Source organism: Lytechinus pictus, chromosome 5, assembly GCF_037042905.1.
Source record: "Lytechinus pictus isolate F3 Inbred chromosome 5, Lp3.0, whole genome shotgun sequence".
NCBI classification, from domain to species: domain Eukaryota; kingdom Metazoa; phylum Echinodermata; class Echinoidea; order Temnopleuroida; family Toxopneustidae; genus Lytechinus; species Lytechinus pictus.
Window position 1 is genome coordinate 5,131,594 of NC_087249.1, and position 144,179 is coordinate 5,275,772.

The window sequence follows — 144,179 nt, forward strand, 5'->3', positions numbered from 1 at the left end:
CCGAACTTTACGTTTGATTAGGTTTGGACCAATATTAGCTTATTTACCATGGTTTAATATGTCTAGTCCGTATACAGAACCAGTCCTAGATCTAAAATAAATATCTTAGTTCTAGTCTAGTCTCTAGATCTAGACTCTGATCTACGCGCTATCAGCATGGAACCATGCACTAGTGTACCAAAGGGGGGGGGGCAGACTGCCCCCTGACGAGTCACAACTGATCCAGGGGACGTGCCCCCCCCTTGAGAAGCCTAATTTGTAATGTCAAAATGCAACGAAAAAAGACGTATGTCCCCTCTTTTGAACGTGAAGATCTTTTTTTTTTTCTTGTCAAATTTTTTTTCAGCTACGAAATCCTTAATTTTGGGTGAAGACGGGGATCAAGATCACTGACGTTAATTTGTGCGTTAGAATACGTTCCATGCACGCACTGGTGTACCTAGGATTTTCCAAAAGGAGGGCAATTTTTTTAGAGGATATTTCGTCCGCGAAAAAATGTGACAAGCCCCCCCCCCCCAAAAAAAAAAGGGTCTTCACCCCAAATTATGGATTTCTTAGCTAAAAAAAAAATTGACAAGCAAAAAAAAAAAAAAAAAGATCTTCACGTTCAAAAAAGGGGACATACGTCTTTTTCATTGCATTTTTACATTACAAATTATTAATTTGGCTTCTCATAGGGGGCACGTCCCCTGAATCAGTTGTGACTCGTCAGGGGGACAGTCTCCCCCCCTTGGTACACTAGTGGTTCCATGCTGATACAGCGTAGATCAGAGTCTAGATATATAGAGACTAGACTAGAACTAAGATATTTTTTTTTTAGATCTAGGACTGGTTTTGTATACTAGACATATTAAACCATGGCAAATAAGCTAATATTCGTCTAAACCTAATTAAACGTGAAGTTCGGAATTAACCAGTTCGAAGTTAACCATGGCATTAGTCGGCTATTCAGTGTTGTAGTCAAGGCTCAAACCTCCAAGGCCAAGGCCAAGGCTTTAATACCCAAGGCCAAGGCTTCAATACCAAAGGCAAAGGCCAAGGCATGGAAACCCAAGGCCAAGGCCTGAAAACCTCAAGGCCAAGGCATTTCAAACTTACGATATACAGAACAATGAACTAACAATACTTAGGCGGCAGACATCACACATGGTAAAATGTATGTGAGCGAGGGGACTTGAGCGAGAAAAAAAATTAACCTTTGTACATTTAAAACAAAAATAATTTCATGATAGAGACATATTAAAATAATGATATAGTTATATATACCTGTGTACACATAATCCATAATTTTTCTATAGGCGATTTACATTGCAATAATTATTATTACCACGGTCATCTGATCCTGGCATTCTCAACGTATGTTTTTCTCCACTCCCTGGGACAGGGGCAGCAGAAAATTATTATGGGGGGGGGGAGGGTCAACGCCAAAAAGGCACCCATTTATCAAAATGAGTTTTTTGTGCAAACAGATACATGTATTTTCAAAATGAGATTATGAACTGCGTGAAGTAATTGTGTGTTTTATAGAAATTAAGTTGAGCAAAGGCTTTCTAATATGATTTTTAATTATAAGATAGATATTTTGCTTTAGGTTTTACTTCTCAGCGAGAAAGCATAGCGAGCAAGCGGTTTTGAAAAAAAAAATCAATTCTGATGTTGTAAAACTTGATTTATGGTCAATTATGGGGCTAATCATTGTTGAAATTTCCTTGCGCGATGTTGCCAGCGCGAATCACCAGCTCAAACTTCTTGACATGTCGTGTAATAAGACATGGAAATTATTTTATTCTGAGCTGGTTTTGTAATCATGAAAAAGATGTGTATCTAACTAAAAAATAACTTTGCCCTCGCTAATTCTTTTTATATACTGACCAGTAAAGGAAGCAGTTAATTAAGCAGTTAATTACTGCATTTTAAATAAGATACATAACTCACCAATAAAAAATAATGCGAGCGCAAAGCGCGAGCTCAAAAATTTGTAATATTCCAACCTGAAAACTGGACATTCTAAGCATTTTTTGTGAACGGGAAGAGAACGAGTACAATAATTGATGCGAGTGCAGGAAGCGAGCCAAATATTTGTGATATTTCAACCATAAAGCAATATTCTATACATTTTTGTAACCATTAGCAGTACTGTACTAAACAATAATTGATGCAAGCGCGATTCAAAATCTGTGATTTTCGAACCTAAAATGTATTATGTTTTATTATTAAAGAAGGTATTTCTTTTTTAAAAAGGGCATATAATCATTTGGAAAAAAAATCCTACAGGGATTTTTTTTTTTTGGGGGGGGGGGGGCAAGAGAGCACAAAGCGCAAGCTAAAATTTTCAAATACTTAAACTGAAAATGAGTCATTTTTAGGACTCTTGTCAGTTTTCATATTTTTTTCTGCTTACAACCACTTTTATTAAACAGTTAATTAATCATTAATTATTAATACTTATTGATAATTTTAATGATTATTAATTATTGAATTATTTTTTGTTAATTATTATTTCTTGAAACTATATTGACACAAAAACAAATACGTTGTTTATTTCCTTGAAACTGTAGAGAAATGAGATTCAATGTTGAACGATATATGATTAAAAAGAAGTAAACATTTTTTCCCCTTTGTTTTGTCAATCTGACCCAAAACAAATATAAAATTTAGAAGAGAGATAGAGAGAAGAAGTCCCACCACCAAGAATAAACTTAGACAAGGGGGGAAAGGGAAAGGAAAAGATGGAGTAAATGTGATATTATTTTTTAAACAATCTATTGCAAAGTTAGCTTTTCTTATAGAAAGAGGGGGACAAATTTTGTTCACTCGCTCGCTTCAATCGCTTTCTTATTTTTTTTGACAGAAATTTTGCTCTATATATGCCATGCTTGGCCCCTCAAAGTTTCTGGCTCATCATGCCATTGACATAACCCATTTGGATATGACAAAATTGGAGACTGTGTTCAAGTTTACCAAATCTTTTCAGAATATCATTAAGACTTAAAACATTCTTGTTGGCCAAAGAAAATAATACAAGGAAAATCCTAATGGAATATAAATCAACCTTGTTATCGTTCTTTAGAGTTAGCTATGTTTAAAGTATGAAATTGTTGTCAAAATTGCATTCAGATGTAAAAATTATTCTTGTCATCAAAGCACTATTATCTTGATCATGACCATTATTATTTACTGTCATTATCATCATATGATTACAACACATTACCAATACATAATGCTATTTTTCAAAACTGATGTATTCTTTGTTTGAATTTCTTGATAATGGTGACAATTACAATTGATGACACTGCTAGTACACTTACTACTGCTGCTGCTACTGTTACTGGTGATTGGTAGTATTGACCATTAGTGTTATTAAATATATATAAAAAAAAAAACAATTGAAACATTTATAATTACTTATTTAAAACAAATGAAAGTACAAATTACAAAATGCCTTGAAAAAGCCTTGAAAAAGCCTTGAAAATGCCTTGAAAATGCCTTAAAATTTCAAGGCTCAAAATCCTCAAGGCCAAGGCTTTGAAAAAGTAGCTAGGCATCAAGGCGCCTTAAGGCCAAGGCCGAGCATCAAGGCACTACAACACTGATTAGTACTAGGCATTAATTAGACAGGTCCAGATTTGAGGTAAAGTTAATGCGCTAGCCTAAGCTAGCCCTACCCTAGCACATGTCTTGCCATTAATGGCAGCTAGTTTATTAAGTGTTTAAGGATTGGATATATATATATATATAGATCTAAGCCTATAGGATCTATGTAACTACTAGGGTACCGGTAATTTGACGATGCTAATTCATTCTGAGCAACGTGAATGCTTACGATCGGCACTGGTCGAGGCCAAGTCCACGCGCATGCGTACTCTCAATCCGAAGACGCAATCATGAATATTCATATGTTGGTCCAGAACTCGGTGGGAAAAATAATTTCGCGACCGGGACATCACATAGTCTTAACAATCGGACCGGACAATAAAAAATTGCAAATAGGGTACCCGTCATAAGTGATCAGTGACTGAGATGCCACATGGTTAACGTTAGATGGCGCTCTACTAGCAGAATGAAATCATCCTGAGATATCCTCGACACACAATTAATATACTGTAAGTACAATCTTTTGTCAATTTTTTTGAGAAAATGAATTTTCTTTGATATTTTTTTAACTACACGATATGGGTAAGCTGGAGATGGGGGCACTCGACTTATTTTGATGGGGGTTTGCCTCACGAGACCTCAAAATGGGGTCAGGAACTGACTTCAAGGTGTAAGGTTTAACATAATGGTATCTTAGCCCGGACTTGGGGTAGGCGCAGATCCATGCCGGAGACCATTTCATAAACAAAACAATTTTCGTATCATGATTTATATTGTTCTCAACTTTTAGAAAGCCACATTATTTATTTGCACTTTCTTCTATCATGACTAACGGATAAGAAAACAGCTTAATATTGTTCACAAGGTTGAATTTTATGTGACTTATATCAAGTTCAAGTTCGTCTTTATTTATCCATATTGTAAATTTGTTTTGTTCACAACTTCAAGTCATTAAACATAAAAAATGCCACATTAAACATATAAAACCATTAATACATATAGAATTATATACAGTGAAAGTGAATACCCGTTTACATAAAGACTTAAGCCATAAAGCCAGAATTCCAAAAGAAAAAGAAGGCCCTTAGAATAATTTTTCAAACTCATTTCAGATCACACACAAATGTCCTTTTTTCCAAAATAATATTCTTAAAGTGAATGAGTAATATCTTTTCCAACTCGCCAAATTTATGTATTAACTAAGTAAAGATGATCTCCCCACAATTTTTTTTCAAATATGTTCTGTAAAAACTCCTCCATACATGATTACCCAACGAAACAACGTTATTGTTATCACCTACCCCCATCCCGTACTCTATTAACATAAAAACTCTTTCGTCTTTTTTGGACCGGTGTATTGGAATTCACTGCCCAATGACTTTAAAGAATCACCAAGCTTTAATATTGTCAAGCACAAACTTAAAAAGATGCTAATTTGTCAATACTCCACACCAATAAGCTGCTAATGTAACCAAAACAGCTCATTTTCAATTTTAAGTGTCTCTGATTATGGTCTGTTTCATTCCACCCTTGTTCGGAATGGATGGTGAGTTAGATCACTTATCCACTCTTATACTCTTGACATTTTGAATTATATATTTTACAACAATCTAAACACAGACTAAATAATAACACAAAAAACAAGAGCTAGAATGCAGGTGGAGTGACACAGAATTCATTAGATGAGCTTTTGTTGTATATGTGGTGCTTTGTTCAGCAGATCTGCTTTACAGCGCACAACACCAACTAACACCAGCCATGTCCCAGTTTGTAAACAAGATGAGGTGTGTCTACATTTCAATTTCATTTTATGTTCAGATTATGAACCGTTTTGTTCCACTTTTAACCTTGATCTGGTGAGTTAGATCACCCACCCATTCCTATACTCTTGATGCTTTGAATTATATATCTTACCACAAATTAAACACTGATTGAATAAAAATAATACAAAACTTCAAGAGCTGCAACGGAGGTTGAATTACAAAGAATTTATAAGATAAACTTCTGCTTTTGGCGTGGTGGCTTGTTCAGAAAATGTGCTTGAACAAGGTACCACACCAATTAACACCACATACATGTATGTCCCAGTTTGTACACAAGACGAGGTGTGTCTGATTTGAACTATATTACGTTCTGATTATGATCTGTTTCATTCCACTCTTGCCCTGAATAGATGGTGAGTTGGATGACCAATCCATTCTTATACTCTTGACATTTTGAATTATATACTTTACAACAAACTAAACACAGACTAAAAAATAACAAAAAACTTCTAGAGTTGGAGTGGTGGTGGAATGACACAGAATTTTATGAGATTAACTTTTTTGCTGGTGTGGTGTTTTGATCAACTTATCTGTTAACGAGGCACCACACCAATTAACACCAGATTTGTCTCAGTATGTAAACAAGATGAGGTGTGTCTAGAATTGCATTTCATTTATACTCTGATTATGATCTGTTTCCACACCTATAGTCGATTTGACAGTCCCATAGGCTCAATGCACCAACATAGAAATGTTCTTTCCGATGAAGTTTTTTTCTTGATTCGTGTTCCTATGGGGTCCTAGAACAAATTCAGCTTGGTTGCCCAAAGTTGCCGTTTGGGCAATTTAGCTAATTTGCATAAATCCAAAATGGCCGCCAGATGCCATCTTGAAAACCTAACTTTTGAACCCCTTTCCACAAAATGATGAGTAATGACTCGTTTTAGGGGTTTAGATGTGTGTAGAACCGATTTCTGGAATCATTTTTGCAATATAAGGTCATCTTCAGGTCAAATCCAAGATGGCGCCAGATGCCATCTTGAAAAATGGACTTTTGATCCCCTTGCCCCAGAATGACGAGTAATACCTCTGTTTAGGGGTTTGGGGGTGTGTAGAATTCATTTCTGCTTTCTATTTTGCAATATAATGTTATCTTCGGGTCAAATCCAAGATGGCCGCCATATGACGCCACCTCGAAATATCAACTTTTGAACCCTTTGCCCCAGAATCATGAATAATAACTCTATTCGTGAGACATTTGGTATGTAGATTCAATTTATGCTGTAATTTTGCATAAAGGATAATCTTCAGATCAAATCCAATATGGCCGCCAACCGCCATCTTGAAAAATTACTTTCCGTGGCTTATACCTGTCAGAGCTAATGTAAAGGGATTTCAGTATAAGAATACTCATTTCTTTTATTAATTCTCACGTTTTTGTCCCAGAATCATGAATAATCCCTCTTTTCGTGAGTTATTTGGTATGTTGATTCCATTTCTGTAAATAATTTTACAATATATGATCATCTCCAAGTCAAAATAATCGAACATGGCCGCTAAACGCCATATTAAGAAAAAATATATATTTCCCGAGACTATCGAACCTTGAAGAAGTACTCTCCCTAATAAGGTTACTATTATGTACGGGAGCTCATGTAAGGGGATTTCAGTGAGAATGATTCATTTCTTTTAATCACTCCCATTTTTAGTTCGAGGTCAAGTCACGTCTAAGATGGTCAGATGGTTGATAGATTTCGTCATTAACCGCTTACTTTAGAATTAAACCATTCAAGGTTTTGGCTATGATTTCGGGAGTTAATTCTAATCCTTTTTTTTTTCTGTCCAACCATACTTTTCCAGTGAAAGGACTTTAAAGTATTATTCAAATTAAAAAGTGATTTCTCCGTATTTTTTCAAAAAATTAGTTAACTTATTAACTTTTTTTTATAATTATCATTTGGACTTTTCCTCCTGACAAGAGCCATTGACTTGGTCAGCAGGAGTGCACTATTTAGCCTCCTGCAGAAGATAGGCTCCCTCAAGACTGTTCAGTGGTCAGGATGGATCTCATTCGTGAAATGTTGTACGGAAACGATGTCGACCCTGCCTTTCAAGAGGTGAGAGTACAAGACCTAGTCATACATAACAGCTGACTGTCCTGTGCATGTAAGGAGTTTGGATCACCCATCAGCCTGTGAGACAGAAATCCTGATCGACTCAAGACACTGACTGTCCTCCAGATATCTCTATCAACAGCACGCACTCGTCTGTTTGTGGTGGACTCCTCACCTACCTTGGATCGACTACATACATGTAGCTCCCTTTCACTGGACAAGTAAAGCACCGGGATAGTAAAATCTGTCAGTCATGGCGAAGCTCCTGTACGGAAGTAAGTCCTTGAAAACGTACGCCGACCAAGAAAAGCGGCTAAACACCTTCCATGTCAGCTGCCTCGGACGTATCATGCACATTAAATGGCAGGACAAAGTGAAAAATACAGACGCCCTTCAGCGTAAGTGCTGGCATCCCCAGCTTATTCTCGCTCCTTAGTCAAAGGCACCTCAAGTGGTTGGGGCATGTTCGCCGCATGAAACTTTGGCGAATCCCTTCTTGGATTCGCCAAGGTAAGGTCGCCAAGGTAAGGTGAGCTGTGTGATTGGTCTCACCCCCATCGGTAGATCACACCTCCGTTATAGAGACACCTGCAAATGTGACATAAAACTTGCCGGCATAGACAAGAACACTTGTGAAGATGTAGATGATAGTCGCCATTCTATGGAGAGCTTCTAAGTACAGGGGTCAAGACGTCAGAAAATAATCGGAATGCTAAATTGTCAGACCAAAGACCTAGGAGAAAGGCTAGGGCAGCATCTCTATCTAAAGCGCCATCCTCCTTCATCTGTACAAATTTGCTATAGATACTGCCACTCTAGAGTGGAGCTCTACAGTCACTCTCGAAATTGTAAGACCTAGCGCTACACCATCGTATTTTAAGGGGAACTGATGCCTACCAATCATTGGACACATTGATTTAGAAAAAAATATTGAGAAAACACTTTCAAATTCAAATAAGACTCTAAAGCCTCTTCAGTATAAAAGTATGGACGGACATTAAAAAAAAAAATATGCACGCGAAATGGATCATAGCCCAAACCTAAAGAGGATTCATTCTAAGGTGAGCAGTTAATGTCGAAAACTGACATCTCAGATGTGACTTTCCCTTATATTAAAAATTGAGAATTAATACAAGAAATGGGTATTCTTACTGAAATCCCTTTACATTAGCTCTTACACGCATAAGCATAAGATCGCGGTTGGCGGCCATCTTGGATTTGATCTAAAGATTATCCTTTTATAGGCAAAATTACAGCATAAATATTATTGAATCAACATACCAAATGACTCATGAATAGAGTTATTATTCAGGAGTCTGGGGCAAAGGGTTAAAAACTTGATTTTTCAAAATGGCGTCATATGGCGGCCATCTTGGATTTGACCTGAAGTTGACATTATATAGCAAAATAGACAGCATAAATGGATTCTACACACCCCAAAACCCCTAAACAAAGGTATTACTCATCATTCTGGGGCAAGGGGTTCAACTTTAATTTTTCAAGATGGCATCTAGCGGCCATCTTGGATTTGACCTGAAGATTACCTTATATTGCAAAAATGATTCCAGAAATCGGTTCTACACATCTCTAAACCCCCAAAACGAGTCATTACTCATCATTTTGTGGAAAGGGGTTCAAAAGTTAGGTTTTCAAGATGGCATCTGGCGGCCATTTTGGATTTATGCAAATTAGCTAAATTGCCCAAACGGCAACTTTGGGCAACCAAGCTGAATTTGTACTAGGACCCCATAGGAACACGAATCAAGAAAAAAACTTCATCGGAAAGAACATTTCTAGGGTCGGAAAATGTCAAATCGACTACTATGTCCCAGTTTGTAAACATGATGAGGTGTGTCTAGATTTGAACTCCATTTATGTTCTGACTATGATCTGTTTCACTCCACTATTGCCCTGAATGGATGGGTTAGATTACCCATCCATTCTTATCCTCTTGACATTTTGAATTATATATTCTATAGCAAACTATACTCAGATAAAGAAAAACTACACAAAACTTCAAGAGCTGGAAGGGAGGTGGAATGACACAGAATTTTAAAGAACTTTTCTTGCTTGTGTGGTGTTTTGTTCAACTAAGATAGCTCATTTTCAATTTTAAGTGTTTCTGATTATGATCTTTTTCGTTCCACCCTTGTCCGGAATGGATGGTGAGTTAGATCATTACCCATTCTTATACTCTTGACATTTTGAATTATATATTTTACAACAATATAAACACAGACTAAATAATAACATAAAAACAAGAGTTAGAATGCAGGTGGAGTGACAAGGAATTCATAAGATGAGCTTTCGTTGTACGTGTGGTGCTTTGTTCAACTAATCTGCTTGACAAGGCACCACACAAATTAACACCAGACATGTCTAGTTTGTAAACCGAATGAGAAGTGTCTAGAATTGCATTTCATTTATACTCTGATGTGCGATGTGTTTGTTCAACTTTTACTTGATCTGGCGAGTTAGATCACCCATCCATTCTTATACTCTTGACACTTTTGAATTATGTATTCTACAACAAACTAAACAATATTAAAAATAACACACAAAAAACTTCAAGAGATAGAATGGGCTGGATATCCATCCATTCTTATTCCCTCTACATTTTTTAAATTATATATTTTGCAACAACTAAACACAGATTAAAAAAAATAAATTAAAAAAAATTCAAGAGCTGGAATGGAGGTGGAATGACACAGAAGATAAAATTTTCTTGCTTGTGTGGTGCTTTGTTCATGACAACTAATTTGCAGAACAGGGCACCACACCAATTAACATAAGATATATCCCAGTCTTTAAACAAGATGAGGTGTGCCTAGATTTGAACTTCATTTATGTTCTGATTATGATCTGTTTCATTCCACTCGTGCCATGAACGGATGGTGAGTTGAATTACCAATCCATTCTTACACTCTTGACACTTTGAATTATATATTTTACAACAAACTAAACACAAAATAAAAATAACACAAAAGCTTCAAGAGCTGGAATGGAAGTGGAATGACACAGAATTTATAAGATAAATTTTGGTTTTGGCGTGGTGCTTTGTTTAAACAATCAGATTAACAGGGTACCACGCCAATTAACACCAGATATGTCCCAGTTTGTAAACAGAATGAGTTTAGAATTGCATTTCATTTATTCTCTGATTATGATCTGTTTCATTCCACTTTTACTTTTATCTGGTGAGTTAGATCACCCATCCATTCTTTTACTCTTGACATTTTGAATTGTACATTCTACAACAAACTAAACAAATATAAAAATAACACAAGAAACTTCAAGAGATTGAATGGGTTGGATATCCATCCATTCATTCTTATTCCTTTGACACTCTTTTTTTTTTTCTAATTATATATTTTGCAACAACTAAACACAGATAAAAAAAAAATTCAAGAGCTAGAATGGAGGTGGAATGACATGGTATTCATGAGATAAGCTTTTGTTTTGGTGTGGTGCTTTGTTCAACTAATTTGCAGAACAGGGCACCACACCAATTAACATCAGATATATACCAGTCTTTAAACAAGATGAGGTGTGCCTAGATTTGAACTTCATTTATGTTTTAATGTGTGATGTGTTTCATTCCACTCTTGCCCTGAATGGATGGTGAGTTGGATTACCCATCCATTCTTATACTCTTGACATGTTGAATCATATATTTTACATCAAACTAAACACAGATTAAATGATAACACAAAAAAACTTTAAGAGATAGAATGGGTTGGATCACCCATCCATTCTTATACTCTTGACATTTTCAATCATATTTTTTACAACAAACTAAACACAGAATAAATAATAACACTATAACTTCAAGAGATAGAATGGCTGGATCGACTATCCATGGAGCTATTAATAGCTCTATGGTCTATCCATTCTTATACTCTTGACACTTTGAATTATATATTTTACATCACTGAGTTTAAAATAAACAAAAACTTCAAGAGATATAATGGAGTTGGAACGACACAGAATCCATGAGTTGAACTTTTCTTGCTTGTGTGGTGTTTTGTTCAACTAATCTGCTCAACAAAACACCACACCATGAGGATTTGCATTTCACTTATGCACTGTGTTTTGTTCCACGCTTACCTTGATCTGGTGAGTTAAATCCACTGTTATATTCACATGCAAGAATCTGTCTCGCAGAAACATGACTGTTACCTCTTCTGTATGTTTTACACCTGTCGATCCGATGACAGTTCATGTGATGCATTCATGTATAAATGTAAATGTAACAATGATTGGTGTATTGATCGAGGAGCTCTATGTTGTTAGTAACGTTCAGGGAATACGCACTTACTCGTTAGTAACAGCATTATTAATAGCTGTATTTATTTATCAATGCAGTTACGGCTTGCTCAGTGTGTCGACCTCAACCAAATACCAGACGTTTTGGTTTTGTTTTGTATTGTTCATGATTATTCATGATATTCTCGGGCGCATACCTTATTCATTATTTATTCATTTTATCCTTAGGCGTGTACTCTCTTGTAATTTTCTTTATGTCCCCTTTCTGGAAAAAAATTATAGACAATTGCCTTTTTGAGTGATCCAGACTGTCGCCAAGTAGGCAACATTCCTAACAATATCTCCATTAGCCAGCCACCCCCCCCCCCCCTTTATGTGTGTGTTATCATTCAAAAATATGCACCAGATTTTGTCTTTAACCTTAAGAACTATTTTTGCTTTTGTTACTTTGATATATTGTCCTTATCTTGTCTTTATGTGTCCATCCCATATTTTCCTTCTCTCTCTGTCAACGGGAGTCTTGTATCATGTTTTCTCCACTTTCACACCTAAGGAGCAACTCGATTCTCAACCTACACCATGGCTAGGATGAACACATTCCAATTCCAGTCTTTAGAGCATGGTGAAGCTATTATAACCATTCCTTTTTGTTACAGCGCAGGTTTGACGACCGCCCTCCTGCGAATGATGACTTACCTGATACACATACAACTGATCGATTAAATCAACAAACACCTGAATATCATTATCATATTGACCCTAACGACACTCTTAAAATACCACCAACATCCAAATATTTCACATTAAATCAATTTCTTCAAAGCTGCTCACATAACAATGAAACATTTTCCATTATTCACATCAATATCAGAAGCATCAACAAACATTTTGACCAACTCCAAAACATGTTCGAAAACACTCAACTAAACTTATCTGTGATAAGATTGAGCGAAACTTGGTTGCGGAATGAACCCCATCCAATTCATAACCTGGGGGGCTTTCAACTCTTAAATAACAATAGAAAAGATAAAACTGGTGGAGGCGTAGCTATGTATATTAAAAGAAACTTAAATGCCACGATATTATATGACCTGAATATAATGCATCCATTTTATTTTTATTTATTTATTTATTGGTATATATGCACATAAAAATTGACCAGCAGCACAAGCTGAAAGGGTCAATTTACAAAATTTCATGAAGTAGAATATACAAATATAACAAAGCAAATGAATAAAAACATAATTACAGTATTCTACGTCAAAACTTATCTCCAGTTAAAAGATGTATCTCATAAATAAAAGTTTGAGAAAGAGAGAAATAAGCAAAGGGGAGGAGGGAGAGAGAAGAAGAAGAGAGAGAGAGAAATGAGAGTAATGGAAAGAAAGAGAGGGAGTATGTCCTCCAAATAGAAAGAGAACATTGAGTGAGGTAGAGAGAAAAACAGAAAGTGGTGAAGAAGTGGAGAGTGACATGGAGAACATAGAAGCCAAAGTACTGTCAATTATGATTGACACTACATAAAGATATGAATATCCTTTATGAGATACAAAATGATTTATATATATAAATAGATTCAACATAAGAACAAGTAGTATAATACATTTTAGCAAGACAATAACTGTAATCATTTCAAATTTTCCATGTACGTAGGCCTAACCTACAAAAAACCGATAGAAAGCTAAAGAAAGGATGTAAAGAAAGAAAGAGGGACAGACAAGAAAATAAAAAGAGAAAAGTATAAGGGATAGGACTCAAATAGGTAAGGAAAATAGTACTATAGGAAGAGGAAAGAAAGAGGAAAGAGGGAGAAAAAATAAGGTAAGAGAGTAAGTTTACATTGTAACAACACTAACAACAACAAAAAAAAAGGAGACAGAAGGATTGTGGGCTGAAATGGTGACAAGAAATGGCTATATAATCAAAATACAGGAATTGCGGAAAACTACTTCAAAATCTTTGCAAGGTGAGGAATGGTGGATTTACGGGATCTTTCAGTATTGCATTTGATTGTGGGGAAACCAGTCATGTTGCGTAATTGTCTAGTACAAGAAATGGACCTTGGTGTTGGAAGTAGGTGTTTATGATGATCAGAGCTCATTAATTTCTGTCCAAAGTTTAATAAAAGTGAATCCCTTCTGGAAGATAGTGAAGTGAGTTTGCTAATTACCAGAGCATCAGAGTAATGAATGTCATATCCTACAATTATTTTGAGTGCCCGCTTTTGAACAAAATCAGATTCTTTGATTGTGATAGAAGTGTGCCAGACAGGGGAAGCATATTCGAGAATTTGCCTAATATATGTAGTGTATACAGTCACCATATCAGCCAAACTTGCCTTCGATCTCCTTAGAATACAGAGGGTGTACAACCTACGTGATGCTTTGGAAACGATTTCTTCAATGTGTAGGTTCCATTTGAGATCGTTTTGAAGTGTAACTCCTAGAAGTTTGATACTTTCGACAACATTGAGTGGGGTTAAGTTAAGGTGGAAATCAATACGGGGTACAAAGTTTCTGAGGAAGGATATTGGCATAAGGTTACATTTAGATGGTTTGGGGAGAACATCATTATCAGTACACCATTTTGAGAGACAATCAAGTGACGATTGTAAAGAGGGATTTCCGTTACGTTTAACTATTTCTCCCAATGTTAAATCGTCAACGTACTTCCATCTGGAATCCCACTCGCATACAGCATCATTTACAAGTATAAGAAATAAAACGGGACCTAACTTGGTACCCTGCGGTACCCCACAGGATACTTCTACCAGAGGGGAGTAACACTTATTAACCTTGGTACACTGGGTTCGATTAGTCAGAAAACTGCAAATAATTGGAATGATCGACCTACGAACATTTAGAAGAATAAGCTTTCGTATTACAATGGAATGATTTACTCTGTCGAAGGCCTTGGTAAAATCAATAGTAGTTAAATAGGCGTAATGGCCAGATTTGTCAAGGCCTTCAAGGACAAATTTTAGTAAGTGAACAAGATAGTGTGCAGTAGAGCAGCCCTTCACATTTCCAAATTGTCTCTTATCAATATGGGTTGATATATCTTCTACTACCCACTTTGCCACAAATGACCCAAGTGTTCTCGAAAATAACGGGGTAAGGGATATCGGTCTCAGCTGATCATAGGAACTTATCACTTTCTCTTTCGGTATGGGGGTTATACATGACGTTTTCCAGTCATTCGGGAAGGTGCCTTCCTGCAGGCACTGATTGAATATATATGTTAGCGGTTCAGCAAGTTCCACTGCAAACTCTTTGACTAGACGAATTGGTAAGTCATTGAAATGGGATGCTTTGTTTGCCTTTAGTTTCCTCAGAGCAGATAGAACCTGTCCCTGGTAAATAATTGGTGGAGGGGAATCTGCAGGTAAATAAGCTGGAAGAAGGTTTAAGTCAAGGGGAGGTAATTGGTTACAAATTGCAGTAAAGTGGGTATTAATGGAGACTGCCGTATCAACAGGGTCATCGTCAGAACCAGGGATGTCAACTTTTTTAGTACTTAGCTTACACAATTTCTTTATGTGTTTGTGCCATTTTCCGGGCTGTGAATTCTTAAGATCATGTACGGTTTGCGCATAATACTTTACTTTTGACTTTCTTATTTCCCATTGTACTTGGTCACGCAAAGAAACCCAATTATCATGATCCTGTTTTCTATAGGCCTTATTCCTATCCTTCAAGAGTTGTTTAATTCTACACGTCATCCAAGGTTTATCATTCTTCTTTAACAAAGATCTAGTCAAGGGAAAGAACTTAATGTAAGCATCATGTAAGGAACTATTGAATACACTGGTAGCCTTGTTACCTGATGATTCATTATAAACATTATTCCAGCTATGATTAACAATCCATTGGCCAAATTCTCTAATTGATGAATCTTTCAGTGGACGGGTAAGTATAGTTCTTTTGTCTTTATTAGATAGTTCATGAACTGGCCTGAGCAAGATGGAACAGTGATCACTGAGTCCTAGAGGAGCCAGTCTCAGTGGTGAGTTGTAATGGTAGGGAAAGTTCGTAAATACTTTATCTAGGATCGCGTTACCTCGAGTTGGAAATTCTATAAGTTGGGTAAGATCCAAATCGCATGATAAGGATCCAGTCTGTAAATCATTAAAATCACCAAGGAGAATGATAGATGCAGAGATATCAACAGTCCTAATATGATCAATAACGTGTTGGATATGTTCCAGGAGTTGTACGCTGTAAGGTGCAGCAGGAGGGTAATATACAACTCCAACATAGAGACTTCTAATACTGCTTCTGGTTTTCCCTATCATTTGAAAGTCTTTTTGTAGAAATAACCACATCTGAAAATAAAAATATTATTATCGGTACTGTTTATCGCCCTCCGGGATGTCCTCATTTTGACTTTATTACATCTTTACAAACCATATTGTCCTCTAACATTCTAAGAAATAAACACTGTCTTATTATGGGGGATTTTAACATAAACCTGCTCAATGCAGAAGAAAGCTCGCTCTGCCAGGATTTTTTAGACTGCATGTACTCACACTCCTACATCCCACTAATCAATAAACCAACCAGAATAACCAACACATCTGCAACACTCATAGATAATATTTTTAGTAATCTAGATGGACAATGTACGTCAGGAATATTATTGTCAGACATAAGCGATCACTTCCCGGTTTTCTCACATATCTCTTTTCACAAAAATGGTACCTCACAATACACAGCAGGATCTCGCAAAGTAACCCAAGAAAATATGAATAAATTAAAAAATAGCTTACGACTTTTGGACTGGTCTAATGTCTTGGAATGTCTAGATCCTCAAGAAGCTTTTGAGTTGTTCATGGATTCTTTTATGGCCTTGTATAACAGAGATATACCTATCACACGCACTACTCACACTAAACAATATAAAAAGGCACCTCGTCAGCCTTGGATAACTAAATCTCTATTACTCTGTATTAACAAGAAAAACATACTTTTTTATAAATACAAAGCAAATCCATCTATACACAATGAACACAAATACAAACGGTATAAAAACAGTCTTACATGTACTCTACGATATGCTAAGAAAACATATTTCTCTAACCAATTTGAAAAAAAAAAAATTTGATATCAAAAGTACATGGAAAATAATCAATCGTGTGCTCAACAAAAACACTGATAAAACACACATTCATAAAATCAATACACATGACACTATTATAACAGACGTAAATGAGATTGCTCAAAGCTTGAATGATTACTTTGTAAATATTGGTCCCAATCTTGCCAAAGATATCGAACCCTCAGGAAAAGTATTTTCCAGTTTTCTGGAAGATCCCAACCCCAAAACAATATTTTTTGCCCCAATACTAGAATTCGAGATCATAGACATTGTAAATAACTTAAACTCTCAAAAAAGCCCAGGTTTTGATGGAATCACGAATAAAATTCTAAAACACGTCATCTCAGAAATTGTGACACCAATAACACACATATTCAATCTATCAATAAAATGTGGTATCGTCCCCTCACAAATGAAAAAATCCAAGGTCATACCTATATTTAAAAAAGGAGACACCCGAGATATGGGCAACTATAGACCCATATCATTATTGACTTCATTTTCAAAAATATTAGAAAGAACTGTATATACTCGAACGATTGTACAAGAAAAGTGAAATAGGATTGTTAAAGCGCCTGGCAGGCAGCTGATTATTGCTCCAAATATTTGTGATTTTTTATTTCAAATACTACACATCCTCTGGAATGACTCAATCTATTGGATACTTAGAGGAATATAGCTTCTTTTTGAGCCATTTGTGGATTTAAACAACGTTTTACTTGCTGTACAAAGGATAATTTATTATTGCACTCTACATTGGTTTGGTAAGACAGCCATCTTCATACACTCATTGCACAGTCTTACCCAGCATAGCACCTTACAGCATATCCACTCAGCCATGAACTGCATAGGCTGGTTCAATATGAATAGACCAGTGCTATTGTGTTTTATGCAGCATGAAGCCGGTGGTGAGCATTTCATTTGTTTGTATGTTACTATGTGTGTGCAGAAATCAACACTGTTACCAACCTGTCTGCTTTCTACAAAGTTGCAAACCCAATTGGGTTCCAACGTCTAAACTGTTTCACCATAAATACTTATCTACACGTATTCCGTACTACAGTAACAGCAACTCATCATTTCAAATTGAACTCTTAATATGCGGTGATATAAAGCCTAACCCCGGTCCAGCTAACGTTACTAGGAACAATCATCATTATCATCATTATTCTTCATCTGAATTATATGGCTTACAGAACACAAATAAACAATCACTACATCTACCACATACAACATGGAAAATCATCAAAAATATTGGTATTCAACGGGAACCTCTTCATCACCGTGGCAAACGAGCAGGAAAGAGAAAAACCCCGATCGCAATAGGGCGGGAACCGGTTCATCTTTCCATGACAACACCTAAAATTGCTTGTAATGATGATCAATGCACAATACCAGTTATCATTCGTTCGAGAATTGAATATCGGCCCCAAAAAAGAGTTCATTCATCTAATCTTCGTCTAATTAAATTGCATAGAAGTGAAACCAGTGGATATTTTTTACCTAAATTTTTCTTGACTAATCCAAGATCGATCAACAACAAATTGGATGAGCTTGAAATCATCGTAAAAGAAAATTTTGTTGATATAGTAGCATTGACAGAAACCTGGGAAAATGAAGTGTCACCTCTAGAGTTGTTACATTTAGATGGTTTCGCAACTTTTTCTAGGCCACGTAAAAATCGACAAGGAGGTGGGGTAGCTCTGCTTGCCAAGCACGAATTTCATCCTCGTCTTTTAACTGACATTAAAGTACCAGAGAATATTGAAGCAATATGGGTCATGTTAAGACCCCCTCATTTACCCAGGAAAATTTCAAGTATCATTTTATGTGTACTCTATTTTCCTCCAAGAAGCCCTAATGAGGCTGATTATGCAGATCATGTTATCTCAACAATTGATTCTTTACTTGTGAAATACCCTGACGCAGGGATAACTGTACTTGGTGATTTTAATGATCTGAATGTACAAGAAATACTAAATGACGACATGTTTAAACAAGTTGTAAATAAACCAACAAGAGGGCACAATATACTTGATAAGATTTTTACAAACTTCTCTGAATTTTATGAAAATGTTTTTATTCTCCCACCAGTCAGCAGAAGCGACCATAACTGTGTTATTTGGTATCCTTCTAATATTTCTAAAAGAATTATTGATAAGAAAATTAGAATTGTACGTCCTTTAACGGACAGTGGTTTGAGGTTGTTTGGACAATGGTTGACATCACAAACATGGGAAGAAGTCTTTTTAAATACATCTGATTTATCAATAATGTATACCAGGTTGATCGATAGCATAAAAAATAAACTTGATTTATACTTACCTTCGCAAGAAGTAAAAATTAGTCAGACTGATAAACCTTGGATAACACCTTTCATCAAATCACTTATACGTGACCGACAAAAGGCTTTTAAAAAACAAAATGACACTCTTTGGAGACATTTAAGAAATAAAATTGCTCAAGCTATCTCTGTTGCAAAAACTAATTATTACAACACTCGTATAAAAAAAGAAAAATTAAATAATCCTTCAGCCTGGTATAGACATATTAAAATACTTACAAATGGTAATCAAGACAATATTCCAATCACGATTCCTGGTATTGAAATTGAAGATGATCAATATTGTAAACAAGCAGCTAATGCAATCAACGATTTTTTTGTGTCAATTGCTTCTGATCTTTCTCCTCTAAATAGAGAATCATTACCAGCTTTTTTACCTTCTCAGTTTGAAAGTCCTGAGATCAGTTGTTGGCAAGTCTATTCTAAATTGCGTAAATTACAATTACACAAAGCATCTGTCAGAGACGATCTCCCCATTCGTATTATTAGAGAATTTGCATGTGAATTGAGTGTACCGGTTTCTAGGATACTCAATATATCTTTTAGACAAGGAATAGTACCTTCACAGTGGAAATTCGGTCAAGTAACTCCCATTCCAAAATCTCACCCACCTTGCATCAATAATTTACGTCCTATAGCTTTAACTTCACATTTTGCTAAGCTCGCCGAATCTTTTATGGCTCAATGGTTATTGAAAGACATTGAGAAACAAATTGATGTGTATCAGTTCGGTAACAGACCAGGATTGTCTACATCACATTATCTTGTTGGTCTATTACATCATCTCTATGACAATGCAGAAAACAAAAAATCTGTGTCCACTGTTGTATGTACAGATTTTAGAAAGGCGTTTGATCGCCTGGATCACAATATTCTAATTAAAAAAATGATTGATATGCACATAAAACCATGGATCATAAATTGGATTGTAAGTTTTTTGGAATATCGCAAGCAATGTACATTATATCATGGAATCTTTTCTGATATCAAAGTTAATCATGCCGGTGTGCCCCAAGGGACACGACTTGGCCCAATACTTTTTTTAATTATGGTAAATGATTTATGTGAAAATATTCCTATACACTATTTTAAATATGTTGATGATTTGTCTTTAGTACAATGTCGTAAATCAACTGACACTTCGCAATTACAATCAGTACTTAATTCAGTGCAATACTGGTCGCAATCAAATAATATGTCACTCAATCCCTCAAAGTGCTTTACCTTACATATTACTTTCATGAAAAACCCGATCACTCCTGAGGTTCTTGCCATTAATAACTCTGCCTTATGTAATGTAGAAAGTATCAAAATTCTTGGAGTTATTATACAATCTGATTTGAAATGGAATTTACATGTCAATGACTTGGTTAAAAGGTGCAATAGAAAATTATATATGTTAAGGAAACTGAAAAAGTTCAATTTACCTTTGAAGGATTTGGTGACAATATATATGGGTTATATACGACCAATTTTAGAATATTGTGCTCCAGTTTTCCATAGCAGTCTTACAGTAAAACAAAATAATACTATTGAACGAATACAACGGAGAGTATGTAAAATTATCTTAGGACATAATTACATCACATACACAAATGCATGTCAGGTATGTAATTTACCAACACTTGATGAGAGAAGACTGACACTGTGTAAAAAGTTTGCAAAATCACTTTCAACTCATCCTTTGTGTAAGACATGGCTACCTCGGAAAAAACATACAAACATATCTCTTCGTCGTACAAACAACTATCAACAATTTCCAATAAGAACAACAAGATTTAAAAACAGTCCATTTCCTTTTTTGGTTGACATACTCAACAAAAGATGAGTGTGTCGACTAGGAAAGGCAATGCAAAATGGTCATCCCCACCCCACCATACAATTATTTTTGTCATTTAAATAAGTGTCAGTCTCCTCTCCTTCAAGTCTGCCATTATCATATTGTATTCATTCATTCATTCATTCATTGCCTTTTATGCTTTATTTAAATTGTATTAACTTTTGAATGTATAGCCTTTTTAATGTATTTTACTGTGGTTTTTACTATGTATTTAATAATGTGCCAACACCAACTTGTAAACATGATATTTCCAGCTTTTGCTGTTTTTTCATGTATGATTATTAACATGTTTGATTATCAATAAAGACCATTTTTGAATTGAATTGAAATTAAATTCATTCATGAATGCAATATTCTCAACGAATTCCAATATGGCTTCCGTGAAAAACACGCAACAACTCACGCTATGATTACACTCGTCGATAAAGTCATCAAAGCTATTGATAAATCCCTTCACACTGTTGGAATATTCCTGGACTTCCCCAAGGCCTTTGACACTATAGATCATGATATTTTTTTATATAAACTTGCTTATTACGGTATTAGAGGAAAGGCCTTGGAGTGGTACAGGAATTACTTAACTAACAGAACTCAATACGTTTTTGTTAATGGGTGCGAATCACACCTGGAAAACATAAATTGTGGTGTACCACAAGGATCACTCCTCGGCCCCCTATTATTTATATTATTTATAAACGACTCCCATAAATCTTCTAAACTATTATCCTTCATTCTGTTCGCTGACGACTCCAACATATTTTTCTCCCATCGTGACCCAACAACTTTGATTAATGTTATGAATACCGAATTGAAATCGGTCCATGCTTGGATACGGGCGAACAAACTATCATTAAACATAAAAAAGACAAATTACATATTATTTAGTAACACAATACAAACGCTCCATGGTAACATTAACATTAATGGCATTAATATTGACTCTACCCAATCAACAAAATTTCTTGGCATATTCATCGACAATAAATTATCATGGAAAACACACATTGATATTCTTTGTAGAGTGATCGCAAGAAACATTGGTGTCATCAACAAACTTAAAACATTTTTACCTCACAAAATACTTTTGACCCTCTACTCAACCCTCATCCTCCCTTATCTAAACTACGGAATTTTATCCTGGGGTAATTCACAAATAACACAAACTAATAGAATATTTTTGCTCCAAAAACGAATTGTTAGAATAATTGAAAATGCCCATTACCGTGCTCATACAAGCCCGTTATTTAAAAAAAAATAGAACACTAAAAATCCACGATCTCTATCGCCTGAACCTTGGAACTTTTATGTTCCAGCTATCAAAAAACGAATTACCCACCGCAATTACTTCACTCTTTACCAAAAACACTGACATCCATACATACCCCACAAGACAAGCTATACAACATCAATATCACCCCCCTCTGACTAGAACCACACTCGCACAAAAAACCATCATTTACACAGGTCCCAAATACTGGAATGGTATTCACCAAAGCCTTAAACAATATAGAAATATAAACACCTTCAAAAAACACCTAAAACTCTCATTCCTTAATGAGTACAATGTATGAAACACATGAACTGCTTTATCTTTTCCACGATACTTGCCTCTCGACCCTATTTCTCTTTCTCATCCCCTTTCCTTTTCTGCTGGGCACATAATCGTTTCTTTTTGTTTTATTTTTTTCCCCCAGTTATTTAATATTCCCTTATCCCTCTAACCTATGTAGTTACTGCCCCCCTTTCTTTCCTTGTTATTCAAACCTATTTTGCCGTTCTTCATATATGGTCTAGATTGTCTTACTTTACTTTTAATTACATACGATAAAGATTACTACAAATTTATCCTAAGGGGCTTACAATTACAAGCTTCGCTTTTTAATAAGTCCCTCATTTTCATTTTCACATGCTAACTGTAATCTATAATTTGTCTAATCATCAAAATGTATCTTGAAAAAAAAAATTGTATACATTTCATCTATTTCCTACGAATTTGTTAATTGATTATTGAAGTATTCTTATGACACTTATTCTGTTTTGTACATTCATACATATGTGTATATATGTTTGTTATGTTTATTATCAGAAAATGGAAGTGAAATAAACTAAACTGAAACTGAAACAAGTCAACATATAAGTGTAACTAAAAGTATCTAAATCTAATCTTTAACACTCTATAAATTTGTCTAACATTATATATTCTAAATAATGTCACTATACAGTACCTAATGACCTGTGTACCTGCCATGTTCCTCTTTTCATTTTCAGTTTTATTTGCACCACCCTTTTTCCCCTCCCTCTTTCCTTTGCCTCCCTTTTCTACTTATATAATTTCTACTTAAAATTTTATCATTATCGTTTTCATTACAATTATTATCTAAATCACTTTCCATTTTTTGTTGTCGCTTATTCGCTCTATTTTGGTAGTTTGTAGATTACGTATTCTAAGTTCGTTTTCCGTCCGTCTCTTGTATATAGATTATGTTAATTAGTATTGGAACTAAGTTTAGGGACTTGCCTTTTGTACAAGCTTTGCTTTTCTTGGCAAGTCAGTTAATTTATCTTCAATATTTGTTATCAAATGTCATTGAACTGTATGTATTATTTTGAGTATGTATTATTTTAAACATGTATTTACACTGTTACTTCGATTATATCATTTTTGAACGGAAATAAATCAATCTAAATCTAAATCTAAAAAGTTACTGTCCTGCCTCCAAAGAGGTTTAAAATTCATGTGTTTTATCAGCATTTCATTACAGTTAAAAAATGTCCTTCCAATAATAAGAGCATTTCATTTCATTTCGTTTATTTCCATTTTCAACAATTACAGTTTGTTTTGTACATTTTGACATACAAATAACAAAACATATTTCAAGTATCCCTGTACAAAAAATATATTCAAGATTATTACATATCAGGTTGGAAATGGAGGAGGCTGCTAAAAAGCGGAGCTTGTAGAGTGCAGCCTCCTAATAAATATTCTTGTAGTTACATAGCATATACAAATCAAAATAACAACTTGAGCATTAACCAGTTAAATTAAAAAGAAATAGGGAGAAATTAAAGTAGAAAAGGAAATAAGAAAAAGAGAGATTAAAGGTCTCCAGAATCCAGCCCTATAGTACTCACAAACGGACCTGGCTGATCAACAGGAAAACGAAAGAGATGGAAAAGAGCATGAAGGATTAGCATATTAAATCCTAAAAGCTTTACTGTTTTGCTGTCAAAAACAATTTAATTAGATGTGTGTAATCAATATTTCTTCAGTTCCCCCCCTTCTCTCTCCCCCTCTCTCCCTCTCCCCCCCCCCCTCTCCCCCTCTCTCCCTCCCTCTCTCTCTATCTCTCTCTCTACCCCCTCTCGCCCCTCCCTCTCTTTTAATGATAAACAGGTCAATTAATGTATTAATACATGTCCCTATCATACTGTTAAAGACAACAAAAATTACAGACTTGACAACCGGAATAGCAAAATTGAGGTATAGGATTCTAAGTATCGTTGTTTATTTACACAGGTTAAAGAAACAATAGTCTATATCATTTCGTAACTATACTCCCTGTAAAGAATAATTGGATCACCTTTTTAAAGGAGAATGAAACCCTTGAAACCAGCTGAATCCATATCAAAGAGAAAAATCAAAGAAACATATTGTTGAAAGTTTGAGGAAGATTGAATGAATAATAAGAAAGTTATGAGTTATGCCATGTAGATCCTCCCATTGGCAATGCGACCAAGATCTGTGATGTCACACACGTACAACTCCCTCATTACTTTAGTACTTATTTCACTTATATTCTCACTTTTATAGAGTCTATCACAAGGTGAGGTGTTCTCTTTATGAGAGGACAAGTACAGAGGTTTCACAACATTGTATCATTGATAAATCGTTTGTCATATGATTAGAATGAGCAAAAAGAGATGTCTTGGGGTATATTTTCAGTGTCCAAAAGGGGAGAGTTGTTCATCTGTAACATCATAGATCTTGGTCGCATTGCCAATGGGAGGATCTCCATAGCATTAGTGATCTCGACATTCGAATGCTCATAACTCTTCTATTGCTAGTCCTGTTTTACTCAAACTTTTGTTGATCTTATTCTTTGATTTTTCTGCTTTCACAAAAGCTAACTTGTTCCAAGAGTTTCATTCTCCTTTAAGCAATGGATGTTATCTTGGGATAGACCAATAACCATAATGATATTATGACTTGTATCTATACAATGTTAATATAAACTAAAACAATAATAGCAAGAAAGGCTGCTTGAGTTGGTTTTGGAGTAATACTATTGTTCAACGTGGTAATGTTCAAACGTATGCTTTCAAAAATTATGCAACATGTATACGATATTTCAAACATTATTTTGTGATCATCTCTTCTTTGGAAAGTACAATGAATCGAAATACATGTCCTTAATAAATTTCATTTGAGATCCTCCGGATATACCCTGGCTAAATGTTCATAATTCAAAAATACATATTTTTGTTGAAAGGGGTAAACTTGTTCATCAGCCATGCAGTGAACAATTGAAAACTATGGCAATTATTGTGCTGAAAAACTAACACCTTTTAGTGTTAGTGTTTTTACATTAGCCCCTTGTCTAACATACAAATTGTATACAATGTAATGGGGTCGGTGTGAATTAGCTGGGATGATGTTCAGCATGCGCTAAGATATCCTGTCGAGGTGGGAGGGGGAGCTGCAGCTGTCAGTACAGCGTGAGCACGAAGCCCGTCCATGGACTTCCAAAACGGACCCCAATCAAATATCGTTTTTCCGAGAATCTTTGACAAACCGAAACAAATTTTTATTTCCCCACCCTCAATAATGTCTCAAATATTCAATTTTCATGCTAGGCATGATAGGGTAAAATAATACCCTTTCCACTCACCATACGCACTGTTTAGCTGATAAAAGATTTTGACAATTTTGACACCCTTTTGATGTACGCGAGTGCATAGCCTGATTGTGAAGTAAAACCAACCCATTATTGCGTGATTTTGGACGTAAAGACAGTGACCCCCGGGTTATACATCTGTGATAAGATTTGAATCTTATATGAAACTGATATTAGGTGTTTGAGCACGATCGGACCCGACAAGAACCATTAAAATCATGACAAACTGTTTCATGCTGTTGTCAATACTTAAACATTTTGCGTAATGAGGTTGAGGTATATCGTCAAATTTCAGTTCCATAATAAACAGCAGGTTCCAATGGAATACATGAATAAAAACAAGCCCAAATTCCATCACAAAACATTTCAAGTAAACCAGCAAGAAAACAAATGATTTTGTGAATGTTCCATGGAAGCTCGTTCAGTCTTTCATTCATTATTCAAAAGCGAGATATCAGTGACACTCAACAATTAACCATTATTTTAACTCCATATAAGTAAGAGATAAACTTGCTTCGTTCTCATACTTAATTGCGTAGAAGCTTTTATTGTAGTTATAAAATTAAACCATGTAGTATGAAATTAAGTAGTTACCTTGGATATTTTGATATGGTAAATTGCCAATTCGTCTACTTACAACTCGTCCACTCACCACACATGGTCTACATTCATTTAGTCTAATGTCATTCCGTCGAATCCGTCCGCCTCATGAACGGTATGTCGTAAGTTCGATCCTGGGCCGAGTCATACCAAAGACTTATACAAATGGGACCTTCTGCCTTCTTGCTTGGCGCTCAGCATTTAGATTGGAGAAGGGTAATGATAATATATTAAGTTATGCAGGGCCCGCTGGTAGAGCAGTTTATCATTTGGTCCAATAAGGGGTCCAATCATCACTTCGTCTAATCTGAGTTTCGTCTCATAACCAGATGATCTAATATCAATTTCATTTTCATTCATTTTTACAATTAACACTTAGTCCAATCAGACAAATTGGTATATGGACTAAACTTTGATTGAACCAACCATTAGACAAAATGGTGAGTGGACGAATTTGCAATTAGAAAATGGGGATAGTGGACGAACTGACGGTAGACAAAATATGATAGTAGACGAGTTGGCAATTGGACGAATTGGAAATAAACCTTTGATATTACTGCTTTACCGTTGAGCGAGGCTTCCATCGTAGTATACCGATGCAATATTTGATATAAGCAAATTTTCTCACTTTTCATCATTAATTATTTGGATTTAATGAAACATGCTACTTATGACAAAAATTCTTGACTCGTGATCGTGACCTTACGGAAGTGTTTGGAATCATAGAGTATTTTTTAATCATTTTATAGAAGAGTAATGGCCACGTGATTTAAGTGCCATTTCGAAAACACTTCTTCAACCCTCAATAGAGACCTATAGCTACATTATTTTCTTGTCCGGGAAAAATATCAGACATCGATGCTGATGATCTATTATAAAGAGATACTAGTTTATAGTCATAGAAGACCATGGGAAGAGCGCCCTCTCCGTCGAAGTCCAAAATAACGTTTACATCAGAGAAGAATGTTCCCATGTTGGGGTGAATGGGTGAAAGGGGCGTGCAATCCGTCAGGGCATCGCGATGTTTGGTGTATATCAGGTGGTGAGCCCATGGCAAAAGGAGAAGGAGGTGGTGTCCACTGACCGTGGAAGTTGGTGCGAAGAGAAGCCAGTTGGTGAAGGTCTTGGGTTGGTTCTGTAAGAATGAAAATTATGATTACGTTTGTTATCAAAGAAGATGTTACCTATAATAGGAAAGTCATGATATTGTCGTTTTAAAACCACTGGTGGTGTATAACGTTCTACTTTGTAGTAGAAAGACACCACAGAAGGGCCATTGTCTGTATATATATAAGAATAGCATGGGTTTTTTTTTTCAACTACGTATACGCCAGGTATTTCCTCTTTGATAATCTAAACTCCACCACGTTAATAATTCTTCTTAAACATTGATCTGACTTTATAAAAATCAGAATGATGGAAGATTTAAAGGCAGTTTATAGGATCGTGAAAATAAACGAGAATGGAGTATGGAAAAGAGAGAAAGAATAGAAGACAAGAAATAATAAAATAAGACAGAGCAAAATTAGGATTAGTAGAAAGAGAATATACGAGAAGCAGAAGTGTGAACAAGAAGAGGAAAAGGTGGATGGATGGATAGGTGGGTGGGTGGGTGGATGGATGTATGGATGGATACATGGGTGGATGAGTGGGTGGATGGATGGATGGGTGGGTGGGTGGGTGGATGGATGACAAGATGGAAAGGATAGTAAACTATTACAGATGAAGGGAGTGAGAGGAAAGGTAAGATGTAGAAGAAGAAAGTCGACGGGTGTAAAGTGGCAGATGAACCAAAAGCATTACAGGAATAAGAGGGAGACTTTGAAAGGAGGGGGGGGGGAATAACGGATGAAGAAAGACACACAAGGTGGACAGGAATGGGAAAGACGGAAAAGGCCAGTTGAAGATTTGAATAAATGTATGTAAAGGCATATAGGGGAGACCGGGGCTTTCAAGAGGAGGAAAAAATACGAGAGAAAGGTAAAGAGCTGAGGTGGTGATGAGAGGCGATGGTATAGACCGCGAGGAGGATCGGATAGGAGGAGGAGAAGAGAAACAAAGAATCACTTACGTCGGTCATCTTTAGATCGATGGATGAATTCCTGTCCATGAATCACCGTGAACTCAGTCAACTTAGAAGTTCTTCCATCATCCCTGATCTGATCGCCATCACTGACCACATCCCCAGATGGATAGCGGAAGACATTTCCTGATCTGTCGTCACCATAGCAATAAGAATCTTTAAGTTGTCGACTGCACTGAGCAGAGGGGTAACCTTGTTCGTGGAAGGTGCGCTTCCCATTTGAGTGAACTGAAGATGCGGCGGTGAAGGCAAGATTGGGATGATATGCATGGTATCTTGGGTTGTTTGGTTTGCTTTGTGGGTGGGTGTGGCCGTTGGAACCAAGAGATCCCTGGAAGGTGAGAAAGAAAGATTACAAAATGGGAATATTATTACAATCCAGCAGGTGTTGTTAAGTAACTTACTTGTGCGAGAAAAGGATCATTGTCACTCTTTGACGGGACTGTCACATCATTCTTCTTCATAAAAATTAATGGTAAAATAATGAGGGAATGTTATGTTCCGTTGTTCTGTAGCTAATATTTCTTAAAGGTAGGGTTTCACACTACTGTACTTGTTTAAGGGGTGCGTATTAAGATCATTGAAAATACTTAAGGATGCTTTTTGAAACCCCATGGACAGGCAGAATATCCATTCGTCAATGTACAAGGTCAATGGAAGCGTTGTGATGCTATGCTACATCACAACAACGAAACCCACTCCAAACCCGCCGACGAAACGCTTGCATAGCAATGTAATGTGGTGAGTGAGACCCCTCCCCCTCCCCCTTCGTATTTCATTATCAAAACGTAAAAATATGGAAATCAAAATTACATATCAGTTACCTGGCAAGATAAATCCAACGGGTACTGCACTGGCGATGTTGGACATGACGACGGCGTCAATGGCGGCATGGTTGACGGCGACAACGTTGTATGGATGGATGTTGGTCGACAGTGCTGGGGAACCGTCATTTGACCTTCGACGTCGTAGGCGGACGCGTCAAAGTTGTCATCGGTGGGAAGTAGGTCGCGTCTATCGACGAAGTCGTCTAGCACTGTGCATAAAATTAACGATACATAATTTGCATAAATTTTACCAAAATTAACACCAATGTAGCAGGTACGGTTGTATGGGGAACCCCCGGAACTTTTGGTATCATGTGCATTTCAAATTTGTATAATGCTATGCAGACCCAATATAGCTTTATAAAAATATAAGTCTCTCCCATGATCCCATCCATGGAGGAAGGGTGGGCAATAAAGGGCTGAAAGTATGGGAGACGTGTTCCCAAATAACATCATGACCCCCACCCCCTTCCAGAATTACGGCATATAAGGAACATATGTGAACTTAGCGTTACAAGGAACGTATGTCCAATTCAAAATCAATCGTAAGTTCTCAAACAAAACGTTATGTAAATTTGTAGTCGATTTGTGTTCAATTGCAACTCCCCGTTATATACGCTTACGCTTGATTCTGAAAATTACGCTTGTTTCGCAATTGAACGTTAATACCTTGTAATGTTTTGCATTTTATTAATAAAGCATACCTGATCCATCTTTGAGGTCCCATTCATTTGGCTCTCCCTTTACGGAGAGTCGGAAGAGTCTGGACTGCGGTCGCGCCTGTGACGTCATCTCCTCACTCACATTCCTTTTCGAAAGGCAGTCTGCTGAAGACGACGGCGACGACGAACAGCGCATCGGAGTTGGCTCATCCTCCTCATCGACTTCGAGTAGCACACAGTATTCGCAATCACCGGTCGTTTCGTCACCGCACTTGAGACAAGAAGGTTGGGCGGGGTTGAGGTAGGTGATTGGGTATCCGGGATATTCCCAGCCAGACTCGTAATGTAATGGTACTTGATGAGGACTAAGGCATGACTGGCCTGTAGAGTCAATCTCTATAGGGTGCACAGGGGGAGTTGTCGATGGGAAAGGTTGATAGGGGAGCCGGGCGTTATCCTAATTTTTAGAAACATAAAATTACATGATTAAAAACGGATTGCTATCTGCACGACTTGAGATATCGATTAAAAGGGTACTAAAGTGATTGTTGCGACGATATTGTCAAGAACGTAGAACATTGGGATGGTTCCAAACAAGACCTCCTTATGCAAGGCATAAATAAATGAAGCCCTTCGGCATTATTTTATGATAAACCTATAACGCGAAAAGCTCACGACTTTTTAAGATCCGTTTTAAATTTTCGCGCAACCTCCGAGATTCACAACGCCTTAAAAATAGTGATTAATGAGGTTACTACATAAATGAGCGTTATCACTCCAAATCCACTACAAATTCATCCTTAAAGTGTGAACAAATGAAAATTAATGCATTTCTAATTAACATAAAAGATTGAAAATGATGATCTAAGACTTTTGGCTGTGACTTCATTAATCATGATTCCTTTAGCGATTGTTATGCTATGACTTAATCGTGGATGCTAGATGAGTCCATCAAATTTCACTCTGAAGTCACCTCACGGCAGGTGAATAGATAAAAGTGTCACTTCTGTGAAATTTGAATAAAGGGATATCATATTTCAGCTCCTTCGACATGTTCAAATGAATTTGAAAACTGTGAATTTGTCATGGACCTGGCCACGGAGGATTATATTGTTACTGGGGGGGTGCTGTGACAATACTCAGCACCCCCAGTAACAATAGAATAATCCTCCGTGGACAGGGCCCTGAAATTTGTAGCTATATTCGATGGATAAGGTTTATCTAAACAAAAATCAAGCAATTTGTGAAGAGTGTAACTGTGGTCACTCCATAAATAGGTTAAAAATTCACTTTTTCACTTAAAATACACCCAAACATTTACTCATTAAACAGTGATGATTGTGATTTTTTTTTTGCTGAGGCAACACAAATTTATAACAATGGGAAGTCAATGAAGAGTGGCTTTCTCTATCTGAGCTACACCAATAGAATGTCATGATATCAACTCAACTTCAACTGGCATGAACCCTCGGCAGAACAGTTGTGTTGTAATAGCTCAGCTGAGCATGCTAATCTTTCCAATGTCATTTTAACATGTATCATAATATCTCGTAACTACGTGTGTTCTTTTTACATTGGAAAATCAAATCAAACTCACGTTCTTTACGTCTATCATCGAGTTCAATCCGTCAGCATTCCTGGTGGTCGACGTCCCGTTCTTCTTTGATCCGCGTCGTTGTTTCCTGGTCGTCTGCTTGGCCATCATCCTCCTGTTCCTCCACTGGCGTGCCTCTTCCAGAAGACCGTTGCCATCGCGACAGTGGGAGCAGTTAGGATTCAGCATCCAGAAATGAACGCGACATTTCTGACTCTTGTCTACGATGGGTACCTGAAATGGAAGGATAAGGATAGATAAATTGATTGATTCATTCATTGGCTGGTTGATTGATTGGGTTGGTTGGTTGATTGATTGATTGGGTTGGTTGGTTGGTTGGTTGGTTGGTTGGTTGGTTGGTTGGTTGGTTGGTTGGTTGGTTGGTTGGTTGGTTGGTTGGTTGGTTGGTTGGTTGGTTGGTTGGTTGGTTGGTTGGTTGGTTGGTTGGTTGGTTGGTTGGTTGGTTGGTTGGTTGGTTGGTTGGTTGGTTGGTTGGTTGGTTGGTTGGTTGGTTGGTTGGTTGGTTGGTTGGTTGGTTGGTTGGTTGGTTGGTTGGTTGGTTGGTTGGATGGTTGGTTGGTTGGTTGGTTGGTTGGTTGGTTGGTTGGTTGGTTGGTTGGTTGGTTGGTTGGTTGGTTGGTTGGTTGGTTGGTTGGTTGGTTGGTTGGTTGGTTGGTTGGTCTAAAATATTGCAATTCGCAGCCAGCATGCTGAATTGCATCCAGTTTGCAATCGGAAACATTTTAAAATGCAATATACAATAACATACAAATCATGACAATTATTGCATTAGACATTTTGCACATACATGTACTTGTTTAAAGGGATGGTCCGGGCTGAAAATATGTATAGCTTAATCAATAGCGTAGAATTCACTGAGCAAAATGCCGAAAATTTCATCAAAATCGGATAACAAATAACAAAGTTATTGAATTTTAAAGTTTAGCAATATTTTGTGAGAACAGTCGTCATGAATATTCATTAGGTGGGCTGATGATGTCACATCTCCACTTGTTCTTTTGTATTTTATTATATAAAATTAGGTTTATTCAAATTTTTTCCTCCAAGACCTAGAAAAATTGGATTGGCAACTGATTTAGTGCATTAGATATTTATTGCTGCAACTTATTTCATTTAGGGAGACATATTATTCACACAAGTATGAAATAATGAAAAAATTATGATTTTATGTAATAACATAAGAAAACGGAAAGTGGAGATGTGACATCATCAGCCCACCTAATGAATATTCACGACGACTGTTTTCACAAAATATTGCTAAACTTTAAACTTCAATAACTTTATTATTTGTTATATGATATTGATGAAATTTTCGGCATATTGCTCAGTGAATTCTACTCTATGTATTAAGATATAAATATTTTCAGCCCGGACCATCCCTTTAAGATGAATTTCATACTGGGTAGGTCGTGCAAAGTAATCACAATCATGATCAACAAACGGTAAGAGAAGAGATCAAGAAGCAGAGAGACACAGAAAATAGAGAGAAGGCGAAAGGAAGGGAAGAGATAATTTCAGAAACGAGAAGAGCGAAAAAAAATGACAGGAAGAAAGTGACGAAAGACGGAAAGAATAGGAAAATAATGAGAGATGGAAGGATAAAATAATGTTTAATATGTAAATTTGGTCATAAATACCTTGTAAAACATTAAATGGTTAGCAAATTTTGCTAGGGTTGTGAGGAAAAGAAGGAGAAAGAAAGAAAGAAAGAAAGAAAGAAAGAAAGAAAGAAAGAAAGAAAGAAAGAAAGAAAGAAAGAAAGAAAGAAAGAAAGAAAGGGAGGGAGAGAGAGGGAGGGAGGGAGGGAGGGAGGGAGAAAGAAAGAAAGAAAGAAAGAAAGAAAGAAAGAAAGAAAGAAAGAAAGAAAGAAAGAAAGAAAGAAAGAAAGAAAGAAAGAAAGAAAGAAAGAAAGAAAGAGAGAAAGAAAGAAAGAAAGAAAGAAAGAAAGAAAGAAAGAAAGAAAGAAAGAAAGAAAGAAAGAAAGAAAGAAAGAAAGAAAGAAAGAGAGAAAGAAAGAAAGAGAGAAAGAAAGAAAGAAAGAGAGAAAGAAAAAAAGAAAGAAAGAGAGAAAGAAAGAAAGAAAGAAAGAAAGAAAGAAAGAAAGAAAGAAAGAAAGAAAGAAAGAAAGAGAGAAAGAAAGAGAGAAAGAAAGAGAGAAAGAAAGAGAGAAAGAAAGAGAGAAAGAAAGAAAGAAAGAAAGAAAGAAAGAAAGAAAGAAAGAAAGAAAGAAAGAAAGAAAGAAAGAAAGGAAGGAAGGAAGGAAGGGAGGAAGAAAGAAAGAAAGAAAGAAAGAAAGAAAGGAAGGGAGGAAGAAAGAAAGAAAGAAAGAAAGAAAGAGAAAGCAAGAAAGAAAGAGAAAGCAAGAAAGAAATAAATTAAGGAAGAAAGAAAGAAGAGACAAAGAGAGTGGTAGAAAATGGGAGAATTATTTAATTTCTAAATGATACTAGTAAAAAAATATTTTATCATTATTTAAAAACATTACCAAATCATTCGAGAAGGGGAAGGAATACAAAAGGAAACAGTGAGGATGGGTGAGAAAATAATAGAAAATCAATGTATTTTTCAAATGATACTTATTTCGGAATTTCAAAAATAAAATAAACCATTCGCGAGGGATGAGAGAAAGAGAAGAAAAAACAAGGACAAATATTAAGGGAGAAGAAAAAGGTGAAACGGGTAGTAAATTAATTTGTATTTAAAATGATACTTGTATCGTAAATACCTTGTAAAAACATTCGCGGGCTGATAGGTTATGTCGAATGCTATTGTGCCATCCTCGATAGGACGTCCTAAAGCAAGAAAAGTTTTCCTGAAAGAACCTCTGAATCTCAACGATCGTCATCATTCGGGAGGGCGATGACTGGATGGCCATGGCGATCAGCTCAGCGTAGGTCTTACCCGGGAGATCGACCCGAGATGGTTTCTTTCCATGGTGTGATGGGGCTATGTCGGGGGATTGTTGGAGTCGAGGCTCGACGACCGCGGCAGCGTCGGTGGCTTTGGTGGCGTCGCTCTGCGTTTCCATTGTGAAAAGTGTACGGTTTTTTTTTTCCTGAAATAAAAATAGCGTAGATGAGATTTATTCAGAGTCCAGTTTCCGGAGCAATCCATAAGAAGCTGGTCTATCATGTCTATGTACGAGGGCGTATATTATCAATAGCATTTTCTTTTAATTCTTGAACATGTGTCTCAGGTGGATAAGGCCCAACCCAAACATGCCAAAGTTAGATGAAGGAAGAAAGCATGGGAAAGAAACGCAAAGCCATTGCTGGGCCTTGTATAGTGTGCCTTCCATGTAGGTCGCACCCCCCTTCAAGCCCTTCCATCTTTCTTTTAAACATGTTTGATGTTTATGGATTCATCGATTTCGCATAAAGAAAAAAGTCTAGTCGATTTTTTTTTTTCACTATCGACAACTCCAAATACTAATTCGATGAAATATTTAACTTTTTTCCTTGTTTAATCAGGGCTTCAAATCATCTCATATCAAATTTCTCCGCTTCTTAATAACCCTTTATATTTCATATGTTATAACTATTTTATTTCCATATTTCCATCAAAGAAGTACCCCTTTATGATCACAATATCTTATACAAATGGACATTCTTATTATTGGCATCTATAGAGCAGATTTCCTTATCATTATCATTCAATATCAATTTAAAGTAAATTACAACAGCATACAAAGTGTTGATACAATGAGAATAAATCATGTGGTATATACTGATATAAAAGAGAAAATGTGAAATAGGGATTGAAGCCCTTGATTTGAATATACTACAGCTAAAATTTAGATATAATTTTACGTTAAAACGGCATAAGATTTCGATATATGATATATTTGCACAAGATATTTCTGTAAATTCCGACTAAAGATCGAAATGTGATCTACAGCTAGTCGTATATGGGCCAGCATATGAACACAATAATATATTTAAACATATAATTCGATTAAAGCATAAATCAACACAAATGAGCAATCTTTACATTAATTCCAAACACCCCATCACAAAAAAATAAGACTAAAATTGCCACAAATTCAATTTGTTGTTATAAATGATACAATTCAACCAGTTCAACTCACCAAAAAGGGGATGAATTTAGAGGGCCTGTAAAGATTGATGGGACGAGTTGTGTCAACTTGGGCGTAGCTCACTGCATGCTGAGATAGTAGATGTGATCTGTTTGGAAGTTTTAGGCAAGATGAGCTTTCAACAACGTTTGCAACTTTACTTTATACGAGACCTCTTCTATCCATCCTCACCCAACTCTAAGCCAATTAGAGAGGCGATAGAGCTATTACGTAATCGTGGAGTTAATGAACGAGCGTACATCGGGGCAGCGCATGCGTAGAATCGTTTTGTTGCTACACCGTAGTCTGTTCTATCAGACCTATGATAATCCGAGACTTTTGAAATGTCGAAAGTAGGGCTAAAATACTGACAGAGAAAATAATCTACAAGCTTAAAATTCAAATTATATTGTGTATATGGGACCCGGGTATTCCCTTCATGTAAATTCAAATGACGTTTCCATTAATGCTTTTAAATAAGACAAGCCAAACGCAATTGTTATAAAAGGGATTGACGAGATATAGGGGGAGACAGAGGAGATAATTTTGACTCTTTAGAAGAAAATTAAGACAAGTTTGAAGCAGTAATCTCTCTTGTCAGGTTAACCACCCCCTAAGAACAGACTTGTATTGAGAAGGGCAGGGGTGGGTTGAGAGGGGGTGTAGAGCTAGTAGACAGAAGAAAGAATGAAGGGAAGTTGAACAAGGAGAAAGAAATGTATAGGAGGGGTGTATAGAGGGTCAAAAAATATGAGAGGAAATATCAGAGAACTGATGATGAATCCAGATGGTTAATGTGACCACACCGATCTGATGATGGTAAGAAACTGAGAAAGAGAGGCAGCAGTGAATGTATTTTTAATTAGTTGCTCTTACATTTTGTAGATTACTTTATCAGAAGGTCGTTTTATTAACCTTTTAATTCACAAAAAGTTTAAGATTGACAGGACAAAATAATTATGTGAAATGCAATTCTGTACATCAAACCTACGTGGAACTTGCTAGAGATTTATTAGTAAAAAATAAAATACTGGAAGATGACTAACGTGAAGAGGCCTATCCTTCAAATTCCATCAGCAATTATATTTTTGTTTAAATAAAAAAAAAACGTGTTGTTGTTGTAAATGTTACCATGCAGAATTACTACCCGTGAGAAAGAGGAACATAATAAAATCATTTCCAAAGCAATATCGCTCATAACTTGTTTGTTATCAAGCACGCTTGTTTTTAATTTGCTGAAGACTTAACAATATGAAACACATCCCTAATATATCTGTTCGGGTTTCTTAATTGTTCAAACCGAGTCTGATAATTAAAAGATAAGACTATCAAGTCCAAGTCTCTCATATTTCCCACGCCTCGACTGATATCCTTCTAATTGGATTTGTTAATCCGGCTTGTTCATTTACACTTCACATATAGGTTTCTTTGTTTAGGCTTCCGGATTATGAGAGGTAGCTTTTTTTTGGAGAGTGTCAAGTGCCAATGTGAAGAATGAAACTTGGTTTTAAACTTAAGCTTGCTTAAAACATCAAACTTTCGTTTGATTGTTTGTTTCTAGATTTATTTTGATCAAACTCGGTTATATCTTATGGAATTTGCGCCATATTCTTTTCTCTTTTTCTCAAGAGTTTAGAGAGTTGCGTATAAGACGATTGATAGAAAAAATACGATAACTATTTGTTTAAATAGTATTTATTAAATCCATTCAGTTCAAGTCATTCAAGCAATGGTACAATGCAAATGTTACAATATACGTCAAACAAAACACAGTGTATAAAGGCAGATAATTATTCATAATACTAGTACAGAAAATATTGTACAGAAATCATAGTATTTGACATATTTATATTACAGGCGGTTGATTTTTTCATAAAATGTAATATAAAAATCAGCCAATCATAAGCAATAAAAATTGACAAAGGCATGCTTCAGTAGTTATGTAAACAAAACAACAAAAAATATCCCATTGCTTAATGATTAATGAAACTGAATTAAAGTTATAATATAAAAAGAAAGGATCGAGTGTCCCACTCTCCACGCACTCACATATACCCAAACAAACACCCCTCCCCCTATACAGACATACACACACAAAGCAAAAAACAAAAGCAAACACACAAAAAAGATAGAGAAAGAAAGAAAACAAAAGGTAAGAAAGAGAGTAAGAAAAAGAAAGTTTTAAGTACTTGATGTGAAACGAATGCCGAAAGAAGGCATTTTAAAGCGAAGCTATAGCTTACCGTACAACATCCAAATTTATCAATGGATTTGAGTGTTTTATTCATTTTATCTAAACAAAAATAACACTTATAGAGACTTCTAAATATGTGATAATATAATAATGCTTATCACTTATTTAGAAGTCTCTATAAATGTTCTATATTAATCCATATCAAAGATACATTTACACATAAAAATACAAGTAAAATAAACTTTGATATTTGCATATTAATAATTATATAATGCCTCTCAAAGAAAGCAGTGTACAAGATAGCCGAATTACTATTTTATTTCTTTAATCATTTCGGTATAAAAAAATTGAATGCTTTTGCTGACGATAATGATGCTTATTACTGATTTTTAAAACATTGTATTGTCAATAAATTTTATGTTATTATACAGAGTCGAAAATGTAAAAATCCAACTAAAATAAGATTAAATGCTTTACGATGGAATACTTAATAAATCATGTCACTGAAAGATAGTTAACGAACAAATTCAAACCAGGAAAATATCAGTGAGACTCAAACAAGACAATAGATAAAGCCATAGGCCAGAGTCACAAAAATAACCTCTGACAAATTAAGCAGTATGAAGAACTCTTAAATGCGCCTGAACGTACACATACATTTTAAACAACCGATTAACTTCACATTTAAATTATTTTAAAAACTATTTTAAGAAATAACAGTAATATTGAAGTCAAATATAACAGTAAATGAGCACGTGACTTGAAAAAAAAAACATGATAGATGGACAATAATTACAATTGATTGCTTGATTCTGATTTGCTCTATTTTCTTAAAAGGGATATACCATGACACATATGAAACAATTGTCATTGTTCTTCTAGATGCTTTTAATGACGATATCACTGACCATTTTGAATAATAATTATAATTTATCCTATTCAGTTCACTCAAAATGTCACCTGTAAGCGATGGAAAATAAATGTGAGGCTCTACTCATGTTAATACTATTTTCAAACCAATTGGGTTTAGTGCTATCAGCTGAAAACGGTGCGATTTTAAGAAAGAAAAGAGACTCTTTAGGATGACAAGGAACATCCCTCGATAGAAGCCGTAAAGAAGCCTTGATTATTGACTATTTTCGCCGAAGTATCTATATTTATTTACAGGGGAGAATTATAAGGTGTCATTCCGCCCGGGGTCAAGATTCTACCTGCCGTTTTGGGAAGCTTTTCCAAGAAAGACCTAGTTTAGTGCACTGGAAAGACAGGGAGTCTGAGTCTTTAGAAATACACCTTTAATCATCTCCTTTCGCAAGCAAACAACAATTATTATGTAATTATTGATGCAAAGAAAGTACAATAATAAATTGTTCAACTTGTGTGTAATTTGATTGTCTCCATAGTAGTGAAATTACATAATCATGAAAGTAACGTTAAGACCGGTTACTTTTCAAACCGTGTATAGTGAAAGCTACAATTTTTCAATTGAAATAAATTCAAAATAAAAGAAGACCACACAGCTGAGAGGGTGGGCATTCGATTTGGGCTGTTAACTATAGTCGATATACTGTATAGTGTAGGCATAGGGTGCTGATGGAACAGTCTTTTGTGGATTTTTCGAGCTTGGAAGAATGTCTTTTAACTCCTTTTCTATATTCTAATTATAAATCTGCATAAAAAAAGGTGCAATTCACCCCCGGGAATTCACCCTTTTTTTCTGACACCGCCCATACAGTCCGAATTTGAATTCTTTATTTTTTTGGAGGGGGGGTTGCGAAATTAATTCATTCATGGAGGGACATTTGGCATTTTGATTGCTTACTAAATCTGTCTACTAAAAGATGTGAAAGTCATTATGAACGCCAGGGTTCCGTAACACAAAGGTTAGCGATTGATCGTACGCTTGATTTTCACGATTGATTGTACATAGTCAGTGGAATCAATCGTAAAAAATGTTCTACGATCAATCGCCAATCTTTGTGTTACGGGACCCAAGTCTACTAAACACAAGTTGATGTAAACAATAAAACAAAATTTAAACTAGCATAGCCACTTTAAATTAAATTTTCACGTATTTTCACAAACTAATTTCATATCTCACGATGAAGAAGTTGATTAGTGGCACTCACTCTTTTTTATTTTATCACATGAACTGTAATATCAAAGTCTTCGCAGACTTGTGATATCAAAATCTAATTTTTTTTTTCTATAATGAAAATAGATTTAATAAAATTAACGCTTTGCTTCCATAAGTGATCTCTTTAATATACCCTATCTAGGTCACGTAAAGTTACAGTTCTTGACTTTGACATTTCAGCAAAAGAAAGAAGGAAATAAATTATCTTATTACAGAATATTCCTGGTCCATGGTTTAATTGGCAAAATGATAGATATCCACACCGAAACAGAAGGAAATTTAATTGCAATGCATATACTTGGTACTATATTCTTTGATCAATGTCTATATAAACCTGAGAAGTGTTTTTTTTTTTTTTTAATGTATCTTACCCTCCCCCCTGACAAATTAGACTAGGATAAAATGCCACCTCAGATCATTTCATTTCAAAGTCTTTCATGAGACAATCGTTCTTAATGTATTTTTTTATAATTAAGATAAAAGATTATCCAAATTCTCTATAAGGGTCCTTGAAACAACTGCACATGTTGTATTTTTTAGTATCGGGTAGTTTACCCAAACCATAAAACAACATTCGAATATCATTATTTCCCCTTTTGTAAACAAAAAATCGTATTCAAGGTGACAAGTTGTTAATTTTTTTCAAATACTTTATGTCCACTTTTGTAACTTTTATAAGAATACCCCTAATGAATCTTGGAATTCAAAGCTCGTACTAAAGGTATTAAAGACATTGAATAAATCTGGGGCGAAGAAGAATGGTAAATTCCAAGTACATTGAAAAGGGGAGATTTTATATTCAATTTCTCGTGTTTCGTACATGTCCATAAACTTCTACATATGCATACGTGCTGCTTTCACCTGTATAGCTTGATGATTTGTTTGATTCATATTGTTATTCACAGAGATTTAAAGAAAAAATAAAGATTTTCTGATAAAGAAGGTCTCGACCAAATCACACTAAATTATGATGATGATGATTTGCATGTTCCATATTCAAAGTTGCACTATTCACTGGCATTGGGGCCCATTGGGGCACTCACTTGGCCTCCAAAAACATATACATGAAGAAGAAAATAAAGAAAAGGAAATGAAATGGTGAAATATGATATTTTTATTGATATAAGTCAAAACTTACCACATGATTAGATTTTCATCTATAAATGTCTTTTTTTGTCTTGCCCGCTTGCCATTTTACAGAAATGTTTCCTCATTCGACAAACTACGCCCCCTCAAATTTGTTGGTGCATCACGCCACTGACACGATAATAATTGAAAATTTTCATATTTCATTTAATAAAAAAGAAAAGGAAATAGTGAGTGTGTCAGTAGTTTAAACCCTCAAAGAAAGGGTTGCACAGCGACCGAGTTAGAAAAAAACAAAAACATTTTCCTTCGTGTTTATAGACGTTATTTTCACTCCTGCTGTCAGTGAAAGAAATTCTCCAAATTGGCAGGGTCGGTATTATATTAGTAATAAAAACCTAAAATGCCTAAATCTAAATTTTACAAAAAGACCGACCGAAATATTCTCCCGAATACTTAAAACTCCACCAATTTATTCTAAAATACTCAAATATATATATTTTTTAAATTTTAGACTGTTGCGATTCTGTTAATTTCTTTATTAAAAACCTTATTTGATTCACCACGTAATACTCCTATATAATCACATCAATAATTCAGAGGATATTTATTGGCATGATCTTGTATAGATTTCAAATACTGCTTAAAGAAGTGGAACCAAATTCTCAAAGTTTATGTCAACAAAAATTGAAAGATTTCACTGGAAACACCAAGTAGGGCCTATATACATATTTTCATTGACAAAGAACCAATTACAGATTTTACAAAAATGGACTAAAATACATTGATTTTTTTAAGTGAAAGAAAATATAGCGGATGTTAGGGTTCGAAAGGGGAGCTTGAAAATAAAAACATCTTACAAAGGGATTTGTGTTAATTCTTTGTTTTGAACCGTTTTATTCCATTGTAGCAAAACGGAAATGGTCAAACTTTTCCCACGTATGCTCTCAATGATGTCGCTCAACCGCTTGTCAACATCTAAACAAAGAGTGCGACGGGATTAAATAAAGGGTTTGTTTGATATGCTCTTGAACTTGACGGGCGGACATGTATGCTTTGGAGAGAGTTTGTTTGCAAGTCTTTATTATTGCAAACAGCTAACATCCTTACATTGATCTTGATTAGCACTTCAAGACAATCTACTTTTGTGGAGAACTGACGTATCATTCCAATCTTCAATGAATAGCCACACCAGATTTGTGTTTTAATGTGTCCCCTCGGTTATTTTTATTTTCTATTTCCGGCCTAAAATACTATGATAATTTATGGCAATATGTTTCGAATTCTATGTAAATTTGACATATTTAAAATTCAAAATAAAAAAAAATACAACAGATATTGAAAGTGTGATTAATGACAGTGACATTAGGCTTATATACATTCCATGTTCGCTTTGTGTAAAATGAAAATTACAATAAGCCTTTTTTTCAAATTCGATGCTCTCTTCGTTATTGTTGTATGTTGAGCTCATTTGTGGGTTTTTCGATTTCGTACTTGTATATTTGGATTTATTCATAATCAGAATAATACATACATACAACAATACATTCAAAGAAAAACAGGTCTATACACTATTAAAACAATCATACATTTTTTTTTACCTGGCATAATGCTTTATTTTCTCATATCCAAATTGTAACAATATTGTATAAGGGAAGGAAATTAGTGATTTGAATCAATTGGTTATTCATATATATTTTGGCCCTTTTTTTAGGTTTAGGACTGTCACAGTGTTTTTTTTCTTTTCTTAAGATGAGTTAATGACGTATGTTTTTTGTCTCACCTGCAAAGCAGAGTGAGACTATATATAGGCGCCGCTTTTCCGACGGCGGCGCGCGGCGTCAACACCAAATCTTAACCGAAGGTTAAGTTTTTGAAATGTCATCATAACTTAGAAAATATATGAACCTTGTTCATGAAACTTGGACATAAGGGCAATCAAGTATCTTTAAACATCCCGTCCGAGTTTCAGGTCACATGACCAAGGTCAAAGGTCAATGGACTTTGGCCATGTTGGCGGTATTTGTTGAATTACCGTCATATCTCTGTAAGTGTATTGGTCTAGTTCATAAAACGTGGACATACGAGTAACCAAGTATCACTGAACATCTTGTGCGAGTTTCAGGTCACATGACCAAGGTCAAAGGTCAATGGACTTTGGCCAGCATGTTGGGGGTAGTTGTTGAATTACCATCATAACTCTGTAAGTATATTGGTCTAGTTCATAAAACTTGGACATAAGAGTAATCAAGTATCACTGAACATCTCATGCGAGTCTCAGGTCACATGACCAAAGTCAAAGGTCATTTAAGGTCATTGAACTTTGGCCATTTTAGAGATAATTATTAGATTGCTGTCATAACTTTCAAAGTTTATAGATATAGTGTATAAAATGTGGATATAGGGGTAATCAAGTATCACTGACAAGTTTTAGGTCACATGATCAAGGTCAAATGTCAATGAACGTAGTATTGTATCATTATATGAATGGTGTTTTTTGTGAATAATTATTTTATAGTAGTTTTCAAAGTCAGCACTGCTGCTATAAAAATATTGAATCGCGTAATGCAGGTGAGACCACCAGAGGCATTCCACTTGTTTTATTTTTTTATCTTAATGTGCTACCATGATTTTCTTTTAAACAAGTGCACACCTAATGCGTTTAGCATTTCCATTTATTTGAATGCAGAATAAAAGAGCATTATCGATTAAATGCCTTGCTCACGGACATAAGTACGGCGGCCGGGGGATCGAACCCCGGACTTTCAATTTATAGCCAGGCGCCTTACGGCACTTCCGCCTCTTTTATTCTTTTGTTTAAGCTTCTTTCCTGTCTTCAAAGGAAAAATCACAAGATGCCAATTTTAATTCATGTTTTTTACTCCAACAAATGAATATGCAAGCACTCTGCGTTTCAAAAGTTGGGTTTATACTTTGTTGTTAGGGACCCTATTCTATTTTATGTTAAAAGCTGTTTGGTCGACGTGATTTATTTTTTATTTTTCACGGTAAATAAACGAACAAACAGGTAAGGAAATTGAAATAAATTTATTTACAAGTTTATATTTTTTACTGATAAAATAATCGTTTGTTTTATTTTGGTGGGGCAGGTACGATCATTGTCCATAGCAGCTATACCGTTGATAAACAGTTCCGTGCCCGGTTCCACGTGTATCTGTTTTTATTATATTTTTTTATTCAGTTACATCCAATTATCACTTACATCACTGCCGACCCATGCCCCCCCCCCCCTTTTGAGAGGCACAATTAAAATTTGAAATGTAAAAATGCCGTCAAATTAGAAGTGTGCCCCCCCCCCCTTGAAAGTGAAGACTTTTTTTGCATGTAAATTTTTCTTCAGTGGACGAAATACCCTTAATATTTGGTTAAAACCTTAAAAAAACCTAGTGCCCCCCCTCCGAAAAATCCTGGATCCGCCCCTGACTTACATGGATAACAAACAAATACACAATTAGTGACAGTAGTACCATGTGGATGCTTCGTGGTCTAGTGGTTCTGACTCTCGCCTTTGAAACAGAGGGTTCGAATCGTATCCATGGCGTGTTTTCCTTCAGCACTCGACCCAGGTGAGGTGAATGGGGACCCGGCATCAGGAGTAATTCCTTGCATGCACTGAGCGCCAGTGATGGTAACTCGAGCGTAAGCCGGGGTAATAATAGCAGCGCTTTGTATCCTCTGGCAAAAAGCGCTTTATAAATCCAGCTATTATTGTTATTATTATTATTACCAGTTAAATAGAAATAAACATGCAGGGGCCGCGAAACGATTTTGAAAATGGTGGGGGCTGAGTCGAAGGGGGTGAGCATGCATTCAGAATTTCGTGGTCCTGTTGACGTTTTGGTTTACTGAAAAAGAGGGGGAGGGGGTGATACCCCTCAAAATGATGGCTTTATATGCAGATTCTCTTACTAACATTTCATATTATTATCTATTTGAGGGGGAAAAAACCCGTCCCGTCATTTGTTCAAAATCAATAGCCTCCCATGTTCATATGCAATGATTATGATGATAGAATCATAACAGGTAGATATATAGATAGATAGATAGACAGACAGACAGGCAGACACACAGATAGATAGATATGGTAGATGAATTGATAGATAGAAATATATGATTGAGAGGAATAGAGAGGATGTGAAAGGGTTTTAAAGAAAAGAGGCAGTTGGCTCCCCTTCTTCTTCTTCCTTCTTGAGAAGAATACTGTTTGTTGGTCTGCAAAATGATCGTGACACAATCGATGATTTACAAACACACTAAGAAAAAGCCTCCAGAAACTGTATCTGAAGTAAAAAAAAAATGAAAAGAAGGCAGAAGCAAAACAATCAAAGCAAATAGTGGAGAACAGTGGATTTCTAGATAACTCATATGTAAAATCCCCTATGCAACAATGAAAGTGTCTGGAGATGTTGTTTAGTAGTAGGGGTTTATTTGCCCTTCTCTGCGGTGAGTCAATGGGGGCAGGCTGGGTGGCGGATGCCCCGCCGTGTGAGGTATACTTTCCATCAGAATCTACCAATCATAGGATTAGTAGGGGTAGAGTTTTTAGCACTCAGTCGTCGATAAGGTGAGCTCTCCAAGCAATGGATTAGTCTAATGATTCGTTAACCAATTAAATGATTATCATCGTTTATTGGAAGAGCATCATGTTATCATTTAATGAGAGGGGAAAGTTGGGAATGGGAGGGGGTTGTGAGTTAGGGAGAAGGGTTTCTGTTAGAGGTAAACATCAAATCTGCACTTTATTTGGTGAATGTCTGTGTCCTCCACTGTGTCACACCAGCTCCATAAAGCATGTTTCCCCCTTCACGTTTGTTGTTTTGGTCCTTTATTATTGTAAAGAGAAATTAATTTGCTTGTATAAAAAAATATTTCACGATTGATATCTTCCTTTAGAAAACAATATAACATTTCAGGAGTGATTTAATGTCCCTGTATTTAATACCTGTGGCATATTCACCATCATCAATTGTTTTAAGTGTCATTTTAACATGAACCTTCATGGAGAGCCAAGACTATAATTGAGTATGCATGCCGATTTTTTATGAACTGTTTATTTTTGCTTCATGTACCATAAGGAATTTGTGTAAAGATGGAATTTCGGAGCGGCAAGATAGAAAAGGGGAAACATCTTTTATTTCAAAATTCTGCAGATTTGGAATGAAATCGTACCCTTCCCAGTCTAAGTAACTTTTCTAAAACGTGTTTTTTTTTCTGTTGTCGGAATGACCAATGCGCCAAATTATACTTTATCTTCTATATAGTTACTGATAAGGTCAAGTCCTAAAAGTTTCTCGGTTCGTTTTCAAATGATGATAACTCCTGAATTAGTAAGTTCAGATTATTGATTCATATTTTGATTATGTATGAAATGGTTATTCATGGACTTGACAAAGTCCTACTGTTGTTAATAGCTCTATGGTTATATCAAAAAATTGATGGCGTGCAATAAAAATCAAATTTAGTATCATATAAAAAGGTGTGGAAAAATTATACCTACTGCACAAAAGCTAGGACATTTGATTCATTGCATCAAGACATCAAGACCATGATATTTCTACACTAGACAGTTTCAAAAATCATATCATTATTATTTATTAAGATGCCAGTATTGGTTTCAACAATATTACAGTGGATGAGTTTTGTGAAACAAAGGATGGATGAATAAAAGGGTGCGTGGATGGATGAATGTGGATGGATGGGTGGATGGATGTAGATGGATGGATGGATGTGGATGGATGGATGGGTGGATGGATGGATGTGGATGGATGGATGGATGGATGGATGTGGATGGATGGATGGATGTGGATGGATGAATGTAAATGGATGGATGAATGTGGATGGATGGATGGATGTGGATGGATGGATGTGGATGGATGGATGGGTGGATGGATGGATGTGGATGGATGGATGGATGGATGTGGATGGATGGATGGATGTGGATGGATGAATGTAAATGGATGGATGAATGTGGATGGATGGATGGATGTGGATGGATGGATGAATGTGGATGGATGGATGGGTGGATGGATGGATGTGGATGGATGGATGGATGGATGAATGTGGATGGATGGATGTGGATGGATGGATGGATGAATGTGGATCGATGGGTGGATGGATGAATGGGTGGGTGGGTGGATTAATGTGGATGGATGGATGAATGGGTGGATCGATGAATGTAGATGGATGGATGGATGGATGAATGAATGGATGGGTGGACGGATTGTTGGATGGATGGATGGTTGGGTGGATGAATGAATAGATTGATTGAATGATGGACCCATAGATGGAAAGACTAGATGTATAGACAGATGAATGGATGAAAAGACAGGTGGATGGAAGGATGGAAGGGTGAACGGATGGGTGGGTGGATGGGCGGATAGATTGATTGAATGATGGATCCATAGATGGAAAGACTGGATTTAAAGACAGATGAATGGATGAAAAGACAGGTGGATGGAAGGAAGGAAGGGTGGACGGACGGACCAACGGACGGATAGATAGATGATAAAAACCCAAATAGATACATAGTTCGATTTGCAATGAGAGCGTACCATGACAAAAAAATAAAGCATCTCAAACAATCGACAGCAAAATTTGTATTATACAGTGCGTCCCACAAAAAACGAAACCGAGATTTATCGATGATTTATTATAACTTAATCAGAAATACTATAAAAAAATGACCTAACATTTTAAAGCTTAGAATCTCCTCTTTCGTCTGAAATTACCTAGATTATTTCTCATTCACGCATGAGCGAGCAAAATCAATTTGAAGAGGGGATTCCAAAAAGTAACTTGGCGGGCTGTATCTGGGTTTCTAAAAGAAAACCACATTTTTTTAAAAGTTCAATATATATCTGCTCTTTAATATGATGGTCAAGAAATAACGAAATTCTGGATATTTGATATAAGGCTTGAATTTCAATAATTTCATAAAATGAAGAGGTTTTACAGGCCAGGGTCCAGACTCACTCACACTCCGTTTTGTTGACGATCAGCCATGCATTAAGTCTTTTGTTAACCGTGCGATAGCTTCTGTGGGAAACCGGTGAAAGCACGTTTTGGAAATACAAGCATAGTTTCGAGGGAACAGAACTTTTTTTTTACTGCTTGACCATTTTGTGTGATTAAGGTATCAAATAAAAGAGCAGATATTGAACTTCTTAGGCATGTGATTTTCTTTTTGAATTTCAGATACCCCCCGCCAAATGAGCTTTCGGAATCCTTTCTTCAAATTATTTTTGCTCACTCATGCGTGAATGAGGAATAATGGAAGTAATTTCAGATGAAAGAGGAGATTCTAAGCTTTACATTGGTAGGTCATTTGTCTATTGTATTTATGATTAAGTTATGATAAATCATCGCTAAATCTCGGTTTCGTTTTTTGTGGGAGGCACTGTATTTGTCTTGATATTGGTAGCCTTTTTGCAAGCCAAATTTATTAATATTCTCAACAGAGAAAAAAAATCGCTTTCAAAAACTTTTCAATAATGTTCTCTCAAGATTCAAAACTCTAAACGACAATCTGCCATTAAAAAGAGACCTTGTGAAAAACTGAAGTTGATAAATAACTCTTTTATTCATTTATTTGTGCATATGACAGGCATATATCTTGCAAATATTTTCTCGTTTCTCATTTTTAATTCTCACTGGTAATTCATGTTGATAAGTGACAACATAGATCACTGAGAAAGGATGTCATCAGCGGGTTGTTAAACTTTATATCTCAAAATTAAAAACCAAGCTATATTTTGAGTGGCAGCTTTTATCTGCATACAAAGATTTATCTAAACAAATCGGGAGAATGTATTCAGACCATGTGATGATGCCACCTTTGCCATAATTCCCCCCAAAAGGCTTTTCTCTAAGCCATTTTCAATATCATTAAATTTCGAGATAAAGGTCTTAACAAACTATCAATTAACGATGGATATATACATGAATATAATTCATCAAAATACATGATTACATAATGTTGCATCCTTCATATTTCACCTGGCATTCATCTTATTTTCAAAAAGGAATATATTTTTTGTATACACTGTGATCCATTATTGTACAACTATTTACAAACTGTTATCATGTAGTTTTAACACCATTTACATCATCATTATAGTCATCAAAGTTTTGGTTGTATTGCTCTTCATTCGGATTCATATCACTCATCATTATCTCTTACATGAGGGAAATTCACTGTCTTTTTTTTCTTCTCAACGATTTTTCATTTACCGACAAGTACTTCAATACTTGGCAGGCAACCCCTTCCATTCTCGTTTTCTTGATGGAAAAGGTTAATTTATACCCTGTATGTCATATTTTCATATTATCTTTGGAGCTAATGAAATGGATATTCCCATGCTATCAGATAATTCATTTTTATCACATATGCTGAGAATCTGAGGGATTCAATATCAGGAGACAATTATTGTAAAATTAAAAAAATCAAAGAAATCAAAGAAAAGCTAATCATGGTAAAACACATTGAGATATCGATGGTATCCTGGGCAATGCTGTTAAAGTCAAGTCTGTAAAGGGGGTATCTCACTGTGCGGTGAATGCTTGCAAACATAGCAAATTTGAGATTTTGTCTAGGCTCTTAAAAGGTTGCAAAAGACGTGAGAACATAATTCTTTGGTACACAATCACAAAAATTTACCCGTTTTTGATAAGCTTTCGCTTGCTAGGCTGCACGTTTCATCAGACCTTTGTCGCAGCCAGTGCTATTGCTGGTCAAGCACAACGAAGAAAATACAGGTATTTTGTTGTGATTGTGTGATAAAGAACATTTATCTCATGTGTATGTATCAATCAGATGAACTTTTCAGTTATCTAAGTTGCAAAAGGTTTGCAAAAAAGTTCTTACACAGTTTTCATTGTTGCAAACAGTATTTCTTGAAGCAAAGAAATTTTGAACATGTTCAAAATTTCAAATATATTTTTCCACGAACAGAAGGATTAGTTTGCAAAACAGTCGTAAGCCTTTGCAAACGGTTATACGATGATGTCGCCAAATTTCTGTTTTATTCACCAATGAAAACAACATGACAACATGGCTCCTGACTGTATAATATTGATCCACTGATAAAATTGTGGATGAATGTTTGCAAACCTTTGTTTTCCGTTTTGAGCAGTTCGCAAACTGATTTCGATATCACAAATAAATATTTGTTAGAGCTTGCAACACTCGTCACAGAAGTTGGAGAATGTGATGTTGGCTACATTCGTAAGCATTCGCCGCTCATTGAGATAACCTCCTTAATGGTGGTTTACAAGTCACTCATTGTGGACAAATTTTGAGACCTGTACATGAGCATTTCAACACATACATGTACATCTAATCCAAAATTTGTAAATAGTACAACTCATGTTCAATTATCTAGGTTGATTAAGACAAGTCAATGCATAATATATATTATAAGCTTATAAAGTATACCGTAAAAACATCATCAATTAGTAAAATGCAATGATAACAATATTGTACAGTCTAGAATCATGAGAAATATATAATTTGATAGTTCCATTCAACTTTTTAAAGAAACTATTATCATGTAGTTATGATACAAGAAATCTTTGAATTTCAACTAAGCATCAGTCAGACTGTAAAAGCCTCTACCAACTACTCTAATCTGCGTCCCGTAACACAGGTTAGCAATTGATCGTACGCTTGATCTTCACGATTGATTGTACATTGTAGTCTATGGAATCAATCGTAGAAAAAATGTTCTACAATCATTGCTATGTTTTGTGTTACGGGCCCCTGGTCAATTTCCTTATCCACGTCACAACATGCTGAGCAATATAGTCTTTTAATATAGACCATAGTAAATTGTAACCCACTATTCACTACTTAGAGTGCAATAATTATGCTACCAAGTAGCTAAACAAGCACTTTTCCCATTGAAGCATTTTCCCTAAGCAAGTAAAATTAAAGGCTTATTTATTCAGAGTCTTAAATATTTTAAGACAAGCTATTTGTAATACATGGTTAATTAGGGACCACATGTTAGTCATTTCGCTCTCCCTATAAGGCATGATTCCAAAGAGCTTGGTAACATTTTGTACATACAGTCAATGGGATATAATACAACAAAATAATATTGCTGAGGCATGTGATTTTCTGCTGCCTAGATTCTTTTTAAATGTGCCTGATCAAAGCATTGAAAAAATTAATAGTGCTAGACAAGGTTGTCCATAACTTCACAAACCCATGATGATGTACAACACGACCCATTAGAGCATTATGACATCATGATGTCATGAGTTTGTCTGCAAAACCGGTGAAAATTCTGTGAGACCTGAAGTACATAGTAGGCATCCACAAGCACACAAACCTTAAGACTGTTTTACTTTAATGCCGACTCTTGTCAGATATCATCTGAATGAGGTTTTCATAGATATAAACCTCACCAACATTCACACTTTTATAGACAATTTGGGCCATCATGGATGACTCGAAAAAACCAGTTTGGAGTATTCATTAGTGTGATCTTGTTTCATGTTCTATGTATTGCAGTGGTAGTTATAATTTTCATATGATTGAAGTAAGACAGCTATAATAACACCTTTCTTGGAATAACACCATGTTGCCATTTTAAGGATTCGCTCTTCTGTTACAGATCTTACAACATTGAAGTTTCAACTCAACAAGGGGTCTGCTTGGATCAGCCAAAATGCTTTATCTGGAAATTTGGTGGGGGGAAGAGGGAAACACAATATTAAAGGGATGGTCCTGGCTTAATAAATAGAGTAGAATTCACTGAGCAAAATGCCGAAAATTTCATCAAAATCGGATAACAAATAACAAAGTTATTAAATTCTAAAGTTTAGCAATATTTTGTGAAAACAGTCGCCATGAATATTGATTAGGTGGGCTGATGATGTCACATCCCCACTTGTTCTTTTGTATTTTATTATATGAAATTAGGTTTATTCAATTTTTTTCCTCCAAGAACTAGAAAAATTGGATTGACAACAGATTTAATGCATTAGATATCTATTGCTGCAACTTATTTCAATATAAGGGAGACATATTATTCACACAAGTATGAAATAATGAAAAAATTATGATTTTATGTAATAACATAAGAAAACGGAAAGTGGAGATGTGACATCATCAGCCCACCTAATGAATATTCATGACGACTGTTTTCACAAAATATTGCTAAATTTTAAACTTCAATAACTTTATTATTTGTTATCCGATTTTGATTAAATTTTCGGCATTTTGCTCAGTGAATTCTACTCTATGTATTAAGATATAAATATTTTCAGCCCGGACCATCCCTTTAATACTAAACTTTGAGTCCATTAAACTATGTATTGTTACTGACACACATCTTATTCTTGCCTAACCTACACGAAAAGGGGATGTCGGACTGGGAAGTATTAGCCAGCTTGCGCCAACGTACTGTAAGTGTAAATAGCCATTTGCCCCTTTAATTTCTGTTTTCCATTCTTAATACCAAGAATTGTATTTTCTTAACAATACTAAATATCCAGAATTCTAATTTCTTTTAAGAGTAGTTTGTGTTTTTAACCAAAAGCAATTGTTGATAGTAAGAAATTTTTAATAAGAAAAAGGCTTACCATAGCCTACATACATCAGCATACGCTGGTTAAATAACACAAAGTAATAACAGGGTATATTGAGTAAATACTAGTCCCATAAATATTATTTAAAAAAAAATTTGTCAGGATATGGCCGTGTATTTGGAAATCGCCCCATGAAAAGCTAGTTTTATCATGCTTTTTCAAATTTCACTCTGTACAAAAATGATATCCCAGTTCAACGACGGTGATATTGATGTCATTTGAAAGGTGAAGACACAGTGTGCATAAGCATGTGACTTTGCAATATTCACCATTTTTGAAACCACAGAAATCTGTTCAACTTATGAGAAAATTAGTATCAAAGAAGTCAATGACACATGTTAAACGGGTTAGCTATTGATTGTCCGCTTGATTTTCATGAATTTTTGATTGTAGTAAATGCAATCAATTGTAAAGAAATTATTCTATGACGATTGCTAAGCTTTGTGTTATTGGACCCTGGTCTACAACACTTGCTCCAACTAAGATGATTATGCAGCATATAGAAGGCTGATAGTACATACCATAACTTTTTGAAGAGGTCTCCTCAATGTTGAGTCCACTTGATTTTGCTGAGGTCTATTCCTTCTTGCACCATCTCCCACAAAGGACTATAAAGAGATCGCACGATAAGTATACACAGAGAAAAATTAGAAACACATGGAAACTTTTTCTGTCAATTTTTTTATGAATGTATTGGTAACATTTAGCTTAGCCCATAAGATGAAGTGTCTATTTTAAGAGATAGCAGCTCTTCATCTTGAATGGAATGTGGTTCGACAGAGACAATTCACTCAAAAAAATATACTATTTCCACTGCAGTAGGTGATGTCATTCCTCAATAAGAGCAAATTAACTTATCATGAAATAGGTCCTTTCATTTCAAAGTTATCATATTTCAAAAACTAAACCTTGGTTAGGATTTATGGTAACGACGTGGCCATCGTCGTTAGAAGAGCGACACCTTTTAGAAAGGTGGTGCCTCTGTATCACTTCTGCTATGCATGCGAGACAAAAATGGAGGGGAAATTTTTATTCACCTCATTTCTCTGAGTTGTTTGACTTCAGTAATGCACTTCTGAGCAGTGTAATCCACTTCTTCCTCTGTTGTGAATCGACTAATACCAAATCTGTACAAACAAAGTAAAGGTAGTATTATAAACATAAGTTAATGCATACCTATGTTTTATATTGTTATTTATAATATATTTAATTATGTTGCTACAATGTACACTAATAGTACACTAATAGTTTCTAATCAATAAAAGTTGTAGAAAAGAAAAAAAAAACACAAGTAGAACCCTTCTGGCAGTCTCGCATGCATGACGCAATTCTATATAGCAGCAGAAAAAAGAAAACATTCATATGATAATAAAATACTATGTCCATTGACCCCAAAAGACATTTAGCCTTGATTCTGTGACATAAGACATGTGCAAAATAATAAGTTATACCTGATTACCCTTATGTCTATGTTTCATGAACTAGTCTATATCCATAAATTTTCAAAGTTATGAAGCCAATTCAACAAATACCCCAACACAGCCAAAGTTTGTTGACCCTCAATTACCTTTGACCTTGGTTATGCGATCTGAAACTCACACATGATGTTCAGTGATACTTGATTGCTCTTATATCGAAGTTTCATGAACTGGGTCCATATACTTTTAAAGTTATGACATTTTAAAAACTTAACCTTGGTTAAGATTTTGATATTGATTCCCCCAACATGGTTTAAGTTTATTGACCCTAAATGACCTTTGACCTTGGTCATGTGACCTGAAACTCAGGCAGAATGTTCAGTAATACTTGATTACCCTTATGTCCAAGTTTCATGAACTAGGTCCATATACTTTCTAAGTTATGATGACATTTCAAAAACTTAACCGTGGTTAAGATTTCAATGTTGACTGCGGCACCTATAGTCTCGCTCTGCTATGAAGGCGAGACAAAAATGTGGGAGTGGAAAGCTGGATATATTATTCTGAGGTATTAAATTCTTTTCATGATAGTTAAAAAGAATATCAAGAAAAAAACGATTCCACTGCAAAGGATTACTCTCACATATTCCACATTCACAAATGTAGTTGTCATGCTCATCTCTGCTGTCTGAGTAATTGAATCAATTTGTTATCAATCTGCTAATTCTAATGCTTGTATGTAATATAAACTTTATTTTTCATTTACAGTGCACGCGATAGGCCTAGATGGATAAGTGGTCAATCAAAAAGTAAAAAACAGGCCTCTCATGATAGTGAAAGTTGGTGTCTCATGTATTTATTCATGCACTCATTCAGGTCCACTGTGACACATCTCCTAAACCCCTGTTACATAATTTACACTGGCTCCCAACTAATCCTTTTCAAGTTACTTATTTTTTGTATACAAATCACTTAAGGACGTTCCACAGTTAAAATGAAGTCCATGTCATTTTCACCAAATTTTGCAGAGAGTTACTTAGGTATCTATGCATTATGAAAATGCAAAAAATAATATAGGTTCATGTGCTTATTTTTTTTCTACGGGTCTTCAAAGTCGCCGTATTTGAATGATATGCAATCTTGCGCAATCAAGAGAATTATGCCTCTCTTAGACCTCACGAATTCACCAAATGAGTTTAAATCATCTTTACTCAGTGGATACCGCATCAAACTTCATCAAATTTTCAAGATATATAACAAAGTGTATACTAAAGTAAGAAAAAGTCTTTTAATTGGTAAAGCTATATGCATTTGGAATCAGCAGCGCCCTCATTTGGCAAGAATGGTGCAAAAACTCGGACAAAACAAATCTTCAAAGACGTGAATCTACTCAAAAATTAAAAAAGTATTTTGTAAGCTGCACTTTTTTCAAAATCCATGTAATTTTCATCAAATTCGGCTAAATTGTAGAGGAATGCATATTAAAGGTGTAGGGAATTTAAAAATATGGGGTCCATGTGCTCGTTTTTTTACTATGAATGTCCAAAGTGATGCGAGTTGGCATGAACATCGCCCAAAATGTGCAAAAGTCTAATAATGCCGTCTAAAATACGAATGGTTCCGTAGTTTTTTGCCCCTAAACATTCAAAATCCATGTCATTTTCATCATACTCTCCAGATTTGTAGAAAAATATATTCTAAAGACATTAAAATATTAAAAATATGGGGTCCATGTGCTCGTTTTTAAAATATCAGTGTCCAAAGTGTTGCGAGTTAGCTTGAAACAATCTATAACATGTATAATACGCCTAAAACGGGCAAAAGTTTAATACCGTCCAAAATGTCTAAAATACGAATGGTTCCTTAGTCCTGCTCCCAAACATTCAAAATCCATGTCATTTTCATCATACTCTCTAGATTTGTAGAGGAATATATTCTAAAGGCATTAGAATATTAAAAATATGGGGTCCATGTGCTCGTTTTTTAACTATTAGTGTCTAAACAGTTGCGAGTTGGCTTGAAACAGCCCCAAATGCGCCGAAAACAAGCAAAAGTCTCATAATACCGTCCGAAATGTCTAAAATACGAATGGTTCCTTATTCCTGCTCCCAAACATTCAAAATCCATGTCATTTTCATCATACTCTCTAGATTTGTAGAGGAATATATTCTAAAGGCATTAGAATATTAAAAATATGGGGTCCATGTGCTCGTTTTTTAACTATTAGTGTCTAAACGGTTGCGAGTTGGCTTGAAACAGCCCCAAATGCGCCGAAAACAAGCAAAAGTCTCATAATACCGTCCGAAATGTCTAAAATACGAATGATTCCTTAGTGCTGCTCCCAAACATTCAAAATCCATGTCATTTTCATCATACTCTCTAGATTAGTAGATAAATATATTCTGAAGACGTTAGAATATTAAAAATATGGGGTGCATGTGCTCGTTTTTAAACTATCAGTGTCCAAAGTGTTGCGAGTTAGCTTTAAACAATCAATAATATGCCTAAAACGGGCAAAAGTTTAATACCGTCCAAAATGTCTAAAATACGAGTGGTTCCTTAGTCCTGCTCCCAAACATTCAAAATCCATGTTATTTTCATCATACTCTCTAGATTAGTAGAGGAATATATTTTGAAGAAGTTAAAACATTTAAACTATGGGGTCCATGTGCTCGTTTTCAAATTATCAGTGTCCAAAGTATTGCAAGTTGGCTTAAAACAGCCCAAAATGCGCCGAAAACAAGCAAAAGTCTGTTAATACCGTCTAAAATGCGAGTGGTTCCGTAGTCTAGCTCCCAAACATTGAAAATCCATGTCATTTTCATCATACTTTGCACATAGATACTTTACCACCTGAATATTCCAAATATGCAAAAATTGACATGGGTCCATGTGCTTGATTTTTTGCTATAGAGCTTCAAACTTACCCAAAATGGATGATGTTCAATAAGAATTGTGCATCCAAAAGAATTTGGCATTTTTAGACCTCACGAGATCACAACAATGAGTTTAAAGCCCTATTAGTCAGTCAAAATCCATGAAAATTTCATCAAATTTGCAATATGATTAATAATTGTATCCGTAAGATGGATAATCTATCTATATTGCTGTCAATTGTTTGCTCATTTAAGTCTAACAACACTCTCAGTTCACAGAAATTGTGGGAAAGATACTCAACCTCAAAAATTTCAAATTTCAATAACAAACTTGAGAAGTAAAAGAAATGCTGCACTTTATTCAAAACCCATGTCATTTTCACCAAACTTTGCAAAGTTGTACAGGGAGGTATACCTAAGAGGGGCAAACATTAAAAAATATGGGTTCATGTGCTTGTTTTCAAACTATCAGCACTCTTATTAGAGAAAATTTGCTTCTTAAAACACCCGAAAACGCGCCAAAAGCAGTATCTATGTGAGGGAAAATTCCGAACCACTTTTCCATTTATTCAAAACTCGGGGTCATATTCATCATACTTTGTGCAGCACTACAGAGAAACTATCTTGAAATTGTAGAGGAATAAAAAAAATGGTCCATGGAATAATTCCAGTTTATTAGCTTCATAAAATAACACATCAGATCTGCAGTTAGTGCATGCAGATAAGGAAAAAAAATCAGCTCACAATATATCTACAGCTGATTAAATCGCCAGTTCATCCATTGTGACGTCAGCGCGCAGAGTGTAAAATATGCGCAGATCATGATGCGCACAAACATAACTGTGGAACGTCCTTAAAGGGATGGTCCAAGCTGGAGATATTTATATCTCAATAAATAAAGTAAAATTCACAGAGCAAAATGCTGAAAATTTGATCAAAATCGGGTAGCAAAGTACAAAGTTATTGAATTTTAAAGATTTGCCTTATTCCGGTGAAACAGTTCTAAGCATGTCTTTATGAATATTCATTAGGTGGCCTGATGATGTCATATCCCCACTTACTCTTTTGTATTTTATTATATGAAATTAGGTTTATTCAAAAATTTAATACCAAGAACTAAAACAATTGGATTGACAACTGATTAAGTGCATTAGTTATTTATTGCTGCAAACTTATTTTATCATAATGGAGACACATCATTAATACACATGTATGAAAAAAACTAAACATTTATAATTTCATGCAATAACATAAGGAAGAGGAAAGTGGGGATGTGACATCATCAGCCCACCTATGAATATTCATGACCATGTGCATATAACTGTTTTCACAAAATATTGATAAACTTTAAAATTCAATAACTTTGTTATCTGATTTTGATGAAATTTTCAGCATTTTGCTCTGTGAATTTTACCCAACAATTCAATCATTCAAGAAGTTGCTAAAAACTTTTTTGTTTTAGGCAACTGCCTTCTTTTTATACGTTTGTCATTGTGTACTTGTTTTGTATGTATTAGATAAATTGAAATTGTGAGCTCTTTGGGCCATCTGGGAAAAGGGCGTTGTAAATATTGAGTATTATTATGCAGGAATGGCACCCTACCTGATGGAAGAATGGGCCAGATCCTCCTGAGCTCCGATCGCTCTGAGGACGTAGGAGGGCTCCAGGGATGCTGACGTACAGGCACTCCCAGAGGACAGGGCAACATCCTTAAGCGCCATCAGAAGACTCTCTCCTTCCACATAGGCAAACGATAGATTGACACAGCCAGGGTAGGTCTCATTGGGGTCACCATTGCGGATGACGTCTGGCAGTTCACCGGTGATCTTATTGATGAGCCTCTCAGAGAGGGCACTGATCCGCTTGTGATCATACTAGAAATGAACATTCATCAATATTAGAAGTATGAATAACATTTTGGGGATTGTTCATCTATCTATCTCTCTCTCTATATATATATATCTATCCATCTATCTACCTACCTACTTACCTACCTACCTATATACCCTATGATGTACTCTCTATCTGGATATATTCGCTATCTTTCCTCAGCTTCTCTTCGGAAAGATAGCTACATCCAGCTCACCTCGAAAAGTGATAGTTTGCCAATCACCTTCACCAACAGTGATTGTTTGCATACTATCCATCCATCCATCCATCAATCTACCTATCTATCTATCTACGTATCTACGTATCTATTTATCTACCCATCTTTCCTTTTTCAATCAATTGATCTGATTATTGAATGTCCTTGAGCTATGATAGCAGAACAATATTCACAGTTTTGTCAAGTATCTATTCCCATTTTTTCATCATAAATACTAAGGTAAACACTGGTAAAAAAATGCTGATGATCATTGTCTATAACAACAACAATCAGAAGAAAAAAGTGAATGGAATTGACAGAAAGTGAAAAATTGCTTGTGCCTTGTTTCAGATTTTTATTTGAATTTCTGAAAACACTCCACATTCATAGATCATTAAAGATATACTCAACGAATATCAAAAATACTCTGTTAAGCACTTCGAGATTAGTCTATTATGCTCCATAAATCAAACTTTAGTATTATCATTATTGTTATGAGATGGGGACTTGGAAATGTGATTTAACTGGACTAACCTCCATTTCTTCCTGTGAGACTTGGCATGCAGCTCCTAGACCAACCACAAGGGGTGCAGGTAAGGTACCACTCCTCATACCCCTCTCCTGACCTCCACCACTCTGTAACGCCTCAACTCGCACCCTTGGTCTCCTCCTCACATACAATGCTCCAATACCTGCATTCCATATAGACGGGTATGTGGTACAAATGTGTATCAGTCGCATACATCACAAGGCATCTCTGTCTACTGTTATTAATGGAATAAGAGCATGCTCTGTATTGCTCTCCCGGGGGGGGGGGGCAACTTGATTTTTATCATCAAATTTCTACAAAAATATGGTGATTTTGGTAATTATAAAGACATTACTAGAAAGGATTTTAATTTTAATAATAATAATAGCAGGGCCCCCTGGGAGAACAGTTTTCGGAACTAAAGTGGCTACCCTGGGTAAATATAGGGGAGATCGGGGTTAGTTGGAACGCGGGGTAAGTTGAAACATTGTAATTTTCTTTAACGCCTTAAAATAAATTTATGCAATACTGCTTTCAATTTATTGCCATTATCAACAGCCATCCACCATATTACAGACAACACATGTGCAACAAGCCTGGTGAAGTTAGAAAAGAATTTTTGTTTTTTCACCTTCTGAGTAATTTTTTTCTCTTTCAGAAATGTTTTATTATCTCAGAGAAGTTTATAGATCAAGTTGGCCAGTTTGAGGGTATAATAGACACTTGTACCAAGCTACATAATAAAGTTATTAATATGCCATGGTGATGTCCCTTATTTGTGCTGTAAGCTTATAAATGTCAAATGGGCATCTGGGGTTAGTTGGAACAAAATTGAAGGGGCTAGTTGGAACATGTTCCAACTTACCCCAAACATAATTATGAATAAAAACATTCGATATGAGAAAAAAATGTATACAGTATTTCACACTCTTTTGAACATGTATTGTAAACCATACTTGTTTTGTTTCTCAGTTAGGTCTGAGTGTGCATTTAAGGCCTATTTTAGGCCCCTAATGCAATATCAACCATTATCAAACTGGGGGAGGGGGTCAATTTGAGCGCCCCCCCCCCCCGACAATTTTGTCACTAAGCTGTCGTGCGAAATTTTTTTTGACTGCACCTCTCGCTGACTTTTTACTTTGAAGACCAAATTTGAGATGCCTAGGTGCGCGGTTTCGAAATTACGCAACATTTTGTACGTGCATGTCAGATCCAAAATTGCTCAAAAACGTGATTCCATGTACAAGGTAAATGCAAATTGTGTTTTTCAACCAAAAAATCATAAATGTATGATTATTTTTACTTTTGTTGGTTCAAATGGATTGATTTTATGCTATTTATGATCGCAAAAGGGTTTTTGACAAAGTTCATCGGAAAATAACAATAAAAAAATAAAGGACTTCAAATTAAAAATAAAAAATACATAAGAAATTATATATTTGTAATTAATGTAAAAATTGATACTCTCGCCAAAAATTAGCATTCTAGCTAAATAAATTGAATTAAGGCAAAAACATACAAACAAACAAAATTTAGGGCAAATTTCATATGCTTATTTGCATAAAATTAAATAAAAAATATGAACAATTCATTTTTGTCATGTAAATTTGATGCAGTTATAAGTACATAAGATTGCTGATACATTTAATTGCATGTAAAATTATGCGCACACAAATACGCAGAATTCTACTACACAGTCAGCTTGTGTGAGTGGCTGTATAATAGAAAACATAAAGTTCAACAAACCAGAATACACACCTTTAATATTTTGAACTTGTAAAAAATAAAGCAAATATGCTAAAACCATGTAATATTAGTAGTTTTAGTATAATTCTTATTTGACCATGCAGTGTTCCAACTTACCCCATACCATGTTCCAACTTGCCCCGTATATGGGGTAAGTTGGAACGCTTGCGATGGTCTTGTTCAAGGTGTACTTTTTCAGTAACCATCATAGAGTTAAAAAATTTATGGGGGATATTTGAAGCTCTTAGATATAGATGCTTTAAGCTGATACATTGTTTCTCAAATAAATTCTATTTGGATTTTACAGCCATTTTTGTCAAAAATGTTCCAATTAACCCCGATCTCCCCTACTATCATCATTATCATCATCATCATAATTATTATTATCATTATTATCATTATACTCAATCAGAGAATGTGTAAAACAAAAGACTATATTTTTCAATGATATCGGCCTTATTGCCCTTTTAATAACGAACAATGACTTATAGCCTATGATTATCTTGAATATTTTGATGAAGTTTTTTTTTATGTTCAACATCTTTAGCACATTTTTGTAATGGTTACCTGCCAAAAGTGACAAGCATATGGTAATTACATATGAAGGTTTTTATGCTGTAAATTACATACGGAATGATAATTTTGGATCCCCTCTCAATGTTTGACTGGCTTACCCTTTGGACCGTAGATCTTATGGCCGCTGATTGACATGAGGTCAATCTTCATGTCGTTGACATCCACTGGGACCTTTCCTACAGCCTGTGCAGCATCAGTGTGAAAGAACACTTTCCTTGATCTGCACATCTCACCTAGGAAACACATGCATGGGAATGAGACATGACAAGAAATACAACCTATTGTCTCAGGCAGTGTTATAGCTTCAGTGGATGGCAGTGGTCGGGCCCAACCGGCACAGAAGATTTCTGGCCACCACTCATCATGAAAGACACTGCTTCCATCCAAGTGTTTCAAAACTAACTCCTTGCAAAGAGGAATTTCACTTGCATTCATTTCCATCTTTAATCTTGTTTTATTTGCATAAATTACATTAAAAATTCTTATATTTGATTACCGTATTATATTTCAAAGATTTGCTAATGTTGGGTGAAGTCTCAATACTTTATATAGGAACAAGTGAGAGTCATGGATGAACAAAATGCTCACTCGATAACTACATGTAGTGGCAGCAAACAATAATTTCATGAGAAAGTTTTCAAAAATCAAGGCTGATTAACCTAACTCTATGACAACATGAAATATGAGCTGAATACTAAGTCTAAAAACCGTCAGGAAATGTGAGATAATATTTTTATATTGATTGAAAAAAAGACACAACACCTGGCTGGAAAGCTAGGGTTATTTTGTCAATTTCTCAGCAATCTTTTACTAGAAGCAAGTGGCACATTGTATGTACATATAATGATTTGGGTGGTCATTCTATTGGATTCAGTTCAAACTCATCTTTAGATTGTTACCACAACTGGAACTCATGTTTAAAGGTCAAGTCCACCCCAGAAAAATTGTTGATTTGAATCAATAGAGAAAAATCAAACAAAATTAACGCTGCAAATATCATCGAAATCAGATGTAAAATAAGAAAGTTATGACATTTTTAAATTTCGCTTATTTTTTACAGAACAGTTAAATGCTCAACTCAGCGAATACAAATGAGAGAGTCGATGATGTCATTCACTCACTATTTCTTTTGTTTTTTATTGTTTGAATTGTACAATATTTCAATTTTTACAGATTTGACAATAAGGACCAAATTGAATTAACCATAAACTGTTAAAATAATGGTAATTCCACATGTTCAGGGAGTAATAAAATTTTGTTTCACATGACAATGAGGAGAAAATTAAAATTTTTCTAATTTCATATAATAAAATACAAAAGAAATAGTGAGTGGGTGACGTCATCATTCTGCCAATTTGCATACCGACCAGGATGTGAATATAACTGTTTTTGTCAAATTAAGCGAAACTTTAAAATGTCATAACTTTCTTATTTTACATCTTTTCTTATTTGGTGGGGTGGACTTGTCCTTTAATAACTGATCACATAAATACACATGGCATATTCAAGTATGGATAACACAGTTCATAGGGTACTCACTGCTTTAAATCATTGAAATCTTTTGCTCAATGAAAAAATAGACACAAGCAACCATTTCTTAAAGCGTTCTGTGAATAATGGCTTACCAATTTGTTTGAGGGGTTGTTTTACACCAATCTCATTGTTGACTGCCATGACTGAGCACAGAACTGTGTCTGGTCTGAATGAATCTTCAAGTTCCTACAATAAAAAAAAAAAATTGATAATAGTGAACTACTAGTGTGAAAGAACAATGTACGGTCTAAACTTATTGTCATGCTTCTGTTATTAAAAAATGACAATAAAACTTTATCTGTGAAATATCTGAGAAATAAACCATAACTCTAAACATTATTAACATTCCAAAATGCTATAGGGATTTCTACATGATTTAGATTTGGATTTAGTTATAGAATGATAAAAATTTAATTGTATACTGGCATACAACAGATGATGATGAAAACCTCCCTGAAATAAAACATACTTGCATTACAGTACCTTTATAGTACCATACTATCTAGAAAAGTCAATTGCCACTTGATTTACAAAGATTTGTCTATTTTCAATTTGATCTGATCCCACATGGTATAATCCTACATCGTCCACAACCAGTTCATCTATCAGCCATTTGGTCTAATCGATATTTAGCTCATTTATCATTTTGTCCAATTCCATCTGTCAAATATCCACCTTGTCTAAACCACTTTTTTTGTATTTGACAAAGTGCAAAATACATAGTAGTTGAAGTGGAAATTGGGCCATCTGGGCATTAGGCTAAATAAGAAAGAATTAGACCAAGTGGTTATTAATCCAAACAAAGTGTGGACCAAACCGCAATTACACAATATAGGTTTCAAGCATGTGTTATTAGAACTATCTGAGAAGTTGACCAACTGGTTGTAGGAGAGTGAAAATAAACCTCTTAAACTAACCTGAAGATCAATCATTCCATTTGGTTTCACTGGAAGATATGTGATATCAAATCCCTCTCCTTCTAACGCTCGGCAAGAATCTAAAACACATTTGTGCTCCTGATGATACAAACACAGAGAAACAGTAAAAGTAATTAACATCCAACTTGTCAAATGACAGTTACCATCACATAACCACACAGCTTCGTCTATACATAGTTGGCATACAACACTGAAGAGCAATTAAAACTTTACATAAAAAGAGATAGATAGTATTAGAAGGCTATAAGTAGGATCTGTGGAATTTTTTAACGAGCTGTAAAAATATCGGACTCATCCAACATTTTTCAGTGTTCATACCATAAAAAATACGGTCAGTAACTGAACAGTTCTCCCCATCCCTTTGACTCCTCAGCGGATCCTCGTTTGTCAATTTCATGATTATATTCATACTTTTTATTTGACATTAACATTTTTTTTGTTTTTTTTGTACTTAATAAAATAAAATTTGAATTAAATTTATTTGAAAAATAATTCATGACCAGACCTACATTAGCATAAATGTGCACATATAAAAATGATTTCCAATACTTTTGCAATCTGAGCTGACCTCAATCAACAGACTTAAAATTGTTGCCTCTAAAACCTTACATTACGTTATAATCCTGGTTAGGCATTAAGCACCTATCGACCAAACATGAGGCTCAAGACACTCCAATGTCCTCCTAGCCCTAACGGAATATATTCCTGCCGCTTCAGTTTCCAGTTTTTATTTTTTCTAATTTCCAACAGAACGGTAAAAAAATCCTTAGAAATACAATCATAATATACAATTGAAGTATAAGCCGCTACCTATATACCCCTGGGCAGAGAGCAGAAAATGTAGATTGATGCTTTGACACAGTAGGAATCTAACCCTGGCCTTTCTGGGTTATAAACCAAAGAAATATCCACGACCAATATCTATCAAACGACATGGCTTATCAATCATAAGCCTCTGAGAAAATTATTACATTTAGACTAATGGCAGAATTGCAAGATACAACTGTTTACAGGACTGAACTCAACAAAGAATTGAATTAAAGAGTCCTATGTCTCCATTACATGAAATAAAACAAAGAATTATCTTACTGTTTGGGTAGTGATGACATGCTTCTTTTTAGACTTGTAAAATCTGGCAGTTCCCTGCAGAGAGAAATTCAATAAAAACCTCACAGTAAATGAATAAGAAGAAAATACCTGATTTTGACATTCTCCTTTTTCTGAAATCACACTGGTTGATGTGTATTGGAAGATATACAATGAATTGTAAGATTGTATATTCTAAGAAGTTATGGAAGCAAGTGCTGATTCTCGAAACTATTTTTGAGTCAGAAGTCACAGTTATTGGACAACTCAGAGTACACCAAATCTTTGTAGAATTTGTGGTTCTACATGATATTCACACGGGTTAACTAGATTCATTATGCGTACAAGGAATACACCCTCATCAATGAACAGTCAGAGAAGACAAGGGGGAATACTGGGAAAGTTATCTTCACAGGAAGTGGAGACATGAACATGTAATCTTCATCAAATAACAATTTTCACGGCGTAAAAAAAAACCCATATAATTCTGGGGCCCATTACAGAAAAATTTCATTTAAACAAAAGTCAAAATAACAAGTGCAAGACTGAAATGTGCATTTTATTGGTTGTAAACCAAGTTGCGTATGATTTTTTACAGTTGAGTGTGATTACAACTGTTTCTGCAATGGGCCCGTGGTAAAGCTTCAAGTGTTTCTTGTGGTCCTCGGCAACAGTACCATATCCATAACCTTGGATACCTGGGGGGGGGGGCATGTAATAAAGTCATCTGTCATTGATTTACACTGATGACTGTAATAATCTACTGAAATCCTTCCTTCTAGTTGGACGATATCAAATTTGTTGGTGAAAATCTTTGACAAAACGCTTCATAAAACATGCTCCAATTTACCAGTCACAATAATGGTTGGGGCCAATTTCAACATCTATTATGACTGCCTACTGGTCAATCTTCTTAACAAAATCATGAGCAACAATGGAGCTAATCGACCATTGCCAAATTACAATTGATTTTATGAATTTGCATGACAGTGCCCTGGTCATTTGCTTTCCATTCTGGGCAATTCCATAAAATAATCAACCTTTTTGTACGTCCGACCCCCATTTTTCTCAAGTTTTACTTCACTTCATAAACTGACCAAGTCATGGTCATTTGAGAGCATTACAGACTGTCAAAAGAACAAGAAATTATCAGAGACAGAAAATTTCATGAAGGTCCCACTGTCCCACATATAGATGGTCGGACGTACATATTTTATGGAATTGCCCTTCTATGACTTTAATCTAATTACAGATGGATTCAGGATCAACTGTGCCATCATTAGGTTTCTTCTTTTTTTTTTTAAATTACACATAACAGACAAATATTCTCTGTTCATAGTTCTACCTTTACAGATATGTTATTTGATTCTGTGGCTCCGCTGGTGAAGATGATCTCTCTGGCATCAGCCCCTATCAAATTGGCAACTTGCTGCAAAAACAACCAAAGATGAATCATGAATGACGCTTTAAAAAAGAAAAAGCAATACTTTTATATACATGTCATATCCAACATTACAAATATTACAGGGTAGTAATCACAGAGGCTTATAAAATTGAATAACTTGACTTGCCTAAATAGGCCGTTACATCCTTACATTTTTAACGAACATATGCCTGAGTAAATGTACATGTACTGCAAACTAATTTAACATATAATCATATTTCTTGATATATGATTAATTCAATTATTAAGATCAAGTTATCAAATTTATCAATTAATATGACATTCAATGTCTGCTCTTCCTATTTAAGAGCATTTAACTAGTTTAAATACTGGATGACAGGATTTGTACCTACATGTATATAAGGCCTTTTAACAGATCATTAAAAAATATACATATTGTGGTCTACACAGTTTGCCAACTACATGTAGTGCAATATCAGAGCATATTGCACCATGCACCTAAATCTGTATGGTTTATGAATACTGAATTATCATTAAAGATAATAGTCATATTAGATGGCTTTTCTTTATCTAATAACAAAAATATGCCACTTGTTACTGTTAGGCCCAATATTGCACAAATCTAATATTTCTTGTATACCATACAAAGCCATCTAATATAATATAAATATGCTCACTTTTTAAATTATTTTTTAAATACCTTTCTTGCATGTTCCACGGCTCCTTCTGATTCCCATCCATATGAATGTGTGCGAGAATGAGGATTGCCATAGTAAGCCACAGAGTATGGCATCATGGCATCCATAACTCTTGGATCCTTGAAAGACACAAAGAATATAATCAAATATTAAAAGGGTGGATCATATTGTTTCTCATAGAAGAAGATGTGCACAATCTCTTCCGGATGTATTATCAACACAACCTGAACTAAATACAGAATCATGGCATCCATAACTGATGGATCCTTAAAAGACACACAAAATACAATTAAATATTAACGGGATGAATTATCTGTTACTGATGGAAATTGGAATGAAGCCCAGCGCACACCATGAGATCCGATGCGATGCGATTTTTTAATAAATTGCATTTTACATTAAATTTGAAAGTTCCAAGAGGAAAAATTATTTTATTTGAAGTTCAGCATTATGCTAGGAATAATAAAATCATAATTTTGCTTTGCATCAAGCCCTGTGGTCAGATTGAAGTCAAAATCGACTTCAAGTCTTAGCCAATGATGACGTCATTTGAGGTTGACTTTGCTTTTATTCAGGACTACAGGTAGGCTCAAATTAGAGTGAATTTTGATTTCAGTAGCCCTTACCACTATTGTGAACTCTGATTGTTAAGATTTATTGGCTGGAATATTCATCTCAAATGTTAATACAATTTAATTGAAATTCAGATTGCAGTGAATTGCATAGTGTTTGCCTGGCTTAAGAGGTCCATGTACACCATCTCTTCCAGATGTATTACCAACACAACTTGAAGGTTTTACAATGGAAGTAATTGACTATCCAACATGTGTCACATATAAGATTCATCAAACGGCCAGCCTGAGAGCATCCAGCAGGTAGGCTGTATGGGTTGCCTAACATAGCAACTTACAACACACAGAGACAATGAAATACCAGCTGAATCATTGATCTTGATTTTAAATAATAACTGCTATAATGACCACCAATATTTAGAAACATATATCTTCAATTGCAAAAACAAAACTTATTCACTATCTACATTTATATCAGAAAATTTGTTGAAACTTATAAATCTAAAATTTTTGACATTTACTGAACAGCCAAATTATTTTGGAGACAAATTTTTGACACTTAACAAAACAACTCTTAAATCATACATGTAAACTTCAAGTGTGTTTCAAATTCAAAGGGAAAATCCACCATAATGTGAAAATGAGAGAACAGAGAAGCATATGAATTATAAAAAACAAATAATCATACTTTTTTTTTACATTACTTTAAGCTTATCACACATTTTTCACGAAATATATTCCATAAACTTATTTATTTCAAGAATTATGGTTAGATGAAAAGTCATCATTAACCCAAACAACTGACATTTAGAGATGCCTGACTGGCATACCTCCTCCCCTTCCCCCATTCCAAATATACACAAAAAGGTAACTTTACCTCTTTCAAAATACCAGTCGAAACCAGTAAAGGTAAAATCATTTTGCAGATGTATACATATACTAAATGACTAACTTCTTTACAACATTTACAGGCAAGCCAACATTTGAAAATGAAAAAAGGAGTCCCAATCGTTAGAAGCAAATTTTTCTGCTCGATGTCCAATGTGTCTCCCTCACTTTTTTAAAAAATTAAGACATATTTACCATGAAATTACAAGTGTAGAAAAGAAAAACCCACTACACTAATACATTAATGGACTGATTTATTTTTCATCTTAAAGAAATGAAAACAGAGTGCTCCTGGAAAAAAGTAGTTTGCAGGCCTGCATTAATTCAACAGACTATAATATCTTTATTTTTATATCCTACATGACCATATCTTTTTTTACATTATCCAGAGAATCCATTCTTGGGACTTATTTTGGATACAAAGCTTGAGAAGTCACATTCTTACCAGTGGTGTTGTAGACTGAGCATCCAGATATAGAGCTCTTCCTTCAAGGCTCTTCTCATCTTTCACATCTGATAATAAAAAACAAATAAAGATCAAAACTTGAATGAGTGTAGCAAAGGATTACTAACAATCTTACATCAACAATGTAACAGTATTGATCGCTCTACAAACTCACTACCCCAGGCCCCACAAGCCCCACAAGCCCAGGGTGAATAAAAATCATCAAGGGAAAATGTTTTAGTCAAGCTTTAGATCACACAAAATGTACAAGTAATCATATTGCAATGCAATGCTCATGAGGTCTACATATATCTGAACAAGCAAATTGATTAAAAATGTAATTTGAATGGTCATGAATTTCTGATGCTTCATGACGGTTCAAATTAAACTTTTGAATCAATTTGCTTCTTCAGATATGTACTTTTCTATTTCTCCGTCTCCACTCCGGTCTTCTTTTTTTGTTGCACTTTTAATCTCTATAAAAATCTATGACTTTGAACAAGTTGAAGTTATGTACAATGTATATGGCAAGTTCCCCCAAGTCTACGCAGTCCCCCTTGTCTGCGCACACGCGTATCTGCGCGATTCTAGTGAAAGAAGATACGCAACGAACACAAAATTTACACATACAACACATAGCCAGATATTCATTAAAAAATCCTGACTCAAAATGGTGGGAAAATAATTAATTTGGGGCATTTCATGTGACGGCCTCTAAATGGAGCCTTTCTCATCAAAATACCCGAATCGTGTGCAAAGTGAATGGGTGCGCAGACATGTGGTACCATTTTTTTTTCAATCTGAAAATGACTGCCCGACGTTTTTTCCAAGAAATTCCTATAATTTCTTTCAAAATTGTACGAGATATTTGGTACACTTACTCATTAAGAACATTATTAACTGAAAGATTTTGTGAAATAAAAAGAAATTCATGTTAAATCTGAACTCAAAATCGTTAGGTGCGCAGACTTGGGGACCACCATCACATAGACCTTATTTTTAATCTGACTTCTCCCCTGGAGGGGGCACTCAGTATATAATGCATAGTTAGGTATGTACCGTGGAGGGGACCCCCATTTTTGCACTCAAATTTCCGTTCCAAGGCGTAGCATTTTTGTCTTGAGAAAAAGAACAAAGAAAGCCGCTCCAAAGCATAGCATTTTCTTATCGAGAAAAAAGAAAGAAATCCGCTCCAAAGCTTCGCATATTTTCCGTTACGCCGTTCCGGCCGCATTGATCTACTACAATGAGCCGCAATTTTGGTGAAGAAAAGCAGCCGCAGAGCGCTGTCCAACTATTGCCTGGCGCATCTGGCGCCCGTGTCGCCGGGCTAGCTGCATGCACAGTCCATAGGGATGCATACGCACTCACACGCAGGCGACCCGTTCCAAAGACCCCGTTTTCACAAACATTTGTAGTTCTGAGGACCCTCCTTTTAACAATAAGCCGCTCCAAGGCCCCAGTTTTTTGTCTCGCGTCGAGTACCTCCCCCCGCCCCGGGACTTCTCCTCTCTCTGCTCTGCCCTTGTTCAGTTCAGGATTCATTACTCTTCAGTCTTCTGCATTCTTTTTCACACTATCACTCATTCAGTCACAGACACAGTGTCAACAACAGTGGCCACAATAAAACGTGAACTCTTGCCGTGAACAAAAGTAACCACTTCAACTTCATTTTAATTCAAGTTCATGCAATAATTTTTTTTTTTTTTTTCAATAATCAAATATCATCAGCATCACGGACAATCAATTCAGGGGCCTGTAACACAAAGCCAAAGCAAAGGTTAGCGATTAATCATACGCTTGATTTTCACGATTGATTGTACATGTACTGTAGTGATGTACATCGTAGACAATGGAATCAATCGTAGAAAAATATTCTAGTAGTGACTAGTACGAGTACGACTACGATCATTGCCATAGCATTGCCATTGGCTTGCTAAGCTTTGTGTTACGACTTACGGGCCACTTATCTGCTAATCTTAGCTTTTACTTTTAGTTTTATTAGACTGAAAATTTCAATCTCTGTTAATGCTGTTCGAAGTTCATGGCTTCTTCTTGTTCCACTGTTTCTTTCAGACTGGTAAGCTGGTTCAGCTCAGCTAGCTGTCGACTGTCTATGCTCCAGCGCGGCGCGGGGCAGCCCGAGCTTACGGGGCCGGGGCGCGTACAGGTACCGTACCGTACGGAGGAGAAGCGCACCGGCTACCGGTATATGTTGGGTCGCGCGAAGGTGCGGGGGAAGCCAAAGCCAAGGCAAAGCTGAAACTGAAAGACGAAACAGAGTCGAAACTTGCCTGCTGCTGCTGCGTTGGAAGCTTGTCGCAAATTGGGATCATTTAAAGATACAACACATGATGACCTCCAAACCCTCACACAGGATGCAACAGATCTTTTTCCTAATATTGTGATCATGATTTCTTGTTTCCAGGACTTGTCTGTCAAAAGCAATTCCCGGAGTTATGAAAACTTAATTTGTGATGCAATGTAAGCTACTGGGTTATCAAGTGGACAAATTATAAAAGAAATTTTACTGTCGCAGGAGAACATTCGAACACGTGCAAGCGCAAGGTTGCGTGCGGCAGATAGACTGAACACGAAGTGGCGACGTCCGGGGCGCGGGGCCGTGCCGGGACTAGTGACATGACCCTCGTTTATTTGGAGCTGTATCCTACCAGTTTCCCGAGCCGAGGCCAAGGAAACTTTGCATTCTTTTCATCTCTTGAATTTCATCGTTCATCCTCCACCTGTTTTGTTTTTCAAAAGTGAGTGACTACGCGATTGGAGCAGTGGATCATTACGATCGTATAATAATCATGATAGTTCTGATACTAGTAGGGTGTCTGGAGAAAAAAATTATTTTTCTTATTTCAAGAAATTATCACATTTTCTTTGTGAATTTGAAGAGAAATGACCTTCAGACTGACAGAAATGTAAAATTTTTGAAAAAAATCCAATTATTGGCTGCAAAAAAGAAGAATGAAATTAGGTAAATTTTCAGCATTTCTCTGCCATAGACTGTGTAGTGTAGTTAAGAAATGGACACACACAAATCCAAATTTTTAGCTTCCGAGAGCTGTTATAAATTTATTATTAATGCCAAAAACTTGTCCATAAAGAGTCCAATAGGATTTTTTATGCTCTATCTGATGGTATGATTTTCATAAAGATTTGGAAACCAGATCACAATGAAAAATTGCGACAAAGTGAAAAAAATTGTGCAAAACAGAAATTTCATTTTCCCATAGAAAACGCATGGAGAAATGGCAATCTCAACACACACAAAAATAAGGGTTTGCAATTTATCTCTAAATCCTTATTCAAAATGATCATATAAACTTGTCCTTACTGTCAAAAGATGCCCCTGAATTTTCTCTTTCCATACATGCCAAACACAAGTTAATAATCAATTCAGATCACATTTTTCTAGTAGCCTGAACTTCCCTGAAAAAATGTGCCATATTTTCCCCTAAATTAGCCTGTTTTATGCTGACACTTTTCAGTGTGGCTTCAGACACCCTACTGATACAAATCATACATACATAGGGCCTAGGCACTCCTAGTACCAATGAGGTCCAAACATTAGCATGTATGGACCTCATAGGCGACAATGCGTTAAAAACAGGTTAGAACTTCTAACCGTACTGTTTCCTGCACCCAAGTATGATATTACTCCCAAAATATGAGTTTTGTCCTCGTTTGTTTATCATTTATTAAAAGATTGCCCATTAAATATATTCCTATTCCTAATTTGAATTTAATAAAATAAAGGGAAACTTACATTTGAGTCATTTTCGATCTTTTTTTGGCAGTCAGTCCGGTCACCGTCGAGTGCGATCAAAGCGGTATGAAGCTGATTTTCAGATCACGTGATACGTGTGGTCATCACCTGATCAATCGACTATCCTTTTTAAAGACCGCAACAATTATAAATTTTATTATAAAATATATATAGAATAAATTATTGCATAATATTATGTATTTTTCTACAATTAAAAAATATTTTATGATATAAATTTAATATTTGACGTAAAAATCGCTATTGAACAAAATATTTATTAAAAAATAAAAAATCAAACAAAATAAAAAAGCCTTGGACACAGTGCAAAAAACCTAACGATTTGGCCGCGTTGTTAACAACTATCGTAAGGGGCGCTTTATTTATAAATAAAAAAGAATATGCAGCTGTCTATGGCGACGTGGTTTGTCGCGAGATTTGAGACAAATCCGTGGGAATTCTTGAGAAAATACATCAAAAGAACCGGTGAGTACCGATTAAACATTATTAAAGTTGTAAATAGATTATACATACCTTGTAGATTTAGTTTTTAAGGTGATATTAGTGCTTAGTTCTAAGCTAGGGAGGCCCAAACGCGCGTGAGCGGAGTCCCACTTTATTAACACGGGTAAGTATTGCGGTGTCGCCTAGAGTGGGCCTAGGCTAGTACCGGATTACCGAACACTTTTAAATATAAAGCACAGTCACTAACTTCGGTCTATTGTCATAATAAAATTCACCAAACTTTCAGTGTTTTTCTTTCACCATAAAAATACACAAATAATGAAATACTTACTACTAGGTCTACGGTATACAGGTATACCGTAGACCTATTTCATTATTTGTGTATTTTATGTCCTTTGAGTTTGAAAACAAAGAGGAGCATACTGAATTGTCAAGAAAACAGTACTGTCGGCCTATAATGTATGAATATAGATCTACCTCATATTCTAGAAAACATTTTGAAGAAACATGTAATGTAGATGTTGACGTTGCTGGCTTTCCATAGTTGTGATTGATTGGATCAATCGTAACTCTTTGTAAGATGGGGCCCTGTAACCAAACATGTGTTTTCTATGGGAGAAGATGAAAAAATCACTGATGAGCTATTTTTATAATGTTTTCTTACTTTGAGAATACAAAGACTTTGAAAATAAGTTTTTGGTTAAATTTTTAAATTTTATCATCTTTCTATGACCATGTGAAGGATGTTGCAATGTTCTGAGCGTATGAAATTACTTTCTGATGTGTATGATGCGCGTGTTCGGTAATACAAGCCAGGTCGGTGGACAATATCACTCACTATGTCGACCAGCCTTGTATTACCAAACGTGCTCTATTACACATCAGAAATTCAATACGCTTTTAACTTTGCAACATCTTTTCAAAGGTAATTTCAATATTACGTTTAAGAAAGATGATGAAAAAGGTCCAAAACAAATTTTTTCTCAAAACAACAAAACATGGTGAAAAAAAGCTGATCAGTGGTTTATTTTATTTTTTTCCATTTCTTCCCACAAAACTCACACGTTAGCTTGGTAATACAATACCATTTTTAAGTGACCAAAATATTTCACATGTGAAGAGGGGACAGGGTGCGATCAGAAGGTAAAAAAGAAAATTGATCTGGGCAAAAATGTTATATCTGTATTTACCTGTAGTCCTGTAGACTAGATCTAGTCTATTTGTGTGTTCATGGTGGATGTTTGATGAAGTTTGACATGATTGGATATTATGAAAAGTGTTTGGTAATAAGATCCAAAAACATACAGTATGGTAATTAACTTACTATAATCTAAATCATTATAAGATTTCTAAAATTCTGGAACTTCAAACTTGTTTTGGAGACTAATTTTGTCTGGAGAAAAAAAAATTGGATTTGGAATGTGCTTTATGGTTGTGAAGAGGAATAATTGAAATTACCTTCAGAATAACAAAAATGTGATATTTTATGAAATATTCCAATTTATGACCACAAAAAAGAAGAATGAAATCAGACAGATTTTCAGCTTTTTCTGCCTTAGGCTGTATGGGACACACACAAATCCAAATCAAATGGGTGCCGAGAGCTGTTATTCTTGATGGCTGCCAAAAACTTGTCCACAGAGTGCCAGATAGTAAATTTGACACTTTCTGATAGTATGATTTCTTTTTAATTTGAAAATCAGATCACAGTGTAAAATTGTTCCCAACAGAAATTCAATTTTAGTAAACGCAATGGGAAATTGCAATCTCAACACACACAAAAAATGAGGGTTTGCTATTTATCTCGTAATCCTCATTTCTAATGATGCTATTACCTTGTCCTTAGCATCAACAGAAGTCTCAGAATTTCTCTTTTCATACATCTTCTTGATCTTAAATACGAGCTGAAAATCAATTCAGATCACATTTTTCTTGCAGGCTTAGTTTGCCCTGTCGTGCCGTTTCCCAATCAGCCTGTTTTATGCTGACACTTTCCAGTGTGGCTCCAGACGTTTGAACTTTTTTTTTTCCTTTTTCGCTTGAGCTAGAATAGCCCCGTCTGGATAGTACTTAGCAAGTAGGATTTTTCATTAATGGTGCATGCAATTATGTATGATATCACATCAGGATATACAGATGAATATAGGATTAAATGTAGATATCTGGTTGTAATGTTGTGGTTGATTACTTCTACTAGATTTAGCCTGTTCCATGACTATGGTTAATTTAAACTTGAATGTGCATCTCGAATTAGCGGTCTCTCATTCACACCAAAATTTGTCAAGCCATTTTTTTAACTTTCCAATGACATTGCCTTTACAGTTTCTTGAGGTAGATCGTTCCACTCTTTTACAGCTTGTTGAGTAGAAATTTTGCTCATGGTCTCATGCAGCTATGTCGCATAACATTAGAAACTCACATTTGTGTGATCTGCAGTGCACATGACTAACGTGAGTTATTAAAATCACCTGTTGACACCAGTTGTGCTGGATGGCATGGCATGTGAGAGTGCATGTATTTTGAGCAGATCGAGTAATCTCAGTCTCAGATAGATGTTTAACGTTAGGTTGCTAACTTACTAGTAGATCAGACTAACATTATCTTCCTAATGTCAGGGTATATGTTGAATTGGCCACCATAACTGAAAGTTTCTGGATCTATTTCATGAAACTGGGACATACTTATGTCAGAGTCAAGTATCACCGATTGTCTCACATGAGTTTTAGGTCACTGTCAAAGGTCATTAAGGGTCAATGAGTGTTGACCATGTGGGGATACTAGTTTATGGATGTAGTTCATGAAACAAGGGTAAATATCACTGATCGTCTTGGATGAGTCTTAGGTCACATGATCACAGTCAAAGGTCATTTAGGTTCAATGAATTAATCTAATTATCATATGAATTGTGTTTTTTGTGAATAATAATTTTTTTTTGTAATTATTCATATTAGTTGTTTTCAAAATTGGCTCTGCTGCTATAATGAATTGCATAATGCAGGTAAAACTGCCAGAGGCATTCCTCTTGTTTTTCTTGATGTAACCTCCTTGATTCTTTCTTTGCACCCATATCTAGATCAATGTTTACTGGAACCCAAGCTACCATGACTTAGCCATGTCGACGTTCCCACCTGCTCATTTTCCTGCCCCTATTACTAGTGGTAGCAGAGGATGTAAGCCATTTGAAGCTTTTGGATGTGTTCATGCGTACGATGTTAGGCAAGGAAAGGGAGGTTCTCTAGAGCAATACTTTCAGTACAACATCACTGATGAAGCTGCACAGAAGCTGATGCCTGCAGGGGCCTGTGTACCTTTCTTGCCACCAAATGAAGGTTTGTTATTATTATTCCAGGGAATAACTTTGCTTACCAATTTGATAAGCATTTTTGGTAATAAGAGAAAAGCTCTCAGCTAAGTTCTGTCATGTCCTGTGTAAAAATCTGCTACACAAAAGGATTTTTGTGTAGTGCTCTTTAAAGAAATGTTGAGTGAATTGCAATAGGATACATGTACCAGGAAAATTATTCACTGTATTTAACTTCAAGGGTGAGTTATTATCTCATCTCTTGGGAAAAGAAATGAAATATGTCATGATCATTCAAGCATTCCTTGAAGTGCTTCATTGATCACAGAAAGTTCTGAAATATGCATTATTGCATGAAATGATTCATAATCATTCATTCATGACTGATCACTTTTTGGAATTAGGTACAAAACAGAGGACATATTTCCTTTTTTATTTGTTTTATTCATTTTGATAGGAAATTGAATATGAAAAATTAATCTAATTGGTCATTGAAGCAACAGCAGTCAGATATCTATTCGTCTACAATTGTTTGCAAAATGCAGAATACCAATTAAAATACTAAGAATTGCATATCAAATGAAAGCATAAAATTTCATGTATCAGAAAATATAAATGAAGTCATGATCTTTGAAGCATTGCACACTGCGCTTCAATGATCACAGCTAGGACTAAACATGCATTATGGCATATAGTGATACAGAATCATTCATTTTTGACTGATCACTAGGTGCAAACAAAGGCTTTTCTCTTTCATATGATATATAATTTATTATATTTTATGATAGCTAAGTTAGGATTTTTCGGGGGGTCCAGCATAGCCCATCTCAGTTTACAATTTATATAAAGTTTACTTTAATTCCACTGTCATTAGGCAAATATTGTCAGATTAAAGGGGAAGTTCACCCTGAAGAAAAGTTTGTTGTAAAAATAGCCAAAAAATAATAAAATATATTGGAGAATGTTTGAGGAAAATCTGTAAAAAAAAATTTATTACAATTTTAAGTTCTGGATTTGTGATGTCATAAACGATCAGGTGCCTCATATGTTGTATAATTTAAAATGCATTAATTTCATTTTTTTAGTGGTTCCTGATGGCCTATCTTTGTTTTCTTTTTATGATAGAGTGTGAAATGATTTGTCTATTGATATACAAAAGTTACAGTAAAAACCATTTTCAATTTTCTTAGAAAATGAAATTTCATTGATTTTTTACCATTCACTATTTAGGAATCCTGCTCGCATATGACGTCACAAATCAAATAATCAAAATTATAATAACTTTTATATTCTCTGATGGATTTATCTCAAACCTTCGGCAATATTTTAATGATTTTTTTCTGCTATTTTTACAATAAACTTTTTGTCAGGGTGAACTTCCCCTTTAATGTTGATTTCAAAGTTTAGACTAATCATTTACAAAATAACTCGCAATTCACAATTTCCCATGATTTTTATTTACTTATTTCGTACGTATGATTTTTTAATCATATACCTTTTCATTCCTACAGTTGTGTAAATTTGACAAGATTTCATTGTCCAATCCAGGTTCATCTGTTGCAGTTGTAAATTATGAAGATTACATTAGGAGTGGATTGCTAAAGAAGCAGCTTGGTATGAATATAGAACAACAGGTTAGTCAACCAAAAGTTCATAGGAACATTGTATGCTCCACTTGGAGTGGATAATGTGCATAGATTGTCGAGCCATAAAAAAGGTGTGCTTTAAAAATGTTGGATGGGTGAGTCTTCTCAGGAGCATGTAAGGATCTGTAAAGTACTTTTGTTGGAATTCTCCACAGGGAGTGTATTATGTCTCTTGAATGTGGAGCTTAAAAAACTATTTTGTTGGAGTTTCGAACAATAGTAGGTTACTTTGTTTCATGAAACCTCTTCAGTATTTATGATAAAGATATTGATTATACCAAATGATTCATTCAAATATTGCATTTTCTTCTCATTTAAGAACAAAATTAATTTTCTTACAGCTTCAAAACTCAAAGTAATTTGAATTTGGTGAATGAGTTTACAACTGGCACTCCAGAGAAGCTTGGCTCTAGTTAACCTTAGTCTGCAAGCACAGACCCTTGATTTTCACATTTTGCATAGTCCATAACATGTCATAATGCATAGTCTGAAGGAGCAAGACTAGATTCACTATGCACATAGGCTGGCTCTACTTATATGACAGAGATAGAGTTTGGCATGTAGTCTTTACTCAAGACATGGTATAATTCGTTAAAGTATAAAATCTGAGTCTGTGCTTACAGACTAACTAAAGCTAGGGTTAACTAAACCATGGATATCAGAATACCTCATAATAAATACACAATTTGTTCACTGGTTATACTCTGATCTAAGTTATTTTATCATTCAGTTATATCCTCCTTTAACATGATATCAGAGGTGTACTGTAATAGTTTTTGTCTCACCTGCATAGCAGAGAGAGACTATAGGCGCCGCTTTTCCGACGGCGGCGGCGGCGTCAACACCAAATCTTAACCTGAGGTTAAGTTTTTGAAATGACAGCATAACTTAGAAAGTATATGGACCTAGTTCATGAAACTTGGCCATAAGGTTAATCAAGTATTACTGAACATCCTGCCTGAGTTTCATGTCACATGACCAAGGTCAAAGGTCATTTAGGGTCAATGAACTTAGACCATGTTGGGGGAATCAACATCAAAATCTTAACCTAAGGTTAAGTTTTTGAAATGTCATCATAACTTAGAAAATATATGGACCTAGTTCATGAAACTTATACATAAGGTTAATCAAGTATCACTGAACATCCTGCATGAGTTTCACATCACATGACCAAGGTCAAAGGTCATTTAGGGTCAATGAACTTTGGCCGAATTGGGGGTATCTGTTGAATTACCATCATAACTTTGAAAGTTTATGGATCTGATTCATGAAACTTGGACATAATAGTAATCAAGTATTACTGAACATCCTGTGCAAGTTTCAGGTCACATGATCAAGGTCAAAGGTCATTTAGGGTCAATGAACTTTGGCCAAATTGGGGTATTTGTTGAATTACAGCCATAAATTTGAAAGTGTGTTGGTCTAGTTCATAAAACTTGGACATAATAGTAATCAAGTATCACTGAACATCCTGTGCGAGTTTCAGGTCACATGATCAAGGTCAAAGGTCATGTAAGGTCAAAGAACTTTGGCCACGTTAGGGGTATTTGTTGAATTGCCATCATATCTCTATAAGTGTATTGGTCTAGTTCATAAAACGTGGAAATAAGGGTAACCAAGTATCACTGAACATCTTGTGCGAGTTATAGTAGTTTTCAAAATCAGCACTGCTGCTATATTGAATCGCGTGATGCAGGTGAGACGGCCAGAGGCATTCCACTTGTTACTTTTTAGCATTTACTTAATTGTCTGGTCTGATACTAGTAGTTACCATAGTAATAGTCAAAGACCAGTGTTCCTCAACCAATTAAAAACAAGGATATCACTGAAATTATCCAAGCTTACTAATTAGTCGTTGTTTACAACTTTCATGACACACCCTCCTTGTGGGTAAATGTGAAACTTCTAAGAAGTAATATTATTTCATTTCGAGTTCTGCATAATGCTAGGAATAATAAAATCATACTTATGCTTTGCGGCAAGCCCTGTGGTCGGAGTAAAGTAAAAATAGGCTTCAAGTCGTAGTGGGTGATGACGTCATTACGATATGGATTTGAATTTGCTTTTATTCCTACAGGGAGCCTCGAACTGGACTGAATTTCTGCTTTCAGTAGTCCTACCACTATTCTGATGTATGATAGCTAAGACTTTATAGGTTGGAATGTTCATGTCATATGTTATTATAATTTATTTGAAATTCAGATCACAATGAATCGCAGTGTGCGCCGGGCTTAAGTTACAGGCGAATTTATGATCGACGGGTGACCCTCTTATAGGAACTAAATCAACACCTATGAAAACCTCTGTGTGTACATTTACTACAAGAAAGGGTCATTAGACGTTCATAAAGTCATTCATAACTTGTGAACAGCTTTAAAAATACCCACCAGGATCCCTTTTTTTTCTAAATACATGTCTGTTAGTGCTTGGTAATATTTTGATATCAAAATTCTGGATATTGAAAAATATTGAATATTAAATAATGGTTTCATGATTATGTTGATATGCTCAAAATATTGCTGATTATGAAAAGTTAATCACTTATTGACCACAAATACTGCTCTGTATTTCTTTAAACCAACTCAGAAGTTTGTAAGTTAGCACCCAAATGTCCGCTTTTCATGGACAAGCACAGACGGAAGTTTTTACTTTCATTTCCTCCTCCCCTAATCTCGTGGAAATTGCAGCTCATAATGAATTCTCAGACTCGGTGATATATTTTGATATCAGAGATATTTTGCTGGTGATAATCGACTAACATTGAAGTAAAATATTTCTTTCTTTTACTTATTTATTTTTGTATCAGGTTGAAGGGTTGTTTGCTAATCATCCAGATATGGCGTTTGGACCATTCCATGATGTACTATCAAATGATGAATGGGAGCAGATCAGGAAACTTGTAAGTACCAGAGCCCCCCATTTCATAAAGCTTAGTAATTGATCATTGGATCAACTTTTGCCATTGATGATACACAAATAATGAATGAAGTGAATTGTAGTAATCGAACACTGCATGTATTAATGTAGAATTCAGACCTTTATAATAGATCTGATTTCAACTGCAGCTGATAGGAATCAAATTGATTGAGAATCTAATTTGAAACCCAAAATCAAGCCACCAATCATGTCTAAGGCCTCTGCATACCTTGGGCCGTATTCTGAAGTCAGGTTTAACTTAGACCATGGTCTAACTCTTTGCTAAAATTATCAGCGTTTGCTCTGTGAATTTTACTCTAGTTATTTAGATATTGTATAATTATACTGTATAATCATTTTCAGCTGGAGTACCCTGTTAATTGTTCATCCAGCAACATCAATTTGCACATCCTAAATTTTTTTTTCTATTCCATTTCAGCATGTACCAACCACCAAAGAACATAAAAATAACCTAGGTAAGACCAGGAATATCCTAGAAGCTGTATCATCCGTAGGGGTTGGGCATTCAATGGTGCAACAGCTGCTTGGTGAGGAAACACATCTACAAATTGAAAGAATGGTGAGATGATCTATTGACTTCCTCTTATACTACTCGTTATTTAAAAAAGGTTATTATATGACCCATGAAATTATTTTTTTATACTAATTTTGTTATTGCTGTACAATTGAAGGTGTTTTAACTCTCAAGTCCAGTGATCATGTTGCAAGCAATCATTTGTGTATATTTCTGACATTTTTTCACCCATCTTACTTTATTCAGTATCACAACGAGTTATATTACGGAGGTTGTCTATCGTTTCAACCTTTTAAGTCAACTACAGAGGGCAGCAGTGGACTATTGTTTTATCCCAGTGGGCCAGCATTAGATACTGCCAGTATCCTTTTTGTCTCACATGCATAGCAGAGTGAGACTATAGGCGCCGCTTTTCCGACGGCGGCGGCGTCAACATCAAACCTTAACTGAAGGTTAAGTTTTTGAAATGACAGCATAACTTCGAAATTTTATGGACCTAGTTCATGAAACTTGGACATAAGGCCAATCAAGTATTACTGAACATCCTGCCTGAGTTTCAGGTCACATGACCAATGTCAAAAGTCATTGAGGGTCAATGAACTTGAACCATGTTGGGGGAGTCAATATTGAAATCTTATCCTAAGGTTAAGTTTTTGAAATGTCATAACTTAGAAAGTATATGAATCTAGTTCATGAAACTTGGCCATAAGGGTAATCAAATATTGCTGAACATCCTGCCTGAGTTTCAAGTCACATGACCAAGATCAAAGGTCATTTGTGGATCTGATTCATAAAACTTGGACATTTAAGAGTAATCAAGTATCACTGAACATCCTGTGCGAGTTTCAGATCACATGACCGAGGTCATAAGGTCAATGAACTTTGGCTATGTTGGGAGTATTTGTTGAATTACCATCATAACTTTGAAAGTTTATGGATCTGATTCACAAAACTTGAACATAAGAGTAATCAGGTCTCACTGAACATCCTGTGCGAGTTTCAGGCCACATGACCAAGGTCAAAGGTCATTTAAGGTCAATGAACTTTGGCCAAGTTGGGGGTATTTGTTGAATTACCATCGTAACTTTGAAAGTTTGTGGATCTAATTCATAAAACTTGGACATTTAAGAGTAATCAAGTATCACTGAACATCCTGTGCGAGTTTCAGATCACATGACCGAGGTCATAAGGTCAATAAACTTTGGCTATGTTGGGGGTATTTGTTGAAATACCATTATAACTTTGAAAGTGTATGGATCTGATTCATAAAACTTGTACATAAGAGTAATCAAGTATCACTAAATATGCTGCCTAAGTTTCAAGTCACATGACCAAGGTCAAAGGTCATTTAGGGTCAATGAACTTTGGCCAAGTTGGGAGTATTTGAATTCCATCATAACTTTGAAAGTTTATGGATCTGATTCACAAAACTTGAACATAAGAGTAATCAAGTCTCACTGAACATCCTGTGTGAGTTTCAGGTCACATGACCGAGGTCATAAGGTCAATGAACTTTGGCTATGTTTGAGATAGTTATTAAATTGCTGTCATAACTTTCAAAGTTTATGGATATAATTTATGAATTGTGGACATAGGGTTAATTTAGTATCACTGACCACGTATGTTCATCACCCATAGGCTATGTATCAACCCAGCGGAGTTCGCCATTAAAGGCCTTTGCACAGTTTCAACGTTGGGGTTGTGATACTTTTCAATAAAGAAAATGTGTGTCGTACCCATGACAACATGTATTTTTGCTGGAATTTCCAGGAATTTAAAGTGGATGTGGTGTGATCAAACTATGAAAATTTATAACCCATATGTCAATGGTCATATCATGACTTTAGTTAAGAATATTGTGCACAAATAAAGGCAGATCAGCCTAATTTCATATCATTGTCTAATACGGAATAGATCGAGTGTGGGAGACGGGGGTAAATAATTTCAACATTTTATTCTCTTTATTCTACCAAGTTCTCAATTTTTTTAATACTTTCTTTCTATAGTATATCATTTTGTTGTTATTTTATTGTATATTTGTGTTGAGTTTGACAACTCTCCAGTTTTTTTTAATGTGTAAGCTAGATAAATAGTCAGTGGATCTTGGGGCTATATGGCAATTGAAATCAAGTACGTCAAGTGGCGAAATTCATCTGATCGGGGGGGGGGGTGCAATATACTATTATTGAGCTGAAAATTTAAAAAAATGGTGCCCCCCTCCATAAAGAGCTGTTAGTAGACGGGGATATATAAAACGTGTGTGAAGGGGGTGGGGGTCAAAGCAACATATTGAGCTGAAAATTCAACAATAATATTTAAGGGTAACCCATCCCCCCCTCATCAAGAGCTATCAGTAGACAGGGGCGGATCCAGCCTTTGTCAATAGGGGGGGCCAAATTTTTTCAGCCACATTTTCCCGATCGGCCGCTCGAAGTTGATTTTTGTTTGTATCTTTGAAGGGGTAGTCTTATAATAGTCATTTCTAAGCTTTATTCTTATAAATCAACATAAATATATAATAATCTCATAAGCCTTATTTAAATAGTGCTAGTGCAAAGAGCGAGCTATTTTTTTTTCAAGTATTTTGTCCTAAAATTTAAATATTCTGGGCGCAATGTTTGTGATCCTAAACCAGATGTGTATCCACCAACTAAATAATTACTGCGAGCGCGAAGCGCGAACAGAAAATTGTAATATATGTTTTTATCTGATCAAAAAGGGATCTGTTAACGGCTGCTTGCAGTTAGCCATGAAGACCTTACATTTTTCAACAATCAGATAATGCGAGCGAAGTATGGAAATTCTAAGCACTTTTTGTAATCGTGATAAGGATAAGTATATAACTAAACAATTGATGCGAGCGCGAAGCGCATGCAGAAAAAAATCGAGATTTACACCTAAAAATGGGACACTCTGTTCATTTTTTGTAAATCATTAAAATGATAATTAGAAAACTTTCTACATTAATAATGCGAGCACAAAGCGCGAGCAGAAAATGTTTGATATATTGGATGATTTAAATAGAGAACAAGCTGCGTATCTGAATAAACATGCGCAACCTAGAATCTTGGCATTCTAAATACCTTTTTTTTTATCATGAAAATCAATAAAGCGAGCGCGAAGCGTGAGCTTGAAATATTTGATATTCCGATCTAAAAAAGGGACAATTTAAGCTCTGTATTTCAAGAACTTTGTAGGAAAATTGTGAGGTGGATATGGATCACAGTTTAAAATAAGCTGCTTTGTTTCAATATTATTCCTTTGAGCTTTGACATAGGACCGGGACATCCTAAGAACATTATGTCATCAAATGAAAGTGATGACTATCTTCCTATTTCTCTTCCTAAGCGCGAAATAGAACTTGTCGATATTCCATTCTGAAAAAAAGGACATAGTGATTATTAAATTAATATCTTATTTATTAATGTAATTAGCCTATTTAATGAGAGCGCGAAATCTGTTAATATTATGGCTTGAAAACTGGACATTTCAAGCACTTTTGTAATTATGATGCACGAGTTAATATATTTTCAACAATCAATGCGAGCTCAAATCGCAAGCCGAAATTTTTGTTTAACTGTCATGAAATGGAGATTTTAAATAGTTTGTTATAGAATTAATATTGAGATATATTTACATAATACACTAGGTTTATATGAAAGAGAGGGGAAAGGAACACCCCCTCTCCCGATCCGGTTGAGACAACATTATACCTTCAACTTTCTTCTTTCTTTTTTTTTAATATATTTCTTGTACATACCATCTCAAGATCTTATTTATTTTTAATACTAATTCCTATTGATTTTTTTAGTGTAAACAGATTTTACCTTTTATAATTATAATAATTCTATACGTGTTGAGGGTCGACCCCACTGGAAATAAGCTTTCGAACTATTCTGTTAAAGATTACTGACTTTTATTTTTTAATTAATTTCATTTATTTATTCATTTATTTATTTATTCATCTATTCATTTATGCATTTATTCATTTATTTATTCATTAATTCTTATTCATTTTTTTTTTTTGGGGGGGAGGGGTCCTTTCAATCATCATACAATAATCGTTCCGAATCCTCCTTCATTTAGGTTATGTAATTGAAATACTAAAATATTAAATTAAGAGGAAAGGAAGACAAAGTAATTTTACAGCTAGAACTAGTAAACTATATTCATTTGCGAAAAAAGGTATTTCTTTTTTATCTTAAGACCGTTCCAGGGACATTCATAATGTAGTTTATAGTCAAAGAAATAAATTGTGTCAGGAACTCGTTGGCTGCAGTAAATAAATATTGTTTTTAAAAGTGGATAACCGTGATTAATAAAGTATCATATCCATCTTCATTACGTCAAACCCCCGTTTGGAGAAAGACCACAGTTCAGATTGCAAACTGCGGTTCTATACCCCGATTTTCGTTTGAAAATCTCAATATCATTTCCAAGCCCAGGGGGCCGTTTCATAAAGCTGTTCGTAAGTTAAGAGCGACTTTAAGAACGACTGGTGATGTACCATTTGCCAATGGTGTGTACCATTTACCGCAAGACGGGATCACCAGTCGCTCTTAACTTACAAACAGCTTTATGAAACACCCGCCTGATCAACTCCCTTTGGCCAGGTAATCCCCGTTGTCTCAATTTCACCTCCACAGGCCATTGAATGAGCGTCGAGCCAAGGACGAAACAATAAACAACAGCTGTGCTATTACGTAAGACTTCTCTGCCTGTAGTAGGACCTTCAGAATTAAATTATTGTATTCGATATTTAATCACGTTTTCAAAGGCATATTGTATTCAGAAATCCAATGTTAGTCCATTTTCAATTTTGAACGAAGAAAATCGACCTCGAAATAAGGAAAGTAAGTAAATAAAATGACGGCATGCTTTGCAGGGACCGCGCTCGGGCTGTTGTGTTATCTTCGGACCGAGGTCAAGAAACAGGTGTTTTGATACTTGAATTGCTTGCTTGGGGCAGTGGGTTTGTCGTACTTGGAGAAGAGAATTTATTGAGGGAAATTGGGGTATAGTGTTCTCAAATGGAGGTTTTCATCATGTTTAGTCGAAGTGCCAGGAATGAGCTCTTTGGTGTAAAAACTGCTTGCAAACCAATTCTGCACATTAAAGAATAAACGCTGACTAAACAAAATAAAATTATAAACTGATTGAAATTGTCATTGCATACAATGACATGTTCAAATGAAATTGGAATCATGCAGTATTTTGTTTGTTATACACAAAGAAAACTCAGACCATGACACCCAGCATGATTTTTGCATACAATATGATTCTATAACATATATTTACATCAGGACAATTTATATAATTATAGACGCACATATATATATATTTATAATATTATTGTAATAGATATGCGCTATGTATTCAGTCAATGTGAGTATGTTACATATGCAATCTTGACCTAAATTTGCCTTTAATCTCGAAAATGAAATCATTTATGTGTCAGATACATTCCGAGCATTTTCCAAAATCATTAAACCATTAATTTCACAGATTTAGTTTCAAAATTAAGCACTAATGTGCGAAGTGATCATTACAAGGGGAAAAGGTACGTGGAAAATACCACCTTACACCAGTATGGGACTAGATTTCCGTCCCCGCAGACACGGCGATCAGCCCGTGTGCGCACGCTAAAATTTATCATTCTGCGGCGCGGGCTAGGAATGAATTTGATTTTTCTCCCAATTACGAAACTCATCGTGGAAAAGGTTATCCAACATGCATTGATAAACTCGTAAAATTTATCGTCATGTATCATTTACACACAAAAAATAGAATATAACCCTTCTTTCGGAGAACTATTAGTAAGTTGTTCGAATCTAATGATTTTCTTTTAAAAATATAACAAAAATTTACCTGATTTCAAATGCCTGTCATTTCCTAAAAAAAACTGGAATCAATAATCCACCACCGTTATCAGTTATGAAAAATTCTAGGAAATGTACTAAGATGCTTTTGAAGAAAATTAAAATTTAAGGAGATTCGAAAATAAGGATTTTGCAATGCTATATCAAATTTCTGTTATATTTTCATCAATTTTGGGATTGCATCGAAATGACTGATAATTCGAAGTCTTACCCACACTTGCTTTTAAATTTGGTATATGTTGGTACACTGATAGTCAACGTAAATGATAAACATTCATAGCCTCACTAAAACTTAATGATTCCATTGTTTTTAGGATTTTAATGTCGCAGACATTTTAGAGAGTGAGCAAAGTGATGCTCACGAACGTCGCTAACAATACGGCGAGGCGAGAAGGCCTTTCAATGGCGCGCTCCGCTGAGTTGAGGCCGTGAACATACGTGTGACAAGTCTTAGGTCACATGATCAAAGTCAAATGTCATTTATTGTCAATGAACTTAGTATTGTGTGTTCTGTCAGTTGCTAAATCTTTCCAAGAGAACACTTTCAGACAGAAATAAATTTGACAACATTAGAACATGAAGTGTCTGAACAATTAGTAGATGTGAGCCAAGTGAACATTCTAAGTTTGTTGGCTATATTCAAGTGTTCTAATAGATAAAACATCAAGTGCTGTCTACCTGGGCGTAAAAATATTGAATTTGGAAAGGATATATTTTGGACAGATTTTGCGCCCAATATTTGTTTAATAATAATATTACTTGCTTGTATTGCACTTCACACTTACTTTTTCAGAAGTGCTCTATAGTAATGCAGCATCTTAAGCCAAACAGCACATTTTGGGGGTCATATTATTGCATATTTTTTGTTATTTTCCAAACTTTTATCATGAGAAATATAATAACTAAACTTGAATACCCTTTTCTGTTTTTGCTCTCTAATGTGCATGCCATATTCCAGACATTTCCATAACTGCACATATTTCATCAGATATTCATGTTCTAGAATCTGAGTCCATTCCTTGCTTCAAACCATCTTCATCTTTGAAATGTCAGTTCCCTGTGGCTGGCTGTGTCAGGCAAATAGACACCCACAGATCATCTTTGAAAAGTGAGTTTACACAGCATTAATAATCATTTCAATACCCACACACCCACATGGACCCCTACGAAATCAGCATTTGCTGATAGGGTGTTCCATCCCACGAGTGGTAAATAAATAAAATCAATCAATAAATAAATAAGTAGATAAAAAGAAAAACTTTTGCAAAGTCAGCTTTATGTAACTCAAAAAGTCTGACTAGTTGAAGAAAAACAAGTCCTGATTATGTCGATAAGTTTCCTAAGACAAACAAAATAATTCACCCTACAAAAGCATCCTACTCTATGTGAATTTTCAATTCACATACACTCCCTCTCTATCTCTCCCCCTTTCTCTTCCTATCTTTATATCTCTTGCTCTCTTTCTCCAGCTCTGTATTTTCTTTCGTTGTATATCTGTATACATTTTTACTTTGCCATACCCCATGATGTGAATGATAGTATAAATAACTCAACTCACTATTTATCCATCCCTCTCTTCCTTTTTGACAGAAGAGATTTTTGCATGCATCCGAGCTGACTACCATGCCTATGTTGTGAAATGCAAGAGGAAAGAGAATCTGAAATGCGAACTGATACATGACGTGACATCACAGTACAGGCTAACATCAGTTTCTCTCAGGTACATGTAATTTCATGAAAAGGGTGTATTGACAAATTTGCCTTTGCCCAACGATCTGTCCCTGAATGGAATAAACTTCCTCATCAAGTAGTGAATGCAGTTTCACTTGACAGCTTCCAAAAGCTCCTGCAAATCTCGAAAATACCCCTCACTCCTCATAACGTGCATCCATGTTTAATTTCATCTTCGAGATAACAGTAGATGATGATGGTGATGATGATGATGATATAGTCAATGGGAAGTGTGTTTGCAAGTCGTGTGTTGATGCTGAAATTTACACAACCTTCCATCCATGAATTTTGGTTGCAACACTCTGCATGTCGGATGCTTCACTTTACCTCCGGTGCTTAAAAATTGAGATGCCATGAAATGCTTGTTCTTACAATGAGAAGGCACTATGGCAAGGATTTTGATGTGCTCACATTGGTGTGCATCACAATGGCTATGTGCTTTTGATATCTGGGTTCTCCTCACAGCTTCATAATTCAAGGGTAGGATTTATTGTCAGAAACATGATTGTGTGAGTTGATGAATGGTGCACCCTATATCATCTATACATGGAAGCTTCAGTGTAACATTATATTGATACAATCATCTTTCCCAAGCCCTTGTCAGGAGATTTACTTAAAAGCACTGTGCGTGGTAATATGCTACCAATTCAGTAATAAAGCCTTTCATTTTATTTTTCCTTTTCTCCTTTTCAGCCCTCACATAGAAGGGGAGTTACTGTTTTCAAATGAAAGAGGACAAGTCAACCACATAGACCTGACAAAAAAGTGAGTTACCATTTTAATTTGAACAAATAATGTTTTGAGCTCTATTTGATGGTCTACTCATTTTTTGTAGCTAAGCGACGAAGGAGCCATCATTCCATGTATTGCAATAATCAACACTATTATGAGAAGCAAAATATATTAGTATTAAAGCATATATGACGTCAACTTTGTAGGCATAAGCATATATGATAATAAATTTGAAGGCATAAACATAGAGAATATCAAATGTACATTCATGTAGAATATCAACATTGTAGGCATAGGATATGAACTTTATAGTAGAAGGAAGAAAAAAGAGCTGTAGGGAGCAAGATAAGAAAATAATAGAGTTCTATATAGCTGAGCATTTATATAAACACAATCTATATAAGATGAGCTTTTTACTTCTTTAACGGTATAATGTATGAAAAATAGAAATCAACATGCACCCTGTTATTCAAGGTTTTTTCAGAGTATCCTTGAGCACTCAAAAGATTGGATTTGACCAATCACTATCCTCACCATCACCATCGTTAGAACTATCATTATTTGTATTTTCAGAGTAACTGGAAGTTGTGCTGTGTCACCATCGAGGAGTTTTACCCCAGCATATGCACACTTTACAGGTCACCCTCGTCTTGCCTTCGTTCATACCAAAGATCAGGCCTATCAACTGGATTTTAGGGTAAGAAACCTCCAGTTTGACTCTTAATTTTCATTGCTTCGATCTATTTCTACAATCATTCAATTCTCAATTCAATTAAAATTATATCTAGCCTAAAATCAAATAAAAGTGCAGGATTTGATAACATTGATAACAACCTTTTACTAAAAACTATGAATTATATAATTGACCCTCTTATTTATATATTCAATTTGTCATTATCATCGGGAAATATTCCAAAATCAATGAAAATTTCTAAGATAATACCAGTCTTCAAAAAAGGTGATAGTTCTTTAGCAAGTAATTACAGACCGATTTCATTGCTTACAAACTTATCTAAAATTCTTGAAAAATTGGTTCACATACGAACCATATGTTTTTTTAAAAAGCACAACATCCTATCCGATACTCAATTTGGTTTCCGGGAAAAGAGTAGCACTTCCCACGCAATACTTTCTTTGGTTCAAACAGTTGCCAAAGCTTATGACAAGTCTTCGAATACGATTGGTTTGTTTTTAGATTTTTCAAAAGCATTCGATACAGTTGATCATAACATTCTCCTTTATAAACTTTCTCATTATGGAATAAGAGGGGAACCACTAAAGTGGTTCAAGAATTATCTAACCGGGCGTTCACAGTTCGTTTCACTTGATTGTAATATTTCTGAACGTAAACCTGTCCTTTGTGGAGTTCCACAGGGCAGCATTCTTGGCCCACTTTTGTTCATTACTTATATAAATGATATTGATATGTCATCTAGATTGCTCCAATTTATACTTTTCGCTGATGACTCTAATATATTTCTGTCGCACCCCGACTCAGAGCAATTGACGCAAATATTCAATGACGAACTAAAAAATGTGTCTTATTGGATAACAGCTAACAAACTCTCTCTTAACCTAGAAAAAACTAGCTACATGCTATTTAGCAACAAGATTACGAGTGTACCAAAAGATGTAATTTTAAATGATATTGTCATTCAAAGAGTGCGATCTACTAAATTTTTGGGACTGATCATTGACGACAATCTTTCTTGGAAAGCACATATTGATAATATTTGTAAAATCATTGCTCGCAACATCGGTGTCATTAGAAAATTAAGTTACTTCTTACCCCATTATATTTTGTTATCATTGTATTCAACGTTAATTTTACCTTACTTGAATTACGGAGTTGTTGCGTGGGGTAATGCAGCGAATTATCAAATTAATAGACTTTTTATTTTACAAAAAAGAGTGATTCGTATTATTAGTCATGCAGAATTCAGGGCACATACAAATATTCTTTTTTTGAGAAATAAAGTCTTGAAGATTAAAGATTTATATTCTTTTCAACTCGGACAGTTAATGTTCAAGTTTATCAATAAACAATTACCGTTACCTTTTAATAATATGTTTATAAAAAATGATACAATTCATAAACACTTCACTCGCCAGGCGAGTTCCTTTCATTTACCTCTGAATAGAACATCGTTTGCACAGAAGACATTTGTTTTTACTGGTCCAAAATTATGGAATTCTTTTTCAAAGGATATTATACAATGTAATTCAATACACAATTTCAAAGGAAAACTTAAAAAATATCTTCTGAATTCATATTAGCTTATCGTTTTTTCCCAAAGTAATGTAATTCAGAACTTAATATGTAAATGTGTTTATTAATTTCTCTTTGTATATATGTTTAATCGTTTTATGATTTCTGTATACAGTGTATACTGAATCATTTATTTTTATTATTATTTAATTTAATTTTTATTTTTTTAATTTTTTTTATTCATTATATATATATATACATTGTTTATTTCTTTATTTTATCTTATTTTTAATTCATAAAATTTACTTATAAAAGGGGGCCTTCACCCTACAAGCTCTGCTTTTTAGTTGGTCTCCTTCCCTTTCGATTTCATGGTATTATTGTATTATAAAAAATGATTTAAATGTTATATTTTGTAAATATGTATATTGAACTATCATTGTAAATGTAAAAAGATTGAAAGAGAAAATAAATGAATTGAATTGAAAAAAAAAAATTGAATTGAATGTCATGACAGTTTGTAAATCCTGGGCCCCATTGCATAAAAGTTACTAGTATAGTAACTTTGCCATTCAATGGTAACTACCATGGTAACAATGCTCATCAGCCAATCAAAATCAAGGATTCAATGAAAGTTACCATTGGATGACAAAGTTACTATAATGGTAACTTTTATGCGACATTGCCCAGGTAGGGTATCTAACTGGTGAAGTGCAGCCATTTAGATGGCGGAACGTGAAGCAAACAGCATTCATCACTGCGATTTTCATTTTCTTGATTTTCCCGTAATATCCAAATCAAGTGAAATTTAACAGTTAAAAAAATTGTAATTTCTTCAGAACGATCATTGTCTTAAAAAAAACAAAAAACTTAAATGGTGAATGAAGAGACTAAGGATGCATGTCAGTATGTAAGACAAGAAAAGAGAATTTTCATCATGAAATTCTTCTTTAACCCATATGTTTAAACAGTTGAGGCCAAAAGTTTACATACACCCATGGAATTCAGTGAAATTTGTTTGCTTGCCAATCATCGTAAAATTTACTATATCTTCAGAAATTTAAATAATACCATGACGAAGTTCTCTTCATTTCATTTATTTCATTTTCAAGTTGATATCAAATGAAAGAGCGTATTAAGCTCTTTCACATGATTGGGATGACGTTGGGATTAAATTGTATTTTAGGTGGAATTTTGTGTGAAAAAAAGTAATATTCGTGCCAAATGTATTCTATTGTCTGTTATTACATGTATATTTTCAAACATGTTTTCACAGAAATTTGTAAATGTCAGATCTATGGTTTATATTATATTTTCTATCATGATATGTCACCACTAAACAAAAAAAGTGTAATCGGAAATGTTTGTGTTGAGCAGTAACTAACACAAGTATGAATGTTTTGTCAAGTTTTATCTTTAATTTGTCTAAAATATGAAGATTTTTTGGGGGAAAATGACACCTAAGTATTTTTCAGCTCCTGATGACAAAATAATGTAATGAAGGGGCATGACGTACTCATTTGTTTGATATCAAATTTGTCATGATAGCTCAAATATTTTATAAGATACAATAAATTTTATGTTTGGCAAGTGTCAACTTTTCTTTGAATTTCCTGAGTGTATGTAAACTTTTGGCCTCAACTGTATATTTTTATGTTTATAAGATATGTAATAGTTCATTTCCAAATATAACTCTTTTTGTCTGAATGATTGTTTATTACTTTCAAGTTACCCAACCAAATGGATAATCAGAAGATACCTCTCTTTCAACTTCCAAGCAGCTGTTTACCCACTGACCAGTACTTTTGTGTAGCTATGCAACACCCTAGCAACCCATTCTACCATTATCTTGCCACTCAGCATTATCTCTGTCTCATGGATGAACGGTTTCCACAACATTCGGTAAGATGGAGATCGATGACAGTTGATGATAAATAATAATAGTCTTATGCATCTCTATTCTTGTGGAATTGAAGAAAAGAATGGGGAAAAGGCTGTATGAAAATAGAATATTAGATACACATTTCCAACGTCATAGAGTATGACATATAGAATTGACTTTTTAAATTTCAATATGTTGCCTCATCCACAAGTACACGTTGCTTTTTAAAGGTCCTGGGCCCCGTTGCATAAAACTTTTGCCGGAGTTTTTTACGGCAAAAAATCAGGAAACTACGGCAAAAAAAAAATTGCCGGAGTTTTCCATTGCATAAAACTTTGCCGGAGTTTTTTACGGCAAAACTTTAAAAAAACTCCGGCAAATCAAGTGGGTTTTTGCCGTAGCTCCTGTACCAACGGCAAAGTCCTAAAAACTCCGGCAAAACTATTTCAAGGCAGCTGCTCAGGATCTGTCCCAAGTACCATATACAGTATTCACCTGTCTACGGCTTCAAGAATAATTAGAAGGGTGACATAAGCCTTGTATAGGCTACGCAATAAGGTAATTACAGAAAATTTCATATAATGTAGTAAAAATAGGGCCTAGGAAGATCTAGATTCTAAGTGAAGTGGGGGGAATAATAGTTGGTGGTTTCATTTTTTTAAATTTATCAACCCTGTGACAGCTCAATAATAAAAATCTTCTAAGATAGAATCTAGTTCTAGTTTAAGTAAATCTATATGATTATAGTGTTTTTGAAAAGTTATGCTGTGAATAGAGCGATGCAGTTGGACTAAACACTTTAAATTACTCAAAACATAAGGCTTTAAAGTTGAACTTGAACTTAGGCAGTCTGCTCTTTTTCTTTGCTACCGTGAATATCGCCAGAGCCTCCGGCTGGCGAGTTGGCCGCTGGTTCAACCTCTATGCGATATGCAACGATGTGTTGTTGGAGTACCTCCTAAGCCGCCTCAATTTTTGCTGTTTTTTACCATTTAACCATCTTTGTAAATCCAAATATGTACAAGTTCTACGAGACATACCAAGAAATACTACCCTAAATCAACTGAAATACTCAGAAGTATGAGCTAACTTTATTTTAACGATTGAACAGACTTGTACTGCAAGTTCAATTTTACGAGGAAAACTTGAATAGCAGTCGATGCGGCCCAGTCCCACACTTGCAAAAATAAGTTGGAACTTCAAAGTAAGATTAGGACGCGCTCATTGGACATCTTAATTTCTCACCTTTGCCAGTCTCATTTTTCTTTAACAGGTCATAAAAACTGGGTGATGATTGAGAAGGAGGGGCATGCCGGAGGAGGTCTATCTTTCACTCAAAACAGGCCTAACTTTTATTTTTCTTTCCCGTCGCTCGGCTTGCTCCAGTCCAAGACAGACAACGATCGAGCACGTAAACAAATGAAAAGGGGAAATGAAATATCCGACTGATATATTTATCAAAACTTACACTATATAATACAGTGACCCGAAATTTGTGTGGATTCCTTTTTAATTTCACACTTGTGTCTACATGTATATGATAGAAGGCTGGGAACAAAATGTAATAAAGTAAGAAAAACTAGCCATCATCGAAAGTTCCTGAACGGGGACAACTGAGAGATGTTTTATTTTTTTCTTTGTGGTTGCTTTATAAAACCCAGGAATAAAACTCAATTAATGATAACCTCCATGATGGGATGAAACTGTCCCCAAACATCTAACATACAATAAGAGAGAGAGAAAGAGAGATAGCAAGAGGGGGATTATTCTGGAAGAGGGGGGGGGGGGGGGTAAACAGCCTAGGTCTACACATCGTATTTACATTGGATGAAAGTATGTATATCCAAATTATTTGACAAGGAACAAATAATTAAATTCATGCAATTCAATCACACCACCCCCTCCTCAATGCCATTATTCAAAACATTATAATATTGTTAGAAAAAGTGGAGGAAAACATTTTGTATCACATTTGTCCATAATATTTCAAAAAGGTTCTTTTTTGTTGTTGTTGCTTTCTTGGCAATGTTAAAAATATTTCCAAAATATCCAAATTAGCAATTTCATAAAACATAGATCCATAGTGTTGAAGGTGTGGCAATTATATGGGTGGGGGGGGGGGGGGCGAACAAGACTTGATGTTTTTCTTGGTAATATTTTATGTAACAATCAAGAATAATTCCTTTATGGGCCAAGAGGGATGGTGCAATTGTATTTTTATAGTCGGACGCCGACCCAAGGGTTAAATCATTTTATTTCTACTGTCAATTAAAATATCAGTCACACAAATCAGACATCTCTTTCTTAATAATTCTCCTTTCTTTCTTTTTCTTCCTCTTCTCTCTCCCTTTCTCCTTTTTAAACAATTTAATTCTGAATTATATATTTAAAATAATTTAATTTGCAATTGAGAATGGGGAAGACTTATCACTTATTAAGAACAGTTTTCTTCTCTCAATTAAATTACGGTCACACAACTCGGATGTCTCTTTCTTAATACTTTCTTTTTTCTATCTTTTCTCTCGCAATTTATCCTCTTTTAAACAATTTTATTTCTCATAGAATTATACATTTAAAACAATTTTATTTGCAAGCGAGAATAGGGAAAAACTTATCACTTATTAAGAACAGTTTTCTTTTTTTCAATTAAATTACAGTCACGCAACTCAGACGTCTCTTTCTTAATACTTTCTTTCTTTTTCTATCTCTTCTCTCGCAATTTATCCTCTTTTAAACAATTCATTTCTCATTGAATTATACATTTCAAATAATTTTATTCGCAATCACTTATTAAGAACAGTCAGAGTGACAGTCAAAAGAACTTGTTATGAACCATTATAATACTTTTAATTTAATTGAAAATAATTTTTATCAAGTCATATTTTAATTTCAATGCAGTATCCCATACCCTTATATGCGTATTGAAAGATGTGATTGAATGTTGACAAGGTCCCTTTTCTTTTAAATCAACATAACAGTACCCTTGGAAAATGTTTTGCAGATGGCGTAAGATTGGAACTATGGCTAATGACACCAGTGTGAGATCCACAAACAATGCTGACAGATCATATAACAGACTTGCAATATGAACATGTATAAATAAACTTTAAAACTGTTCTTGCACAGGGATTCCCATCAAGATTTCAAAACCTAAATTTTTATGTTGCATTGCAAGGCATTTGTTCAAATTCTACCGCAGTATTGAATGAATAACATTATCTTCTATCTACTGAGATGAGAATAAAGTTCAAGTTTAACTTTCTCAATCCTGAAGAATGTAGTCTTTGTCACTTTTTGTTCAAAATTATGAGGCAATGACATCAACAACTTATGCCTAGGTCACATTCGCCGGTGGCATTATGGCGTGTCGAAATCAACCATTTTACTCATCCTTGTACCAGCTTCATGTAGGTGGTTCGTATAGTAATACATAAAACGACTGATTTTGACTTGCCGTAAGGCCACCAAATGTGACCAAGGTATAACTCATTTTCATATTACTTGCTAAAATATATGCTTTTGGAAATTTCCAAAGTTCAAGGTGATTTACTTCATTTTCTAAAAACAATATTCAACAGGTTTCCAGTTTTAAAAAAAATGGAGAGGAAGTTGCATTGTTCAATGTTACTACTGATTTCCATTAACAAACTGCTGCAAACAATTGTGGATAATTACAAAAATCAACATGGATGATTTTAAATGTTTGCAGCATAGCTTGCTGCATTCTGAGCGTCTCCTGCTGAACTTGCTGCAGATCCATGCTCCTGGTACTTGGTGTGCTGGTCATAACAGGAAGAGCACCTTCTCTTCTCTTATGCTGGGTGTCATCTTGGTGTCCTAAAAATCAACTAGACCCCATCTACCCTGGATGTCAATGGTGCCCCGGGAACAGCTTGAGGTTCCGCCTCAACCTCCATTTCCTCCTCTGGCTTCCCCATGTCCAGAAGCAGGCTGCCTTATGTGAAAGCTGCACATCAAGAAAATAATTTTTGACTTAATTTTAATTACATCTTCAAACCATTCCGCATTGATTTTTTTTTTATTGACTTACTATGATTCAACATTTTTATTTCATTTTGGAAATCTTAAATCATTTACCAACTCTGAACGAAAATCCCTCAATCTGGCAATAGTAGTTGAAGCTACTTACTATTCCTTGCAGAAATTTTCATGAGGAAAGAAGAACTATCCCCGTTAAAATTCAGATTTAATTAATTCAAAATGAATGATAGGAATTCTATGGGTTAGTGATAATTATTCTAGCTTTTAAAAAATCTGAATTTTTCATTGTAAACCAGTTTACCTATTTCTATAGGGAGAACCATCTTGTACAAATTTCAATTGAAATTATGCTCCTTTCTCGAGAAAATGAATGAAAGAATATAGCAAAATTAATACAATGATCCTTAGGTATATATATTTTCAACTTTGTTATGCCTTTGTGTGATAAATCTTTTATGTAAAACTAACCAGTTGCTCAGATGCCCCAGTCTCTGTCTCCTGGCCATGGACCCAATGCTTGGCCTTGTCCCTCATGGCTGCCAGCACAATCTCCATATTTGGCTTCACTTTACCACCTAAAGATTTAACAAAGTGCAGTAATGCCACAATTATAAATGTTCTCCATGCAAACAGGGATCACAGCAGAAGGATCTTTAAAAAAAACTATGAAGGGTGATTTTGACTCGCCTCACCCCAGGCGCAGATCCAGGAATTTCCAAAAGGAGGGGCACTTTTGTCCAGAAAATGTTGACAACCCCAAAAAAAATGGTCATCACTTGCATATATACACAGTACTTTCAACAATTTTTTTGGGGGTGTACCCCCCAAGATCTGTGCCTACCCCCCCCCCCCCCCACAAACACAGGGGATCTAGGCCAAAGAAGAATCTGTCAATAACAAATTTTGAAGTCACTACACACAGAACTGTTCAGTTATGAAGTTTTCCACAAATGCAACAATTTAATTACTGAATGACTGAAATAGACAAAGAATAATACTTGTTTTTTAATTAGTATTTAGCCGTGACACCAATCCATCCTTAACCCGTCGAGGATCATGGGGGTACATTTGTAAGTTTCGAAATTTATGCATCCGCCATTGCAACATCAAAAGATAAAAATATTAAACACACAAATTTGCCAACGATCTCTGGTGAATTTTTACATTTGACCTAACCTGATCATTGTCACTCCCAAATATATATTTGCCAAGTTGAAGTTGAACCATCAAAGGGTTCTTTATTTATCACAGGAACTATGTATATTCAGGTGAACAAGGCATGCCACCTTTGACCTTGATACCCTCAAAATAATTAAAGTATAATCAATCCTACATGCATTCTTGGACAAAGTTTGAAATCAAACAGTTCTTTACTTATCAGAATAATTTAAGAAAGACAGGATGGCCAGACAACCCCAAAACCTGTCCTCGGACCCACCTCCGATGGGTGGATGTAAAAAAATTCTAGATATTTTGGATTCGTTGCATGACAATTACAACAAAATAAAATTTAAGAGATAGTGATCTTTAATTCTTCTTGATGCATATAAAATATATTCTTAACTCTTATAAATAAAAATACATACCAGTCTTTGTCTGATTCCTAGCATAATCATTCACTCTTTTGTTAGATCACTCCAAGACCGCCTCAGGTTTGAGGCAGTCCGACCTGGGCAGCCAATAGCATCTCCACACAGGCTCTCTGTCTGGTTTCTGCAAACCTTTATTTAAAATGCAAACACAAACAAATCATAAAATAGGTATATGCTATATATTAATTGAAAAGACACTCTGCACTTTGTCAAGAATGTCTAAATTTATTTGACAAAAATCTCATTTCATGGCATATAATTAATATTATTTATCTACTTTGTAAGTTATCAAAATTTAAAATTGCAATCTATTAATGTAACTAGAGTTCAAATCAGGAATTTATAAGAAAGATGTGTTGTACTCTTTCAGTTTTATTCCATGAAAATCTAAATCAAAACTTGTAATTGTAAGAAAATAAGATTTCATCATTTCCAATGGACATATCAAAGAAAAAAAAATCAAAATCAATAATAATTTTCAAAGAATTGCAAGAGGTAATTAAATGAACTTAACTATTATTGATTCAGGTCTACACAATCACTAGCATAGCCAGGTGAGATTAGGTACATTTTCTATTTTTTTTGGGGGGGGGGGGAGGGGGGTTGTATAAATTTAATAATCAACATGAGGATTCTTACTCATTTCAAATATGCCTGAAACAAATTTTTTTCTTTCTATTCAAGAAGACGAAACCTTTTTTAAAAATTGTATTTTATAACTACTTTATGTTCGACATTATCAGGCAGTAATGACTTTTTCTTCATGAATATTCTTTTCACTTTGAGAAACTTTGCATCGAGATTACCAACATAAAATATAAGCCTGTCTATAAATACTTAAAATGGTAGCAATTAGAATTTTGGCTAATTTGAAATTAAGCTGTATATCTTACCCTTTTACATGGTGATTGCTAACCAACAGCCTTGTGTGGTTTCTTCTCAAAAAGTCACACATGCACTTGAGTTGCTCCAGTGTATATACCTCAACTATTTAAGCTGTTAGATATTGAATGAGAAAATAAATAATCCTATTAGAGAGTCACAAATTAAGACTAGATAAAGTCACACAAATATTTGCATTGAGATTACTTTCAGTATAAATTATCAAATGAATATATACTACTGTAATATGTTTGTGCCGGTGAATTAAACCATTACTAGGATAGGACATTTTGATGGTTGATTCCAATTGTTGGACTTATTACAGTGATTCAAACTTAACAGAAAAAAATTAGCTCAGTACAAACTGGAAAAAAATATTTGGATTGATCATTGAAATTCCCTTTCAGATGATAAATAACCTAAAGGGATTTGTTCATTTCTTCAACATAATTTAGATATGCAAATTTATATGAACTTAGAATATCCAAATTCCAAAACTGCAATTTTTTAATCATTTTTTATTTTCTATCTTAAACAAATAATCAATGATGTTATATGCAATTGAGACCAAAATCAAAATTCTAGCCCCTTAAAAACATAGTAATGCATGTTAAATACTAACAATACAACAATCCCATAGTCTCCATTCATCCCCAAAATAACATTATATATATGATTTGTTTCTCTGCAAGAATTTTTTTATGAAGGATTTTCAAGATTTTTACTTTAGTGGTCATCAGATCATTAATTTCAATTAATTCAATTAATTGAAATAAATTGCAGAGTGTTGGATTATAACAAGCTTTAAATTGAGACCAATTTTTAATCTCTAGCCACTGTATAGATTCACGTTCACTGGCGTACATTTTTTTTTTGGGGGGTAGAGACTATGGACCCTCTAAAATTTTCAAAAACAAAATAAAGGGGATAACAAAAATTTCGATTTTTTTTTTTTTTTTTTTTTTTTTTTTTTTTTTGTATTTAAAAAAAAATGTAAAAATTTTGGATTGCTCAGTTTTTATCAAAAAAGATTTGCCCCCTACGCCATTGTCAGTGTCAGGCCCCCTCAAAATTTTTGGCACATTACGCTAAGTACTGTTCATGATCATGATGTCGCAATTTCATGTGGGGTCACCTATAGCAGATCCATGGAAAGGGGGTCAATTGTTACGACTGCCTCCCCCCCCCCTATTTTATTTCAAATTTTTAAGGGAGAAATTAAAGCCACCACTCAGAGTTGTCAAAATTTTTGGATCGCAGCACTGCACTGTAGGCCCTAGTGCCAATTCGCGCCCTGTAGTACTGTACTAACATGACTAAGTAAAGACACAGGCTCTAGATCTGCACCTGGTACAAGAGAGTCTATGCGCCAACCATTAATCTAGCTCTAGACCAAAAGCTTCGGTCTCTGTTATGTTGGTTGTTCAGCTGAACTCCGTTGGCTTCACTCACCAAATACAGAGACCGAAGTTCTAGCGCGATCTGTACAGGGGACTCAATGGCCATATGTTTATGTACTTAAGATCGGATAAAACGGGGAAGTGAATTTGCGCGACAGCCGAGGTAAGTCACTGTTTTTGTTCCTTTTAACTTGATTTTTCTCCGTTTTTGGGCAATTAATGCCAAGAGGGAATATTAATTTGCATTTTTGTCGCGTTAATTTTCAAAATTTTTATTCATTAAAGACAAAAATTGAAGAGCCCCGACGGGGGGATTTCGCATTGCAAGTCCCCTAATGGTGGCTGCACGCTAGCGAGCCGTCTGTGTACGAGGAGAATAAAAAAATAAAAAAATGTTAAAAAACTCCTCGAAACAGACGGCTGCCAGCTGTCTAATCTAGCTCTAGCTCTAGAGCTACGCACCTTTTTTAAGGGCCTACGTAATAGGATGGGGGATCGGGTGTCCGGACACTTTATATTTTTGAAGCCTTCTTTTTTGTCTTAAGATTACACTAAAAATATGAATTCAATAGTTGTAATCATCTTATATTTTGTTCTCTATAATATTTCCTTACATTTTGTACTAAAAATTGATGACACTTCGCTGGTAATTTTTTCCAAATGACTTTCTAAAATTGATCGTCCGGACACACAACCTGTCCGGACACACAACAACTGGGTATACTAATAATAGAACATGTACCTCACTCAGCCTCAGGGGCTTCACGGTGGAGACCTCAAACTGACTGACTGAAGTCTCAACTTCTTCAGAAAAAGTTAACTTAGATCAAGAATGTTGATTCTATGCCTAAAGTTAGATCTGAAAATTCGATCTAACTGTTGTTGTAGGTCTAGAATCTAACCAACTTCAATTCAACTTGTCTGACTTGGTAACGACCGACAGTGACGGTGGTCCAAAGTTTGCAACTTTGGCTTTGCATTCAATTCAATTCTAACATGAAAAATTGATTTGAACAACATGAAATTTTTATTTACTGATACTAATCATAATGTAGAATGTGTGATCATAGCAAGAGAAATACGATAAATAAGCTTTCCAAACGTGTCGATGCAGTTGGTGGTTTCAGCTGTTGGCGCACCAAGTGCGACCAGCGCGGTCACATCACCATGCCGAAGCTCCGGCGGCAATAGACATGGCCGAGACGCAGACCCCGCAGGCGCTTGCGACACAAAAATGGAACGATTCAAACGTGTTAAAAAATCGTGAATCTCACTTTCACGGTGTGAGCACGGATTCAAAACAATACACAGATATTTTTGCAACTAATTAATCGACCTATAATGATAAAAATAGCAAGTATCAACACATTTCATTAAAAAAATATCAAGCTTACCGTTCTATGGAGTCTCCATGATTTTTTCAGCAGCCGCAGATACCGATCGCGATATCGGCTGATATCGGCGTTCATCCTCGTTCAAGTTTATTCAGTCTTAAAAAACTCTGGCAACTTAAAAAACTCTGGCAAAAGTTTGCCAGAGTTTTTTTGCCATGAAATTTTGACCGAATTTGAAACTCTGGCAAAAAACTAAGGTTTTTGCCATATAAAAACTATGGCAAAAATAAGTCTGGCAAAAGTTTTATGCAACGGGGCCCTAGCTCATTATTTTGTACATCCTTGTGATTGTTAATGATTTGATCTTGATCTTTAGTGATGCCAAATGAATTCATTTTAATGCAATTCAAACTTAATAAGGCATTCAAGAAATAGATAAAGTTTCATAAAGTTTGAGAAAGTTTATTCTAGATTTGTTTTTTATTTTATTTTTAATTGAGCAAAATCTGTTCCTGCTTTATTTCTTTGTCATCTGCAAAGAAATAGTTTGCCTCAGATCTCATTAACCTTGTACAGAAAATTTGTCCCAGCTTTGTTGATGAGCTTTATCATACCACCATGTCTGAACAAGGTTTAACTTTGTGTTCCTGCTCTACTAGGTACTTCAATGGCCACACCTTCTGTTAACCCCACCCAATTATCTACATATCACTCCGTCCGTCATATTGCCCAACATGTTGACCTCCGATGACCTTCTCCTTGCTGCAAGCTACTCATCAAGGGAGGTCCACTGCTTCCAATCTTCAAGTAAGGCTTAGGAGTATCAGATGATGGTGATGATGGTGGTGGTGGTGGTGGTGATGATTACATATATACATAGATGGTTTTTATATTAATATTAAATTTAAATTCATATTTATTGATTTTCACAGAAAATATGCTAAAAATGACATTGCATACATTCAGTAGCATAAATAAGAATAAACAAAATGTATAAAACATAATCATTAATATTTTTTTAATGACATAAATGTTAATACACAGTATAAAATATATAGGGGGATCCACTGAAAAGTATAACTTGTACAATGTGAAAGAAAAAAAAAAGCTCTTTGCCTTTGACTTTTTAGAAGTAACAAAACACAAATCACAAAGAAAGGAGAAAAGAAGCTGCTGCATAAATTAAATGTTATGAAGATGAAAACGGGTAGAGGAAAAAATGGAAAGCAGGATGAGTCATAGCTAAAAGAGAGAGGAAAGTACGTAGATTATTCATTAGAGAAGAAAAGTACAGTGTACACAATTATTTTTTAGAATGTCTGTAAATTTTGAATAAGAATAATTTAACCTACAAGATTTCTAAAATCTAGAGCTGACATACATAAATGTATTTGAATCTGTACACATTTTTCTCTTGTAGGTTTACATGGGCAAGCCCCATTTTCCACCAGACCCCCATGGAAATTGCAGGATAGCAGGTAAGCAAACAAATGTGGCAGTTCCCTTTCAATTCTAATTTATTGTTGTAATATAGAGAGCAACTCATGGATTACTTGATCAGGGTAGACGTGCTAAAGCCAGGGTAAAAACTTTTTGTGACTGTTATTTATACATCCACTGTCTAGCTGCAATTCTCTGCCTTATGGCGTTTCCACCTCTCCTGACGAAAAAAAACTGAATGCTACTTTTCATGTACTGCTCTTCTAATTCGGTGGATTCACAATACGGTGCGCCATCTATTGGTTACAGCAGACAGGCCGAAATTTGCACTGCCTCATGGGAAAAGGTTGACATCTGTTGCGTGCTATAACTTGTGCATGCATACGATTATGCTGCCTTGGCCGCTACGGATGAACTGGCTTGCATATGCTGTTTACTAGGGTTCAGGAGGAGGGAGAGAAATTTGCCGCATATTTCTTTGCTAAATTTAAACCGTCTTCAGTGAATTCTTCCTCCGCTTTTGCCAAATTGTTTTCATTTTTTAAGCATTACACACTGCGCTGCCTGCACCTACGTGCGATGTTTACCCCAAAGTTAGAAATTTGGCTTGTCCGCTTCAACCGGTAGATGGTGCACCATATTGTGAATCCACCGAATTATTGCAGGATCACGACAAAGATCATTGATCTCATGCCGAAAACATACTTGCAAGTCATACAGAGATTGCAGCAAGATACTGGCTTTTTATTACATTCACTCGCATAACGTTAGCACAGGGGATAGCATTCATTGAAAATGCTGTGAAAAAATCTTGGATAATAACAAAAACTTACAGGAAAGATGTTTTCGGACCTTACAACCCAAAACTTGGAAAAGTAGAATATGTACCCTTCACCTTCAAGGGACCATAACTCTGTGACCAATGGCATTGTTGGGGCAAGCATGATGTCAAATTAAAGCTTACGAGTTACTTCATATTGTAGTAATGAAATCAAAAGAATAAACTATGTTCTTGACATAGCTGACCTTAGAACCTTGTTTACATTTTTTTAGGAACACACTGCAGATCTGTGATAATGTGACAACAACCTTCAATTTAAAGACTTTCTAATTGAATTATTGCTTGCTGCAACCGCTCAAGTTTATCTTTATACAGCAATTATTCATAATACAAGATCTGTAGTTTTGTTTAAAAAAATTATAATCAAACAATAGCCCTTATTGACAAGACATTTTACTATTTCCTCTATTAAACTCTCAGACATTTGTTTTGGAGTAATGGTCAATGGAATCAATGTCCCTTTGCAAAATATATATTATATCATCACATTGCTTGTCATAATTATTGCCATTAATGTCATTTTATCATTGTCATCAATGTTATATAAATCATTTTATCTATTCCAGTGCATGGTTTGATTTGATGTCTGTCATTCCAAGTCGAGATGAGGAGCTGATCAGGGAGAGAATCTCTCAACCTCTAGTAGGCTTGTGTGCAGCCAAGATAGAGGATGATCAGAAACAAACAATCACAGTGTTTCAGGTGAGAATGGTAGTTCATTTCGAGGAATTAAGCAATTGACTGATTTGGGGATTTGTCCAGTGAGGATTTTGGTAAGGTTTTCATTCATTTTGGGCACTTTTTGATGCAATTCCCAAATATATATTACACACAAGATGGGCTCATGTATAAGCAACAATATCCCATGTTTATGGCCTAGAGATGGACTTGGAGCATTCTTACATTCCCATACTCAGTTATTGGAGATCATTTGCCAATATTTCCCTTATCAAGTTTTAAAAAAGCAAGAATGCAGGATTATGAAATAAATGAGCATACACATAGCCCCTTTTGGAATTAATATTTGAATAATATGTATCCTTGAAGGCATTAGTAAGAATTACATTGACAAAGTACATTAGGAACAGTTCTAACATGCACAAGGAATAGCCGAGGGCGTTTGGATTGTTTCAAAGGAAACCAATGTGTGTAAATGTGGTTCTAGAGCAAAATGAGTGTGACTGTGGTTATATGAAAAACCGGTTTCATGACATATGCTCCGGTGACAATTGCTCTGCCATAAATTCCAAACACGAATCGAATGATTAACTTCAATCCTGGTTTTAACACTATACCCTGTGACCCGTATTCTGAACCCAGGTTTAAATAAACCCTGGTTTAAAGTTGTGCTTTAACTATGGAGAGCCAATTAGGGCACAAATCCCTAACAGTACACATTCCATATATTAACTCATATGACACCCAAATTGTTCTTAATTGTTTGGGAATGATAACTGAAGTATTTTTCTTCATTATGAAAGCCAAACAAATTAAAATAGTTAACATAAGAAATATACAATAAAAACATTTTTTTTTTTGGCTCCCCATAATTTTAGCTCAGAGTTAGACCGTGGTCTAAGTTAAACCTGACTTCAGAATACGGGCCTGTATATCTAAACTTCCCCTAAATCTGACAGAAAACCCTATTGCATCCCTGACCCTATATCTTATATGAATTAACACCTAGAGCAATTGTCTCAGGAGCAGATTTTAAAAATCACCATAATTTCAAAATTATAAGTCATTGATAGCTCTAGTTATTTGTACCAATTCAGTAGCAAATTTTTGTGTAAGCCAAAATAAATGACTGGTCACATGTTTGATTTCAGCCAATCACATGATTAGATCCATATCACCATTTTCATAATCTCTTTTTCTAATAAGATAATTTGTCATTTTGTCTGTAATTGTTTCTCCATTATGTCAGATCTCTGAAGCTGGAGATGTCTACCAGCAAGTCCTGAAAGTAAGCGACGATGACGAGTTTGCCGAGTCGCTGCAGAGAGACAAATTGAGTGAACATTGCGAGAGGAAATGCAGGGATTTCATCGACAGGCTCGTTGTTGCAAGCGACAGGAAGGAGGAGTGTGAAATCTCCCTCAAGAAGATGAAGACCAAGAAGATTCTGAAAGGTATTTAAGAAATTGTCATTCAGATTTTTACAAGGACACCATATCTGACTTGAATGCATAGTTCAAAGTAAAATTCAAATTCTCTTTATTCACATCCATTAAAAAGGCATAATAATACATACAATATATAAACAATTAAAAAAGAACAATCAATACATTAAAAAAATCAGTTACCAACTGTTCCTAAAAAAATAATAGTATTTTTTTACGAAAACTAGAGAGGAATTACGAAAGTAAGAGAGTAAAAGAGGTACAGTATATCATGGAAAAGTATGCATCGGCATTGGATCTCATTCAGAAATAGATCTTGAATATTTTGTGTAAGGAAAAGAACAGTCCATGGTATTCAGATGAAGATATAAGATACTTAATGAAATGATTTGAATTAATTTGTCTCGGCATAGAAATTGGTACGGTCATAGGTAGATCACATTGTAGCTTGTCGTACATCCGTTTCAAAATGTTAGTTACAGGCAAGGCTCTCTTATGACACATAACTTGGCAACTGCTGGTCCAATGGCAACCAAACTTGGGTGAAAGATGAACTCTGGATACCATCATGTTGCAGTGCTGTTAGAGGTCACATGGTGAGGTCAAAGGTCATTTTGAGGTCACATTGTCATAAGAGTATCTGCTAGACTCTTCATATAACTCATAACTGGCAAATGTTGGTCCAATGGCAACCAAACTTGCATGATTGATGCCCTGGGAGTAACATCGTGTTTCAGTGCTGTTGGCAGTCACATGATGAGGTCAAAGGTCATTTGTTTAAAGAAATTATCTTCAAGACTGGTTTGAGAAAAATCACTTTGAACCATTGTCTCTTTTCAATGAAATGTTTGTCATTCATGCACAAGGGGTACCATGGTGTTGCGATGATGTCTGAGGGTCACATGGTGAGTTAAAAGGTCATTTGAAGTCAGACATTTAAGTTTAACCTTCAAGACTTTTATGTTAAATCATACTTTGTTAGGGATGTACTTGGGGAGATCTTCTTGTTATGTAGTTAAGGTGGGCAAGACACAGTCTTGCTATTGCTTTGTTCATATTTCTTTTTTTTTGTATGTCCCAGAAATAGGGAAACATTTGAAAGGCAAGTCTGGGGGCTGCTGTATGTGCCAACCTGGAATGGTCAAGTCACGCCAAGGAAGCTTCTCTTGTATGCAGTGTGGATTGACGGCAGATCAGTCTAGCACCCTTAATCCATCTGAGGGCCTTCCAAGGGGTATTCTTACTCTGCCAAGGGTAAATATCTTTGCCTGTGTTCTGCTCAGTTTTCTTCTCGACAGTGAACCAGATTTGCAAAGTAAATTTTTGTCTTGCCTGCATAGCAGAGCAAATGTACATGTAAAGGCACCACTTTTCTGACAGCGGCGGCGGCAATGTCAACATTCAAATCTTAATCAAGGTTAAGTTTTTGAAATGTCATATAGACCTAGTTCATGAAACGTGGACATAAGGGCAATGGTGTATCACTAAACATTCTTCCTGCGTTTTGGGTCACATGACCAAGGTCAAAGGTCATTTAGGGTCAATGAACTTTAGCCCTGTTGGGGGTATTTGTTGTATTGCCGTCATAACTTTGAATGTTTATGGATCTAGTTCATGAAACTTAGACATAAGAACAATCAAGTGTCACTGAACATCCTGTGTGAGTTTCAGGTCATATGACCAAGGTCAAAGGTCATTTAGGGTCAATGAACTTTGGTCCTGTTGGGGGTATTTGTTGTATTGCCATCATAACTTTGAAAGTTTATGGATCTAGTTCATGAAACTTAGACATAAGAACAATCAAGTGTCACTGAACATCCTGTGTGAGTTTCAGGTCATATGACCAAGGTCAAAGGTCATTTAGGGTCAATGAACTTTGGTCCTGTTGGGGGTATTTGTTGTATTGCCATCATAACTTTGAAAGTTTATGGATCTAGTTCATGAAACTTAGACATAAGAGCAATCAAGTGTCACTGAACATCCTGTGTGAGTTTCAGGTCATATGACCAAAGCCAAATTGATGTAAATAGCTTGGATGTATCAAGATAGAAGATCACAGATGGTCATTATTCATATTTTTCTCTCGCTGTTTATTAATTGAAGAAATTTTTGAGAGATCAACTTTAAATTTTGCTAATTTATGCATGTGAGTAACGATGATATGATTAGGTACTACACGTAGGTTCGAAATTGAAAGGTCTAAAGTAAAAGGGGATTTTACATGCATATAGAGATATCTTGTTCTCACGGTAAATAAATTTTAGGGAGATTTTTCTCATGTGTGCATCTGGAAGTTGCAGTGATTTTAATTGATCTTGGAGTCACAAGGTCAAAAGTAAAAGTTCATTACTTGTCAATTTTAGAAGTTAGATGTGTTTACTGCACACATTCAAAAATCATATTTTTCACTTATTTTGTAACCATTTTCAAAAATCTGCTAAATGGCAATGAAAGAATAAAAAGTAATGTAAAATGTGTGAGAAAGGCATTACGGTTTTACTGAACAGGAAGAATTAATTAATAGCTCACATTAAACGAAAATTAATTGATTATATATTTATTATGCATTCATTCAGCAGAAGAAAACAGAATACCCAACAGTGTTGCATCTGAGAAGTGTAAAAAAGACTGACGCAGAACGTTGTACGCTCGGAAAGAGACTATGGAACATGTGGTATGCAGATGGGGAAACAAGTTCTAAGGTAAGACATGGCTTTATCAGCCAGCCGGAATAGTGTAAAATTGTATTCAAGGTAGTGTCAAACAGGTGGATTTGACCCCTATTCTGAAGACTGGTGTTAAATGGGAAGTCCATTTCAACAAAATTTGATGTTATTTCTTTAAAAGGGGAAAAGAGTTCTGAAAGGACAGAAGTTGAATCATTAGTCTACACAAAAATAGATAACTCTGTGAGCAATGAATTTATTTCAATGGTCAAATGTATGTATTTTTATTTGGTTTGATTCTCAGGTAATAGTGTCCATGTTTTTCAAAGATACCGATTCATGATTACTATTTGTAGTATCAAGTACATAATATTTTGAAGAACATAATTTCCAGTATAATTGGGATAAATAAATTGTGTTGGATAGCAGAGCAGAACTTTTGCCAATTATGTAGTTACCTTATAATTTGAAGCAAATGAGATCTATTCTATCCTCTAGACTGTGTAACTAGATTTGCCTTTCCTTTTTTCTTCTTTTTGTTTTTTTTTCAGAGAGGGGCACGTAAACTCATTAAAGAGGAAAAGAAAACTCCAAAGAAAACTCCTGTGAAACATCTCCAAAAGATTTCCAATGCAGGCAGTCCTGCATCAACAAATCATCGAGAGGGAACTTCATCAAAGATGCAGCTTCAAGCTCCATCTAGGCCTTTGCCTGACCAACCTAGGACCCCTGATTCAGCGGCAGTCCAGGAAGCCTTGACACCAAGAAAGGTATCCATTGTCCTGGATAGGTTACCGTCATCCCAAGCAGATAGTGTGATGCTGAGCGATGGAATCGAAGCTGAAGGACAGTGTCCTAGGGTCCAGGATACTGCAGGGGAACAGGACAGGTTACCTGTGTCCAATGCAGAGAGTGCGATGCTGAGCGGGGATACGGAAGCACAGTCTCCCAATGTCTGGGACACCGCACAAACACAAGGACATTCAGCGATGGCTGCTGAGGATCGGCCCCATGTGCTCCCAAGCCATCGGGACATTCCAGAAAGTCCATGCTCACTCTCCTCTGTAGACACTGAAAGACAATATCAGAAGCACCAGCCAAAGCAGCAGGAGAGGAGTGAGCAGCGGCAATACAACTTTGACACCAACTCACCCAATGAAAGTCCTGTAGAGAATATTAATTTGATCAGTTTCCTGAGAAAGCCAAAGAAGTCTTTGAAGAAGAAAAGCCATGCCATGGGATTTTAGTTTAACATTAATGCTAGAAGTCCATATTTAACTCGGTGTTTATTTTTCATTTTTTCATTTTTACTAAGTAATTTAAGAGAAATTTAGTATTTTTTTTTTTTAAAATGACATCAAGAAGCATGTATGTAACTCAAACACTAATCCTGTAGTTTCAAATCTTCAGTTCACTTAAAATCAGTTTAATGCCAAAAAAGATCATTGGATTCTTAGCTTAGATGAGGCTGTTTATAACATTTTATATGTCTATCTGATACCAGTACCCAAAAAATTTAAAATATTAAATTGAAATGAAGTTTGAAGGGCATTATACTTGAACCTCATTCTTGCATTCAAGATTTCAGTTCAGTTACGTTTTGCCTACAGTAAATTGCTGTTTGGTCGACACCTGCTTGTCTTCGATTTGGTCTCATCCGACATGGTCTGAGCCTAGTTCATCCTTTGAATATTTGATATACTTGTCATTTACCATTCTGTCTAATTTCAAGTTAAGCTATAACCTTTTTATCTAATATCTACTTTGACAAGCTAAAAAAAGAAAAAAGGTCTTCATCAGTGAGTATATTAGTGATATTGATGATCTTTAATCAAATTTTTATTTCAAGCTGCAAAATAATTAGTTAAGGAATTTGAAATTTTAACTTCTGGATTTTAGACTGAATTAGCATTCAACTAAGTAGGAATAGACTATATCTACAAATAATAGGAGGCAAATGTAACCTCTTGCCACTCTATCAAAGGTTGTATTCAACCACTTGGGCTAAACCAATTTGGTCTTCTTTCAAGTTGATATAATTGCTGTCTGGTCTACCCTGCACTTGTTTTAATGAGACCAATTTAAAAGTAAACAAAGCAGGGGTAGACCAAGTTACAATTTTTCTTTTCCAAGGCACAAGTAAGAAAATATAAAATGCAATTTTTGTTTCCACTGACATCAGTCAGTTCAGGGTCATGTTTCACAAAAAGTCACAACTACTCTAACTTACTGTTATGGCAACTACCATAGTTACCTTCATTATGATTGGCTGCTGAGCCCTGTTACCATGGTACTTGCCATGATTGCAAATTTACGATAGTTGTAACTCTTTGTGAAACAGACTCCAGGATAATCAGGCCCTCTACTTTACTTACAGAAGGTCAAACCTAAATGGTGTTTTGTCAGTCTAAAAAATTAATTTAAGATATTGAGTATCCAAGGCCTGGGGCCCGTTGCAGAAAGAGTTGCAATCAATCGCAACTTGATTTTCAACCAATCAACAGTGCGCATTTGGGACTTGCGATTGATTTTTTGACTTGCGTTTAAACGCAATTCTTTCTGCAACGGGTCCCTGATAAAATAATTAATTCAGCATTGGTCGGCCATCTCTTACTAAACTCTTCTCATGCAATGTCAGTTATAATAACTACTTTTTGTTATAGAACCACTGATGAACCATATGTAAATCAGATACATTTATCAAGACTCTAAAATAATTACAGCTTTAAGAGACAATGTTTTTATATGAAAGCATGGGTGTCGATTATGGGGGGGATGGGGGGGATATATCCCCCCAATATTTCAAGTGGGGGGATGGCCTGTATTATCATCCCCCCCCCAATAATTTAGGGTAGAAAAATTATAATAATGATGATGAAAAAATGAAAAGTTTGATCATGATGATTATAGTGATGATTATAGTATGCCATCAATCAGTTTGTTTCCCTCGCAATTTGTGTATATTGTTATTAAATGAAAACATTCTTTTTCAGGACTTTTAAACAGATGGGTGGAAGTTCAAGATGAAAAAGAATGAAATGTTTATGTATATGATATTTTTTAACACATGACATAAAAGGACCCCAACGAAAAAAAACTTTTGTTGATAGGGTGTTCCATCCCACCAGTGGTGAATTAATTAATTTTAATAAATCAATTAATTCAAAAGGGTGGAAAAACAAACGGGAGTAAAAGGGTGGCAAGATAAATCGTCTAAGGAATGACCATATAGCTATTAGAGTAATAGCCCCACCAATAATTCCGCATGTGCAACTAAAAATAAAATAAGATTGTAATGCTACACTGAAACCAGCAAGCGAGATTAAGATACCAACTCGATTTTGATCTAAAATCGTGCTCAAAATGTCTGCTTTTCAGATCGGAATATAAAATTTTCAGCTCGCGCTTCGCGCTCGCATCATTTCTGTACCAAAACCCCATACTTTTCATGATTAAATAGGTGAATAGAATGTCCCGTTTTCAGTTCTATACCTCAAAAGAACTCCCGCTTCGATTTGCAATAATCTTTTGTTGGATATGTATCTTATTCTTTATTAAAAGCGTCCATTAAATTGTCTTTTTGTCCAGATCGAAATATTAAAATTTTCAGATGACGCTTTGCGCTCGCATCTCTTGTTCTTCTAGATAACCATCTTAATCATTGGTACCAAAAGTGCTTAGAATATCAAGCTTTCACGTCAGAATATAAAGAAATTTTAGCTCGCTCTCTAGTGAGATACATGTATCTATGCTCCTCATGAGTTACTACAAGCAAACCTAAACAGGTACATTTTTCCTGTTTTCATGTCATACTAAAAATTTTCAGCTCGCGCTTCGCGCTCGCATTGTTGGTGAGGTTGAGATATGTGTCTCTTTCTCATGATTCATATATATATATATATATATAAAATATAGGCCTATGTGTGGGGGTGTGTGGGTGAGTTTGTTCGTTTTATATGATCGAGCGTCTTTGGAACATTGATTCATGATTTTGCCCCCCCCCCCCCCAATCTGCAAAATGGATCGATGCCCCTGTGTATACATCATGCTCAATCAACAGATCACTATGTACATGTTCCAGATAATTTTTGTCATTTTTTCTTTCGTATGAGTTTAGAATAGGCTTACTTGTAACACAAATTGAATTAAAAAAAAAATTATATAAGTACAGGACACTACAACAATGAAGGAATTTCCAAGAACACCATGCATATCAATCACTCCCAAATATCCTAACTTGTGATTTTAGTGGGGGTAATGTTGAAAGATCCCCATCCACAAGAACTTTTGTGTCATCATCCCCCCCAACCAAGAATACTGATCGACACCCATGTATGAAAGTAAACATGAATTAGTTCTTTGTGTAGTCAAATGTAGTTTAAAGTTTAACTAGTAACAGAATTTTTGTTTTAATTCATCTTGATTAAAAATAACATTTTCCAGTAGCTTGTTAACTCAAAGAATAATTCCTTATTAAGACACCATATTGTTCATGAAAAGATTGTAAGCAAAATCATTTTGCAGGAGTGTGCCTATGCCAATGTTGTGATTGTATGAGCAGTCATTGACCAACTTCTGTGAAAAAATTTGATTGTTCTGTCCGATGCATTAGTGAGTATGCTAGAAAAAATGGAAAAAACAAAAGTAAACCATTCAGAATTTGTAAGGTTATAGTTTTCAAGTTGAGTACAAAAATTGCAGATATTTTGAAACAATTGTTTTTTTTTTAAAGCAGTCAACCATCAATGACCGTTTAGTACCCTACTGATTAATTTTCATTAGTTGAGTTTGAGCCTAGGATGTATTCACATGGATTATTATTGTTTGAAATCTAACTTATTGAAGGTTCAGTAATGTTATGTTATTCCTTTATAATCAGTTTACATTGTGGAGGTCTGATGAACCACTTACTGCTCACTTTGAAATTTATTTATGTCATCCATACTAAGTGTGTATTTTGCACATTTGAATAAAAGCCAAACTAAAAAAGAAATATCTGAAGAGTTTGTGTATTTTCAGGCTTGATTAAGTATATCAAGAGAATTAATATTATATACTATTTATTTTACTTCTTCCTTTGTTTATTATTACCCTTTTCCCTTACTCTACTGGGTTATTTGGTTTAACTATTGAGAGTACTGTATCTCTGACAGTGGGGGGGGGGGGGTAGGGAGCATAAAAAAGCATATTGGTGATGGTATTCAGACAGTATTCCCATTCTTGATGTTATGTACAAAATTGCATTTTTCAGTCTTTCCTCTGAAAAATTACATGTGTATCATTAACTATGTTATTTATGCATGAAATCAAACCTATGATCCAATTCAATTCAGTACAGCAGATTTTTTTTTTTTGGGGGGGGGGGTTTCTGATGTTATTGTACTTTCTTCACCTTTGATTTTGTTTTTTATTGTTGTTTTTTCTGAATGAAATTGGTGACTATTATGAATACTGAAATCATGTTTTAGAGTGAATATCAGACTTGCAAGTGCATAACTTTTGAACTGCAAGACTGCATATATATTTCAACAAATTGAGCTTCCACTGGGCCCTGAAGATATATCTGTTAAAGACATTACAAGATATTGAAGTATGGAACTACGAATACATTAAATACATTTTGACTCAATTGATACATGACTCGATAGAAAACCCAGTTGACTTTTTTTCTCCATATTTCAGACTTTTATTATTCAATAATTTATAAATTCTCAAGGTTGAGAGGAAAATAGTAGGGCCTGAGGAGAGGGAGGGAAAAAGAGAAAGCAAATATTCAGTTTTGAATATAGGAGGGAGTGGGAAAAGATTAAAGGACAAGTCCTCCCCAACAAAAAGTTGATTTGAATAAAGAAAGAAAAATCCAACAAGCATAAAACTGAAAATCTCATCAAAATCGGATGTAAAATAAGAAAGTTATCATGATGACATTTTAAAGTTTCGCTATTTCACAAAACAGTTATATGCACATCCTGGTCAGTATGCAAATGAGGAGACTAATGACGTCATCCACTCACTATTTCTTTTGTATTTTATTATATGAAATATGAAGTTTTCTAATTTTCTCCTCATTGTCAACTGAAACAACAATAAATTCCGCCCTGAACATGTGAAATCAGCATTGTTTAATACTATCTGGTTCATTCAAGTTGGTCCTTATTGTCAAATGTGTAAAAAAAAAAATGGAATATTGTATAATTCAAACAATAAAAAACAAGAAATAGTGAATGGGGGACATCATGGACTGTATCATTTAAAGGTCTGGTCCACTCCAGAAAAATATTGATTTGAATAAATAGAGAAAAATCAAACTAGAATAACACTGACAATATAAAAATCGGATGTAAAATAAGAAAGTTATTGCAATTTAAAGTTTCGCTTATTTTTCACAAAACAGTGATATGCACAATTCAGTGACATGCAAATGATTCAGTCGATGATGTCCATCACTCACTATTTCTTTTGTTTTTTGTTGTTTGAATTATACAATATTTAATTTTTTTACAAATTTGACAATAAGGACCAACTTGACTGAACCATATAGTATTAAACAATGCTAATTCCACGTGTTCAGGGAGGAATCGTTGTTTCACTTGACAATTAGGAGAAAATTAGAATATTTCATATGATAAAATACAAAAGAAATAGTGAGTGGATGATGTCATCAGTCTCCACATTTGCATACTGACCAGGATGTGCAAAGAACTGTTTTGTGCAATTAAGTGAAACTTTAAAATGTCATAACTTTCTTATTTTACATCCGATTTTGATGAAATTTTCAGTGTTATGCTTGTTGGATTTTTCTCTTTTTATTCAAATCAACTTTTTGTTGGTGTGGACTTGTCCTTTAATGGCACTGAGTTGTGCATATCACTGTTTTGTGAAAAATAAGCGAAACTTCATGTCATAACTTTCTTATTTTACATCCGATTTTGATGAAATTTTCAGTGTTATACTGGTTTGATTTTTCCTTATTTATTCACATTTCTGGGGTGGACAGCTTGACCTTTAAGAAAGAAAACAAAAATAGGGATGACTATGGGACTGTGAGAATGAGGCCACCACACATGGCAGAGATGACTTCAACAGTTAATATTCACTATGTAATTATCAGATATAGTCCAAGACCAAAGTGTATGAACCGCTTTGGTTCACTATATCAATTTTATTCTACACCATGCTTGGCCCTCCCAGGACCAAAATCCAGTTGAAACCAATTAGAGCAAAACCAATTGAAACCAGTTGGCCTACTGCTTTCAAAGGGAAATTGGAACAACCATGGTTCCAATTGAAACCAGTTGCCAATTGGGCAACTGGCCTTAAAGTTTAAGAGACTGGAGCCTTGTTTGACCAAGTGGATATTTAGACAAAATGGCATGACCTAAATGGGAGTGGAATAACTGGCAATTAACACCAAGTGGTTAGTAAGTGGACTATTTGTTGGATGAGATTGAACAGAAAGTATACAGAGCAGTCATTAGATTGGTTAGACCCAGAGAGATGGTAAAATAACTCCAACTCTACTGTATGATATGGTTTGATTTCAATTCGATTTTATTCTCACATCTCTCATAGAAAAAAAATTAACATATACAATCTATATACATACACATCTAAAAACACATGATGGATAAACAGATAGCAATTTCGTATTAAAATATATTATATCTCCCGGGGGGGCCACTTACATTGACGAGTGGATACCATGCGCGACCAAAAAAACACGTAAAAAGGATGTCCTTTTCACGATAGGGCACGTTACGTACGTAACGTGATAAGGGTGTCAAAAACACAAAAATAATGAAAAAAGGGTGTCTATTTCGCTATTACGTAATTAGGGTGCTTTTCGAGACCCCATGGTCGCGCATGGTATCCACTCGTGAATGGAAGTGCCCCCCCCCCCCCCCGGGTTATATATCTATATAATATTGATATGAATAAGGATAAAAAGTGAATTCGGTTAATTATGCAGCAGTGGCAGTGGATGTGGGGACCAGCAAGCTTATTACTTCCATACTGCTACGGAACCCCGGGTAAAAACATTTTTAAACAAATTAGAATTTAAGTAAGAAAAGGAGAAAGCAAAGACCCTACACCAAAGAGAAAAAGAATGTAAACATAAGTTTTTTCCCCAACGAAATATTTTGAGGACACCATCAATGCCAAATTGAACATAAAAAAAAAACGGAGCGGAGGCATTATGGCAAATTTTTACTCAACTCAGCGAGTTGTGCCCAATATTCTTCTAACGGGTAAGATAATTTTCTTTTACTGGTCATAGTCATTACTAGACTCATTTTTTGAGTTAGGTCCCCCAATACAGGCCGCACAAAGACTCGTCTCGTTACTTTCCACGCCGACGGAATCGAATCTGAGGCGGTAGGTCACGGACTCGACGGAGCACACACCAGACGCACACCGGACCAAAGCTAACACAGGGTCCGCGGGCCGGAGCCCAGGACTCGTCCGTGTAACTAGCCTGGAGGCGTCTGGGGAGGGAAAGACATATACTGTACGTATGGTCCCTCCCCTAACGCCTGGGAGCCTAAGCTATATTTCCACACGCACGGGTACAAAACCTGAAACTTTAGCCCCCGAGATTTCTACTTTCCCTCTAAAAGATCTAGCCCTAAAACATGTAGGCCTAAATGGAGTTAAACTTCATTCCCAACATTTCTGCGATATTGATTACATTTTTAAAGAAGAATTCATGAAAAAAAAACGAGAAAATGTTATGAAAAGATGAGAGAGCTTACGGCCGTGTTTACGTCGCCATCTTGATTTCTTTGTCTTCCGCTTGGCGACAGCACGCAATCGCGTGTTGATTGCGTGCTGTCGCCAAGCGGAAGACAAAGAAATCAAGATGGCGACGTAAACACGGCCGTAAGCTCTCTCATCTTTTCATAACATTTTCTCGTTTTTTTTTCATGAATTCTTCTTTAAAAATGTAATCAATATCGCAGAAATGTTGGGAATGAAGTTTAACTCCATTTACATGTTTTAGGGCTAGATCTTTTAGAGGGAAAGTAGAAATCTCGGGGGCGAAAGTTTCAGGTTTTGTACCCATGCGTGTGGAAATATAGCTTAGGCTCCCAGGCGTTAGGGGAGGGACCATACGTACAGTATATGTCTTTCCCTCCCCAGACGCCTCCAGGCTACGTGTAACTAATAGTGAGGCTCCTGGAGAGTAAAAGTAATTTTACTGACGTAGGCGTACTCTCCATGGAGCCACGGACGGATAGCATTATTTGGCCCACACAAACTGAGTATTTTGGAGACAAGAATGTTGCTCCAAATTACTCGTTTTCTGTAGCCTTTTGAGCCCAGGCCAACGCCAATCTTCACTAAGTGGAGTTTTGCGTGCGTGGAGGGTGGACGTATTTTTCTTGAGCTCTGATAATATTATCAAATTTCGGCCTAAATAGGCCAACTTTGCATAGATTTTAGGACCAAACAGGCGATATATGTTGCTATTATGATCATAACCTTGTTTAAGGTGGAATTTTGGTTCAGATTACTGAGATTTCCTTGGTTTAATCACTGACTTCAGATCTTCGAATATCGCGCCATTTCAATTTCTGCACACGTTACAACTCGCGAGTCAGCCTTCGCACATCACCGTCTCGATCTCTGCCGCTCACTAGGCTAGTTTTGCACCGACGCCCCGCTGATTGCCCTGGTACTTTTTCGCAAAATTAGCATACTCGTTCAAGATTTCTTCGGATCAAAGAGGATGGCGAAGGATAAAGCAGATTCTCAGGATCAAGGTAAAATCAGTAAAATTCAGCAGAAACTGACAAAGATTTCGCCGTTTAGTAAAAAAGGAGAGAAAAAAAAATCTGACATATTGAATTCTAAGTCGGATGCTCTCGCAGCGGCGGAAATGTCTGAAAGCGAAAGCAAGCCATGCAGTAGCACGGAAATAACCGGCACAGCAGCACTGGTAACAGATCTAGACATTCAAGGAGCTGGAGTCGAACGTATTGGGAAAACAAAACGCACAATTCTGCAAGAGGAAGAGCATGTTGTCAGTATCCAGGAATCATATTCTAAGAAACAACAAAAGAGAAAGCCTAGTAGTACTAGTAGTACTGGTACCACAGGTAAGAACACACAAGCACCGAGTAAGAAACTGAAAAACAAGACTAGCAGTGGTGCTGGTGCCGGTAAGTCTGACTCTGAGAAATTTGTCTGCCATTATTGCAACAAGTCAAATGTTTCTTGCATGATTGAATGTGAAGCATGTGAACAGTGGTCATGTCTAGAATGCCATAGCATTACTACTGAGGTGTACAAAATCTTTGAAGTGGAAGAAAACAAGATGCACTGGTTTTGCCGTAATTGTGAGTCAACAGCTATTTCTGCTGCTAAACAGTCGGTAACTAAGACTGCAGCAGCCATGAAAAAAGATAGAGAGCTAGAACAGGTACATGATTTCAATATGCTGGCTAACAAATTAGAAACAAAAATCACAGAAAAGATGAATGAAGTACTGCAAGAACTAAGAGGATCTGCTAAACCTGCTGTGGTAAATTCCCATGTAGATAGTGGGAAGGGTTACAGAAACTACGCTGATGTAGCAAAGAGCTCTGTTGTTGGTGATATGCAAGACTATGCCGACAACACTGGTCCCTTTCAAGCTCCCAGCAAAGGGAAACAAAGCATGTCCCTAAACAACACTAATGCTGCAATAGCAGCAGTAGAGGAGATGATAGAAAGAGAAAGAAGAAAGAACAATCTAGTGGTATTTAACCTTCCTGAATCAACAGCACGTTCTCCAAAGGGCAGACAGGACTATGACAAAAAGATTGTTGATGAACTGATCCTAGATGGGATGGGTATCGAAGGAGTAGAAGTAAACAAAGTTACAAGACTTGGTGGTATTGGCCAAAACAGGTTCTCTAAGCCGAGAGTAACCTTGATTGAACTACAGGACTCCTCAACCAAAAATACTCTGCTGAGATCTGCTAAAAATCTCAGAAATAAGGATATGTGGGCCACAACCTACATTGCTCCTGATCTGACACCGAATCAACGCAAACAACGAAAAGAACTCTACACCGAACTCAGACTGAGGAGAGCCAATGGTGAAGAGAACATAGGTATACGTCATGGAGAGATTGTTAAGCTTAGGGACAGAGCAGTTCGCAGACAATCAGTAATGGAAATCAGTCTCTCTGACCTCCTCAAGGGAAGTAAAAATTCTAGACCTGATGAGGCGAAAACCCAATCAGAAGAGACGATGGCAAGCACCACAACTTCCACTAGTAGAGATGATAGTTACCGGGATAGATCCCATGAACAAGGTCAGTCTCCGCAACTCAACAAGACGCTACATGTAGATGCTGACAGTGTTGCTGCTGGTGCTGTCGGAGGAAGCCCTTTGGACATCCCTGACGATCAACAACAGCCGCATGCGTGACTACCAGTGCAAAATATAAACATGGTATTATCAGGAAAACCAGAAGTCCTAAAAGCTAATTACTTGAAAGTTTTGTACAGTAACTGCGATTCACTGAGCAATAAACTAGAAGATCTCCAGTTAGAAATTGAGCGAACAGATCCTGACATTATAATGTTAACTGAAATTAAACCTAAGTATAGCAGATTTGAATTACTAGAACCTTCAATAGCCATTAAAAACTACAATGTGTATACAAACCTTCATATTGATAATATCAGAGGGATTGCAGTCTATTCGAAACAGTCATTAAATGTAACAGAGATGGATTTTGATACAAACTTCAAAGAGATTGTTGGATGCCGTATTGACTTTGGTGAGCAATCCAGTATATATTTCATTTGTGTGTACAGGAGCCCGTCCAGTTTCCAAGAGAACAATGATAAACTAATCAGCGTGTTTGAAAAATTGGAATCTATGATCTCGGCGCTAAATTCATGTAATATTCTAGTTATAGCTGGAGATTTTAACTATCCTGAAATTAACTGGCAAACGAGTTCGACTAGAAACCAATGTAACCCAGCAGCCTCTAAATTTGCTGAATGTTTGCAGGATTTGTTTTTTACACAATTAGTTGACTCGCCAACGAGATATAGGGTTGCCCAACACAGTAACACCCTGGACCTGGTTATTTCAAACAAAGCTGAAACAATATCTGATATTGTGTGCGGACCTCCCCTCGGAAAAAGTGATCATTGCACCTTACACTTCAATGTGGATATTGACATTGGTGATAGAAAGCTACTATCCTCTAAGTCTTTGCTTTTCAACAAAGGGAACTATGATCAAATGAGAGCTAATATGTCCAAGATTGACTGGGATGATCTCCTCGTAGATTTGGACTGCAAAGATTCATGGAATGTCTTTTCAGATACTATTCATAGACACATAGAGGAATGTATACCTAAATCCCGCATGACCAACAAAAGGAAGCGAAAAGTTTATACAACTAAAAGATCAAATGCATTAAGCAAAAGGAAAAATAGAGCATGGAAACGTTACAAAAGCACGCTGAGTCATGAGGATTTCAGATATTATAGAGAAATCAGTAACTCGTTACGGAAATTGACACGTACTCTCAGGATTACCTTTGAAAAAGACTTAGCAAAGAACGCAAAAAGTAATCCGAAAGACTTCTGGCGATATGTAAACTCTAAAGTCAAACTGAACAAAGGAATTGGATCCCTTGTGTTAGATAATGGAGAGAAATTATACAAAAGTGAGGATATTGTGTCGGCACTTAATGAAGCTTTTTCAAAGGTCTTTACGAAAGAAGATGACTCAAATGTTATGACACCAGAGTGGAGTCATGAGGGATCTACTTTGGGTTCCATCAACTTCACACAAGAGAAAGTGGAAAAACAACTTCTTTCTCTCAATCCAAATAAGTCGGCTGGACCTGATGGTATTCATCCTCGAGTATTGAAAGAGTTGGCTAGAGAGATCAGTTACCCTCTTACATCCATATTCAACTTGTCCATGGGAGAAGGGTATTTGCCATTAGACTGGAAGAAAGCCAACATCGTGCCTATTCACAAAAAGGGCAGTAGACAAAAAGCAACAAACTATAGACCTATAAGTCTAACTTCTATGGTCTGCAAGGTAATGGAATCTCTTGTAAAAGAGGAGATAATGGATCATGTCAAGGATAACAGTCTCCTTCACAATGCTCAGCATGGTTTTACTCCAGGCAGATCCTGTTGCACTCAACTAATGGTTCAAATGGAAAAATGGACTGATCTCCTTGACCATGGAAGACCGATTGATATACTGTACCTTGATGTTAGAAAAGCTTTTGACACAGTCCCTCATCAACGCTTACTCATGAAATTGAAAGCATACGGAATAGATGGTCATGTCTTGAAATGGATTGAGGCCTTTCTTGTAGGAAGAATCCAGAGAGTCGCCCTAAGAGGAGAGTATTCTGACTGGTCTCAGGTAGTCAGTGGAGTAGCGCAAGGTAGCATCCTCGGGCCCCAGCTTTTCATCCTCTATGTCAATGATCTTCCGTACAAAGTTTTCAATGATATTCAGATCTATGCTGACGATACCAAGATTTATGGAGAGGTATTTTCAAATAGCCAACATCTATCACTACAAAAAGATCTGTATGAAGCCACAAAATGGGCAAACTCCTGGCTCCTTAACTTCAATCTGTCCAAATGTAAAGTTATGCACATGGGTCGCAACAACAATAACTCTACATACTACATCGACGACCAGATACTTGAAGAGACCAAGGCTGAGAGAGACCTAGGAGTACTTGTTGATAATGAACTTAACTATCATGCACATGTAGCTCAAGCAGTAAATCGAGCTAACCAGATGCTGGGACTCATAAAGAGAACATTTACATACCTATCTAGAGAAACGTTACCTGTCCTGTTTAAGTCACTAGTTCGTCCTCTACTTGAATACTGCAATGTTATATGGTATCCAAGATTCAAATTGGATGCCATCAAGATAGAGAAGATCCAGAGAAGAGCCACCAAGCTAGTGCCTGAACTGAAGCATCTAACTTATGAAACAAGACTGAAGGAACTCAACATGTTCTCTCTACATTACAGAAGAATCAGAGGTGATATGATTGAAGTTTATAGAATTATGAATGGACTGGTAGACTTTGATCCAGATCTCTTCTTCACACCCATAGGCCAAAGTATCACTCGAGGTCATCACATGAAGCTGTACAAATATAGAAGCAACTCATCGCTAAGGAAAAACAGCTTTAGTCAGAGAGTGATTGACTCCTGGAACAGTCTTCCTTCTTCTGTAATCTCGGCATCCACTTTAAACATTTTCAAAACTAGACTGGACAAACACTGGTCCTCCATGCACCAAATTCTCCCATAAATATCCGCCCTCCACACACGTTTTAGTTGTTTTAAAGACCAGTTTAAGAATCTTCGAAGGAATGATCGGAAGCACTACAGGACTACCTACTTCTTCCGTACAACGATGATGATGATGATGATGATAAATAAATGGGCTACAATTAGAGTTACCAAAAGGTCGGCCGATCCACTGAGCAAATTGCTATGGGCAAATGAAAAGCCAATTGCAAGTGCGTAAACAGTGTGCATTGCCACCATCGTCTGTTCTCGACGGCAAAAATGAGCATTGAAATGCTTTTCCTCAGCGAATTAGTTCATCTTAGTGAAAAAAATTAGGCCCTGTGTTTTCTATATTTAAATTGACTTATGTGGGATGAAGTGTCTTACCTTCATGTGGTATCGAAAGTGACGTTTGGAGGTTAAATCCACGAGAAATCCACAGAGTTTCGTCGCGTGTATTCGCTATGGAGAAAAATGCGTGCGATCGCATGCGTTATTGCAAGCTCGAGACGGCGCTGTTGAACTTGGTCTGGAAATTCATAAAAAATAAACAAAAATCCTTGAGTAGGCTCACAATAAAATCATAAAAAATATGCTTTATGGCTAAAACGGTAGTTCTCTTGCCCACACATATCATACTTGTTGTTGCGTAAGAAATCCTTTTTTCATGATAAAAATATAGCAATAAATGTTTTAAAAATTATGTTTTCCACATGGAATATGTTTGAAAGTGAAACATCTATATTAGAAGAAAAAGGTTTTTTTTTATGAATTCAAACTAAAATGAAGTTTATACATGCCTGTACTTTTTCATACTACTCAAAAAACTAAATGGGCCGTCAATCAACGTTGGTTACCTCAGCAAGTAGGCGTGGTCTATCGTGAAGTTCGCTGGTGACGTACCTTTCTCGCTAGACTTTACTCAGCCGCCGAATTTAATTCATTCTCCGCGCACGTGCAACTGCAACTTATTATCGTCACTGCACTGCTGGTGTTTGCCGCATTGAGGACAGATGAAACAATTCAGATAGAGTTGCGCGTGTACAATGAGTGAAACAGCGCGATCGTTTCATGATCGAATGAAACAGTGTGCCTGTCGAGATAAAATTCATCTGCCATGTTATTTTCTATCGTGTTTTATGCAACTGCAATTGATTTGTTATATAATTTTTTCTTTGATATTTCCTGTATATGTATGTATGAATTTTATTTGAAGTGAATGAATCATGCTGGTGTCCTTTAGTGCTGCAAGTCAGGCGCCATGTTCGGGTTCGGTTCGGTTCGGCAAGGTTCGGCAGAAATTTGCCGAACATTGGTTCGGTTTGGGGTTCGGTAATGATAGACTGATAAAGCTATAGTTCATTCAGGTATTCGTAGCGTACCGGTAGACAATTTGTACTTGATTGACTGCATGTGCTCGCGTGTACCTCTGTCACATCAAACCATTTTATCTCTATCTTGTTGACATGAAACTATGAAAGTTATAGCGCTCAACGAACCAACTGTTATCTCGAATTTGATTATCTGATGACAGATTTATTGGGTAACTCACAGTTCTAAAATGGAATGGCGACTCTTCCTAGTCGTCCATACCTGGACCACACTTTGGATACTTGCCAAATTAACTACGCTCGCACTCGTACCAGCTAGGCCAGCGCATGCATTCCCCTTGTAGCGGGACTCTGAGCTCATGAATATTTATATATACAGTCCGGCCAAACGTGATTGGCAATTGCATCACATACGAGGCGGCCAGCGCCAGTGCACTGAACTGTAGGCATAGTAGGGCCAGGGGCGTGTCGAAGAAAGCGTGCTTATGTAATGCGCCTTTCGCTAATTGGCTCGATGGGTGAACTCAACCACCAATCGCATGTCGCTGATTGTCGCATCGGTACATACAGCCACGTGCTGTTTTTGCAGCTCACTGATTGAGGAGCAATTCCCGAGATTTCTATGATTTCATTGGTCAGATTTCATTCGACCATGAACATACAGACCAAGTGGGATGCAAAGTTTTACGACTGTAATGGGACAGGGGGAGTAGAGTGATCATCGAATTGTTTATGGTTAATTTGAGAAGTTGATAAGAAAGGAAAAAAAGAGTAAAGATTGGGGGTCATTTTCCCCCAAGAGATGAATGTTTCCGCATGGCTTTATCTTCATTCAACTTGTCAACGAGGGGAAGGGGATCTTGCTATATGCTATACCGTAATCATTCATGAGTGTTTGATTTTTATTTTCATCTGATTGTTAATAATAAAACAGATAACTTCACCTCATCTCATTTCTATATTATTTGTTTTGCGTCTCTCCTTTCCATCTCTAACAGTCACTCACTTTATTTCCCACTTTCACTGGATCTCTCGTTTTCAAAACTCTTTACTTCTCTCTAAAATCATGAAAACTAGACGGTAGCGAGCCGACACCTCAATAATAATGTCAATCACCTCAATCAGATCTTTATTCTCCGCCGCAACAATACACGAGTTACGATCTTAATCACATCGTATCGTAATTCGTAATATTAATGGTACTTCATCTTTCACTTTCAGTTTATTGAGCTCGTTCATTCAAAATACTTCAAACAAGAATCTTGTTCGCCACCTAAAAACAACAATATTTTAGATAATTAGATTTAACCAATGAACACTCATACAGTTTTGGTTTTCTTTACCATGCTTCGGCGATTCGGCCACAGAGCGAGAGATGATGAAAGCCAGTAAAATGATTATAGCGCAAGCTCGCGCAACATCATTCATCGGATCTCCTTTCTTAATCAGGGCCGTAAAAACCACCTGAAAATGAAAACAAAATCTAGTAACCGCAAAATAAGCGCATACTGCCAACATACAATTGCAAAGAAGATTAAATAGAGAATGCGCAAATATAATGATTAGAAAACGTGTAAACTTATAAATTTATTAGCTGAAAGCCGTTTTTTTTTTTTTTTGCCGAACTTCCGAACCAAGTCTTAGTGTTCGGTTCGGTTCTGTTCGGTTCGGAAGTGCCATGTTCGGCGAACTACCGTTCGGTTCCGCGGTTCGGCTACAGCACTTGCCATTGAGGACAGATGAAGATGAAACAACACTGATAGAGTTGTGCGTGTACAAGGAGTGAAACAGCGCGATTGTTTTATGATCGAATGAACAGTGTGCCTGTCGAGATAAAATTTATCTGTCATGTTATTTTCTATGATGTTTTATACAACTGCAATTAATTTTTTTCAATTATTTTCTGTGATATTTTCCTGTTAATGTATGAATTTTATTTGAAGTGAATTATTATAAAGATTAATCCAAAACAAAGCAAATAATTGTCGGCTTCATTGTATTCGTGATGAACAAGTTAAGGTATCAAAAAATTATGCTTATTTTTTTTATTTGAATGACTTTAAGTAAATTGGAATTGAAAAGGACGTTTAGTGTTTCCTGTTCAGTGCAATTTTTGTTTTCTTTTTTTTCATTTCACATTCTCGGGATGCGAACCTCCACTATAATTATAATTAATGAATGCCATTATAAACAAAAATATTTGAAAAATAAAGACTCGCAAAAATTTTAATACTAGTGCAACGGTGATTTTTTTTATTTTGTTGTTTCATTTACTGGAAGGTACGACAGACAAATACCCGGTGTAGATCAAAATTTTGCTAATGGGGGGGGGGGACTACAATTTTTCTCCCCGATCTGCGCCGTAAAAAAAAAAAAAAAAAAAAAATTCGCACCGCCAGTAGGAGGGGTTGCCGCCGCCCATAATTGGGTCCGGCACCTGGATCTGCCTATGGAATGGATGAGGAATAAGGAAAGGGGAGACAAATAAAGGTGCCCCCTCCCGTAATATATCAAATATTTGTTAGTGGATTTTGTCGTTCATTCTCAAGTGAGGACTTATTTTTTAACTTTTCCCAGGAATTTTGTGTCTGGAATGATTTTTTCCTAGGTCTTGAATGCCCCCACTTTGGAAAATCCTGGATCAGCCCCTGTCAAGGTGTATATAGATGAAACTAAACTTGAATAGGGCTCCACATTAATGATTTTCAAAATTTAGCCATTTCCTATTTTCCCCGTTTAACACTGTGAGGTGAATAATTCAAATGCTTTCACCATCGCTACCATAGAAGGATCCAGGGGGGGGCGGTAACCCCCCCCCCCTGTTGGCGGATTAAAGACCAAAAAATTGAGAAAGGAAGAAGAAACAGAAGGAAAAGAGAGTGGAAAAGGAAGAGGGGAAAGGGGAGGGAGAAAAGTGAATAAAATTAGGGAGGGGAGACTTTGATGATTTAAAAGAACATGCAAAATTGAAATTTTCGCTCGCGCTTCGCACTCGCATTGCTCATTTTCGATGAGTACATATTGCTCAATAGGCTGATATATATGAGCTTGACATTTAAGCTTTGCAGTCAAAATACAAAACATATACTGTACGGTCAGCTAGGACATTGAACTTTCATTATTCTTTTTTATTTATACCTCGGTCACATTTGCTCTGCGGCGGCCGTACGGAGAGTCGAAACAGCCGTTTTATTCATTTTTATTCAAACCACCTATATTTAGCTGGCACAAAAAAATGTTTAAACTCGCCGTAGAAAAAGTGTGACCGAGGTATAACGAATCAATAAAAAAGTGCTTTGTAAAATATTCGTTTTATGATCTGAGTATCAACATTTTTAGCTCACGCTGTGCCCTAGCATTATTTAATTTGTGGAGTACCTATCCTCTTCATGTAGGCCCTATTCCATAAATTTATCAAAATATAACTTTTTAAGGTCTGATTGTCAAATCTTATCAGCTAGCATTGCACGCACGTGCTTAAATTGGTGAGTTATGTATACCTCAAATATATATAAATCAAAGTACTTAAAATCGCCTTTTCATGACAGTTTTTTGAGTTAATAATAAGTTTATTAAATTAAAAATTTGCTCGCAATTGCCGTTCGCATTAATTTCTAAAAGTATGTTACCGGTAATTAATGCATCATATTCATAATTACAAAAGTGCTTATAATGTCCAGGGTTAACACTTTAATATCAACAAATTTAGAGCTCTCATTAGGCTTATTAGATTAGTAAATAAGATATTAATAACATTTCATTAATTCCTAATACCGTAATTAAGTAGTCACTTTTTCAAAATGGAAGATCGACATGTTTCTTTTTGCGCTTGGGAAGAGGAATCGGAAGACATTCATAATTATGATGAAAAAATGTCCTTAGAATGTCCCGGTCCTAGGCCAGAATAACTTCAGCTCATGCTTTGCATTCGCCTCATTTTTAAAGAGCAATCCATGTCCACTTTACGATTATTTTTCTGCACAGTGCAGTGCTTAATTTGACCTTTTCACATCGGAATATCCAATATTATCAGTTCGCGCTCGCATTATTGATTTTCCGTGATAAAAAGTGTATTAAGAATGCACAAATTCTAGAACACGCATGTTTATTGAGATGGGCTGCTTATCCTTTATTGAAAACAGCATGCTTAAATTATCTCGCTTCAGATTAGAATATAAAAAATTTTCTTCTCGCTCTTGCATTGTAAAATAATGTAAGACGGTAACCAATTACCCACCCTTTTCACGATTTAGAAAACATAAATATAAAATAGTGTTCCTTTTTGTCTCACCTGCATAGCAGAGTGAGACTATAGGCGCCGCTTTTCCGACGGCGACGGCGACGACGGCGGCGTCAACACCAAATCTTAACCTGAGGTTAAGTTTTTGAAATGACAGCATAACTTAGAAAGTATATGGACCTAGTTCATGAAACTTGGCCATAAGGTTAATCAAGTATTACTGAACATCCTGCCTGAGTTTCATGTCACATGACCAAGGTCAAAGGTCATTTAGGGTCAATGAACTTAGACCATGTTGGGGGAATCAACATCAAAATCTTAACCTAAGGTTAAGTTTTTGAAATGTCATCATAACTTAGAAAATATATGGACCTAGTTCATGAAACTTATACATAAGGTTAATCAAGTATCACTGAACATCCTGCATGAGTTTCACGTCACATGACCAAGGTCAAAGGTCATTTAGGGTCAATGAACTTTGGCCGAATTGGGGGTATCTGTTGAATTACCATCATAACTTTGAAAGTTTATGGATCTGATTCATGAAACTTGGACATAATAGTAATCAAGTATTACTGAACATCCTGTGCAAGTTTCAGGTCACATGATCAAGGTCAAAGGTCATTTAGGGTCAATGAACTTTGGCCAAATTGGGGTATTTGTTGAATTACAGCCATAAATGTGAAAGTGTGTTGGTCTAGTTCATAAAACTTGGACATAATAGTAATCAAGTATCACTGAACATCCTGTGCTAGTTTCAGGTCACATGATCAAGGTCAAAGGTCATGTAAGGTCAAAGAACTTTGGCCACGTTGGGGGTATTTGTTGAATTGCCATCATATCTCTATATTGTATTGGTCTAGTTCATAAAACGTGGAAATAAGAGTAACCAAGTATCACTGAACATCTTGTGCGAGTTATAGTAGTTTTCAAAATCAGCACTGCTGCTATATTGAATCGCGTGATGCAGGTGAGACGGCCAGAGGCATTCAACTTGTTAGGTCTATATATCTCAATTGTTATCCGCTCACGCTTCGTGCTCCCACTGTGTTCTGTTCATACACAAAGTGCTTGGAATGTCTATTTTTATGGTCAGAATTTCAAACATTTTAGCTCGAGCTTTGCGCTCACATTATTTTGATTGAAATATGCATCGTCTTCTTGGCTAACTGTAAACCGCCATTAGCAAGTCCCTTTTCGATCAGGCCAGAACGTATATTTCTCTCTTTTCTTACTTGCTTTTTTTTTTTGCTCCTTTGCGCTCGCAGCAATTTTAGTAAAATACGCATCTTGTTCAATTTCACAAACATTGCCCAGAATGTTCAATTTTGAGGATAAAAAACATGAAATTTCAAAAATATTTTAGCTCGCGCTTCGCACTTGCACTATAGGGGCTATGAGATTATTGTATATTGTGTTTTGTGTATGCTGTTTAATGAGAATAAAGAAGTGACTGTTTGGACTACCCCTATTAACTTTGAGCGGCTGATTGTGGAAAATACGGGTGCAAATATTTTTCGGCCCCTTCCCCGGTTTATTTCCAATTTGTCTAATTGCCAACTCGTCTACTATCGTTTGGTCCATCAGTTCGTCAACTCACCACATAGTCTTTTTTTTTCATTTAGTCTAATGTCATTCCGTCTAATGACCAGTGGACCCAAAAGCCATTTGGTCCATATACCATTTCATCTAATTGGACTATAAGTGTATTATTGTGCAAAATGAATGAAAATAAAATGGGTATTAGACCAACCGGTTATGAGACTAAATGGTCATAGACAAGATGGTTATTAGACGAAGTGATGATTGGACCAAATGGTTAATGGACCAATGGCTGTTAGACGAAATGTTGATGGACAGATTGGCATTAGACTAAATGAAAGTAGACCATGTAATGAGTGGACAAGTTGGCCGCAGACGAATTGGCACCCCCCCCCCCCTATTGGCGATAGATCCGCCCATGCACTACTACTGCTTTCTTATCTCATTATGATCTCTCAGTTCCATATCCCCCCTCTCTCTCACTTTTTCTACGAGGACTCTTTTATCGTATGCATATCTTCCTTCGATTTCCTCCCCCCTCTCTCTTTCCCTCTCCTGACTGCTGTTCCTTTATAGTTAATTCCCCTCTTTTCTCTCAAACCCCCTTTCTGTCTCAACATCTTTGCCCCCCCCCCTCGGCATCTCTCCCATTCGTGAATTTCATTCAATTATTCTACCCCTTTCAATATCTCCAACATGCTTCTATACTCCTCAATGTGCCATACACACCTTGAGAGAGAGAAAAAAAACCCTCAAGAGATATATGGGCAGAAATAGCATGGGTCAAAGAAAGAAGCATTAATGGTTCAAGATTATGGGATTCACAGAATTTAATGCATATGTAGAGTAAATACATGGTTATAATGTAGTAACATATTGATAATGGCAGTTAAAAGGAGGGTAATCCTTGTGACTTGGCCTTATAAAAATTTTGGCTCGCGACTTGCGCTCGCATAAACGGTTAAAAATATTACCTGATACATCATATTCATAATTACAAAAGTGCTTGAAATTTCCAGTTTTCATCAGATTTCGCGCCTCATTAGGCATTTATAGATCAGATATTAATTTTAATGGTTAAATTGTCCTTTCTGTTTCATCTCGCTCTTAACAAGAGGAATAGGAAGATATTCATCACTTTCATGTCCCGGTCCTTTGTCAAATCTATCAGCTCTTTATTAAGTGCGATCCAAATCCACCTCACAAAGTACTTGAGCTGAAATTGACCCCTTTTTCAGATCAGAATGTCAAATATTTTAAGGTCGCGCTTCGCGCTCGCTTTGATTTTCAATTTCATGTTAAAATATATATTCAGAATGCCTAGATTGTAGGCCTAAATCGGAAACACGCGAGCGCATGTCTATCTAGATACTCAACTTGTTAGTATTTCAACCATTATCCAGTTTCTGAAAAACAAAATTCTGCTAGCGCTTTGTGTTCGCATTTTTTATGGAGGAAGAACCCCTATTACTCATCCTTATTATACAAAACAGGAATAGAGTGTCCCATTTTTTAGGTCTAAATGTCGATTTTTTTCCGCTCGCGCTTCGTGCTCGCATTAATTGTTTTATAACGACGATCCTGTTCATGGTCACAATAATTGATTAAAATTTTCCATTCTTTATGTAGAAGTGTAAAAAAAAAATCGGCTCGCGCTTGCATTATTTTATTGTTGAAATATGTAACGTCTCCATGGCTAAGTGAAATAAGCAGTCCTTAACAGGTACCTTTTTGATCAGTTCAAAACGTATACAAAAATCTTATGCTCGCGCTAATTTGCGCGAGCATTATTAAAGTAACAAAGATCGGCAATTTGACATCCTTTCCATGATGATTTAAAAGACATGACTAGACATGTCTCGTTTTTAGGTCTAAATCTTCCAATTTTGTGCTCGCGCTTCGCATCAATTGCTAAGTTATATACCTATCCTGTTTAAGTTACAAAAAGTGCCTATGATTTCAATTTTGTTCGCACTTCGCGTTCTTAGTAATTATTTAGTTGCATACACATCTTTTTCATGATAAACATTGCCCAGAAATTTCAAACTTTGGGGAAAAACATTTTTTTTTTAAATAAATTAGCTCGCACTATATAAAAAGGGTTATGATATTATATATTTATGTTGATTTATAAGACAAAAGCTAAGAAGTGACATTTCTTCAAAGAAACAAATATAAATCATATTCGCGCGGCCGATTGGGGAAAAATAATGGTGAAAAAAAATTTGCCCCCCCCCCCCCCCCCTTTGGCGAAAGCTGGATCCACCCCTTCATCCTATTTATTTCTCTCCTTCCGTCCATCTCTCCATTCTTCCAGGAGCCGCGGACTAGTTTTGAAAAATGTTTTTTCAAAACTTTTTTTTGGTATTTCTACCAATAAATTAATGAAAATAATGCAGTACAAAAATCAATGTCATTCTTCTTCCTGTTTTAAATTATATACGTGTACAAAAAACGCACCACCAGCTAAAAAAAAACAAAAAAAACTTGGGGGTCACAACCCGAGCACCCCACTTCCCAGGGCCATATACAAGGATTCTAATTTATTAATTTTAACGAAAGCATGAGACATCATTTGTTGAAAAAAAATTAAAGAGAGCTATTAATGACTGCATGTGGTCCTACCGGTACGCTAGATCTGCGCACAAAACTGCTTTCATATGACACGCAAAAGGGATAAATCTTAGTGGAAAAGTGGGATAAAGCAAACAGGATTTAGAAACTGCCTTCGTTGGCGTTCAATAATATGGGTGGTATGATACAAATTCTGCTAGCTTATTCGTACTATTATTTCTGGCCATTGTACTTAGATCTATATTTTAATGTGGAAACATTTTTAAATTTTTTTTATGATACAAATCGAGCGAGGCAAGTACAATGATATGGGGCAGAGTTCCAAGTCTTCATGCCCCAGACTGAATATATTTTGACATCAACTTACTCCAAAAACAAGTGTTATGTTTTATTTTGTATTATTCATTTTTTAAGTATAAGGTAAAATTATAAGTCTCGGAGTGTCAGTTAATGCTGCAAAACATGTATAAGGCCTACTCTTTTGCAGCACTATCCAGCTACCGCGGCGAGGACGCCCTCCGAGAAGGTAGCCATATCAAAACTAAAAACAAAAAATTCCACTTAGATTACTGGTGGATCCAAGGGGCATAATTATCGAGAGCCAAATTTGTAATTTGTAACATAAACATGCCCTTTTTACCCAAGCATGCCCCTTGAAAGTGAGGATATATATATATATATATATATAAATATATATATATTTATATATATATATATATATATATATATAGGCCCTATTTTTTTTGCTTGTCAATTTTTAGGGACGAAATGACTTTGAATTTTTGGTAAAAACATTTTGTAAAGCTTATCAAATTTGCATCGGGAAAATGTGCCCTCCATAGGCCCTGTCCCCCCTAAATCTGAGGTTGGGACCATTGGCAACGGAAAGCAAAAATTTAGGGGAGGGGGACCACCAAAATTTTGTGACAAGCCCCCCCCCAAAAAAAAAAAGGTTTATCAACCAAATTTTAGGGGAGACCCCATGAAATTTTTAGGGGGGTCCACTGAAATTTAGGGGGCACGCAGGAAAAAAAATTGACAAGCAAAAAAAAAAGGTTATCGACAAAAAAATTAGGAGGGGGGGGGCGATTGTCCCCCACCTCAAATTTAGGGGAGACACGACCCCCCCCCCCCCGCTGCCTATGGGGGGACGTTGTTACCTTTTTGGGGGGCTAAATTTTTTTTTTTCGGTCCCCCCTTTGATAACCTTTTTTTGTCAAAAATTTTGGTGCCCCCCCTAATTTTTTTTGATTGCCGCCGCTAATAGTGCCCTCCCCCCTTTGGAAAATCCTGGACCCTCCCTTGCCTAGATATAGATGTTTAAAGAATTAATTATTTTGAAAGTCAGTGCCCCCGCCCCCCATGCTTTAGTTATCATGGCATAAAACTTATGTCATATCTAATCCTTATATCAGCAAGAGGTCAGAGCATACTATCCGTCACCAAACGACTGCATTTGAGCCATTTTTTTTTCTCTTTTCTCTTCTTTCTATTTTTTGTTGTTATTTAATCATTGTTTATTTGGATAAGCTCGGATCCGAGACTAACTGGGACGGTGAACGCACTTTCGTTCGAGTTGTGTATTTGGGTAACAATAGGCCGAGGCGAGAAAGGACACGCCCACAATCCCTCGTTCAGTGCCGAGCTTTGTGCATATGTGTCGACGAAATTTCAAAATGAAATTTGTACACAAATCTGTCACAATTCGGACCCACTTTAGCCTCAGATTAACAGATATTTAGATCTCTTTGGAACACTAAAAGTCATTCACTTGGGGTTTTTGAATATGCTGATTCAGGTGAGGTACTTTTCAATGCTTTTAAACATAGATTTAAAAAATTAGATTTTCCTTTTAACATCCCTACTACAATAATGATAATAGGTTGCATCTTAGAGAGCATCTTTAGAGAGCGAAGTTGGCTCAGTCGGTAAAGCGTCTGCCCATCGAACTAAAGATCTGGGTTCGAGTCCACCCCGGGCGGATGACTAAAGCCAGTGCGTTGTGTGTAAACGTCTCTCCCCTGTTTTATAGATGCAAGCTATGTTACAGTGGAAAACACTCCGTCCCTCGGATAGGATGTTAAATGGAGGCCCCTTGTAGAGGAGAATCACCACCTTTGCACGTTAAGAACCCACTGCACTATTCGAATAAGCAGGGCTCCACACTAACCCTTTTTTTCTACTGGTCCAACCTATTCATGTCGGACCAGTAGATACCCAGTTTTTCAATTTTTTACTGGTCCGAACCTAAAATCTACCGGTCCCAAAAAATAAAGAAAACATTTAAAAAATGCGTGAGTTTATTTTGCTGTCCTTTCTTGTTACCCCCCCCCCCCAAAAAAAATGAAGGAATGAAAGACAAAAGAAAGAAAGGAAGAAAGAATAAAAGAAAGGAAGGAAGAAAAAAGCAAAGGTAAAGAAAGGATAGATGTGAAGGAAGGAAAAAAAGAAAGAAAGAAGGAAAGAAAGAAAGAAAGAACAAAATAAGAAAGATAGAACAAAATAAGAAAGATAGAACAAAAGAAAAAAGGAAGGAAAGAAAGAAAGAAACAGAAAAAAAGAAGGAAAGAAATGAAGCAAGCAATAAAGTAAGAAAAAACAAAAGACAGAAAGTAATGAAAAAAGGAAAGAAAGAAGCAATAAAACATGAAATAAAGGGTAAAAGGAGAGATGGAAAGAAGGAAAAAAGAAAGAATAAAAGAAACAAAGGAAGAAAAAGGTAAAGAAAAATGTGAAGGAAGGAAAAAAAAGCTAAAGAAGGAAAGGAAGGAAAGAAAGAACAAAAGAAAAAAAGAAATGAAGCAAGCAATATAGAAAGAAAGAACAAAAGACAAAGTAATGAAAGAAAGAAGGAAAGAAGCAATAAAAAAGAAAGAAAGGGTAAAAGGAGAGATGGAAAGAAGGAAAACAGAAAGAAAGAATTGAAAGAAGAAATCAAGAAAAGGGAAAATGATAGAAGGAAAAAAGAATGAAGGAAAGAAATAAAGAAGGAAGGAAGCAAGCAAGAAATTTAAAAAAGAAAGAAAATGTAAAAGAATAGATGAAAGGAAGAACAAAAAGAAAGACCGAACTTCAAAGAAAGAAAGAACGAAAGAAGAAATTAGGAAAGGAAGCAAGCAGTAAAAAAAAGAAAGAAAAGGTAAAAGGATAGAACAAAAGACAGAAAGAAGAAAGGAAGGAATGAAAGAGAGAAAGGGCTGAAAGAAGGAAGAAATAAAAACAAGAAAGGATGGATGGAATGAAGAAAGAAACACAGAAAGTAACAAAGAATGAAGGAAAGATAGGGAAAAAGAAGGAAGGAAAGGAAGAAAGAAAGAAGAGATGAATATAGGATGGATGGGACTCAAGAATTAAAGAAAGAAGGAAATCAAAAAAGAAAGAAAAAGAAAGAGCATTAGAAATAGAGAAAAATATTAAAAGGACAGAAAGAATGAAAGAACGAAAGACAAAGAAAAGGGAAAATTAAAAAAGAAAGACAGTAACAAAAAATTAAAGAAGAGAGCGAAGAAACAAAGAAAGATTGAAAAGAAAGAAGGAAAGAAAGATTGAAAGAAAACAAAGGAAGAAAGCTAAAAATATAATCATAAATAAATTATCAGTTTCTTTTTGGCTCAATTAAGATATAGCTACGAAAGAAACCAAGTGTATCAACAGACACACAAATGCATATGTGGGGCTATCATGTATTCAGACGATATCACTCGAAACCCGATCTCTTTGAACTAAAACAGAAGTGAAATTTCTCCTTTTACTGCTTACAAATGACAGAGTTACCCCAATTTTTAGGAAATATGGACAATATAAGAGCTTTTCATTAGTGTGAAATGTGAATTTTGCCCGGGGGGGCCACTTACATTGACGAGTGGATACCATGCGCGACCAAAAAAACACGTAAAAAGGATGTCCTTTTCACGATAGGGCACGTTACGTACGTAACGTGATAAGGGTGTCAAAAACACAAAAATAATGAAAAAAGGGTGTCTATTTCGCTAGGAAAATTACGTGTTTAGGGTCGAATTTGCGGGAATGATAAAACAAAATTAAAATGTTTTATTAAGGATGTCCTTTTTGCGCGAGGTGAAGAAGGTGGGGTCGTACTAAACCAAATAAGGTAAAGCCGACGACCGAAGGACCCGTAACAATAAAACATTCCTGTACTTGTTTAGGGGTTCATTTCAGGGAATATTTGCCAAGAGTATCGTTTTGTTTCCAATACTTGTTAAGGGTAGGGTTTCACACGCCAATACTTGTTAAGGGGTGCATTTTCAGAATATGGAAATTACGTGTTTAGGGTGCAGCTTTTCGAGACCCCATGGTCGCGCATGGTATCCACTCGTGAATGGAAGTGGCCCCCCCGGGGAATTTTGACAGTTCTGTGAGAGATTTCTGCCAGAGGTTAGCCAAGCTTCGTTCGTGCAGCCAGTAGAAAATTTACCATGTGGGCTGTGTGGCTGGCTAGCCGTATGTACACTGTATGTTACCCTATTAAAAATTGCATGCGATTCATTCTGTGTATGTTCTGTGTGTAAATGCCAGAATTTAACGGGAGGAAAATGGTTTGCAATTTGAGTCATGGAATATTTTTTATGTTTATGTTGGACTAGCGAATTTGACCATTTCTGGAAAAGTTACTGGCCCAACAATGGTTTTTATTACTGTTTATGTCGGAACCATAAATCTTGCTATTTTTTGAAAAATTACTGGCCCGACAATGATATTTTTTACTGGTCATGTCGGACCAGTAAATCTTGCTATTTCTGAAAATCTACTGGCCCGACAGTGATTTTTACTGGTCTGGGACCGTCGGACCGGCGCTAGTGTCGAGCCCTGGAATAAGAGTAGGGGGAAACCCCGGTGTAGTGGTCCACCTGCATTTCCCCAAACAGTTATCGGGAGGAGAGACCTGCGGGTCACAGTTCTGTGTGCGCGCCCTTGTAGGCGACCCAGATTGGCTGGCTCCCCCAATGCGCCTTTGAATGTCTTTGACAGATATATGGCGCTATACAAATGCTGTGCATCATCATCATCATCATCTTATAGCCTAGACAGGAATAACCGTTGTTTCTGGGGATTTATTTAACAATTTCTGACATTTGACTATAATCCCCATTCACCGACGATAGTGTGTTAGTGTGAACCTGCATGTGTAATCAGGTCTAGCCTGAGGACTCCGTGATCATATTTTTAAAATGATTTTGACATTGTCATTTGATCACAAAGCCTTAAACCGCCTCCCATATACATATAAGAAAATCCATCTTTGAAGATAGCAATCACATAAATGTTTGTGATTTTACTAATATATACACCTTCATACGCCTAATGCATATGCAGGTTCCAAAAATTTGTTAAAGTATACATCCAAAGAATCAAAAGTATTTTATAATGACTTTATGTGGTCATCATTGTAAAGGGGAAGTATTACTAATCAGATATATAACTTCACTTTTCAAAATAGTGATCAGAGATTGCAGAAATCAGCTCTCAAAAATGATTTATTTTCATGCCATATTTCTGCCTTCCACCGGTCCTCTTGCGAGCTCCAGCTGAGTGACGTCACACAATGAGCAGTGAGCAGCTGAGCTGACAGCAGCCCATTGGAGACGATCTTTCCAATCAGCGTTTTTTGCTCTTAGAATTGTTTATTCCTCTTAAGATTGGTCTTGTTATATAGATAAAAGTTTGAATTTACTGAACAGTGAAAAAAGTGCACATTTAACGTATTTTGGTAGCCGATATTTAGCTTAGAATTTTTTTTTTTTTTCAAGAAATATATGTGAATAAACAAAGCATATTTTCACGTAGAAATCACACTTGCGTCACATTAATGTTATAGTCAATATAAAGCATAGACATTCTTCTTTATGACTGAACAAAAATTATGAAATTTCATTAAGTAGCAAAGTCAGGAACCACAAAAAAAACACGGCAATATCCATCGCGAAATGACTGAAATTGCAGTTGAATTGCCGAAGCATTATTAGGAAACAGCGGCGAGCGGACTTTCTTTCATATATCTTAAAAATTCCTTCCCGTTAGGGCGATGGTCTGTGGCCAAATGCGTTGGCCATTGTTTTGTCATGTGCGAGGACCCTGGTTCGAAACTCGGATTTTTTTTTTCTGGGTATTTTTTTTTTATTCCTTCCCCGTCCCTACCCATATTTTTTTTCTCTTTTTATTTTCTTGTGAAATTCTATTCAGACCTGTATTTATCAAATCTTGCTTCTTAATTGCTGCTTTTGATTTTCAAGTTCTTGATTAGATTATTTCTACTCTTATTTGGGATGGGAGGGGTAGAGTTAAAAGTCAAGTCCACATCAACTAAAAATTATTTGAATAGAGTAATTTCCCTTGTTGTTTTTACTCAAAACAGTCATATACACAAAACAATGATATGCAAATTAGAGTTGTCACTCACATCACATTCGTTTCTATTTTTTGTGGCATTTTGTTTTTTATTCTTTGCAGATTTGACGATAGGAAACTCTTCATCTGATCACAATAGGTTATATTTACGGAACTGTTAAAATAGTAATTATATAAATTTGAATCAAAGTTTTTATGAAATTTCCTGCAAGATCTTGTTATTTTTCTTTAAATTCAAATGAATTTTTGATTGCGTGGACTTCTCCTTTACTCTTAATGTAGGGAATGCATAGCAAAATTTATCCAGAAACAAAATTGTCTTAGAATATGCAAATCAGTAATTGGACACATGTTCACTTTTCTTTCATCCAGGCCACTTCCTCACATCCACCAGGCTTTCAGTCTTATAACAAAAATGATGAACCATCACACAACAGCACACAACATTCACAGTGCTTCACAATAAATATTTCACTTCTGTTCATACATGCAATAAATATTGTGGAAAACAAATAAAAGGCGTACCCATATTCAAATACCGTTTAAAAGGACAAATATATTATACCTTTCGAGAAAAATCAGCACGTTAAATATCTGATAACAAAACATAATTATGGGGCACTGCAAGAAACTTATGTTCAATTGCAAATCAAGCGTAAGTCTAAAATTCAAATTCAAGCGTAATAAGGTCGAGTTGCAATCGCAATTCAACTACATGTTTAATCAAAGGACTTACCCTTGATTTGGGACGTGTGATTGAGTATAACATTTCTCGCAAAATGCCCTAGTAACATTAAAATTGTTCTTTCGTTTAAATTGTGTGTTATTATTTTTGACAAGCTGTATTCCTGTCCAAGTCAAATTTCTTAGTTCTCTCCAAAACTGTGCTCAAAATTGTTTCCAAGATTGATAAAGAAAAATTTTCTTTTGTATCATTATCAGTCCACAACTTGCAAACCGTAGGTCCTGGAAAGAGTGAAGAAAAAAATGGCTATACCCAAATCATAGTAAAAGGACATGATGGAATCTCCCAGATTGAGGTAGCAAGCAGAGACCAGAAGTCAACAGAGTCAGCAATTGTGCAGATCTGTGTGTAGAAGAGAGAAAAAAAGAAATAGTTTAAATAATCAAATCAAAGTATGAATTTAATTATCGTGATGATTGATGACGTGCGGTGGCATGTAATTCCCGGTCAACAACAAATGATAGTAGGTTTAGACACCTGAAAAGTTCCACTCAGAACACTGGTGCTCTTCCTCAAGTGATGTTTGTGTAGGCCCCACTCCACTTCACTACCGCTACACTACCGTACATGTACGCCACACCTACCCGGGTAGGTGTGTAGCGTAGTGTAGGCTGTAGCAGTACTCCAGTAGTGAAGTGGAGACTACACGAACATCACTTGAGGTACGGTGCTCTCTGAGTCTCTGTGTCATTACAAAGATTGCATTTATCTTCATTGTTGAAGGCATTACGCATACATATATGCAGCAACACTCTAATCAGAAAGAAACACCAGACTCTAATTTTGGCCCACCCAAGGGTTCATTACATGCCGCCGCGCACAGAAAATTCAAGCCATAGAAGTCGTGGACCCAAGAAGTGAGATCCCAGCACGTGCGACCCACTAGTTAGAAATCCACTGCCAAACGCGGTTCGTGGTTAGTATACTAATACTAACCTCGCAATACGTACTAGTAGTATACTAATACTAACCTCACAATACGTGTGAGTGATTTTGGCCAGGAATCAGGGTAATCACTGCTGAAAATTTGTCTGGCTTCATGACATCGGCATCATGGTGATATAATTCTGTGTATAATAAAAACTTAAACATTCCTCTGAAACAGCAGATTTTCAGCCATGGTCCATACCACTCAGTGCTCCTAAATAATTTAATCGCCTGCCCGAGTCCTGACCAGTTTTAGAAATCTGAAGAAAAAATCTGCTGGAATTGTGCCACTCACACGTATTAAGTATACTAACCTCGCACCACGAACCGCGTTTGGCAGTGGATTTCTAACTAGTGGGTCGCGCGTGCTTAGCCTGGAGGCGTCTGGGATCTCACTTCTTGGGTCCACAACACACGACTTCTATGGCTTGATTTTTCTGTGCGTGGCGGCATGTAATGAACCCTTGCCCTTGGCTTGGGTGGAATTGTGCAAAAACATTATTTCTAAAATAAAAACTTTTTAATTTTAATAGTAGTTATGCCAAAATGCATGATTCTAAACTTATATCAGATCTGTATCTGTCATCTGACCTGAATGCATTGTCAGAACAAGTACAGTTTCCAAACATGCTTACCTTGACTTTTGACTGGATCAAACAGCGTAGCCTGCAACATGCATCGGGAGCAAGTGAATGGGACCGTGCAGCTTGGAGTTTTTCAATAGTTAGTAGAGCAACACAACGAAGACTGTCGAGTGGACAAAATCGATCTTTCCAGTTCACAATTCAATAAAAAAACGGGCAAAATAACACAGTTCTGGTTCCCTTATAGTCTGAAGTTGTCGAAAACAGAATTCGGATGTCACATTACATGAAGAAAACGGTAAATTCGGAAGATATTGAAGAGGTCAGTAAGGTGATTCAGTGTATTATGCACAGAGGGATGATGAGCTCGATGATTGTGTGACGTCATTATTCTCGACTGTTTTCACTGCGTGAACTGTTGGTCTGGGGGCGGCTGGGGGGCTGAGAAGGGTCTCTAATAATTTCATTTCTTGCATTTCCACGACATCAATAAGACTTTTTAGTGACATATTTGTGTATAAAAAGACAAGACCTTTCCATTCATATATAATTTGTCTATATAATCATCACTTTCGTGAATTTTCTTTGGATGTATACTTTAATAAAAAGGTAAAAAATTGGAGGT

The 144,179-nt window shown here is 35.8% G+C and overlaps 3 protein-coding genes and 1 long non-coding RNA gene across 6 annotated transcripts; 1 reads left to right on the forward strand and 3 right to left on the reverse strand.

Annotated features, from left to right (window-relative positions):
* Positions 1 to 24,494: 24,494 nt before the first annotated feature.
* Positions 24,495 to 35,924, reverse strand: LOC135154225 (forkhead box protein H1-like). The gene is made up of 7 exons (XM_064099682.1): positions 35,788 to 35,924; positions 34,426 to 34,755; positions 31,683 to 31,913; positions 30,128 to 30,542; positions 29,421 to 29,632; positions 28,585 to 28,927; positions 24,495 to 27,648 (listed from the first exon to the last, which is right to left on the reverse strand). The coding sequence occupies exons 2-7, from the start codon at positions 34,726 to 34,728 to the stop codon at positions 27,467 to 27,469; spliced, it is 1,686 nt and encodes a 561-aa protein (XP_063955752.1). The 5' UTR covers positions 34,729 to 34,755; positions 35,788 to 35,924; the 3' UTR covers positions 24,495 to 27,466.
* A 12,849-nt stretch (positions 35,925 to 48,773) lies between these two features.
* Positions 48,774 to 72,227, reverse strand: LOC135154226 (cysteine desulfurase-like). Its single transcript, XM_064099685.1, has 13 exons — positions 71,897 to 72,227; positions 69,603 to 69,670; positions 67,700 to 67,816; positions 66,940 to 67,023; positions 65,598 to 65,651; positions 64,488 to 64,586; positions 63,663 to 63,756; positions 62,136 to 62,270; positions 59,721 to 59,878; positions 58,703 to 58,974; positions 53,843 to 53,932; positions 53,327 to 53,413; positions 48,774 to 51,892 (listed from the first exon to the last, which is right to left on the reverse strand). The coding sequence occupies exons 1-12, from the start codon at positions 72,012 to 72,014 to the stop codon at positions 53,350 to 53,352; spliced, it is 1,353 nt and encodes a 450-aa protein (XP_063955755.1). The 5' UTR covers positions 72,015 to 72,227; the 3' UTR covers positions 48,774 to 51,892; positions 53,327 to 53,349.
* Positions 71,864 to 115,948, forward strand: LOC129262526 (uncharacterized). Of its 3 annotated transcripts, XR_010293595.1 has the most exons (20): positions 71,864 to 72,364; positions 76,916 to 77,171; positions 78,692 to 78,777; positions 81,596 to 81,688; positions 82,145 to 82,285; positions 82,487 to 82,601; positions 89,108 to 89,227; positions 89,710 to 89,839; positions 90,544 to 90,615; positions 91,156 to 91,279; positions 94,520 to 94,693; positions 104,543 to 104,690; positions 105,304 to 105,361; positions 106,731 to 106,866; positions 108,092 to 108,296; positions 109,369 to 109,541; positions 110,864 to 110,989; positions 111,505 to 112,684; positions 112,766 to 113,710; positions 115,295 to 115,948. XR_010293595.1 is itself a non-coding variant. In XM_064099683.1 (18 exons), the coding sequence occupies exons 2-18, from the start codon at positions 76,955 to 76,957 to the stop codon at positions 112,198 to 112,200; spliced, it is 2,814 nt and encodes a 937-aa protein (XP_063955753.1). In that variant the 5' UTR covers positions 71,864 to 72,364; positions 76,916 to 76,954; the 3' UTR covers positions 112,201 to 114,634. The 3 variants fall into 3 exon arrangements, 2 of the variants coding, with proteins under 2 accessions (XP_063955753.1, XP_063955754.1); XM_064099683.1 differs by lacking the exon at positions 115,295 to 115,948 and having other exon boundaries at positions 111,505 to 114,634; XM_064099684.1 differs by lacking the exon at positions 115,295 to 115,948 and having other exon boundaries at positions 72,132 to 72,364; positions 110,867 to 110,989; positions 111,505 to 113,884.
* LOC129261055 (uncharacterized) lies at positions 97,496 to 104,029 on the reverse strand. The gene is made up of 5 exons (XR_010293596.1): positions 103,944 to 104,029; positions 101,161 to 101,263; positions 100,262 to 100,396; positions 99,144 to 99,250; positions 97,496 to 98,640 (listed from the first exon to the last, which is right to left on the reverse strand). It is a non-coding gene; the product is annotated as an uncharacterized LOC129261055 (long non-coding RNA).
* Positions 115,949 to 144,179: the final 28,231 nt, after the last annotated feature.

Bases quoted from the DNA above. Each gene is read 5' to 3' on its own strand.
- LOC135154225 (XM_064099682.1), bottom strand. From the start codon at position 34,728: ATGGAAACGCAGAGCGACGCCACCAAAGCCACCGACGCTGCCGCGGTC. The intron at 28,928-29,420 runs GTAACTGATATG...CTCACCTTCCAG, and splicing joins CGTTGGATTTATCTTGCCAG to GGATCTCTTGGTTCCAACGG. The intron at 27,649-28,584 runs GTAAGTGATTCT...TCATTCTTACAG, and splicing joins TCGATCTAAAGATGACCGAC to AACCAACCCAAGACCTTCAC.
- LOC135154226 (XM_064099685.1), bottom strand. From the start codon at position 72,014: ATGATCACAATATTAGGAAAAAGATCTGTTGCATCCTGTGTGAGGGTT. The intron at 62,271-63,662 runs GTAAGCCATTAT...TGTGTTTCCTAG, and splicing joins ACAACCCCTCAAACAAATTG to GTGAGATGTGCAGATCAAGG. The intron at 53,933-58,702 runs GTAGGGTGCCAT...TTGTTTGTACAG, and splicing joins CTGGCCCATTCTTCCATCAG to ATTTGGTATTAGTCGATTCA.
- LOC129262526 (XM_064099683.1), top strand. From the start codon at position 76,955: ATGTCGACGTTCCCACCTGCTCATTTTCCTGCCCCTATTACTAGTGGT. The intron at 90,616-91,155 runs GTGAGTTACCAT...TTGTATTTTCAG, and splicing joins CACATAGACCTGACAAAAAA to AGTAACTGGAAGTTGTGCTG. The intron at 104,691-105,303 runs GTAAGGCTTAGG...TTTCTCTTGTAG, and splicing joins CCACTGCTTCCAATCTTCAA to GTTTACATGGGCAAGCCCCA.